Source organism: Anguilla anguilla, chromosome 5 (genome assembly GCF_013347855.1).
Source record: "Anguilla anguilla isolate fAngAng1 chromosome 5, fAngAng1.pri, whole genome shotgun sequence".
Lineage (NCBI taxonomy): Eukaryota > Metazoa > Chordata > Actinopteri > Anguilliformes > Anguillidae > Anguilla > Anguilla anguilla.
In genome coordinates this window covers 61,429,647-61,555,115 of record NC_049205.1, presented here as the reverse complement: position 1 = coordinate 61,555,115, position 125,469 = coordinate 61,429,647, and the positions used below count along the sequence as shown (strand labels likewise).

The following is a 125,469-nucleotide window of genomic DNA, read 5'->3' as shown; positions in this document are numbered from 1 at the left end:
GACCAGTACAGCGGCCATTTATCTACAACTACACATCACCTTGTGTCCCAGGTGTCTTCCAGTGGTTGATAAGATCAAACTTTAAAGTATAACAAAAAAAATAAATAATAATAATTACACTGTGGATCAAAATGGCCCAGTAACATTGGTTCACCAATTTCAAAACCAATATGAATATGAATGAATGGGAAACTGTATTTAATTCAGGTTCACTTGTCTGATGGGAAAATGTATATAAATTATGACTGGATGCATGTGTGGACATACTAAGTGAAAGTTGTCCATGACCATGAAATGCACTTTTGTACGTCGCTTTGGATAAAAGCGTCTGCTAAATAAATGTAACGTAATGTAATAAATCTAGCTATAATGTGGCTACATACTCGACGTATTTAGTACAGTACTACGAACACGGATACACAGAGCAGCACGTTCACCGCTTGCGTCAGTCAGTGAGCCAATGATAAACGCAGAGACATCCAAGGATTCCCCCAAGGAGTTTTAATTCAGTTCTTCCCATAAAAGACACGATATTCCCGCTATTAATCAGCGAAGTGTGAAGGTGACAGACGATGATGCAGATGACCCATGCACCAGCCAGCCAACACGACAGTGTCGTATCGCATGGAGCTCGGCCAGACTGCGATTCTACCCTACCCAGTCATAAAAAAGCTCTACAGTGGATAGAGGTGAACACATAAACCAACGATTTCCAATCAACCTCCCTGATACACTGACGCAAACAGTTTTATTCTGACTATGGATAATTTGCGCACTTCCTAATAAAAAAGAACGTACTCTAGGAAGAGTTCGCTGACACGACCGCGTCGCTCATAAAATCTATTAATTCTACAAACGAATTAATTATAATTTTAAGGTGCGTAATGTGAGGAGCGAATTCCACGGCACAAGTTATAAAGATCACGCGTATACGTTGTACATTCACTGGTTTGTATAATGGAACCTTCCCGGGTAGAAGCCTATCGTAGAACGGATTTACTACCCAAAATAAATACATTGTGCGAGAGTGATGGCCAAAGGAAATGAAAATAATTAGGTAACACGGTGGCCACTTAAACTACCCATCCATCTATACCTTGAGTTTTTTTTCCTGCAAATGTTGTGTACATCTTTGAAAATGTGTCTTAACTGCAACCGCAGTTGGTGAGTGGCACGCCGCTGTTGGAACGGGGCGAAGCAGTTTTACTGACGTGTGACAGCAAACTGCTTGTGGCCTCGCGCGTTAATGGCTTACCGGGGAACCTCGGCTAGATCAGGACAGATTTAGCTACAAGGAGTGCGGTCTGTTGTCCAAGGTGTGTGGTCCAGCACCACTAAGACCGCTGTCACAGTCATTACCCGCGCCTAATAATGCCGCTAAATCACTGGAGAGGATATTTCAGGCCCGTCTAGGCTGCGCACATTATGTTTATCACCAATTTGGCTGTATACATTCTTGCTGGTGTGGTTTCGCCAGGTAACGACAGTTGAAGCAGCCAGTAGTAGGCTACAGACACTTGGTACCGGCTTGTATGAACTGACTATAGAAAGTAACTGCGAAACGATGAATCATTTGCCTCAACAAAAACACCATATTGCCAACTTAATGACTGTAAACAGTCTCTCTATCTCTCTCTCTCTCTCCCTCTCCCTCTGTGTGTGTGTGTGTTTGAGAGAGAGAGAGAGAGAGAGAGAGAGCCTGCGCGTGTGATTTTATTAAATCAACAATAAAAATCAAATCAATGCAATGACGAATAAACCTGGGACTTCCCTCTGAAACAAAATAACTGAAAGTTAATTCAACGTTGTCTACTTACCAGCTTTGCAGGGATCTTTGTAGTCGATTGTTTCCGCTCTGTCTTCTTCATAATAATCATAACTGTCTTCATAATCTAAGATATTGCGCATTGTCACTTTCCCGCATAAAGTCAATCCAGCAAGTAAAATTGTGATCCAATACATTGTAGGTGTTAATGCCGAATGGATACACACCAGCCAAAGTTACAAATGAATGAAAAAGTACCTCAGCCACTTTGAGGAAATGTGCTTTCCTCCGAAAAGTCTCGACGGTATTTTGTAAATGGAATTTAGAGGGACATCGCGAAGCCTCTCTCGCGCTCCGGAGCGTATATCACTTCGCCGATGACAGCGGTTAGTAAGTTTTCGAGCGTTGCAGCAACTCGCTCCGCTTTGGGATTTGCGCTCCGCTTCGCTCCTCTACGATCCCTGAATCCAGTGGACTGTGTTCTTCACGAGACGAAATCCCCGGGTGCAAGCCCTGTTGGGAAAATAAAAGATCCAGCGCAGCATTAGAGAGAGAGTAAAAAAACACTGGTCTCTGTAAGTACAACAGGACGCAAATGTTTAAAACAACAAGCGCTGTGGGCTCGGGGCTTCTGGTGACAAGCAAACGCGGCAGGGCAGCGCGCCAGCACGAGCACTTTTTGCTAACTTACTAAAATCCTATAGGCACCCCTTCGCCGTGAGCATCCTGCTTACTTATTCATACAATCGGGGTCAGGATCCGGACCGCCTCTTATGTAGTCTCAAGATAACAGAATCTGTAACTTCACGCGAGTCGTGAGAAAACAGCGACCGACCTACAGACGCAGGGCAACCTCCGTTGCAAGGGGAAAACAACGTGTGATCCCAGACAATTGCACTCCTTTAAGCTTTGTCATTGTGGCCGGTGTGTCTTAAGGATGAGGGGAAAACAAGACGGCGACAACTGGACAGGCACATTGGAAGACATTTCTAAGAGAATATTGCTTTTATTATACTGTTACGTCGTATACGTATTAAACTCAATTGTGCGCGAGAAATAAAAAGAGAAGGCGCGAGCTGTAAAGGAGCCTATACAATTGCTCAAAATCGTAAAGAGGAAATAATCACTAAATAAAAAACCGCGACCCTTGATGGAGAAATTCAGGATGTTGGATGTTGAATGTTTAAAACTAGCTTCCATGTAGGTGAGAGTCTGGTCATAAACAGTCCTCACAACTATAATCTGGGTTTCCAAAGTTACATTTTTTAGAGGCGGTGGGGGGTAGACAAGGCAGTGGTGTTACATTTAACAGACGCGCTTTATTGTGTCTGAAGCGCCCCCCCGCCCCCCCCCCCCCAAATAAAAACTAAAAAAAAAACACAGGCACGCACACATCCACGAGCGCGCACAACTCTGGATATGTTTTTAATTATTAAAAGCCTGCATTAGGTTCTATGGGCACGTTGTCCTGTATCTTTAAATGGTCTGGGTTAGGTTACGTGGAAGGGTCAATGAGAGATGACAAGACTGCAATTTTATTGATAAATAAATAAACCATAATAATAATAATAATAATAATAATAATAATCAAACCAGTCAAACCTCATTCAGAAGGCGTTAATTTCAACTAGGATTCTGTATGTAAGATCAACGAATCAGCTGAATAAACTGTACCGTTTTGTATTTAAACATATGGAATTTTGTGAATAAACAATAATTAACCGGCAAAATTAAAGGGATTGTTTTTGTTGTTGTTGTTCAAAATTATGGCTGCTGCAATGACAGCAGGTGTAGCATTTTCCGAGTCCAGCCGTTTTTTCCTTCAGGGGGTCAGTTAGTCTTCCATACAAAGCCAGCTTCCGCTTCAACATTCAAAGATGTAAATATTTCTGCATAAAAGCCAACATAGACTCTGAAAATCAAATCATTGCGGTGCACATAAGGTTCTTTTAGTGAAGACCCCTCGACATGACTGCTGAACAACTTTTTATCTTGTGGAACCTTTAGGGGAACCGCCACATGCTGACGATTTAGCGTTTGAAATAATTAAGCATCTAGCTACAAAACAACGCTGAGCGGATGGCACCAATTCCAATGTACAATTTAATGCACATACCTCCTTCAAGTAGCCCATACCTAAGGCTTTAGTGTTTTTATAGATTCAGAAGAAATTATCTTGCATTTTAGCGGCTGTATTTTGCGCAAATCTTTGTTACTACTTCGCAATGAGAACAGAGTATTTGTGAGCTGTCGCTGACTGCTATGGCTCGTTCCGAATGCGCCCATTTCCCCAGTGAGATTAGCGCGACTCTCCAACAGAGATTAATTCTCTCGGCAAGGTACAGTGGGTGCTTACGTCACTCCATCAATCCGTCAGGCTGTCCCAACTTCACCGCTGTTTAAACTGCACTGTAAATCCTTTACAAATAGAGTGGACCTCGAATGCGGATAGACGCACTTTGGGCAACTCAGTTAGGAAAGAGCGAGGTTCTCCCCACGACGTATTTGAATGAATTGAAGGTGCAATATCAATGTGGCTTCAGCGAAAGGTGTCAGTGCGTCTTAAACATAATTTTTCATCATATTCAGGATAATAATATTATAATTGAAATAGATTTACGAGCCATCGGGGAAAAGTTACTGGTCAGTAGTGCTGTTTTCAAGGATAACGTGATGCAGTAGTTAAGGTTACCTTCGTGAATAGAAGTGGGCGGAACCAAGGAAAGGCGCAAACCAAACCTGAGGTACCTCGTTAGTCTTAGAATACCTGGAGGAGATCCTTCCATGTCGATGAACACAAGCCAGTCAATCAAATTTCCAGCTGATAATTTAGGTAATTTAGGTAACCTGAATTACCTGCATACATTGAAGAAGAAGAAAATATGTATCTGTATGTGAGAGAGAGAGAGAGAGAGAGAGAGAGAGAGAGAGAGAGAGAGAGAGAGAGAAAGAGAGAGAGAGAGAGAGGGGGGGAGAGAGAGAGCTTCTTATCGAACAAAAAATGATTGACAGTCTAACAATCTAACTGCCAGTCCAGCATACTGCTGCGACCTGCTGGCGGGAGTGCAGAATGCAATGTCAGCATTAAGCACTGATGACCTGAGGATACATTGAACCGTTCGTTGACGGATGCATCAGTTCGACATTCTAACCGACATTTTACACAATGGCACTAACTGCAGTGAGATTGCAAATCTCAAATGCGTAGCAAAAAAAGAAAAATGCAATTCATTACAGTTTTTTGAAAAGCCACAAAGGCAATGGCAATGATGTCATCGTAGTGACAGACAGCCCCGTTCATGACACTGCAGGGCAGAACCCTCTGGGCTAGATTCTTCCAGTCACCATTCAAGTGGACACAGTATCTTAAACTATAATCCACCCATACATTTTTTAAACGGCTTATTCCAGGTCAGTGTCGCAAGGGGCTGAATGGAGCCTATACCAGCCAGCATGCAGTGGGAGAGAGGCAGGAATATTCCCTGGACAGGTCGCCGATCCATCGCAGGTCCAGCAGCTATATCCAATTAATTAAAGTTTGACTTGTCGTTACACCAACGCCCCCACCCCCCCCCCCCCCCCCCCCCCTTTCATCAATGGCCTGGAGCGGATTTGGACAGGAAGGACCCTAAAATGCAAATAATGTTTTGTTTCTTTTAAAGAACTGCAAACATTTAAATGGAATTACGTCCACTGTAAGCGGCAGTACGTTCCATGCCATTATTGAGATTAATGTCTGCTGTTCAGATTGGGGAGGCTATTTAAAGCAGCAAAGGTGAACGGTGCACTTTAGAAACTTTCAAAGTCCATCCCTTGCATGTTTTCTTAAAGTGGCACAAAACCACTAAACAAAGTTTCAAGTTGTTCCTTAGCTCAAAACTCAGAGAGCCATCCCTTTAACCATCCCTTTAATTTCTCAATTATAATCCTTTCCCAAGAGTAACAGCAGCAAAGGGTTCATTGAATCCATATGGCAAATCAATATTTTTTTAGTCTCAATATGAACCTACAGAGCATGAGCAGATAATTGTCATAGAGCAACATTACATTTATTTAGCAGATGTTTTTATCCAGAGCGATGTACAAAAGTGCATATCACGGTCATTGGAACAACTACAAAACACGGGTTCAATAAGGTACAATACTCATTTCGTACAGTTATTTATTGCCAAGAACACAGTTCAGTTCATGCAGTGAACATTATTCTGACCTAACTTATGCCAAGTCAAACTAGGTGGAAGAACAAGCTGCAATATTAGGGTGAAAAACTGCAATATTTATAATTATTATGCGGATGTTGATTATTCTGAAAGATTTCGATTGAATATTCTCTGCCTGCAGACCCCACTATGAACAGTGAGGGAGAGGCAAGGTCGGACTGGTGCGATGCATTGTGGGAACAGCATTATACTTTTGGCTGTTACTTACATAAACAGGAAAGAATCTCAAATGAGCTGGTTTTTACTGCTTAAGAAAAGCTCTTTGGTGTGGAGTCCCGATCGTAAAGGCCCGGAACACCACATACATTTATAAGTGTGTGGTTATTTGTGTTAAACTTTAATGGATGAGACAAATACACACAGTTTATACATCCACTCCAAAAACATGTTAACCTCATTTTATGTGATCTCTGTGAACCCCATGCACTTATCTGAAATTGCATTGAACATATACAATGACAAACTATTAAACACATAAGACCATTATACAAACCTACCATTCAGCTCGTTATGGTCTATAATTTTGATTGCTATTTATTGCACATCATAAAAATATATATAATATAGTGTAAGGATAAAATTCAATCATAATGTCGTTTTCACTCCACAGTACTTATTTTAGCATTAATGTGTGGTCTTCAACATTATTCATTCAGGCTTGTGGCCTAAATAACTAAATGCATATGCATTTTCCCTCCGCTGCAGTAAAAGTAATTGTCCGGTTAAAAAGCGTTGTTTAGTTAACTGATAAAATGTTCCCATGTTACAATTTCCAATTTCCCATCATCATAGTGAGTGCACGGTCCATATCACAGCATGGTGTTACTCTGCCATGTACGTCTTACACGATCCATAACACCAATAAAACAGTCCCGCCAAACGCCCATAACGACTTCCTCTTGTCTTTTCGTTTTGGTGTCTGATATCCGTTTTTTATGTTCCCGCCGCAGCTGGACCGCGGTGAACCCCTCGTCATCGTGCACGTCTGCATTTGATCTTCTGGAGCCGTTTCGCGGCGCGTGATTAATGGGAAATGGGAAATGGGAAACGGTCGTCGGAGCTGTGACGAGCGAAAGGTTCGGCCAAGTCAAACAGGCGCAGACAGAGAGACTGGTCTCCGGCCGATTGGGAGTGGCCGACGGGGGGAAGGATGCCCTCCGGTTAAAGAAAGCAGTATTCTAATGCTGACAGACGCGGTAAAAGACCGGAAGATGTAAGTTCGCCAAACCCTGGCGTAAAACCGCATACATCAGAAGACTTCATAACACGATCAAAGTTTAGCTTTTACTTATTTTGAGTTAGTTTCAGTACCCTCTGAACTGAACGGTTCTTGTGAAGAAGAAGAAGAAGAAGAAGAAGAAAAAAAACATTTTTAATTGTTAATCAAAGTAAAGGACAAATGTTGATTGAATCTGAGCCAAAATGCTGAGCTGTGCACTCTAAGAAAAGTGTTCAGGTTTGAATGGAGCTAGTTCAGGTTCAGAACTTTGACCAGCTGCAGTCCTGAAGAAAGGTCATTCAGCTTCATATTTCAACAGTTAATGCCATAAAACGGGGAGTTTGGCAATTAATGTCACCATTATCACCAGTATTTCATTTTCCTAGGAGGACAGTGGGATGGAATTATTTCTGTGAATCATCTATTTTTCTGTGTTATGACTTCAGTTAATTTAGTTAATGTCATAGAAATCAAAAGTCCCTATAATTAAACGACTGGTGTGCTACATACATTTCCATATCCATGTGCTGTGTTCATCAATCAGAGATATTTAACAGATCAGAATATTTATTTATTTATTTATTTATTTATTTATTTATTTATTTATTTATCTCTGTGAGGGGGTTAGGAGACTTAATGAGAGGTGATTTATGGTTGCAATATCCTACAGAGGAAAAACAAGCATTTAAATTTTCCGGTTTCCTGTCGTGATATCCTGGTAGCTTTTGGCTACATATGGACACAGTACGACTTTCACAGCTCTCACACAGCCCTTGAGCAGCAATACTTTATGGGGAAAAAAAACTGTTCCTCTATGATGTCACAATCACACGATTCAACTCTTAGGACAGGTGCAGAGTTCCGTAAGTCTTTATTACTACACACACACACAAAAAAGCTGAATTATACTTTGTGCACACTGGTGAGATAATGGCATGTAAGTATGTATAAGAATACGATCTCCGAGCATTAGCCTATAAACGTACAAAACATACAGCCAGGGTGCTGAAACCCATTATTAAAGCTTTCTGGGAACCATTTGCGGTGTGTTATTAGGCAATGGCTTAAAAGGCAGTGACAGTCCGCGGCGTACTGTGTGGGTGCTCAGTGACGCACGTTAAGTCATCTTGAACCACACATAAACTTGAAGCTTTAAACATTCTTGCAGTGAGAAACATGGTTTTGCTAAAGAGATCATTAATGTGCAGCTGTGGGCTTCTTGCCGATGGACTTTTTTTTCTGTTCTTGGTTTTGTTGCTATAAAGATTTTTACATTCAGATTCGTACAAAAAATATATCTGGAAACAAAGTGAATCTCTGCAAAAGGCTTGCAGTTCTGGCTGATTGCGGACAATTTCAGCAAATTTCATTGACCACAGCTATATGATCACAAGGCCAGTATTAAATCTAAACATGTGCACTTTGTCCTTAACTTTGAGGTAAAGTGAAAGCAAGTGGTGCAATTCATGATTTCTTTTTCCAACAATTTTTTTTTTTCAACAATTTCTGGACCTGGATCTGCCACAATGTTGTGAAAATACAGTAATATTGAACACTTACACTTGCTTTTTCTTCAGTTTCAGGAGATAAAGACAGACTTCATTTCTGTTCAGTTAAATAGCTGCCCCTCTGTAGAAATGCCTGGAACACTCTGAAGTTTCTCTGACTTTCACCGCAATTAGTGCAAAACAATTAAAATGGCAACAGTGAAATGTTCTAAGTGCAGTCTGGGAAATGCTCCTGTCAAGATGCTACCTCTACAACCAAAATGGGAATCTAACCCCAAAAACGAATCCCCAGCGTTCTGGACACGCTTAGCGCCATGGCGGGCTGAGGCCCTTGGACAAGGCTGTCCGTGGCCCCGAGGAAGCCTGTTTGACGAATGGATCCTGGAAGTGCAGCGAGAAGGCCATCTGGCCGTCTGTCTTCTCAGCACTTTTCCTCCAGCGCCTGGGCCTGGCTCACATTGACCTCGCAACCCCTTCGGCTCCACGCCCAAGTGCCTCGGGGCGAAGGTCAAAACGGGCACTTACGTTTCTGACAGAAAAACGACTGGACGTACACGCATATATGTCAGACCTATCGACGAACGATAACGGATTGCTCTGCGACGGGGGTGTAAATTTTAACTTTTTTGGGGGTGTAAATTTTGACTTGTGCACACACACAGGACTTGGCGTCGTGTTTTCTAGGGAGGCCGAGTTAGACGTAGCGTGTCCTTCGCAAAGCAAGAGCGAGTTTTTTATTTTATTTTGCTTGGCACAAATTTTGAGAGCGGTTATCGTGGAGGGAAGTCGTGCCCTTTCATCTCATTGTTGTTTAAAGTGAGACAGATACTCGTGTCTGATAAAGAAGGCCTTATGAGAACAAATCCTGTGTGCACAGCATTTATCCCAAACAAAGAAAGAAGTGCATCCTCTTTAAAATGAAAAAATAAAAAAATAAATAAGCGAGTCTGGCAGAAAAAAAAATACAGCACTTGAAAGTTTGTTTTGTAAATCTTTTCGTTTGCCTTTTTGGCGAAACGTAAGGGATTATTTTGAACGGGATTGCGGGAAGGAAGTCGTGGGGAACATCGTATCTGTGAAAGACCCGTCTATGAGCAGAGGAACAATGATACACAAGACGGCCGGGAAACGGTCGCCATACATCACGCCTGATTTGTTTAAAGACGCGACCTTTCGAATAAGTCGAGTGTATAAAGGATAAGTCACACGCACAAATAAAACGGAGTCACATGACCGCGTGGGTGTGTGTTTGCGCAATAAAACATCTTATCACGAATACCGCCGTCACCTCTGTGCACTTCTTCGGAGCAAAACATAAACGCGTGTCACTCACAGCCGCAGCGTCCGTAGCTGACAGCCAGAGGGCAGGATATCCTGTTTTAAAACAGAGAGCGACCTGCGGCGACGCCCCCCTGCGACTGTTTACACGACGGGCCGGCGTGACGTAGCCGCGCGATGCTTTCCCACGCGTCCGTTCCGCCAGTGTGCGTCGCGTGATGCGAAATCGGATCGACCCGATTTGTCACGGCGCCGTTTACGACAAGCTGTCACGAAGAGAAGCTTTACGGAGAAACGGAAGGAAGATTTTGGGGGGAAAAACTGAGCCCATGAGCCCCCTAAAAATCAAATGAGATAAAAAAATTTAAAAAAACTCTCCAGCAGGGATAAAAATCCTCAAACGATGGTGGGAAAAAACTCCCCGATGGGAAGAAGTTTTGGGAGGAACCTGGCTACAGAGGGGGAGCCCATCCTCCACTGGCCGGCCTGGTGTAAAGTAGCGGCAGAATGGATGGTAACATAATTGCAATAAGGGATCTATCACAGCAAATACTCAAATGGGTTGCGCAGGTATAATGTGAGTGCATCATGGCATTTTAATGAGAAAGAGATTCAGACCAAGAGAAAGAATTCATCCCACCTTTATCCTTTACTGGGTCATTACAGAGAATCACACAAAGGTGAAAGGAAACCTTCCACACCAAACACAGTTGTCATATGTAGCCTCATATGTCTTTGTTCATGTTTTACTGTGTTTCTGGATGCTTTGGTAATAATGTATTTCCTGTTAGGAAAGCATTTAGAATTTTGACGAGGAAACTGAAACAAGAGACAACCAGTGTATCTGTTTGTGTTTGGAGGTCGGTGGCTGGGGGGGGAGTTATTTGAGTTGAAAGGGTATTTCAGTTGAGATTCCCTCCCCTGGTAAAATAAAGCACAGCGATGTTCTCAGGCGGCTTCTCTTGCCGTATTTTTCGGAGTCTGTAAAACTTGAAGACTCGAAAACAAACAGAGAGGAAGCCACCAAGCCACTAAGCCGATGCAAAACATCTCGGCGGCCATGGAAACCACCGCCGCCTCCCCAGCGGCTTTCGGTCGCGGCCGCGGCGGACGACTGCTTCGCCCTCGCCGGCGGTTCCTGCGGTGCCTTGCATCTGCGGCACTGGACCATTCCTGCATTCATGTGGGCTCCCTGGAGCATGTGTTTGGAGTTATATATATATATATATATATATATATATATAGGAACAAACAGGTTTAATTGCCAACCGAACACAAGCGCAGACCAATTTGCATGTCTCTCTCTCTCTCTCTCTCTCCAGGGGCCTTGTTATTCCCCTCTTTCACCATTTTTTTTTTCTCATGTATGCGAAGAAAATAATGCCGTGATGTCAAAGTTGAACTTAGGATCTTGCCTTTACATAAGAAATGCCACGCAGAATTTCACATGTGGAGTTCTGGGTCTAACATGAGAAAAATGTTCACACGCATGTGATAGCTTCCTGGTTCTGTGCCACTACCCATATGTTGTACATATTTATACGACTGTCGGCAAAAAAATTACGGTATGTGAAAAGTCATGATTTTAAAGCAAATCTCTAAAACTGCGAAATAATTCAAACGTGGAAAAGCGGGCCCACATTGGGAGTTGGTAAATTCTTCCCTATTTAGAGTTTCTCTGGCTGTGTGTACAGCTCGGATAAAGCCTTTGTTCCTGTGTTTGAAACAGCATTAGTCAGATTACACAGCATGAGGCTGAAAATAAACGGTGGTAATTACCAGATGCACACGCAGAGGGATGCAGCTGTCTGTCAGAATTCGGGGGGGGGGGGGGGGGGGGGTGGGGTGGGTGGAGGCCAAACAAGGCGAAGCACTCCGCCAATAACAGAGAGAGGGGAGGAGGACCAGAGACCAGGCTCAGCAAGGAGCTGATTAACCTCTGCCGATGATTACATGAGGTAGAGGGGAAAACAGTTATTAACGGGGCAGCAATGACAGCGCCGATCCCATGAGCGCATGCGTCCCCCTCTCGGGACTTCCGCTGGACGAGCTGGCACCGGTACCAGTGGACTGAACCCGGTGTCGTTGCAGCTATTCAACTTGTCTGCAATCCATTCAGCCCTTAAGTTTCAGTTGCAAAGTAGGAAAGCGCTAGTCGTGTTTTCCTGATCCTTAATGCTGAACCTACTTTGAAGCGGAGGTTTTTTGGAATGTTTGTTTCTTCGTTTGTTTTCTTTTTTCAAAATTCTAAGTCGGTGTTCTAGAACTCCGCTGCTTTCAGTTACCAGCAGTGATTGTGACATCAGCATTAGAATGTTCAGTTAAGAACATTCTAAATTCACATATTTCTAACCTTGCACTTGAAAAAAAGGGTTAATAGCAATTATCCACAGAACCCACCAAATGATGAGCGCTACACGGGAAGCAAAAAAAAAACAGGATGTTTGTTTTAATTCTTCATTCAAGATCTGAGTGCTATGCCTTTAACGACAGACGCTGTGTTTGGAATTAAAGCCCATTTTTAGTAAAAGAAGGCAAAAGTTTGATAGCCCAAGAAATGGAGTATTGCTTTGATTAATCCACAGATGATAAATGATTCCAAGCCTATTTTAGTCTGCCAAGAGTATTTAATGCCATGGAAATGCTTCTGGTTAATGTTGTAGTTGCTGTTTTTCCAAAAAAAAATTAAACACTATTCTCACATTGCTTTATATCTGTTTGCCATATTTGGCCAAGTTAAAGGACCAAATTAGTGATGGTTTTCTAAGGATGACCTGTGTTCACAACCATTGGCTAATTTAGCTAGAAGTGACCTCTGTTCTTTTGCTTTCCATTGGCTAATTTAGCTAGAAGTGACCTCTGTTCTTTTGCTGTCCATTGGCTAATGTAGCTAGAAGTGACCTCGGTTCTTTTGCTTTCCATTGGCTATCTTCGATAGAAGTGAGTTGGGGGAAATTCGAGCGACTGCAATCAGCATTGCAGGGAAAAAGAAACCAGCCCCAGGCACCACTGGTCAGCACAGGCATGAGCTCTCACACCAGCGTTTAGTTAGAGTTGGAAGAGGGATGGGAAAGAAAGGGTTGGGGGGGGAAAAAAGAGGAGGTGTTTTCAGCGTGCAAGCTCCTGCCAAAGCCTCAGGTCAATGTCTCAAACAAAAGGTATCGCTTTACGAGGATAGGCGAAGGCTGAGAACGCAGAGGCAGGGAGAAACAGGAGCGCGGACGGCTGCTGACGCAGCGTTAGCGGTGCCAACGGTCCCGCGTTAAGCCGGGACATCCTACAGTTTCAGCCAAAAAAACATGTCCCCCACCAGACCCGCATGTTACAATCGCTTAGCAGGACGAGACGCAGAACGACATGGAGAACTTCAGTGTAACTGGGGGTCACTTCAACAAGCCAATGTGTTCCGTAGAACGACATGGAGAACTTCAGTGTAACTGGGGGGTCACTTCAACAAGTCACTGTGTTCCGTAGAATGATGTGAAGAACTTCAGTGTAACTGGGGGTCACTTCAACAAGCCAATGTGTTCCGTAGAACGACGTGAAGAACTTCCGTGTAACTGGGGGGTCACTTCAACAAGCCATTCTGTTCCATAACCACACATTTGGGCCACGGAATTTTGGCGACCTGCCTAGTGCGATTTATACGCCTGTGCACTTCAGAATGGGGACGTTCAACCCTGGACAGCGTTACTGCTGGTCGTCTTTTCAATCTGATGATTAATCGATTGATTATGTCAGTGATTGGTCCGAGATCCCGTCCAACTGGTGTCCCCAGGTGTCTAAACTAATCGGCCCAATTAGAGGTGAAGAAGGAAAACCGGCAGGACTACTGGGCTTTAGGGCCATGTTTGAGCATCAATCATACTGAAAGTCATGTAAAACCATGTAAGTGAAATTGTTTTACTGTAAAGGAGCAGAACACAGCTGCTGGTCCTTTTTTTTGGGATCTGCAGTTTCATCCAGGGATCTACAAGAAACTCTCTCAACCAAATCTCTTCACAATTTCTATCTCTTATTTGCATCATCTCTGTCAAGCTCGGAAAAAGAAAGTACCATGAATTCTGTTCCCAATGTTAGCACAAGCTCGATTCAGCTTGTAGGCCAGAACGGGAAAAAAAAAATTAAAAAATTTTAAGCCCAAGGCACGCACTCGGGGCATCCCCGCGGCTCGAGCCAAAGCGGTCTGAAGAGACCACGGCAAGGAGCCGCGAGAGTTCAAAGGAACTGAACGTTGCCGGCCCGCAGAAATCGGCTGACTCAGCGCTCCCTCAGGAAGTGCGGCAGCTGCGATTCGCTCGCCCGCTTTGTGTTCGGCTCCTCCCGGCTCTGGTTCTCATAGATACGCTTCCTTTTTACCACGGAAAACGTGGAAGTGAATTACATCGCCTCCACTGCGCGCAGAGAGAGAGAGAGAGAGAGAAAAAAGATGAATCACTTTTAATGGCTTCTGGAAACGCGGGAGCTGCGACGGCCAGGGGTTTTTTTGGGGGGGGGGGGTTCTGAGAAAAGAGTCATTCCCGTGGCAGCCGATTGACTTAGAAATTAAAATTAAATAATATCGCTGGTGCTCAGCATTTCTTTTTTTCTGTTGGTGCTTTAATTTCTCTCTCTCTCTCTCTCTCCCCCCCCTCTCTCTCTCTCTCTCAGTTTCTCTCTCTGCCAAAGCAAAGTTTCCCGTTCACAAATTTCCTGTTGCATAAATGTCTTCAAACTTTCATTTTTACACACAAGGCACTCTTACGAGATGTCCATTCTTTATTCGCTGATAAGACACTTTAAAAAGGAATAAGATATCACAAATCAAAACACATTACAGAAGAGGAAAGTGTGAAAGAAAAACATGCAGATGTGAACCAGCTGTAAAAACAATAAGAACCCTATTGTGCTCGTGTTCTTTCAAAAGTTCCACCCAATCAACAGCTGGTGAAAGTTGGCTATCGCGCGCGAAAGCGAGACACGACTTCGGTAGGCTAATCAGCGCGGGACGCGTACGCTACGAGGGCTAATGTGTCTGATGATGGCTAGGGGCTTCCTGAGAAAAGCGCGTGCATCAGATAAGCACTGGGGCCTTGGGGAGATAATGAGTTAGCTCAAGGCTGTCTCCAGCAGCTTTAAAAAAAAAAAAATAAATAAATAAAAAATTATTTGGGAAAGCTTGTGAGCTCTTCCCTCCTCACGTGTTGACAATGGGCTCCCTGGCTGCACGGAAGGTTCAGATAACACGGGAGACTTTGCGAACAGCTGCGTGCGCACGGGATTCGCGAGGGCGAGTTCACGTCGCTGCCAGCCGCGGCCGAAAACGGAAGTGGCACTTCCACTGGATTGCCGGACAGGAAGGGGGAAGGTTGTGTTTTGCAAAGGATGCTGGCTGTAGTAAGTGCCATGCTCAGCTTTGGGTATAAATGATGGCCAGGACTGTTCCCTGCCAGCACGCTGCCAGTAGTTTATCCTTACAGCTATTTAACGCATAATTTGCTCTTCAGTTTGCAATGCTGAGAAGCAATGTGGACAAGAAGGCACTGCTGTATTTGAAAAATATACATCCACCACCGGCTGGACACCCCCGACACCCCAGCTCCCTTGTTTGACTGAATATGAGTGATGCAATGGTCAGCTTATTTCTGTAAACAAACAAAAACAAAGTAAAAACAAAACTCAAATAACATTAAGTTTATTAATACTTCATTTTCGTAAAAAGACACTACTTGCATTTGGCACAATAATGGAGCATTGCGTAGTTCTGGCAGGCCACGAGAGTCAAGCGCTCCGGCTGAATCAGCTGATGGCTCAGCTGAGTGATGTTCGCCTATCACAGTACATTCACTAACAGGGCGGTCTACTTAAACAGCCTCCCTCTACTCATTCGGCTGCTCCTCCTGCATGCAAGCTGCTGCACGTTGCTTTGTAAATACCCTCCACCACCCCAACTCCATCCCTATGCGTCAAGAATTTGCATTTCTCCATTCCTATGTGTTAAGAATTTGTATTGCTCCATTCCTATGTGTTAAGAAATTGCATTGCTCCATCCCTATGTGTTAAGAAATTGCATTTCTCCATTCCTATGTGTTAAGAATTTGTATTTCTCCATTCCTATGTGTTAAGAATTTGTATTGCTCCATCCCTATGTGTTAAGAAATTGCATTTCTCCATTCCTATGTGTTAAGAATTTGTATTGCTCCATTCCTATGTGTTAAGAATTTGTATTGCTCCATCCCTATGTGTTAAGAACTTGCTTTGCTGCTGGATCTGTACTGTGTGTACCCCTCTAGGGGGGTTTGGCTGCTGGCCTCCCGGCCTTATCCACGCGGGCTGCGTGGTTGGCGGGAGAGCTCCAGAGCCATACCGCCAAACATAACTGTATTGCCTTTATTGTCAATAAAGTTCTACTTTGATGACAGTGGTCCTGACAGAACTTGCATGTTTTTTTCCCCCGTTTTTCCCAGAAGTTCACGGCCAGCTCTCAGTGAACCTCAGAGACGGTTATTGTTGCTGTCGTCACTGTGCAGTGGCTGACTCACCGCGAGCGAGCCTCGAGCTCGGTCGATGACTCTCCCAGAAATCCTCGCGGCCAAAGGTCTTTCTCTCAGAGCCGGCGACGACAAGTTCGCCGGCGTTCGCTGTGCTGCGTGACGCGTAGGGAGCGAGAGGGGGCGGGGGGGGTGTTTTTTGTCGATGACGCAGCGCAGTCGAAAGTGCGCTTCGGTCACGGCGCGAATGCTGTTTGCTCTGGGTCCCGCTGGGCACGATCCGGTGCGTCATCCGCGTCCGCTCGCGGCTGGGACGACTGGCCGACCGCCGCGGAACCTCGCCCCAGACTGCCCCTGGGTCGATTGTCAACCAGCAGATACGTCCCTTTTTTCCTGGACTCTGTGTCGCAATCACGTCTCTTTTCCTTTTTTCCCCCCCCCTTGCGTAGAGAGTATGCGGTTCCCTATTGGGCACCACGACCATGCAAATAAAATAAATCAACCCACGGCCTTCCATGTTTTATTTTTTATTGTTTTAAACTTCACGTGCCTGCGATTGGGATAATGCCTTCACATGGTGTGATTTGTACTTAGCGTTGAGCTCCAGCTCTGTTCTGCTCTTCTCCTTTCTTTGGCTCCTTGCTCAACATTATTTTCTAGTGTTTATCTATTCACTTTAAAGACATACAAATCTTGAAGAGGGCAGAATATATATACTTTTAAAGAGGATGCCTATATACTGACGTGTCACCTCATGTGGTGAATGAAGTTTTGTGAAACCAAAAAAAAAATGTTCAAATAGACTGCAATTGGCAGTTAATGCAATAAGTTTTAATGAGTCTTAGCAGTCAAGAAGAGATAATATGTACGTTTTATGCTGGGAAGCTTTTAAAAACGCATTAAAAGCAAAACCTGTGGGGCATCCTGAGTCATTTCAGAGTTATAAAATGGTTATGAGTTTGTGAAATGAAGGAATATTACTGCACTCTGCCAACAAAATCACTTTGAATGTGGTGTAAAGGAGAAACAGGGGATGTTGGGCCTTATTGTGCCACAAAATATTAACTCAGTTCTGCATTCTGAGGCTCATAATCGGAAAACAGGCGCTTGCGGTGTCTTACTACGATAATGACGAGAAGCACAATCCCGTAATAATGGTGCTCTTCTGGGATGCCAAGGTAAACATAAGGCATAAGTTGTAAAATTCGTAAAATGAAGATGAATTAATTTTTTGTGCCCTTACCACATCTACTACTCCAGTTTCCTTCCACAGTCCAAATACATGCATGTAGACTGATTGGAGACTCTAAATTGCTCATGGGTAATGTGACTGGTGTGTGTGCCCTGCGATAGATTGGCAACCTGTCCAGGATGAATTCCTGCCTCCCGCCCAGTGCATGCTGGGATAGGCTCCAGCACCCCCTGTAACTCCAGCACCCCCAGGATAAGCAGGTATAGATAATTGTGGGCCGTTATGGCTGTGTGTGTCCAGGGCTTTGTCTAGAACTGTTGGCAGTGATTCTCTAGCAGTGGGGGAGCGGTGGTGTATACTGGTTAGGGAACTGGCTCTGAAGGTCACAGGTTCAGGACCCAGGTAGGAAACTTGTTCCCTTGAGCAAGGTGCTTAACCTGAATTGCTTCAGTAGGTATGTATCAAGCTGTCTTATTGCATGCTATGCAAAAAAAAATGCAAAATCACTCCGCTTCTTTTTTCCCGTGGAAGCAATTAGGAAACTACCCCCCAAAAAGGTGATTCATACATAATGAAATACTGTTGTCACATTTTTGATTCATTGACTTCCTGCATCTCAGACTAAAACATCCCACCGTGTTAGCTTTTAATTTTTAATTTGCCATCCACATGCTTATTACATTATTATCATGATTCATAAAGACAGCTGAGGCTGTTTCATTTTCATCTGCGATACAGATCTCAAATGATATTAGTCACTCATTGTGACTGTATACTAGGAAACTGTATTATCTTTTTTTTCATCTTTATGTTTCCAGTAAAAATCATTTCATATTTCCTGAAGGAGCCTGTCTCATTGACTCGCCATCCTGAAACGAGCACGCCCTTCGCCTTGACCTCTCTGTCTCTGTGATATGAGCTTTCATCCTTGATGGCACAAACAGTATGTCTGTCAGCAGTCATGCTCTGGCCCAGCCCAAATACACATCTCATGAGGGTAACTGAGTGGTCTGAGTCGTCCAATTAGAATGCAGGAACACGGGGACCAGGACAGGTAAGGTAGACACAGGGCATCCCTGACTTCACTGTGTCACCTGACTTACCTCAGTTCAGCGTATGGAAAATATGAACATGTGGTGTCACTATGTCATCTGACTTAACTCATTTATGCACACAGAAAATATGAACTTATGTCATCACTGTGTCACCTGACTTAACTCATTTTCAGCACACAGAAAATATGAACTTATGCCATCACTCTGTCACCTGACTTAAGTCATACATCACACAGAAAATATGAACTTATGCCGTCACTGTGTCACATGACTTTACTCAGTTTGGCACACAGAAAACATGAACATGTGCCATCACTGTGTCACCTGACTTAATTCATACCGTTACACAGAAAATGTGAACATGTGTGTAATTTTGGAATAGACGTGTTTGGGGAAACATTTCCTGCTCATATTCACTGGAGGCTTGGCTATGGAGGAGACTACAGAGTGATCATGCCACCATGTGGTCAGCTGATTCTAATGTCATCCCTTCATTAAAACGCTCTTTTGTTTTCAGAGCCTAATTAAACAGTGTTCAAAGTGGGCCCTCCCTTTCCAGAAAAGAAAATGTCCATGGTCTTTCAATAAACAAAGTAACAAACAGCCTCATTGTCTTATTTGGGAATTTCAGGAAATAGACCCAGATGCTGAAAATGTGTGATTCATGATAAACGGCCTGTGTACCTTACAAAGGTCCAGTACAGGGGAGACCTGATTTGTTGGTTTCCTAGAATAAAGGGGGTCGGGAAGTGCATATAGTGTGTTCTGTGTTTGGATATTGTGAAATGAATCGAATCGTGTTTTATCTTCAAACACGGCAAATAAACAGCATTACTTATTTTATTATAGGCTTTAAAATCACACAGACTGAGGTGGTCACAGACAGAATGAGGTTGAAAATGAATGCACTGATTCTCCTGATTCCAGATATGTCAGAGATTAAACTAGCTTGACCCAATTGTGAAATAGCCTGATTCCACTGTAGTTTGCCACAATTAATCAACCGAGAACATATATCAGTGAGCTGTTTAACGTGAACAGCAATTTTTTGGGTGTGTGTGTACGTGTGTGTGTGTGTGTGTGTGAGAGTGCGTGCGTGCATTCATGTATCGCATGCAAATGGTAGACCTACCGGGTCAGACTCTGCAGGATAACGGAGATTTGACTCCACACTGTTCCCCGAGGACGGGGCGGATGCCTCCAGAACCTTCCAGAAGCACATCTGTCTCCGCATCACAACTGCAGGCCTCCTGTCCTCAAGAGTCCCCCCCGAAACAGAAATCCATCATTCACCCCGACCGTGAAACAGAAACCCTGGGAACGCGACCGATTGGACGAAACCAAATGCGTCCATAATTCAACCCCGTAAAGGTCATCGTCTTGGCGACAGCTCAGTACGTCCTACTATGAACTTTTCCTGGGGGTTCATTTAAAAAAAAAAAAAAAACTTCTTGAAGTATTCCCAGAAATTCCAAGTGGATGTATGTAAAATATAACTGCATGGTCAGTGACTGTTATTTGGTATTCAGAGAATAGCCTTGGGTGCTCTCTTTAACAATACGCAGAGGCATTAAACAACGGATCACGGAATATTCTCAATACGATTCCAAAAGTCTTCACGAACATATTTTGGACTTTTTCCTCATAAAATAACAACTTGATTTAAATAATACGATTACATTTAACCTGAATACTTTTGTGCCATTCCCTATTACATATCAGAGAACATTGTGAAAAGTCATTGAGTATTGCCAAGGCTTCCCATTCCAACTGAGAAAAACTGCATGACTTCCAGAAACCCCAAAATCTACACAGACATTTAGCTTACATATATACATGAGCTCATGAGTTCCCCCCCACCAGGGATATAAATGAATAAATAAGCCTTTTTTGGGGGCCATTTCCAGTTACTTGGCGTGCTTTAATTAACAGAGCCAGTGATGGACAGGTATCTCGGAGCAGCAGGGCGTGGCCGGTCTCAGATACGCTGTGAAAGCGGGCCCGTCCCGCCGCTGACAGGGACAAAACGCAGATTCCCGCCGCCCGGGTCTCGGGAACCGCCCGGCGAAGGACCGAAAGCTGGCGGGGTGGAACCGGGCCATTCCGAGGGACTCTCCCTAAAACAGCGGTGGAGAGACATTCGGGGAGGACCGGGGCCAGAAGGAGAGAGAGAGAGAGAGAGGCGGCTGACTTCCTTCTCACCCACAGCGTATATTTAGCTGGCGTGTGCCCGGCCTCGCCTTGGGTCCCCTGACATCGCTGTCCGACGTAATGAAATTATTAAAATTATTAACGTTTTAGGTGATTCACGTCTGAGCCGTTATTTGAGCTACAGATTTATTCCGCACCTTTCTACAGGAACTTACCCCTGTGTTTTCCCCACTGTGGTGACTATGGATAATGCTGTACAGCGCAGCTGCACTTAATAAAGAAGAAGCCGGGGAAGAATTAACACATAACCTGATCTAATGTAGAATGCCTTCATTGGGTCAATGCAATGGTACATTACATAGTGCCCATTGTCACTGCCTCTTAGCCTTCACAAAACTATAAAATCCCTCATTGTCTTCTGTTAACATTCACAGCCACTTATTTATATGATATTAAATATAGAGCGTGCTGTGATCCACAATAAATGTGTGATGTACGTAATATGACACATTTAGATGTAATAAGCAAAGATACATATTTATGGATGTTTATGAATATACTAAATGGAGGGCTTTTAAATGTAGCAGGGGACTGGCAGCTCTCAAGTAGAGCCTATGGCTGGATGATTGGTTGCTGTCGGTGAGATGATTGGTTGCTGTTGGTGTGATGATTGGTTGCTGTCAGTGTGATGATTGGTTGCTGTCAGTGTGATGATTGGTTGCTGTCGGTGTGATGATTGGTTGCTGTCAGTGAGATTATTGGTTGCTGTCGGTGTGATAATTGTGATGTGTCTTTATGGAGGAGTCTTGAGGGTGCTAGTGCAGACTGTAGCCCCAGGAGGCGATGCATGACTGAGCACTGGCAGAGGCACAAAAAGACCAAATTAAAGCAAACACCCAGGAGGAAACTCTGTGGTTCACATCCAAAAAAATAATTCAAATTGAGAAAAGAAAATGGACGCTCTCCAGCAAATACTTACTTACTTCTTTATTACTTTCTTAGCAGTTCTGTAGTTAGTCGGTAAGTCTGTTGGCATTAGGACAGGGGTCTACAATGCTAATGTTAATTGTTGCTTTGTTTAATCAATTAGAGCAATTGATTAGACAGATAACTCAGTTCACCTGGTTACTTGGGTCTGAACTGGGTGCTGATATTAAGGTGAAATTTAAAAGCAGCTGAGCTTGTGGCTCTCCAGGAACAGGGTTGTAGCCCTCTGCAACTGGATCTTCCATAGCAGTCGTTACCAAACCTCTCCTTGACCACTACCCTTGCCAGAACCATGTATCTGACGTGTTCCACCTCAGCCACACCTGATACAACTTATCAAGCTTTTAAATAGTATCCGGTGTGCTTAAAGGACACATTGAGTACCTGGATTTGGCTGGGAGCACCCAAGGAGCGGATTGGGAAGCACGGTTCCAGACCAGTAAGGCTTCAGTCAGAAGGCTTGTCTTGTGTCATTGTACAACAGCGAGGAACTCAGCTGGTGGACTGAAGAGTGGCTCCACACTCATTTTGTGCAACATTGTGCAAGTCTGGACTTTCCCAAAATGAGTGGAACAGGCAAGCATTTTGATTGGGCCATCCAAATTAGTGGGGAAAAGCTTAAGAAAAAACAACAAAATCAGCAACAACAACATTCACACATATAACTGCTGACCCAGCAAGCAATGTGTGGGAGCTGATTAATTTCGGACTAAGCCTAGTGGGCGTCTGACTCTCTCTTCTTGACGTGGGTAAGGAGACATGATCTATGCTCCTGGGAGTGGATCCTCTGCCTGACCTTTGACATTTGTGCAATGACTCTGACTCCGCCTCCTAACTGTACTCAGCAGAAGCGGTTCATTTCCACCTGGACGGGTTTTTCCCCCGAAGCGTAATTGCAGTCCTGTGGAGGATTAAATGCTGCCGAGAAGCAGCGGGGGGGGGGGGGGGGGGGGGGTTTGCCCGGGAAGCAGCGTTTGATTTGTGCGACCCGGATAACTTTCCCAAGACTCCCAAGTCCCCACTCATTCTGAGGCATGACTCATCCCACAGCACCCTCTGACCAAATCCTCACAGCCAGGAGATCACCGACCAGAGATTGCATTCACGCAGTCGAGATGCATCCACAGTTTACTGTGTCCTCCATCCAAGTTCCTCTCCGGTTCTGAGATCCTGTGCTTTCAGCTACGTCTTGTCAGAGGACATCGTTAACAGATCATTAAGAACAGGCACTGCTGAGGGGATGTATATCTCTGAATTAGTGCCACTCCACTATATAATGTTAAGATATAAGCGGTTTTGTGCAAAGTCACGCAAACATATGAATGAACTGGAGCTTCATATTTGCCTATTTTTGGGGAATCATTTTTAAAAATCATTTTTTAATATTAATTGTTCAAGCTTGTTTGGCTGTGATGGATTGGTGACCTGTCTAGGGTGTATTTCTGACTTTTCTGTACCTGCGTGTGTGTGTGTGTGTGTGTGTGTGAGTGTGTGTGTGTGTGCGTGTGAGTGTGTGTGTATATCTATGTGTGTGTGTGAGTGAGAGCGCATGTTTGTTTGTGTGTGTGTGCGTGCATGTGGTACATCTCAGAGCATTTGAGTGAAGCCATTATAATTATATATATTCTCAAAAATATCCCCTTTCTCTGCTGATCTTCTGCCTACACACTGCTTGATATCAACAAACCAGATGGATAATTATTCATTATGTTTGCAATGTAGCGTCTTCCCAGAACGAAGGTCAGGTTTCGCCCCACACACCCACGGAACAACCAGTCATTTTGTGGATTTTGCTAATGAGAAAAGCCAGACAGAAAACAAAGCGTGATATCCCCTTATAAAATAGGAGGAAATGCTTCTTCGGGTCCGGTTTGCATTTGGGCCTGTCTCACTCTCAGCTTAATTTGACATAAAAATCACTGGTGTGAACATATGTTGGGTGAGACAAACTGAGCCTCATTATGGGCAGTGACAGATGTTCTCAAATGGATGCTCATCCTTGTCAGGGTCGCGGGGGGGGGGGGGGGCGGGGGGTGGGTTCTGGAGCCTATCCCAGCATGCATTGGGCGATAGGCAGCCATACACCAGGCTGCTAGTCCATAGGGCACACACAATTCACTCACGCACACGGGCTAAAACAAAAGCCTGCACCACACCAGCTCTTTTTGGGTAAGATTGGACCCCCCTGTCCGAGAATGATAATTTCCCAACATCAATCAGTGTTAACTTTGTCTCACAGTCAAATGGAAACACAAGACTTTGTCTTCATTAACAGGTTTCATATTTTATTAAAAACGGTGTATTTAACTATTATTTATTTTATATTGTAATAACTGCATGATAACGTAAACTATAGTATTTTTAATAACGTCATTCTTCTCTATGTCTATTGTACCAAATATGTTTCCGAGTGTCTTTATTTTCTTGGCACGAACAAATGATTGGTTGGTTGACTGATTGACTGACATCTTCATTGACTGCAAGTTCAGAAATGACTAAAATTAGCTTGCAATAGTGCTTTGTGAAGAAAAACATTAGCATTTTTGATTTTGTTTAAAGTGAAATCTAAGGATAAATGGTATTCAAATCCATTTCAGTCTCCTGGGACAAAATTACCCAGAGTGCACTGCAAGTACTGTGATGGATTGCTAAATATGTCCCATAGCTCTCTGAGCTCTGTGGGGACTGGTGGTTTACGGGGTTTGTGTGTAGCTCGCTCTGCTGATCTTTAGTTCATGATTGGTGTTGCTTAGCAACTTCAAGTAATGAATCCAGAACAGGAGCCATTTTCGTTTCAACTCTGAAATTGTGTGTGTGTGTGTGTGTGTGTGAGTGTGTGTGTATGTGTGTGTGCGTGTGTGTGTGTAAGTGGGTGCGACTGGGCTATGTATGCAATGCACTCAAGTTAAAACAACTTCTAATTAACCCCAGGCAAAAATGCAGTGTTGTTGTTTGTGTATTTTTGGAGATGATCACTGTTTTCCACATTAAGGCAACTATTCAATCAAGCTATAAAAAAGTGTTTTATTACTTCAAATCACAAACAGATTTGAAGGCAGTGGTTTAGTCCTCAGCTATACAAACAAACATAATTTATATTTAGAAAATGGCATAATTATGGTGTCTGTGAAACCTGCCTTTTTAAGTGAGGAGAAAAAAATGTTCCTTTGAAGGTTTGACTTAAGACTCGAAAAGTAAAAGTAAACTGTCCATAAATCTGTAAACTAAAAAGCTGAATTATAACCCGAGGGAAATCTGAATATCTGCAACAAAATGTTAAGCAGCTTCCACCTGAGTTTGCTTTGATGAGCTTGTGCCGTGGGCTAAGTAATGACCAGATTTATTTATTTATTTATTTATTTAGCTGGGCAGTGTAAACTAGAAAATATTAATGACAATGTTTAGGCCTATATGATTTATTGCACCCTATATAGCCAAGCATTGGGATGGCAGGTATGCCATCCCGCCAAGTTACGCCTTGGCGGGGGCATGCCCCCATACCTATACAGCACCGAGAGTTTGGCACTTTTCAGGGTTCCCCACAGAAATAACCACAACAGCCACAGACACTCAGCCCTTAAAAACATTAAATTCTGTACATTCTGACCCCATTTCAACAGACAGAATTCATAAACAACTTCACATGTCCACACAATAAAGCCCCAAACTAAGGGGATTTTGCGTTTTCTCCTTCTTCTTCTTCTTCTTCTTCTTCTTCTTCTCATTCTTATTTTTCCTGCCGCCTATCCCACTAACAACATGTCTCCCCATTGGACATTTCACTAACACCAGCCAAATCTGCCCTACACGACCCAATCAAAAACGCGCATACACACGCAAAATACCCATACATTTGTATTCTGAAACATTTCCCGTTCAAACAGCTAGTCCACCTGTGGCCTAGTGGGTAAGGTTACAGTCTTGGGAACATGGGGTCGGAGGTTCAAGCCCAGCTTAGAACACGTTTCTTTAACCTGCTTCAACCCTCACTAATAATTGTCTACTAGCCTACTTATCAATTATTGCTTTTGCACCATATTTACCCGCCGTTCACCGTTCAGTTATTAACCGGCTACAATATTGCTAAGCCACATGGATTCAACGGGAGCTCTTCTGTGCTTACTGGCCTGTGTTCTTTAAAACCACCGGCAGGTTTGCTAATGATATTTCACGCATTGCATAGCTATGGCATTAGCTAACGAAGTCACGGCAAATGTATTCCTTTCATTAAAAAGTTACACCAGTTCACCACTGTGCCATTTCTATTAACTATATTTCTTCACTTGGCTACCGTACAAAACTTTCATATAAGCAAACGCCACGCTTCTATTTCTACATTCATGTTACCTCGCTCTGTTCTCTATCTAGCCACATACGCTACAAACAATTACTACTTGTGTACATTCTGCAACTCCGCAATTTGAACAGCTAATCCATCCGTGGCCTAGTGGGTAAGGTTACAGGCTTGATAACACTGGGTCGTATGTTCAAGCCCAGCTTGAAACACGTTTCTTTAACCTGCTTCGATCCTCACTAATAATTGTCTACTACTTCTTAATTATTGCTTTTGCACCATTTCTACCCGCCGTTGACCGTTCAGTTATTAACCGGCTACAATATTGCTAAGATATATGCATTATGACTTACCGTCTGTACGTTGGGTTATTGACCGGCTACAATATTGCTAAGCCACATGGATTCAACGGGAGCTCTTCTGTGCTTACTGGCCTGTGTTCTTTAAAACCACCGGCAGGTTTGCTAATGATATTTCACGCATTGCATAGCTATGGCATTAGCTAACGAAGTCACACACTGGTAAACCTCACTCACTCACGGCCACCCATATGCATTTCATGACGCAAATGTATTACTTTATTTAAAAGTTACACCAGTTCACCACTGTGCCATTTCTACTAACTATATTTCTTCACTTGGCTACCGTACAAAACCTTAATATCAGCAAACGCCACGTTTCTACATTCCTGTTACCTCGCCCTGTTCTCTATCTACCCACATACGCTACAAACAATTAGTACTTATGTACATTCCGCAACTCCGCAGGTTGAACAGCTAATCCGTCTGTGGCCTAGTGGGTAAGGTTACAGGCTTGGGAACACTGGGTCGTATGTTCAAGCACAGCTTGGAACCCGTTTCTTTAACTTGCTTCGACCCTCACTAATAATTGTCTACTACTTCTTAATTATTGCTTTTGCACCATATCTACCCGCCGTTCACCGTTCAGTTATTAACCGGCTACAATATTGCTAAGATATATGCATTATGACTTACCGTCTGTACGTTCAGTTATTGACCGGCTACAATATTGCTAAGCCATATGGATTCAACTGAAGCTCTTCTGTGCTTACTGGCTTGTGTTCTTCTTTAAAACTACCGGCAGGTTCGCTAATGATATTTCACGCATTGCATAGCTATGGCATTAGCTAACGAAGTCACAGACTGGTAAACCTCACTCACTCACGGCCACCCATATGCATTTCATGACGCAAATGTATTCCTTTTATTTAAAAGTTACACCGGTTCACCACTGTGCCATTTCTACTAACTATATTTCTTCACTTGGCTACTGTACAAAACCTTAATATCAGCAAACGCCACGTTTCTACATCCATGTTATCTCGCCCTGTTCTCTATCTAGCCACATAGGCTACACACAATTACTATGTATGTACGTTCTGCAACTCCGCATTAAAACATTACATTTAAAATCATGATTCACTCATAAGTATAACTACTAGCACGGAACATGAGAAAAACACATTCGTGCAATAGATTACATTACAGGTAAATAATGTGTGCAATGTTATTTGACCCTCCACTTCAACAACCAATGTTCAATACCCACTGTTATATATACCATTTGATAAGGAATATAAGCTCGCTCATGGTCACTCAATTTACTTCGCACTATACTCCGTGATCATGTCAACCTTCACCTACATGCCCATTCTGCTAAAAACATATTGTTTCAACTACGGAATTTCGTAATTTCATTTTAATTTCTCTCACACTGTTGTTATTCTCTCATATGCAAAGCCTGCTGGGACATATGCGTCTGCTCCTATTCTCCACTATCATGTTTTCCGGTTCTAGTTTAGCAAAACGGCGAAGAGGATTCCTACCTGCAGATTAGCCTATCGAAATGCCTTATAAACCTTACAAACACTAAAAGTGCATCTCCACGAAATAACAGACAATGGAGCAGGACAGAAGGATAAACCTTACAAACACTAATAGTGCATCTCCACGAAATAACAGACAACGGAGCAGGACAGAAGGCTACACAAGTTGCGACCTAGGGAGTTATAATTCTACGGGCGTGTTGATTATTTTGTCAGTCAAGGCTCGTTGGATGGACGTCAAATCCGTGAGTACATACCATATTCCATCTGCGTTTCTGATGCGTTTACGCTTACGCCATTGCATCCTTTCTCACAGACACTGTTTTACATATATAGCAAACCGAAACTGCTGAACGGTACACGCTCATCAGACTGTACAGATTCACACAACGATAGCCATAATCCACAACCGTTTCTTGCAGGGTCGCATTTCTCACTCTCATAATAAAACGCTTTGCAAAAAGAACTGATATCTCATAAAAAACACGTTTTCAACGTACAAAAATGCCAAGTTACTAAAAAGTATTGATATCAAAATGACGCCAAGTTACGATACTACAAACAATATAGGCTATCTTGCCTCACCGAAATTTAATAACATGTATTCCAAAGCAATGCTACCCAGTATTTCCTCAATTCTTTAAAGTCACTTGGCCCTGTGTTTTGTAACCTTACCATATTACAATGTCATGCAAACGTTGTGTCAGATCAAAGTGTCAAATATTTCGTATTGCCTCATGGAACACATGGAAATTCATGTAGAAAACTGCTGGTCAGTCACTACAGGAAGCATATTTCTCCAGAAAACATATGTTTATACTTGCTTCTGAACTGAATTTGACTAAATGTACAAGTGATTGTATATTTGCAACATACAATAAATACATGTAAAATACATATTGTACATACATACATAGAGAACTTCTTTATCCCCATGGGGACATTTCTCTCGCAGCATGTTACATTCACATTTACGAACAGACATTTATACCAAGAAACATACAATCATTCACACAACAGAAAGGCTGGCCACCAAAATACATACATACCAATACAAATTGGACATATAGATGCCTATTCAATCAATCATGACTGTGAGAAAGCCATCCACACATATGTTTGGCCTGTCCATGTACTGCACACTTATATACACACAGGGCCAAGTGACTTTAAAGAATTGAGGAAATACTGGGTAGCATTGCTTTGGAATACATGTTATTAAATTTCGGTGAGGCAAGATAGCCTATATTGTTTGTAGTATCGTAACTTGGCGTCATTTTGATATCAATACTTTTTAGTAACTTGGCATTTTTGTACGTTGAAAACGTGTTTTTTATGAGATATACAAGTACTGTAAGCAGTAAACTGGAATAAGTTAGATTTTTTTTAATTCAAAAAATGGCAGCATTACGAATGCATAACAAGTTAACGTGGATGTTTCCGAGTTCTTTAGCAGGTCATGGGTCAGAGACATAGTATACCTGGAGCTCGGCTCCTCGTCCAAATCTCTGTTGGATTCCTATCTGCTTCAAACACCGACCTACCTCTATCCCCCTGCTGGATAGGATTTCAGCCATTTTCTGCCTTCGCCCCCTAGTGGTGGAGTGAGATACTATTATTAGGTTTATATTTTTTGATGATTTATGCGGTATAAAATAATGTAAACTCTCACAATTTCTTTAATGCTTTCAACACATAGAGCAATGCATTTTTTGAATAATCATTTTAGGCGCAGGCATTCTGCGTTTTGTGTTCCCGTGAGGCTTCTGCCCAAACATACTCCTCCTGTTCCTAGGCGCTTTCATTAGACATCGTCGATGTTATCGAGCAATGCTATGCTAATGTAGCAGGTGATGAATGGTGGGAGAGTGTTTTTTTCATTGATCTAACTTGTGGGTGTACCGCTGAATATATAGCCGGGCTGATTTGCATTAGAAAGCTGTTTTCATCATTCGGCTTAACCTTGCCATAATCAATATATCAATTTATTCATTTTATTAGCATTTAATTTGACTGATGAGCATCAATTTGATTAAGTGCATGTTTTTCATTCTTGAAGTTATTATGCTGATTTATGAGTTTTTGTTGTTGTTTGTTTGTTTAATTTAGTTTAGTTTTGCTCCCATGTTTATTTGCAAGTGTTCTGTGCGCTGGTATTCAGAGTTTTAGGGAGTATGATAGTCAGAAATATATATATATTTTTACGTAATTATGATTCCTTTGGATTTATTATCCCAACTTATTGTGATTTAAATTAATTTGATTTATCATCTGGAAGTTAAATTATTAGACATAGATTTGAAGCAGAAATTGCTTAAAGTTATTTTCATGTATTACATGCATTGTGATGTAATTAGTTCATTATGATGTAATTAAGATAAATATGGAGAACAGTCTAAGGCTCCATTATAATGTCACATGAGTTATTGTAGTCTTGTATAATGTCTTTATGCTGATATGTTTCATGTTTGCTTGTTCTGTTAATAATGTTAATTTTCTATTAATTACAAAATATGGTTTAAGTGGCTTAATAATTCTCTCCCTCGCCTCCTCAGGTGATGTGTGATGAGCGTACTGGCATAAAATGGCTGCCGTGCATCACCCAGGTGGGTAGTGGTGGTGATTGAAATGAGTGTCCCTCCATCTCCCCTGCCCCCCCAACTGTGAAATGCTTTCAGATTTGAAAAAAAGGCACAACATAAATTTCATCCATTATTATAGTAGGAGTATGTAGTATCTGGACAGATATTGTAAGATGAATATCCTTTCAGAAAAAATACCCTAGCACTGTCACAGTCAGATAATTCTCTCGATTAAATGGCTGCACCATAAACGTTGATACGCTGTCAGAAAATACAATATTGCTGACAGGCAGCCAGACAGTTCTCTCTGTGAAATTCTGCACCACAATGCTAACATCATGTCAGTGAGTGCCATAGTGTTGCACACGCAGGCAGACAGCTCACTCAACGCAATGCTGCATCATAATATTGACGTTCTGCCAGCGTGGCATCTGAACGCTGTTTCTCCATATCAAGGCGTACTGCTACCGTCCTGTCCGAGAGTTTCAATAATCCTGACATGGCAGATCACACTGTTGTGACCAGGAGAGTGATGCATTGTAGATAAGAGTTGCTGTCATAGGAGGAATATTTGTGCAAAAATGGTCACGTGACTTCGGCAGGGCACAGGCCCTTCTCTTCCAAAAAGTGTGCACACCTGTGTACTGGGTGTCCCTTTTGATTGGTACAGCCCAAAATCAAAGGTTACCCCCCAGCCCGGCCCTTACCCACCCACAAATTTCTCTGATATACCCATGATTACAACTCTACCAACACTGCTGGGTCTAAGGACCTTCTAACATAAGCGTTAAACTTCATTTTAATGTTTAATTTAATAGAGCACAGTGCCAGAAATTTTACAACACAATAACTGAAACAGAACCAAAATTATTTAAAAAATTAAAAATAAAAACCACATATTTCACAAACATATCCATACTTGAATGACAACATAAACGGAGGGCTGTTTTATTTGACATTTCAAATTCATCGTGATTCATCTTTTGTCCAGCACAGTTTACTTCTTGTTACATTCATGGAAATCTCAGTTAGCAGTTATTGGAGGAAAGAAACGGACACAGAAAAAAACTATTTTATTTCGTGAAACACCTCCCTGTAAAGCGAGCCGTCCGTTCGCTGTCTTCCGCGTGCGCTGTCGTTACGCTGGTCACGTGATCTGATCTGACGGCAGGATAACCAGCGTAACGGAGACCTTCTCTACTCTGCGGCAAAGGCAGAGGGAGCGAACTTCAGAAGGCCGATATGCCAGGAGTTTATTAGCTGTGTCTCGCTTTGTAAAAAGACCGTCTGCTTGTAAGCACACACTGAGCATGTGCATGTGCATGTGCATGTTAAATGCCCAAGGTCTTCTCTGCATTCCGTTATGACAAAACAGATATGTGCATTGCCACTAATGGAGAATTTGGACATCTTCTGTGACAAAAAATTTAAGTACATAATATATATATATATATATATAAGAGTGACACAGGCTACTTCAGTGATAAGTCTTGGTCTTGTGGTGTACTCAAGTTTACACAACTCTTGTTTCTATACAAAAAATCTAATAATATTTCCCTAAGCATAAATCCAAAAGAGATCAAAGCTGAAGTTGGAAATATAGCAACAACAACCAGGTATACGCTATGACGTCATCCACATCATTATCTATTTTTTTCTTCAAATTCTTAACTTAAACGTACAACAGGAACAAAAGACAATCCAGAACAAACTCACTTCTTGTATTCTTAATTACTTGATTTATAATTCGTCTACGTTTTTACTTAAGCAAATATCAAAATTCTGTAATCTCTCATCACTGAAATACACGGGTAGCAAAGTAGTCCCGAGCAGGACGCTGAAATGCACTTCTTCCTAAGCGTATATATTTATATATTTATATATAAGTGTAATCTTAGAATGGCTTAAACACCAGTATCATTCTTTGCACATACATTCCACACAGCAGTGCCCAACATCGGGGGGTACACAGTTTGGTGCTGATCTATGGATTGTGAAGTGGATTTAACGTGCACAAGAAATAATACAATAACACACAGGAAAGAGAAACAAAATGGCTTCCGTGCCTTTTGTGACAAACCGCTTGTGTTGTATTCCATTGTGGTTGTCCTTGCAGTGGAAAACATAATTATTTTTGTTAAATTATTTATCAAGAAACCATACAAGCAGCTCATTAGAATTCCAATCACAACTTTATAATCAATCAAACAAAAAACGACTGAACGGATATGACGACAGTATCTTTACGCTGGGGTGACCGACACACTGATGCTAAACATTTTTTTTTTTTTACAGCTGACACGTGGAGGTGCGTGCAATGTGCCGTTAGAAATTCAGCGTTTCAGACATCATCTTCCACCAGTCCATCAGCTCCTCCTTCTCCTCCTCCTTCCTCTCCACCAACGACTCCAAGTCAAAGTCCACCTGGTCACAAATAATGATATCGTTTTAAAATAATCATTGTCATCATCATCATCATTATCATAACAGTAGCACTACTGTGGTGTTTTTTTACTGTGGTGTTATTTATTTATTTATTTATTTATTGTCTGTATGTAGTGTACTGACCTAAGCAAAACTAATTTCCCTTGTGGACAATAAAGAACATCTATCTATCTATCTATCTATCTATGTGCACAGTGCTACAGCAGCTACTGCAGCGATGCTAATGGAGACAGAAAGAGAGAGAGAGAGAGGGGAGAGAGAGAGAGAGAGAGAGGGAGAGAGAGAGAGAGAGAGAGAGAGAGAGAGAGAGAGAGAGAGAGAGAGAGAGAGAGAGAGAGAGTGAGAGCGAGAGAGAGACAGATCGCTCTGTGCTACAGCAGTGATGCTAATGGAGACAGAGAAAGAGAGAGAGAGAGAGGGAGAGAGAGAGCGAGAGAGAGACAGATCGCTCTGTGCTACAGCAGTGATGCTAATGGAGACAGAGAAAGAGAGAGAGAGAGAGGGGAGAGAGTGTGAGAGGGAGGGAGAGAGAGAGAAAGAGAGAGACAGATCGCTCTGTGCTACAGCAGTGATGCTAATGCAGCCAGAGAAAGAGAGAGAGAGAGAGGGGAGAGAGAGAGAGAGGGAGAGAGTGAGAGGGAGAGAGAGAGAGGGGAGAGAGAGTGAGAGGGAGGGAGAGAGAGAGAGAGAGACAGATCGCTCTGTGCTACAGCAGTGATGCTAATGGAGACAGAGAAAGAGAGAGAGAGAGAGGGGAGAGAGAGAGAGAGGGAGAGAGAGAGAGAGAGAGAGAGAGAGAGACAGATCGCTCTGTGCTACAGCAGTGATACTAATGGACAGAGAGCACAGTGCAGAGCAGCACAGCGCTGTGCTCCTAGCAGGCAGGTGTCTCACCCTCATGGCAGGGCTGTAGGGCACGGCCACCTTCTTAATCACAGTGAGGTATCCGGGCGCAGAGGCCGAAACTTTGTAGTTCCCGGGGGCCAAAAGACGCCAGTAGTCCCCGTCCTTGGCTGGAATCACAGAAAGCTCAAGGTCAAATTCACCGAAAACCATACTTCCATCCCTGCAAACTCCCATTTTACGGCCGCTTCTATGAGCTCCATAACACCCACTCACGATGTTACAGCTACACGAGCTGCGGTAGAAATAGAAATGCACCACACTGCACATCGCTTCTACGATGCAACCTAATACTGTTATACCTTTGCTCGCCACTAGGTGTCAGCAAAACACACACTAAGTGCGCTACACTACGCCGAACTGAGGCAGAGCGACACCCTCCCACACAGAGAGAAATATGGATATTTGTGGGGGATGCAGTTGGCTTGTAAAAAACGTTCTAAAAGGAATAACACAACGCAACACTGTGGATAACGCCAAAGTACACCATGTAGTACTTTTAGTTCTGTATATGTAGTACTTTTAGTTCTGTATATGTAGTACTTTTAGTTCCCTATGCTGGTTCATGCACCGCGTGCCAGTTTGGACACGGTAATCTAGAGCTTACCGGAGGTGAGGTCGTGGTCGATGCCCTCCACAGAGATGGAGGCGTTAGAAATTGGGTTTCCCTGAAGGTCTCGCACAAACCCCTTCACTCCGCGGTGGATCTGCGGGACAGACAAACCACTGCAACTCCACTGCTCTCAAAGCAGACAAACCACACACTCAAACAGGAAACATACGTTCTGCTGCAGGGTCACACGCCAAAATAATTAATAATTGGAAATGTAAAGTCTACACTACATTCTATAGATAGAATTATTTTAATATTAGCAGCCAATTTTGAATATTTAAATATAGTTTCACAATATATTTGTAATGTATGTAAATATATGATTTAAAAATATATGTGAAATAAATACATTAATATATAAGTACATATACATTAAAATACATATAGTTCCCATATATTTCCATATATCACTTTTCTGTATGTGTAGACACGCAGGGTCAGGACTGAACATGAAACGTATCATAAGACGAAACAGGATTGCTAAAAACGTTGAGCAGCAACAGAACGTTTCATCAGAGGAAGGTAAGATGGCGGTAAAAGTCCGGACTCATAGTAGCAGTAAAGGCACATGCACGTCTCTCTCCCTCAGTAGCCCTGACACTGGCCCAGCCAGGCGGTACCTGCTGGATGTAGTTGACCAGGGAGTTTCTGTTCTGGTCCCAGTAGGTCTTCAGGGTGTCCTCGGGAGGGAACTTGTCACAGCTGAGCTCCACGGTGATCTCAAAGCAGTTGCTGCTGAGGTAGTTAAAGTCCTGCATTCCTAAACGGAGACAGGGGGGGCGGGAGGGGGGGGGGGGGGCTCTGAGTTTGGCGGAGCAGTGCTCGTACCGAAAACCCAACATTCCAGGACAGGCAGTCCATCACGTTCTAGAACAGTCCATTCAGCGCACCCTAGGGTGGGCAGTTCTTCACATTCCAGAACAGGCAGAGCCTAATTACAAATGCCATTGTCATCTTTATCATGTAGTTTATCATATAATAAAAATAATAAGAAAAAAAATAAGCTAGTGAGATTTGAATATGGATGTCCACCACATATTATTTTTATTATTATTATCATGAGGTGGATATTCAAATCTCTGGAGGTTAAGGCTAGCTGTACACTGGTCATGGAGGACAGAGGTATTAGCATGACTGCCCACACTTAACCTCCTGACTCCCTGAACAGCCGCTCTGACTGAACCAGTGCTGCCCCCTCTCAGTTTAAAGAGAGCTGCAATCCTCTGAGACTAGCCACAGGAATGCATTCTGGGTAAAAGCAGAAAACGGGCTGAGCTAGTGTTTCAGCGGCCGGCGTACACAAACTGCCTGACCGCTCAGAGAAAGCACGCGAGCAGTTGTAGCACGCTAGCATTTGTAGCGTGAGCATTTGTAGTGCACGAGCGGTTGTAGCACGCTAGCATTTGTAGCGTGAGCATTTGTAGTGCACGAGCGGCTGTAGCACGCTAGCATTTGTAGCGTGAGCATTTGTAGCGCACGAGCGGTTGTAGCACGCTAGCATTTGTAGCGTGAGCATTTGTAGTGCACGAGCGGTTGTAGCACGCTAGCATTTGTAGCGTGAGCATTTGTAGTGCACCAGCGGTTGTAGCACGCTAGCATTTGTAGTGCACGAGCGGTTGTAGCACGCTAGCATTTGTAGCGCGCGGGCGTTTGTATCGCATGACGCACCTCCAGGGACGCTGTACCACGCCCCCCCGTTGGTGATGCCGTCCACGAAGCTGCTGTCGTCGTCGTTCTTGCGGCAGGGCGCGCGGTTGGGGTCGGACATGATGGGGTTGAGGCCGGAGTACGCGCGGGCCAGGCTCTTGAAGGTGACGTCATCGGGACTGGCGCTGTACTCGTGGGTGGAGCCTGTGGAGGGGAGAGAAATGTTTCTGTTAGAGTATGTTCAATCCAGTCACATGCAAAACGAACAAAATACAATGTAAATATATTTCAGGATGGATGGATGGATGATAGATTGCAGAACATAGCAAGAACTGTAGATAAAAACTACAAAAACTCAACAATCTAAAAATTATAAAAACCCTCAGTTGGAAAATTAGACTAACGTAAACATTCGCCAAAATTGAAAAAAAAAATGTTTTTCACAGTTGGGGATTTGCAAATTGAATTTCAACTGACATTCTGTCAGGGGGTGAGAATAAAATCAACAGCCTGTGTTTTTTTTCGGTGTTCAAGGTAACGGAAGCTAACATGGCCTCCGCACAATCGCCCTTTGTCCTGCATACTCTTTTATGTAGCTCACAGCAAACCCCCGGGTCATGTGACCAGTGTGATGCGTACACCTGCCGCTGCATCTGGTGCCCATTATTCTGTTTTATTCTGTTTTTTTTTTTTCGCTCGGCTGTCAGAGGGACTGTAAACCTGCGCAGTAAACAAGCAGAAATGCCCAGGAGCTGGAGCGTAAAAGCCTGCACATTAAAGTCCCTCCATTCATCCAGGGGCACCCATGCTGTTGATCTTAACCATTTCGTCAGCGCGCTATATTACACGGCTGTGTGTTTACGGAAACATGTCAATGAAAAAAAAAAAACAGCTATGCCAGCCTTTTGCCTGACTCCTACATAAATAAAAAATAAAAAGAAATTTAAAATCTGCAGGAGGAGTTATGTTCTGAAGGCTGACAGAATGCGCCGGGGTCATTAAAATGGCTTGCAGAGGGCAAACAGAAAGCATTTTACAGCACCCAGAAAACCACAGGCCTGGCTCCCTTCTGCCAGCACGCTGAAACGACAGGACGTGTGTGTGTGTACGTGTGTGAGGGTGTGTGTGCATGTGTGTGTGCATGTGTGAGTGTGTCCGTGTGCGTGTGTGTGTCCACGTATGCGTGTGTGTGTGTGCCTGTGCTTGCATGTGTATGTATGCATGCGTGCATGTGTGTGTGTGTGTGCGTGTGCGTGTGTGTGTGTGCATGTGAGTGTGAGAGAGAGTGTGTGTGTGTGTGCGTGTGTTTGTCCATGTACGCGTGTGTGTGTGTGTGCCTGGGCTCGCATGTGTATGTATGCATGCGTGCATGTGTGTGTGCGTGTGTGTACGTGTGTATGTGTGTGTATGTATGCATGCGTGCATGTGTGTGTGTGTGTGTGTGTGCGTGTGTGTGAGTGAGTGTGTGTGTGTGTGTGTGTGTGTGCATCAGACTTGCCGCTGCGCGTCTCGTCGTAAGGGTAGTTCGCCACGACGTCTCCACCATGTAAGTTGGCTGAGAGGACGAAGGGGATGTCCATGATCCAGTGGATGATAGCCTTGGTCTCTGGGGCGAGCTGGGGGGCAAGGATGGGAAGGGGACATAAATTACTGTTATTATCATATTTATTGCTTATTTATTAAATCAGATTTACTCACCCAACACGGTCACAACCCTTTTTTGACAGGAGTGGGGTCAACTCCATTTTAATTCAGGGAAATCAACTGGAATTCACTTTGCAGAATTGAAAAATGGGCATAAAATTCTATGTAAATCTTTTTTTTTTTTTTTACGATCCAATATTGGAATTTCATTTCATTTTTTCGAATTGACCGAATTGAAATGCAACCGACCCCAGCCGTAGTTTCAACATTTTTCATTTGTCGCCGTCCGTTTCCACCGCCCCACCTTGGCGTTCTCGTCCACGGCCTTCTTCATGTTCTTCAGCAGGTGGTTGTTGGCTCCGCCCTCCCGCTCGTTCATGTAGATGATGCGGTCCAGATCCGGAAAGTTCCGGTTCAGGTCGATGCCCTGGGCGTTGCTGCGGCCGACGAACCAGTCCTTCATTTCCCCCGGCTGCTTCGGGGGTCAAGAAAGAGGGAGAGAGGGAGAGAGGGAGGGAGGGAGAGAGGGAGAGGAGGAGAGAGGGAGAGAAGAGAGGGAGAAGGGGGGGAGAGAAAGAGTGTGACTTATTTATTTTCATCTTATTGTATGCTTTCGGTAATGCATTTCTGGCAGTTCTGAGAGAGGGTGTGTGTGTGTGTGTGTGTGTGTGTGAGAGAGAGAGAGTATAAAATGTCTAAACCTTATCATTTTGAAATATATATTTTTTAAAGGAGATATTGAGGTTTGTAGGGGCCTTGTACAATCTCTAACAGCATCTCTGTTCAGGGCACAAAATCATAACTAGCTTGAATGAGTAAGATGAGTACATGTGCAATAGAAATGTGCAGAAGAAAGGCCCTGGGGGGGGGGGGGGTGGGGGGTATAAGAGAAGGAGGCAGAGGGAGCAGCAGTCTCATTAACCAAAGCCCCTGCTGTGGGCTTAAAAATATCCTCCACCTGCCGGAACAATCCACCCCCCTCTCCCCCCACCTCTCCAGGGCACAAACGGAGATTGGTGCTGCAGGTCACACACTCCCCACTGACCGAACCTCCCCCCATCCCTACGTTTTGGGTGATCATCACCACACAAATCCCCTGTTTGAGGGAATCAGGGCCTCACCGAAAGCCTCCAGTTAGATCGAGACTCTTATTTTGAAATCACGCCTCCTCGTTTTGGGCCTACTCATACCCAGTGCCTGAAAGGGCGTCTGGGGAGACAGCATTAGCTGTGGCATGTATGAAAGCAGGCCGTGTCTGGCAGAGCACTGCAAAGGGGGGGCCTGGACCCGGCTGGGATTGGTCGACGAGTGGGGGAGGGGGCGGGGCTTCTGTCAGAGTGACAGGCGAGGTGTGAACATGAGTCAGATCACAGGAAGCCGAGACCAAGGTGACAGACACCTGTTCTCCGCACCGCCATACCCTGACCCCCCCCTGCCAGCTTAGAAATCAGTTAATCAAAATCTGAAACTAGCCCAGATGTGTCTCACACACACACACAAACACACACAAACACACACACACAATGTGGACTAATTTTCTGAGGGATAATGATGCTGCAAATTGAATGCTGTACAGAAGTTGTCCTCTGCTATATACTTATACACGCATATACACGCATACAAATATGCATATTTATATAAAAATACATGAAAGAGCAATGCATGTAGGTGTATGTATGTGTATAAACCCGTCACTGCGCTGGGCTCATGTTGCCGTTACATTAAATCCAAACCATCGCCCAGCACCGCGGTTTTTATCCCTTATCTTGCATAACCACGGGCATTACGTCACCTGGGAGGCGGCCTTCTCGAAGCCGTCGGGGTTCATGGAGGCCATGAGGTGGATGCGCGTGCCGTGGATCAGATCGATGACGGTCTCGTTGCCGCGCTGGTACTCGTTGCACAGGTGCTGCGCCAGATAAATGATCAGCTCGCGACCCACAGCTTCGTTCCCGTGCATGTTCCCGATGTACTTGAATTCAGGCTCGCCTGCGAGACGAGGAAGCGCACAACACGCACACGTCAAGTCTTTATTTTCTCAACTCGGGATTCACAAAAATCGGTCAGGCGAGAATCATGGCCAGGTATAAGAAAAGGTTAAAAGAGGTTCTCCATTTTTATTCTTTTTTGTAGAACGGAGCAATTCACTAGTTTCCCCAGCAGAGGGCAGACTAAAGAAATGTTGTTTCTTCACACACCGCGCGCAGCAGGAGCCCAAGCACAGGCTTACTGGTGATTTTGAGACATTTGGTATGAACGACAAATACGAATAAATATTCTTCGTTTCTGATACATATTTGAGACTTACAAGAAACAGGGCAACGGAGCAATTACCTAAGTCAGGATTATATAGAATTAAATCCTTATTTCAGGCAAAGCCACTGTAGTTTAGCAACATGCACTTGGTTAGGTGACAATTATGAGAACAGGCCAGGAGGAGAGATAGAACGTGATTTTAGAAATATTGCAATAATCGCAAGGCCTGTGAGCTATTATGTTTCAGAAACCAGCTTGCTGCAGCGGCCATCACACACGGGAACAAAACAAGCCTGCTCCTTTTCCGCAGTGCGGTTTATTGTGGCAAAGCGTGGGTTTCCGTCTCTTGGAAGCGTGAAAGGAACCCGCTTTGCCGAAACGCGCTCGTGGAGCCAAGGAGCCTGTCGCGCGAGCTGCTGCGTTCCACTGTAGTGTGTGACAGATGGAGCCTCGGGGGCGGAGCGAGCCGCCTCGCGACCGCAGAATCAGCGGGGGACCGCCGTGTTTACTGCACAGAGTCCTGACTTCGCTGCTTTCTCGTCTCGGCGCTCAGATTTCAGGGACTGGAGACCTGATAAATCCTGCGGTAGCTCAGCATCGCATCCCTGTGGTACTCATGTTTTTTTTTCTTTAACAAGAAAGCTGCGCGCCACTTATCCGTGGGCTAACTGTAGACCACTGATACGAAACCTGTAAGTTCTTATTCAGTTCTATGCTGTAGACCTACGGTGAAGCGAAAAAGAAAAGCATCAGGCGGATAAACGGTTTTTCCGCCTCAGTCAAACACTCAAACCTATAATAAAAGCATAATTAAACATTTAATGAAATAAATGAACATAGAATAAACATATTCCTGCACATAACAGAACGTTTTTAATGGAATGTAGGCTGACTAGCGAATATTAAATTCTGTATACAAACGAACTGTTTTTCATTTTCAGATTTTAGGGTGTGTGATGGGGGCCCCTTTCGGGTAAGGTGTGGAAAGGAGTTGCATTACAGAAAGCTAAGATAACACTCTCCACGCTCCCCCCAAACATATTCTGCTTTGTATATATGTGAAGCGATTGTGCCATCAATCTCATATCCTTCCTTTCTTATGGTCTGTTTAAAGGAAAGGTCATACGCTGCAAAGCAACGTAAAGTAAAAATGTTCAGCTTCCATTAAAAATGAACCGGCTTAGTTTATAATGAGGTGCAAATATTCAATTTTTACTTAAGTATTTTTACACAAATGTCTGTTTTTATGGAAGTACTGTCTCTCAACTTTGATTTTAAATAACATATCATAAGTCATGTGTATACTGGTTCTGGGTAATTTTAAAATCAGGTCTTCATTTCTCTTTTACTGTTGACTTCTAAATCCTGAATATAACTTTAAAGCCCCTAATTATGTGCACATCACATTAAAATGGCAAACGGTTTCCCCAGACCGCGTACTTCAAGGGCCTGTATGCAGCTGTCACTCACGCGTCACCACTTTGAAGTTTAATTTCACCAAAAATATATCGCGACCAACCGCTTCTGCAGATGTTCGATTGTAACGCGAAGGGGGGAAAACAGTCCCGGTCTAGCCGGCAGGAAGCGTGTTAATATGAGCCAGTTTAAGGGGGTCGTGTAGGCAGCTAACTGATGGGCGGTTCTCCAGGGACACGGCGAAATCTAATCAAACGCAGGTACGGGGTGAAAAGAACCGGTCGGTTGCTGTAACTCAGCCTTCGACAGGCACTCGCGCACCTGCATCTAAAAAAGCTCATTAACACCGCAGAGGGGAAAATGGCTCTGTTGTTTACGGCCTTGCATGAGAGCTGGAGGGGCGGGCGAGGGAAGGAAAAATCGGCAACACAAAAGAAATCGTGTAAAACACGGGCGCCTGTTTTCCGGCACGCCCGTGTTTCAAGAAGGGGGCCCACGGCGTCTGGCGCGCGATCGCTGTGCGAGAGCACAGCCTCCATTTTACACCGTGGTTTAAACCGCCCGAAATAGTAAGGCCTGCTCGACAGTTTGGTCATAAAAGTGCGTTCGGCTCAGGAGTGCAGATTGCTGTGCTGTATGCAGAATTCATACCTCGCAATCCCTCTGTGTGTGCAGAGAGGAACGCTCATTTATTATTGAACAGGGTGTGCAGATGGAGAGCTTCTCTCTGTATCTGGGATGTCGTCCAAGAATACAAATCCTCCAAACTCCAGAACGGTGCAGAGCCCCCCTGGGCTCAGCTGCGCAGTATAAGGGACCGAGCCCAATATGTGCTGGTGTCATCTCAGGAAAGGGCTTTATTTATCAAGAAGGAGATAATTGTCATGTCATTTGGAACGTTACAACAGAGCTGTCCCACGTCTTCTGGGGGCCATAAGCAAAAAAAAAAATGTTTGTTGACCCCTCCAAAACATTGGTACTTTCTGTTTTTATTTTTCTTTCTTTTTTTAACGACCTGTCAGACGAAGGTGAGTAGGTGGAGGCCCTGGGCGAGGTGAAGTGCCTCGCTAGTGGGAGGGACGATTCTGCATCGCAAACTTCCCTTCAGTAAGCATGCACTGCTCTGGTTAATGTCACCAGTTACTGGAGCAAGTCAGGGTTAAATACCTTTTACTAAGACCCCCCACCCCCCACCCCCGCAAAAAAAAAGAAAAGAAATAAAGTCCTAAAACTGGCATCCAAAACCATACCCTTCTGGTTACTCTCCATTTTGATGGTTTTATACATGTATTAAAAAATTACTGGTATTTGGAGAACAGTGAATGATCCCTCTTTTACACAGAAAAACAGGAGGGATGGCATGCATTACCAATGACCAGGGGGCTTTCTTTCCACAAGAAAATAGGAAAAATGTGCTGTGAGCATAAATAATGTAAAAAAAAAAATACAGCCCTTGCGAAACTTTATTATTGAAAGCAGGCTAATGAACAATCCGTTCATTGTACTGTATGTAAATTCAGTTTGTCTTAAATTTGGAAGCGTCCTGTGATGACTGTGACGCAGAACTCATATCGAGCGCACTTTCTTTTAATTTGTAAAAGCTTTAATTATTCATTCTCATATCTTAAGCCGTGTACTGAACGACTAACTCAGGCCAATAAAGGCGTTCATAATTAAAACGTACAAGGGCGTCTTATAGCTGATGTTCTGTAGCGCAGATTTGGTAACGCACCTCCCATCAGTAATCTCTTCACTTCTCTATTTTCATGTGAAAACAAAAACTAGATTAGTTCATCAAAAAGGAACCTGCCGTATGTACAAATTAAATTGAATTAAGCAACCCACAGTCCGTGAGGTAATTGAGGAGTCTTACACTGGTACACCTTGAAATGTATCATCAGTGCATCACATGTAGCCTACCATTTATTCACCATTAGCTTCGTTTGCTGATATACGGGGTCATTGTGATGCAGGTGTTAATTGCTATGGTAACCCCAGCAGAGAATACAGACATTAATAGCAACATGGCTCATCCCTGTATCCTCAGCCAAAATTCAGCAGGAGGCACAAAGGGGTGGCACTATGACATAACGCTCAGGGAGGTTGTGGGTTTTATTCTCAGGAGGGGTAGTGCCATTGTGAAAAGCACTCAACCTGAATTGCTGCAATATTAATATCCAGGTGTTTCCAGAGGAAAGAACGCTAAAACATACACTGCTTTGACTATCAAGACTGGATGCTGGATAAAACACCAGAGCCAAAATGTGATCTTAGTCCTTGGAGTGCATTTCCACCCTGGATGTGTGCCTTCAAAAGCTGGAAATTCAGGCTACTTACATGTGTTTATTAAATACTCCTTAAATACTAATCTGTTTATTAAATACTCCTGCCCTAAGGGTACTTAAATGAGATGGTGAGCGTGTTCCTGCGCGATCTGTCTCATCGTCAGTGTTCACACAGCAATGACTGTGTCCACGGCTGCGCTGGTCTCAATCCAACGTGTCCTGTCCTGTCTAATCCAATTACTGAAGCTTTGTTGGTGTCAAATTGACCACTAGAGGGCGCCTAAGCAGAGAGGGGCTGTCCCCTGAAGCACATGAGAACCTGATAGGCTGATATATATATATATATATATATATATATTTACAAATAATGCATTTATTGCAGCTGGATATTTACACAGGCATGTACCCTGATGAACAACAGCAGATATGCAAACAGGATTCCAAACCTCCATCTTTCTGGGTACAGACCCCTAACCATTGCACCACATGACTTCCCCAATTCCAAGATGTAGACTTCCAAATGCCATTGGAGAAATATCATTGGAAAAAGTGCTAGACAGCATAATTGGGCCTGCTGACAGCTGGCAATGCACAACGACAAAGGATGTTTCTGATTACACAATAAATTTTATAACTTCCATTTTGCCTCTATTCCACTGGTATGGATGTATTACTGCCTCAGAGATTCCACATATAAAATGAGATTCAAAAATATTTTTTGTAGTTGACAAATAAAGTGATTGGTTCACAAATAAATGTAGCTGATCTGCAAATAAATGCAGCTATTTCACAAATAAAAATAACTGGTTCACAACTATAGTTTTTGCGCTAACAAACAAATCTCTCTCGGATAATGACTCAATGTGCATATACGCATCGCCTGGCGCGCGTGGAATCGCTTGCATTTATTTGTGGATTTTTGAGACTGTTTTACAGCAAAATGTGCAAAAAATATCCACAGTTTTTTTTCCCCACTGAGTCAGCCAATCAGATTTTAAGACATCCATTCCCTAATGCCCACATTACTCCAACCAATCACAGCACACGTGTGCTCACTGAATCGGGGTTGTGTTCTGTAGTGACGACAAGACAACCACTATTTATTTATTTATTAATTTTTGAGACAATAATACCCCCAAACGCTGGAGCCCCACCACCACTCTTTTGGGGCTATCCACTCTGCACCCAGTGGTGTGCAGTTCTGGATATTTTATTTAAGCAATTCAGTTTAAGTACGAATTGTACGATGATGCCTGCTTTGAAAATGAATGAAATTCAGGAAGCATCCCTTCAGATGGTGCAGCTGTGAATAGATTAGCATAAAAATAACAAGGAGGCTGAGAGCGAGCTGATCCAACACCGTGTAACTGCACGTCCATTCTCTGCATCCGGGAAGAACACAAAATTTTTTTTTTCCAACTGTCATTTTTGGCTTGTTGACACTTGCCTTCTTAAATTCAAATACATAAAAAAACAACTTAACACTAACCTAACATCTCCCAAACCGCTCTTGTGTAGCAACCATTTTTCTTTTGCTTCTGGGGTACTGTCACTTTAAATGTCAGGGGTATCTGTGATTATTGTGATGTCATGTTGCCATGATTACCGGTATGTGTGCGTGTGCATGCGTGTGTGTCGGGGGGCAGAATATAAACGGACAACCTCAAGGCTCATTGCATATGCAGTGCCTCATTAACATTAGTAACACTGGGCATGTGTGTGCGGTTCCACCTCTACTCAACTGCGTGACTTAGAGCACAGGCAGCAAAATAAACAAGATGGCGGTGACCCCATTTCACGAAACATTTTTTCCACAATACACTGGAGCCCGATCCTAAAATCTCCACAAACGCCAGCCTGTGGTGGCAGGGGTAAGGAGAAACTCCCTTCCCAGAACAATAGGAAGAGATCTCAGGAGGACTCAAGGGCGGGGCAGGGGGCGGGGGGGCTGTTCTCCTTTGACCTTCTGGGGCCTGAGTTAGCAACACCAAACATGGCCAACCGCTGAGTTTTCTCATCAGTCAGTTGTCCAAAACGAGACTGTTTTTAGACAGCGATGAGACGTTAGCTCCTTGCTGCTTCCTCCTTATTCAACCTCAGCATGGCTGTTTAGCTGGCTAGCAAGCGCTAGCCTTCTCTTCTAAGTTAACATGTTACAGTTAAAATTTAAAAAAAATCTTAAATCCATAATCAGGTTTTCCAGACCAAATATTAGTCTGATACAGGACATTATGTGATTTTGGGATTCATGGAAATAAAGATAGATCGAAACCCATTAATGTCTATTTCATCCTATCTCAGAGTTTTGGATGGAAACGATGAGATCACACTCTAGGAGTGTACCGGAATAGGTTTGTTTAGTTTGTAATTTAGCATGGGTTCAATAGCCATCAGTCGGTGTCAAGATGCGAAGGTGTACCCTATCATCGAGTCAACATGGATACTGCTACCCAGCAACTACACCCTGAGAAATAAAGATACAACAGAGGTACATTTTTGTTCTTTGTGAAACAAATTTGTTGAATGTACCCTTAAAGTACAATAATGTTATACTGGCACTAAAAAGCACCTTATGAGAAAAAAAGGGACAAATTATATGTTATGTAGCTACAGGGTACCACCCCAGTTACAAGTGTTTGTACCTTTATAGGTCATACCTTTTTCTCCTGATAGTGAACAAAATGTCCCCACAAGGATAGAAAGATGAGGAAACTTACCCAAGGTGGGGACCTTTTGCTGGTCCCCACAATTTCAAGAGGCTGTTTTAGGGTTAGGACTTAGGGTCAGCAGGGTTAGGGTTACAATAGGTTAAGGTTAGGCATGTAGTGGTTGGGGTTAGGGTTAGGGTTAGAGGTTACGGAATGAATGTAAGTCAATGGGAAGTCCTCACAAGTATAGCAATACGAACATGTGTGTGTGTGTGTGTGTGCGCGCGTTGGGGGGGGGGGGGGGTCTTGGAATACACAACGTTAACAAAACATTTCGCTGCTATGGCCCTGCTTAATGTTCTTTCACAACGTCAGTTTGCCCTGGGAGGGAATGCAATAAAAATGGCTGAATGTATGATGGAGGAGATGACGCAGAATTGGGGGCACGCACATAACGACAGCCGTCGCGGCACACACACACACACACAAGCGCAGTTCCCCGCCTCACAGAGAGAGGAGCAGGCAGGCCTTAGGTCGGCACGCGGCCAAACGCTCAGAGTTAACCGTTCATTACGCGCCGACCGAGTTTGTGTGAACCTAAATGGCGTCTCCTCGGAGACAGGAAATCGGGAACCAAGCTGGTGCTGAGTGGCTCGATCTCATCGTTTACGCATTCTTATGTGTTCGTAAAGTGCCCTCCATCGGAGGCGGCTTAATGCCGGACATTCTGCTGCGCGTAATTAAAAAAGTGGAGCTGGGATGAGGTCGTCTTCCGGTGAAATACTTCTGTATTAACAGGGCTGACTAATTAGGGTAGCCGGAGATGTTTGGTGGGGGGGGGGGGGGGGGGGGCTGCCAGTTTTTTTTTCAAAAGACAGCGCGTCTCCTGCATTTGGGACATGGCGCTTCCTACCTCGGATGCTCGTCGTATCAATGCTGCAGAAATGATCAGGTGCGCAAAGGGGAGGAATTAAGGTTTAGAACAATGAGTGATGTGTGTGGCCCGGGTGTGGCACTGGAGCGTGCCAAACTTCACGAGCCGGAGATTGGCGGGGTAGATCACCGCCTAATTGAGATTTCTGATTTAAGACAGGACAAGAAGCACAATCCACTGGCAGGGAAACTTGAAATGGAAATGTTTGGGAAAGATTCCAGCAAATTTCGGTATTCAGTACTTATAAATCTCTGTTTTTTCCCTGATATTAGCCAGCTAAAGAAGTGGCCATAAGGATCTGGGGGAAACAGGCCTGTAGCCGTTCTAGAACATCCTTTAGGATATATAAAATCCTTTCGTATATTGACCTGAGTGTTCTAACAATGCTACATAATACGGCGCCTGTCCAGTCATGTCTTCATCCTGTGATCTGTCTGCGGGCTTCACGGCTTTTGCTGTCTTTTCCCCGTTTGTGTGAAAGACACATTAAAGCTGCAAGCCGGGTTTCCACCACCAACGGCTCTCAGTACAATCTCTGAATCATCCCGCGGCTCGGTTTTTTTTTTCCCCCCAACGTCGACTGACGTTATAAGGCAGGTTGATGACTCTGCGATTAGAGATCAGAGACAGGGGGGGTGAATCATTTTTCAGAGCGGGAGTCCATTAAAGCTAACAAAGCCGTCCGCGCTTATTCACGTCGTCGGTGACGAAGCAAGTCGTTATCAGGCCGGGGCTGCGTGCCCGTTCAGATGCCGCTCCCCCCCCCCCCCCCCCCCCCCCCCCCCACGTCCTTGACATCAAAGCTCGAGTTCCGCGCGGCTAGGCATGACGCATCACGGCGGGGGAGCGTGGGCGGTGCGTGGCGAGCGGCGCGGGGCGAGCGGCGCGGGGCCACAGAACAAAGCCGCGAGCGCGTTAAAACTGCATGAGCGCGGGCAGAGAGTCCTCCGCAGCAGCATTCGGCAGGAGAGGAAGGAGAGGAAATGTTAAAATAATAATTAGAAAAACGCGAACCCAAGCAAACGATCTCGAGAGAGAGAGGGGCAGATTGTTTATCTCCTTTCCAACGCCTGACGTTGCAGCGGTGCGGGGGGTGATGGGGGTGGGGGGGTGGTAGGCTACTGCAGCAGATTGTGTGCACAATTATTCACGCTAGACTCTACAGACGAATTTCCATTACGGGCTACGGTTTGTAAATAAACGGTAAGTAAATAAACACCGTAGACTTGCTCAGCTGTATTCGTCCTATATTGAAGATACGGCTTATATCATCATGAAATCAAAACCAAAGCTTTTAATGTTCTATTTATATAAAAAGGCTTCATTTTTTGTTTTGAGGACACAAGACTGTCGCAGATAGGTTACATTAAGCATGTAAAAAAACCACAGTGTGTTCGCTATAGCAGTAGTTGCTTACCATGTGAAATGCACTTAGTTTGTAACTAGCTTTGGCTAAAAGCTCCTGCAAAATGGATACATTGTAAATTGTGATTGTAATGACGTACTGTCCCAGGGTTTTGTAATGGTAAAGACGGATGTGTCTGGCATTTAATGGATGCAATTCTCCCTAAGAGCAGTGGAACATACTGCCAATTTATTGGAATATATTATCAGGATGGGAAAAAAAAAAACACTGCAGTGGTTCACAAATATATGCGCAGATACTGAAGCAACAGAAAACAGAGGATGACAGTTTGTAAATGAATTTGAAAATGACAGCATCCCGAGCCCTCTCCTTCATACCATTCAAATCGGAGGGGGAGACAAGAGAAGGGGATAAATAAGAAACACAACTCAAATATCAAACAGTGTTCAGCTACAGGAAGGTAAACTAAGTATCTTCATAGCCTCTCGTTTGTAAGATGGATTCTTGTCTTCCACACCAACATCTGGCCTCTTAGACTGGCCTCTGCTTTGTGTTATGAATACTACTGGAGAAGGAAAACAGGGCTGTAGGCTTGAACAGCGCCACCATCAGGGCCGTCTTGGTTACTGCTTTTTGGTTGCTGCTTTGTACGTTTGTTTGTTTGATTACAGATCAAACGCGTATGATTTAGATATGTACAAGCTCTCCATAGGTCTCTGCACAGCCCTGGTAAGATCAGGTTTTAAAGATTTAACACTTAAGCTGTGCAAAACAAAATTCCTCAGTAGCCCCGGAATGAGTAGGATATAGCATTACCACGCTAATAAGCTAATCAGGAAGCTAATAAGCGAGGACTGACGAATCTGTTCATTAAAAAATATTGTTATCGCCCTGACACGGCCCAGCTCTGGCAGGACATCAGGTCATTTCTCTCTGAGCGGGACAAGCTCTGGGTGCCAGCTTTATGTGGGTCAATGTAATTAGCATACGGAAATTCAGTTTAATGCGCTCTAATAACTGTTTGTGATGTTTCTTTCATTTCGTCAAGTGACCACAATTTTATTCGATGACTTTTGAACATCCGGTTTTGAAAATCAGCGGTCATGTTGAAAGGAGAGAGTCCAAATAAAACTGGTTCACTTCATATTTTGACTTTCAAAATAAAATAGTTATATGAAGAATAATTTATAAATTATGCATTTTTTTGTGCTTTGGAGATATTGACATGTCCTATGCCAGTAGTCACACTTAGCAAATGATATTCCCTAAAGAATACAAATTTGTTGTATAACCCCAATAAATTTTTGGTCTTAAACCTCCATACAAATAGACTTCCTATTTCCATTTGACCTGCCTTCATACACTTTTGGGAATCTAACCCTGAAGCCTGGTGAATATTTTAATTGGAGGGGTGAAGGGGTGCAAGCATCACTGATACAAACTGGAGCAGGACTACTGATATTAGTCACCAGGGTCCGACCGGTGTCCATTTTGATCCCAAAATACCTCTAAAGTTGGACAAAAGCTATGGCGAGTGGGAAAGTAACAACATATTACAGTATGTCTTGTGTACACATTTCCTGATTCTGGGCCAAGATCTCTCCCCTTGGGTTGGCCCCTGAATTTTTTTTTTATTCAGTTAAAACTGAATTAGATTAAGAAAAAAGAAAAGAAAAAAAAAAGATCACTCTTTAACGTTTTCACAAACACGCAAAACAGATGCCCTAAAAATATTTGTTTACCATTGGGCAGAGTCGGAACAGAGGGATGCGATTACAGGGCGCTAAGGCTAAAAATGAAACTGTATGTGCCACGATTTTTGGAAACGAGGGCTAATTAACCCTCTTGCCTTCTATTTCTGTGGCACATGTGACAAAACACGTCACCATTTCTCCTGAATGAAAACGCTGGAGGCTACTTCAGGACAGAAAAACTTTTTTTTTTTCCATTCTGATTCTGTGGTCTGCACGCAGATCAGGGGTAATATGATTGGCACTGGATGTTGGCCTCGTCACTGCAGAGCACTCTGTGGTTACCACTTTCTGAATAGAAACCAGAGAGGAACTCCAACACCAATCATGACGTATGTAGGTGACAACAAAGATAACAGCGCCAATGGTGATTGGTGGCTCCGCCTCCATCTCTTTAAACTGGGGGGGGGGGGGGGGGGTTTGGATCTGACAACAACTAATTGAGACTTGAATCCCACTGAATGAAATAAAAACATAAGGTTAAGGGGGGACTACAACCTTTTCATAAACTAAGTAATTATATTAAATATTCAAATTCAACTGTTTTCCCCGCCATTTTCAAAGTGAAATTGAAACTGAAATTTCAAACACCCCTACGGTGGGTCATACCATTGAGATTGCCTGTGCCAGCTACTGTAGACCCACTCAGTACATTAACACATTAATTGTGAAGAGAGGATGTACAGCAGGGTTCAAATAACGGGGGAGCCAGGGGGGGCACCCCCGAGAGAGACCTGACCCCTCGGGTCTGAGATTGCAATCTACCCACCCACCCCCCCCCCCCCCCCCTAAAATCCCCACCCCCCAAAAGCCAGAGTGTCATTTGAAACCTGGTGAAATGTACAACAGGAATCCCAGGTGTCCGGATGTCCACTATCACACAATATAACCGATGAACAGGCATCACGTCACAACTAATGGATTTTATAGTAGAATGAGCAAACAGCTGCTTCGATGCCTTTTTTGTGTGTGTGTCCCCTTACACCTCAAACAGGATCATTTAAATCGAATCACAGTTTGGCAAATGTGAGCTTCAGCTGAGAGGGCACATAATACCTACCCTTTGCTTCAAAAAGCAAAGAAACAACACCAAATGGTCGCATCGAATATGGCTTAAAATATAACGACTCGAGTGGCTTGCGACATACTTAATCCACAGTACACTGAAAGGACTGGTGGTAAGTGCTGAAAAACGTCTGCAGTTTCCTCATCACTGGAATGAGTCACCTCCATTTTAGCTTCCTGGTTACGTGGTCGACCCCCTCAGAATCACCCTGACGACACACAGGGCCCTTGAATCGGAAATTCATTTTATTTCTTCCCACAATACGTCCAATTTTATTTTGACGTTTTCGGCGCGCTGTAAAAATTTTCCACTGTTCACCGAGGCTGAAAACCCCTCCTGCCACATGTAACACACGACATACGAGGTGCGTTTTTCACGTGAAGCAGACACGCTTCGTCTAAAAAGAAAAGAACTCGTTCAGTTACCGATGACAGCAACTACTGTAAGGCAGGCTGCTCTAACCACACCTAATGTTATTCCTGACAATCTAAATGGACGTACTGACAGCTTATTTAGGGAATGGCAAAAGGAGAGCAACAGACATTTGGGACAGTACCAAAATGTCTGCTCTTCAAATCTGCAGACTGCTGTCAGGTTATTTCACGCTACTATGCTACCATTTCATGCTTATGTTGCACTTTGTAATTCTGTTTGGCTAAGTGATATATAAAAAAGATTATTATTATTATTATATTATTAAATAATGCAGGAAAACAGACAAATACCAAAACATTATTTTTTGAAGGATTTCAATTTGTGCTTTTTGAATACAAGGGAACATGGAAGGCGACTACAAAATAAAATAAATCTGAATGTATACATTTAGTTTGTGACAATCTTTTCCAAGTCAACAACATCTGTTTATCGTGTATCTGGCATTTTGCATACTGGTCAATACAGCACTGTGCTGTTGCCCTGTGTGTTTTATATTGGTGCAGGATATTGAAGGTATAAGACCTAGCAACAGTGCTTAAACCAGGGATGAGTTAGCTGTGGTAGGAAAGGCTGTGAACAACAGTGTGTACAGAGCTAAAGGTCTTCTAGAGTGCCACAGACTTCCTGCCATCGCCTATCGGGTCATCTTCGTCACAACGAGGAGAGAGAGTGTCTGGTTTTAGATCGCCCCCACAACGGGGGACCTGAGAACATGCCGAAGGGGCCAGGTGGAGCTCGTTTTCTTCCCGAAATCCCCCAGGGGCCTTACCACCAAACCAAAAAAAAAAAAAAAAAACGACCATTTAATATTAGCCACTTAAAACCCTTGGGTCTGATTAGAGAGGATGGGGTGAATTTGATTGGTTCAGAACTGAAATTACTCTCTTGAGGAGGTGAAAGTTATAGGACATCAATGGCTGCTCAATCATGGGGCGGGCGGGGGGGAGAGACAAATCTTTTTTCAACTCACTCTAAAAACAGTGTTCGTTTGGACATAAAGATGACAATAGAAGAGTAGTAGGAAAAGGCCTTTAACTGTCATGGGAGGTTGCTGTTTGTTGATTACCTTTGAATATCGCATAAACAGACGGGGTTGGAGGAACATACACGATGCGCATGGACTGGCTAGCAAAACATTACATTATGAAACGAGATCCAGGATGGCTGGTTAACCAATTAGCATCCAGGACGGAACTATCCGTTATATAATTTTCATATAACCATTACTATTTTTTTTACTACTGGCCATGCTGACTTTCCAGGATTTGCATTTAAACGGGCACAATGCTACTGGTAGGTCAGTAGATAAGGAGACAAACATGGAAATACATTTCTTAAAAATAAAAAGTATATATATAATAGTGCTGGCGTTTTTTTTTTTTTTTTTGGTTTGTTTTTTTTTCCATGTTTCTTTTTGTCTGCTGAATGAATTTAGGATATATATTATTTGTCCAGACCCGGGGTGAGCGGGCACCAGGTGCTCGGCGCGTGCTGCCTGTTCTCTCCACAGCACGCTCGCCCTGGCACGCGTCCTCCCCGGGAGGGAAATTAGCGCGCTCGTTTGCACTTTGCTGAGGCGAGAGCCCATTAATAGCGAAGGCGCCGTCTTCACTCGGCTAAATGGATCGGTGTTGACCAAAGCTAAGGAGCGCCGGAACAGCTGGTGGAAGTTGCGGCACAGACGCAATCCAGGGCTAATGCATCAATCACGTGCCAACGATTCATTTTTTAATATGTTGTATCATAAAGCGTCAGGCACATTCTAAGAGTGCTGCCCCCCTTCCCACGGGATTAAGCATGCTTAAACACGTAGGCTGTCAGACGTAGCAATCACAAATTAAAAGCTAATAGGCGGTGGTGGATGTAAATAAATATTGCTCTTTCAAACAAGGCGCAGCCCAACGTGGAAACTGAGACACAAGGAGGAGACAAGATGACGGGTTGCTAACAGATCTAGCGTTTTACTTCTCTGTAGTATAGCTATTTTTTAAGATGTTTTTTTTTTTTTTTTTTGAGTGGAAATTTACACTTTGTTATTTCATTCATATAAAGGATGTTACTTAAACATTCAGGTAGACATATCTTGAAGTGCGTGTCAGTGTGGATGTGTGCGTGCGCGCGCGCGTGTTCAGACTGAATCATTATGATATCCCAGAAATTTCCCTCCAGAAAGGCAAGGACGCACATACGTCAGAGCCGTTTAAGGGGATGTAAATACATGAGGAAAAAACACGTCTGAATGCGTATTTAGTAATGTATCTGCAATTCCGTCTTTTCATGCTTCATTTGGCGCATACAGTGCAGGAGTTAACGCATGAATTTTGACCAGAACAATCCAATTATGCTTCTGAATGGAATACAATCCGTTGTACAGCTACAATGATATTATGTTGCTTATAATGTTTAACATATATTGTGAGTGCTGCCAATGGATAATATTACAGCCAAAATGTATTTTGAGCCTTGATACTGAAATATATATTTCTGTGATGTTGAAGAATGTAACATTTTAAGGAGGACTGTTTTCAAAACATACTGTAGCTACACTGCTTTTAACAACCCTTTAAAAAGCTCCCTTTATTTGGGAAGAACAGAAAATTAGATGAACAAATCACTAATCCCAGCCCAAACTCCCCACACTTGATCCCAGATGAGGGGAATATATCAAATGATATATCAAATTATATAACAATCAATGATAACGTTCTGGAAAACTTACCTACCATTATCAGTGAATCAACATTCAGACATTTTAGAATCTTCTTTAATTTGACTGTATGTGGACCCAATCAAATGTTTACAGACATGATTGCATCACTTACGTTTTCACCACACGACTGATACATTCTGACCAAATAAAGCGTGACTCTATATTTGGAACGTGTATCATTCTTCTGTAGTATTTTAAGACGGGAGGGTAAAGTAAGTACATTTTGTAGAATTCTAGTACATTTTGAAACATTTGGAAATCTCAGTATTGAGCACATCCATCCTATTTTCAAATCTTTCTTTCAACTCTTGTGTTAAGAAGAAGAAAGTCCCTGCGCTCTGAAACAGGACACTGGCCTTCTGGTTTTTTAGAAGAATATCCCAGCAAGTGGATCTCAAATAGCGACAGCGTGTCATTTTGGCTGAGGATCGCTTTATCCTGTCGGCGAGATAATGACAGTGACTGGATCTGATTAGTGGTGGAGAAGCGGAGAGAAGAGAAAAGGTTTCCGGCCAACCATCTGAGCGGTTTAAAACAGATGGGCAAGCTATCTCTAAACGCAACCACAGAATTGGTATACAGCATTAGCATACCATAGAATGGATGCTGCTAGAGCATTAGCGCACCATAAAATTACTCCTGCTAGAGCATTAGCCTACCATAGAATGACTCCTGCTAGAGTATTTACCTTACCATAGAAAGACTGCTGTTATGGCATTAACTTAATATAGTAAGAATTATGCCTTTTAGGGTAAAGGTATCCCTTATCTTCTTTATAAAATGCCTTGCAGAGGTTGTTATTACCTCGCAATCACAGTCAAATTAAAATGATGTTTGTCACACAAACCAATGTCTTCCTGCTTAATTTGATTGATGGACATGAGGCTTTATTCTTTGTTAATGCTTTTATGTATCAGACCATAAACCCTGTCGTTGTCATAGCGCTGGTGATGTGTTGATGACTGACAGCACGTAGGCCCGCCTCTTCTGAATCACATCCACACAACTGCCCTCGTCTGTTCTCACCATCTCGCCAATTCAAACAACGTCTGTTATTTTTTGTCCCACGCAGACAAAACAGTCCTTAATTAGGCATGAAATATGATCTTAAAGAAACCAAGGAGAGGTTTTGTGTCTCAAAAAATATATAATTCCGCGAATGGGTTTAGGATTTAAGTGCACAGACACAGTCTTCTTTGTCTGTAAACAACTGGTAAACATCTTCTGTTTCTCCTGAGAGTTGGTTTGAGGGGTGTGGCCTGTAGAGTGTATTTTTGTGTGTGCTCTCGCCCCTGATTGACAGATACTGAGTGACAGAAGAGCTTTGTAACAGAAAGGGGGAAAAACTCACAACTGTGTTCTGCAAAGGGGCAATCGTCAGGGGGAGAAATGCGCATGCAGGCCACAAATATTGTAATTGTGACTTTCTGCATTTTGTTTGGCTTCCAGGAAGCAAGCAAGGAAATACTGCAGCTTTTACTACATGAAGCAGAGATGAATCTGCTATGCTCATGCAAATCCTATTGTCTAGATGTGCCTTTAAACATGTGGAACTTTTATTATTCTCTTAGATGTCAACTGGCTTTTGTTCTCCATGTGCTGCTTTGTTGGTTTGCAATTTACATTTTGGTGCACAAGCTGACTTTCTCTTTATTCCTACTCTCTACTTTTATTTCATTTTATTTGAAAAGAACTTTGAAAGCTATGTATGATAGTACAAATAATACTATAAAGCACACTATTCTTTTCAATTTTAGTAGTAGTATTAGCAGCATCAGTAGTACTAGCAGTAGTAGTATTCACAGCAGCAGCAGCAGTAGTAGTAGTAGAAAGGTTCTACTCTATGAACTGCTGACATTTCCATAATGTTGTTCCATGGGGATTTTTCTGTTGATGAACAGAATTGCAGTTTGTTCCCAGTTTTGAATGGACTGAACTCGAATTGCTACGCCCAAACCTGTGCATAAGTATGATGCGTAAATGCACGCTGGTAAAAATCGTTTCGCTCTCCAGCTCCTTTCCCGGCCTCGGAACGCGTATAAGGGGGAAGACTGTAATGACGCAGACACCCCATGTGGCGAAAGGCTGTGCCGCTTTAATATGGTCAGGAGCGGAGAGACGGGCGACGTCCTGGACCTAGAGCGTCTCCAGACGTCTCCAGTCTCCCTCCCCCTCTATTTATATCGCCCCTGCGGAATGAGCGACGTGCCCCTGCTTCTCTTTGGTCTCTTGGGCAGAGCAAGTCACGCCAGGATTCTCTCATGTCAAACAGATGACTTGGGAGTGTGTGGGAAGTGTATGTGTGTGTGTGTGGGAAGTGAGTGTGTGTGTGTGTGTGTGTGTGCGTGTGGTATGTTTATATTGAGGAAAAGTATTAATATGTTCAAGACATATTAATAGGAATCCTGAAAAAAAACAAAAAAACACCCCGCATAGATAATTATATGGCATAAACGGCTGTTATTATTTAAAATTTACCAGGTGGAATCCTTATTACGTCGACCAGTATGGAGCAACAGTCACAACGTTACAGAGAATTATGAATTATGTACTTGTTTTGCATACCCTCTTATGCAGCCAGGGTGCACTAATGATGCTCATTCATACAGCTAGACATGGAGAGATGGGCAATGTAGTACACTTTCCTTGTGGGATTAAAATGTGCAGTCTGGTCAGCCTCGTTTTTGTCAGTACAATGCAACACAAGGCTCCCCCAGCAGCCATTTTCTGCAGGTGCAATGAGCTTTGTGATCATTTTCGCGGGAATGTGCTGAAAAAATGTCACTTCTGATTGATAGAGTGTTATAGATTTATGTAGTCCTCTCTACCCTGAAATAACAATCTTGTTTGCAGTATGTATACCAAAATCCAATCGTATCCAGATCCTTGGCAAATCTCCCTGCCATACTAGAGTGATGTATGTCCTGCTTGTTCACAACACAAACCTTTGCTGCAGATTGTCAAACTGACAGGATATTTTTGTAGGCTGATTAGTTTGGGTTCATGCTGACGTGCTCGACATTGAGACAAAAGGCACGTGCTTCCACTTATTTCAAAGTTAAACTTTATCGGAAGAAAGTCAAACTGCTGCCACAGCGTTTTATGCAAAGGAATCTTAATTAGGCTCTTAAACGGCTCCAATTAAAATCTTTCCTCTTCACATCTGGTTGATTAGCAAAAAAGGTTCAGGAAAGAGCAGCAGCAATTTCCTGCAAATCTAATGGCGTGTGCGCGAGTGATAAATTAAAAGCTGAAACGGACAAAACGCAAGGAATCCCGAACTGCATGTTTTCGGCGGACTGATGGGCTCGGGGAAAACATAGCCTCGGCCAGCACTGCATAGCAACCGTAGTTCTAATCGCTATGATGGAAAATAAACCGCGATTGCTAAAGGATGATCAGTCTGAGCCTCGCCGCAGCGTCCAGATGGCCCTGTCAAATAGACCGGCAGACGGTCGGTCACACGCTAATGCACCTCAGGCCAAGGAGTCCGCCAGCCAACGAGGTACCACGGCTCACCGCGATAATCCTATCTGTCGCCACGGCAACGGCTATTTTTGATGAACCTTAAATTTCAACGCAAGCTTAATAGCGCAGGACTCCGTCGGCCGCTCTGCTTCTGTGCTTATCGTAGCCTACATTAGCCCCAGTTAGGCGGCGAGGAGCAGGTTACCCTAGAAACCAGACTCGAACCAATATAGAAATTCATCTGGATGTAATAAAACTCTCGGTGTGACTCATATGGTACTAGCCGGATAACTAATGAGATATTTACGAATGCATGGTTTTCCTTCAGGCCTACGCTTTTCGAATGCACACGCGTCAACAATGGAGACTATTTGCTCGCTTTGACACGCGCACAAGGTACAAACCACCGCATGCAAGTCTTTATAATAAATAATGCGTCAAGTTCTGGTAAAATTTGCCAAACGTGCGTTCTGTTGTTCTTTTTAATCATTTTGTAATATCTATTCTGAAAAATTAACGTAATTAAATCAACACCGTCAAAGGCTATGGGTTATTCCATTGCAGTAAGGACTGAGGCCTATATGTAGAAGTTACATTTTTTCTGAGCAAATGGGCCTACATATATTTTTAAAGCCAAAATAAATTTGCGTCCAGTGTGGTTGAATATTTACATTACTTGAGCTGTTAGTCGTATACACACACCAATAAATGTCGGTTGAGTTTTGATAAACATTCAACAGAATATTATATAAGCTTATTAAACCATGTTTATGAGGAAAGAGTTATTTCAAGGAATTTATTTATTTATTTTTTGTCTTCACTGTTTTCATCCCCATTGGTTGAAAGTGTCCCGTGAGTAGGCTATAGGCGTCACCTTGAGGCACTTCTACTGTCATGGCTTCACATAGGTAAAGGACGACATGATAGGTGAACGGGATCCAAAAATCCTATTCCGTTTAGCCATAGGCCCAAAAAAAACAACAACAAAAAAAAAACAAGGAACCGGAAGTGATCTGACCCACCGAAATGGCAACACTTTGATGGTTCATTCATGGGCTATTCCACTGAACTCACGTTATGGACAAGGTCCAGATAAGGCACCTGAAATAAAACATCTACTCTTTATTCTCTATTTCCAGTTATACACCTCAGCATTTTAAACACAAGGTAAAAGTCCAGTCCAGACTCCAGTTAAATTACTGTCTGTTCTGTAGATTTGGAAGCTCCCACGATAGTCTTTCTTGGTCATTTACAAGAGGCTATGAAGCCATCGTTATTTTCCAAAAATATTTATTGTTATTCTATTGTTTCTACAGCATCCAAACTATACATTTGTAAATACAGTGACATCAATGTACACTCTGCCTGCCTGGGCAATACACAGGAAGATGAGTTTCGACATGTCCAAGATCGATCAGAAGTACCCCCACCAGAGAAAAAGTGCACTCTTACTAGTGTTGGTTTCACCCTGAATATTTTACTGCATGTTTTCTTTAACAAACCGAACGACAGCCTTTTAGAGAGCCCAGCGCCTCTGGTGTCATCACGCCCAGTGTGGGCATGGCAGGCGCGCGCACACAAAGGGAAACGATAATGAATTGAAATCGATCGATGAGGACAAGTTTGCACTCATCGGGGGAACGCCATATTTGCAGGAATTACGGGGCGAACTCACCGCGCCTTTCACACTCACCGGAGGGCATTAAGTTTAATCAGCCGAACGCCACGGCATTCTGGGAAAACGTCGCCCTGCGTGTGATTTAGCGCAAACACTGTTCGCCTGTTCTCTTTGGGACTTCAGTGCTATGTCTGCGGAGTGTAGCACAGTGGGTAAGGAACTGGGCTTGTAACCGAAAGGTCGCAGGTTCGATTCCTGGGTAGGACACTGCTGTTGTACCCTTGAGCAAGGTACTTAACCTGCATTGCTTCAGTATATATCCATCTGTATAAATGGATGCAATGTAAAAATGCTGTGTAAAAAGTTGTGTAAGTCGCTCTGGATAAGAGCGTCTGCTAAATGCCTGTAATGTAATGTCTGCTTCAAGTGCACCTAAGGTTCTGCTGTGATCCTGACTTTATATATATATATATACTTGAATAAACAAATAAACCAGTGATAGCATTGTTTGGACATATTGAACCATTCTCAATTTGTGCTTTGTGAAATGTGTGCTTTGAGCACATCCATCTAAACATGTTTTTATGCTTAATAAACGAATGCCAAGTTAATTTTAGCAAGAAAGTTCATATAACTTTTGGACCAGAAATTTAATACAGTTAAAAAAAAAAGAACAGAAAGTTCTTTTTTGCAGAACGTAAGTACGTGCCCTTGAACGGCTACACGGTGAAGCATAATTCAAGCAGAGTTATTAGACTGCTGTTTACGCTGTCAGACGGTTAGTGTTAAATTCACACACAGTATATTTTTCTGTCTGAGGGCCTATATATAATTATACATAACCCCACTGAGAGAGAAATGTACTGTTGTCAGAGTGAATTTAACTGCAGTCCTCTGGCAGTGCAAACAATCTAATAATTATTAATTATTCTGAATTATGCTATGTCCTTTGCCTTCTCTTTCATTCAAACAGTATGCCATTAATATAAACCAGAATGGAGTGTAAACTGAAGAAAGAACGAAAAAAAAAACACCAAACACGCAAAGGCTTAAATATCTGTCTTTCACTACACAACAGCAGTTTCTGGTTGCCAATGTCAGGCTGCTAATGGGGGAAACCAGCAGAGTGACATTTAACAACTCAAATACAAGCCGCTTTTGACGCAGACACCCAGAGGTGTGGCTATTCAATATCCACAACGGCCCTGTGTTAAGAAATACCCCCCCCCCCCCCCCCCCCCCTTCACTGTGTGGTCTGTGTTTCATTAATTTCTCATCACTCCGGGCATCGTTATTCAAAGAAAACATCTGCTGTTCCGGATAAGGTATTAGCTTGTAAGCACACACACACACACACACACACAGACCGAGCAACAAAAACATTGTAAACTAAGACACAATTCCCATTTTGTCTGTGCCCCCCCAAAAAAAGATCTTTACCGAACTGATCGTTCTCAGTTGATCTATGCAAAACACGGCTGCCTTTTGAACAGCGCTGCCGCGCGGAGGCGTGATGGAGATATTTGAAGTTGCAGCCTGGATTATTTCATAAATCATTGATGAATTGCGGAGCGGGGAGTATTTCTGGATGCCAGGGTCAGTCGCTAAGAGAACGCGGCGGCATCAAGACCAGACCACTCACTCGGGGGAGACAGACATGTCAGGATTGGCTCAAATGTTGCAGCAGGACCGTTATAAATGCAACATACTGTAGACACTATATGCTGGAGAGAGAGAGAGAAAAACGGTTTTTCGGTGGTTCTCTGTTCGATCACGGAGACTGGTCAATCCATGGTTACGGTGACAGGAAGACATGTACAAATAGGGAGTCACGGAACTCTGTCAATAACTCCGCTTCAAAATTAAAATGAAATAAATGCTAATTAATTTGCACGGTGGCCCGTCAAACATGAAGTAGGCTGAATCCGATTGACTAGCCTACATAACAGCAAAATGCGTCTTTCGGAAATATCCTGGCATCCATCAGATTCTACAGTTTATCAGTGCAATTCAAATTTACCAAAAATTTGATTTCTTAATTTGGTTCTCATTATTTCAGTCGTCTATTTGGTCAACATGTTTGCTTTTTTTCCAGTGTGTTTCAAAATACATCGCAGGCCCGTCTGTTATTGCACCGTAGTTACACGACACATAGGTTACAAGGTGATTAGTTACGAAGCGTCACGTAATTGCATTTTGGCTACGACCGCCCACGGATATTGAGTCATCGTTCCAAGCAAAATGACGACGATGGCTTTCCATTTGCTAGGAAGCGTACGATTTCTATCGTGACACAGAAGGAAAATTATGGGATTCGAATAATGCAAGTATATATGAAAGTCTGTAATTTTCATGCTAATACCGTTCAAATGTATGTGGTACTGTAAACGGGAATGATGCATTTAAATAATCATGGATGTGGTCTACTATATATATATATATATATATATATATATATATATATATATATTTACACACAGACACACATTTATATGCAGGATGGCTATATGTAGCCTAATGTGCATCACTGACCGGGTTCGTGCACGCCAGGGTTGTCGGACATCTCCAGCACGAGCAGTTCCCTCCCTTCGAAGCTTTCGCCGATGGTGTAGATTCGGCTTATGGTGGGACACTGCAGCCACACCGACACCAGCGATTTCCTCAGCTCCTCGTAACGGTGGTACTCGAACGAGATGCCCCCTTCGTCGGCGGAGCTCTTCTCCTCCGCCGCGACGAGGGCTGCCAGCGTCCCGCACACCACCAGGGAAAGGAATAATTTCATTTTAGTTGCTTCTGTTTCGCCGAGTCTATTTTTTTTTTTTCTGGATAAATTCTTATCTGATATCCACAGCCCTCTCCCTCACTCTCTCTCTCTCTGCTTCTGCACCGCTTAATGCGGATGTGCGCTCCGTACCTGTCCACACGCAACTACAGCAGTATTACGTATTGGATACACAGCGCACAAGCGCTCGCTGTGGGTGAAAGGGCGGGGACAGCCCTTGGGGGGCGTGGCTTTACTGTCGCGCGCAAGGAATGATACATGAGCGTATCTGTACCAGAAGAAGAATATGACAAACGAAGATGTGCACTGAAGTTGCACATTTAAAATGTGATGAACCGACAAATTATGAATGACAGTTTGGTGAGTGCTGATTATAATGTATGAGGATATTTTATGGAACATTTCTAAAACTGAATTTCTCAAATAATCAGAATTTTTCCTGTCCCCGAGACAAGATGAAAGCAATGAATCTGGGATGAATTTGATTCATTTTACAGGTCGTTCCAAAAGCAGTGTGTGAGATATTAAATCCCAGTTTCTATGTGATATTTAATGCATACAGTCAGGGTTATATGCCACTTTGTGTGGAGCTAGCACGTTCTCCCCCTGCCTGCATGGGTTTCCTCCAGATGTTCTGGTTTCCTCCCGCACTGCAAAGGCATGCAGGTCAGACTAAACGGGGAGCCTAATTGGCCTGTAGGTTTGAGTGTGTGAGTGAATTGTGTGCATGTGCCCTGCGATGGACAGGCAATCTGTCAAGGGTATATTCCTGCCCATCACCCAATGTATGCTGGGATAGGCTCCAGGCTACCCCCCTCTTTTCCGCCATTGGTAAATATCTCTAAAAAAATTATGGTAAAATGCATCAGATTATTGTTTTAAGCATACATGCCAATGAACAAAATGTAAATTCTGCACATATTTAAGGAAGTATTTCATCACAGAGTGAGTATGTCAATGTGTGGAATATCAAGTGACGGAAAAAATGTTGATATTCTATTTATGTTGACTTTCATATTTACTATTACTTTCTTAATCTTCCCCGACCCCCTACGGTGTCACCAGAACCCTCATCACCAGTGCCACCACCACCTGGTCACTTTGGCGTTTTCTACCTTCGTTTCGTTATATACCTGTCCCATACTGCGTAACGGGCCTGCATAACCCCCCTGTTTGCGCTGCATTTTAACTGTTTAAATCTGTTCACCACAAGGTCGTGTAGCGTGAGTAAACTGTCAGACGACATTATACAGTAGTCTGTGGATGTAGGCTTTTCAAAGCCTCTGTGAAACTATCCTCCCATTGGTCGTCTCCCACCCTGCAGTAAATCCAGTCCTGCAAAGCATGACCACTGGTCCACAGGGACACAGCCGCCCCCCCCCTCGCCGAGTTTTCGGAATATGTCTGAACAGCAGCTGAAACAGCAGCTAATGCAAGTCGGGGAACGGTTAAAAAAAAAGGAGGCGCCTTTCATCCGTTTGCAGCACTTCTGTGAAACGCGCCACCAGGGCTGTGTGCGGAGTTGTGATTACAGTCGCTGGGAGAGAGAACAAAACACAACCGTAAAAAATGCTGCCGGTTCAGAAAGACTAGCTATTTCTTTTCTTTATTTATTAATTTGTTTTTTAACTTGTAGAGGCCTACTGACATAGCACATTTACAGGCGGCCATTTGTCTTCACTGTAAGGAAGCACGAAGTTCCGGAACACTGCCAACATTAATAAAATACACGGTAGTCTCTACCTACGACAGCATAAAGCCTGTAGATGCTTGTGCAGTAATGCAGAGACTAAATTATGTATTTTACTTTACATTTGTTCACAAGCTACAAAACCGTTTTTAATGGTTCACCCTGTGGGGGGGGGAAAAGCACACTCTGATACGCTTAGTTCATCTTTCAGCTAGAATTTTATTTGTATGAAATGCAAAGACAAAGAATGATTTGTCCCGATTCTAGAATGTGTCTGTGTCTGTGTCTGTGTGTGAGTTCTATTAGTACATATGTAGCACACTGAGGTCACTTCAAAGGTATCACCCAAACAAGTATGAAATCTACATTTGTATGAAAGGGGCTTCCTACTTATTTTCAGATGTGGCAGATGTTCACCATACAGCATTTGCTACTGTTCTTATTGACCCTTTAAGGTATATAAGATATTTGATTGGAATGTTCTTAACTGAACATTCCAATTCTGATGCAACAATCACTACTGGCAATCGAAAGCAGTGGAGTTCTAGAACGCTGACATAGAGTTTTGCAGAACCATTCCAAAAAAACCTGCTCTTCAAAGGGTCGAACAGAAAATGGGGGCAAAGTGTTATATACTGTAGTTTTCAAATGAAACATCCCATATATCATCTCTTCCGCTTCCACTGACATTTCAGAAGCCCAGATGCACCCTGTGCCCATACAAAACAATTTCAGTCTTTGTCCAGTAAGGGCCAATAATACACTGTCTTGTTCATATTGAAAAAATAAACTTGCTTGATGTCCTTTACAGCTTTGCAGAGTTTCATTTGTACAACTTTCTAATATCAACAAAAATGCTATTTCAGTTTAACATACTTTAACATGCTATGTCCATGCAATTTTATCCAATGGTATTCTGAACATTTATACAAATTTGTCATAAAGAAGAGGGAAATCCGGCAAAAAAAAAGGCTCCATATTTTTAAACAGATTTGTGTTCCAGCAATCTTTAGCTGGTAGATTATTTTCAAGATATTTCAGGTATAAAAAAACTAATACAAAGCTAATGTCTGAGCAAAATAAAAGGAAATAGTAGTGTTTAAGTCTGACATATGATATGTAAAGTGCTCTGCAAAATGCAATTTATTACCCTTTATAAAAGTGTTCAGACATATATACAGTGAGTGAGTTTCATGTAAAGCACATTTTGGTCTTTAATTTGTCCTGTACGCACAACTGATAATCATGACTTTCCATTTGCTGATTTCCGTCGTGATGCCTGAACCGTGTGAGCTCACTGCAGAAAGGGAGAGCGATGTTTTTCTTCAAAGAAAGGCACTCTGGGTAATTTATTTCGGAGAAGAATTATAATTGCATGCCGACGGAAATCTCACCAGGGAATCTAATACATTTTTATAATTATTACATGTTGCAGCTACTTCCATGGTAATATCAGAACACTGCGCCACAGATCCTGCCAATAGTAAATCTGCAATAAGTAGCCATTAGAGTCCAGCAGCAAAAGGGATTTGTTTTGCACACGGCTCAAACCTAAAACTAAAACGCTAATGATGATAATCGGTCAAATTAACGATGATGCACCGCGAAAAGATGAATTAAGAATGCTAAAGTCTGGAAAATTTCCCCGTACTAAATCCCAACATGACTTTGGCCTCCATTCAATCTAAACCACCGCGTGCTGTCTTTTTTCCAGCAAGTCGCTTTTTTCTTACGCAGCGCGCTTCTAGGTTTCAGCAACCGCCAAAACCGCGCGTGGGCGTCACGTTGCATAAGTATCGGAGACAACAAACGTTTGCGTACATTATAAGTCAAAGCGCCGTGTCGGGATTTAACGAGGGCCTTCTCTTTCTTTTTATTCGTGCCGCGTTCACTGTTCACGGGACCGAACTGAACAGAACCAGAGATGAGAGAGAAAGAGAGGGGCGTGGGAAAAAAACAAACCGCAAAAAACAACGAAGCTTCCCCATTACTTCACTGCTCCTTCTTCAGATCCTGCTTGTGCTGGTGGTGCTTGTATTGCGAATCCGTGCCCAAGAGCTTATCCCACCAGGTAAACGTGGAGGCGTAGTTTCCCACGAAGTTCATATGGTGGAAGTCGTGGAAGCGAGCCCCAGCGTAGAAGGGAATTATGTGCAGCGGGTTCAGAGGGATGTCGTAACCGCTGAGGAGAGAAAAGGAAAGGATCCCCTGAGGAGGAGCCTGACAAATTGCACTCACTCTATGGTTTGCTCATTACAGCTGACTGCTTCGCACTGCCCCCTGGTGGTTCACATACATCACTACACCCAGACAGGGTCTGTATTTTGACTAGGCCCATTACCAGGACCAGTGCCAAGCCAAACCATTTAAAATACTCTAAGGCCTTTCAACAGAAGTGTAAAACGAGAAGCTAGTAATGAAATTTGGCTATTTGTAAACTAGAAATAATACAATTTTTTTTAGGTGGGGTAAATATTCTGCGCGTTCAGTGCATGCAATGGTTTTAAACAAAGATACATATCTGTATCTATATCCCACATTCCAGAGTGGGACCACATGTTATCTGTTGAAGAGGTGAAATAACACTGGACATTTTAACTGCTCCCCCATGCGTCCCCCCCGGGACCCCCCCCCCCAGGCGTACCTGTGGACGTCGATGGTCTCCAGCAGACGGATGGTGACCCAGGCCCACAGCAGAGTCACGTGGTTGCAGAAGATCATGATCCCGATGAAGAACCCCGCCCCGAGGATGATGGTCTCCGCCGGGTGGGCGTACTCTGCCTGCATTCCGAAGGGAGACTGCGGGGGGGGGGGGGGGGGGGGGGGGGGGCGGGGAACAGCCAAAACAAAATTTAAACAAAGGGGCAGCACGTGACACGTGACTTTCATCCCACTCTTCCTTCACTGGGTCCAGCACTTACTGTGCCTCGTATCATTGTCTTGATGTTGCAGCTTGTAATACCTCCGAGTTTGACTTAGCATAGGTTAGGTCAGAGTAATGTTCACTGTGTGAACTGGACTCAATGTGTTCATAATGTGTTCATGGCTATGAATAACTGTACAAAATGAGTATTGTACCGTATTGGACCTGTGTTTTGTAGTTGTTCCAATGACCTTCGGTATGGACTTATTGTATGTCGCTTTGGATAAAAGCGTCTGCCAAATAAATGTAATGTAATGTAACGGACCCTCAAGTGAATTATCTTTAGACCTTTACTGCCATGAATTTCCCAAAGCACTTGGCAGTAAGACGCATCTTCTTTTAAATTTTCGACTGTGATTTACTCGGTTAAAATGTCATACTGTAAATTACTGCAGAAAAGGGAGTGCAGAGGCTGAAGTTCAGGTCTGTCTGGTTAATGATGTCACAGAGGACATTACTCTAAACGTTTTTTTGTTGCCCTTCACCATGACTAATGCTTCTCTTTTACAAAAAAAGAGAAGATATTCCTGCTATTGTACCTCTTATAAGCGTTCAAGATCAGTTTGGTTCCTTGAATACTGAAATTTGGCAGGACCTTTTGGCTGGACCTGGACACAAGGTCTTTGCAATCTCAAACAAGTTGCAAAGACCACATGTCCACTTCCTATTGGCCACATTTGAGCTGCATGAAGATGGGAAAACCATGGTTGGGGAGACGGGGGGGCGGGGAGGGGGGGGAGCGGTACTCACAGTGAACTCGTGGTGGACCTTGTGGATGTACTTGTAGACCCTCCTGTGGTGCAGGAGTCGGTGGAGGAAGTAGTGCCAGGTGTCCTCCACCACTGCGCAGCCGAAGCACTGTGCCAGCAGGTAGGGCCTGAGGTGCAGGTGAGAGCATTACCCACAGGTGCACCAGGAGGGCCGTATCTGTTTCTGTGTTTCACGCTCAATTATTTAATCAGCTCAATCATTTACTAACTGATATTCTAGCTGCAGCTGAAGACTGTTCCTGTGTCCCAACATGAAACATGTTATTGTGGCCTAATCTATGATTAAACCAGTGTAAGTGTGTTGAGCTAAATAGCCCATTTGGCCAGTGTAACGGGTGACACATAAAATGGAATGGTAAATGGACTGCATTTATATAGCGCTTTAATCCAAAGCGCTTTACAATGATATCTCTCATTCACACACACACACGGTGAAAGGCTGCCATGCAAGGTACCAATCAACTCATTGGGAGCAATAAGGGATTAGGTGTCTTGCTCAGGGACACTTTGACACTCCCAGGGCGGGGGATCGAACCGGCAACCCTCCGACTGCCAGACAACCACTCTTACCTCCTGAGCTATGTCGCCCCTATAAACCTGCGTACACACCGGATGTACCGGAATGGAATTTGGAAGACCCGGCACAACCAATCACTCTCCACTTCTCAGACCGCTGCTCTGTGTTACATGCCCATTGTACTTTATGATGCCAGCAAGACTTCACTATCAGCCAAAAACTGCACTGCACTGAATGTGCAGCAATGCAGTGATGCAGCTAAAATATCTGATTTCATAAATAACATATTTGCACATTTGAATACTCGGCTGAGTAGTGCTGTTAAATATTTTTATTACTTGAAATACCACAGTAAAGAAAACACCCAGCAGAACAACAATTTACATTTAGATATTTTTGTTCTGCAAGCACAGTTTTCTTCTCCAATAAATGTATTTTCACAAAAACACTTTTTTTTTTGTTTGCTGAGCTGGCAGTATTTACTTGCTCTGTTAACTTTATTAGCTCACCCTTGACCAGGTAGATGACAAGCTGAGTCTACGCTGCCTGGCTCTCAGTACTACACTGGCTCTCAGAACTACACTTCCCATTGTACTACTACAATTTCCTGATCTACACACTTGTGTTTGCTTATATCCAAGTTGCCCTGGATAAGTCCTGCTTAAATACCATTGATGTGGTGTCATGAGTGGATAATATTTAAGCTGTGTAGGTGTTAGACAGCTGCATTCTGCTGAGCCAGGAAGTAAAAAACAAAGAAAGGCCACCATGATATGAGCTGCAGCCAGCGAGATGGTGCCTGTGTAGTATAATGGGTAGGGTGCGGGTCTTGTAACATAAAGGTCACAGGTTCGATTCCCGGGAGGGACACTGCCGTTGTACCCTTGAGCAAGGTACTTAACCTGCATTGCTTCAGTATACATCCAGCTGTATAATTGAATACAATGTAAATGATATGTATAAGTTGTGTAAGTCGCTCTGCGTAAGAGCGTCTGCTAAATGCCTGTAATGCAATGGTGCCCGGTAAGTACCATCTGGGCATGGAGTCCCAGTCGTAGGGGATGGAGAAGAACTCGGTGAAGTGGTACGTCCCGCAGATCAAGGGCAGCTGAATACAGAAGTGATTGAAGAGCAGCACCTTGAAGCACTTCCACTGCTTCTCCCACGTCTCAGGTTTGTCCTGTAAAAAAAACAAATAAAAATTGTAATAATAATAATGGAAAAAAACACCTTCAAGAGAAGTGAAAGGAGAAAACTGTGTCAGGAGTGGCACAGACTATTGCAGTACCGTGTAGTTTTTATTATTTTAGTTGAAAAAAAAGATTACAGCAATAACCATTGAAACTCCAGCCTATAAAAATAAGAGACTGATAGGTTCCCTGTTTTAGTAACTATGTAGTACTATATATATATTAGACTGTATGTAGTGTATTGTGTTTCCTTTCCCTACCATGCTGTGTCTGTAGTTTGTATGCCTGTATGTCTAGCACCTCTGTAGTGTGTCTCCGTATAACACCTCTAGTGTCTGCAGCAAGGAGGTCACATTCCTATGCTAAATGGCTGCGAGGGTCCACAGGAAGGGACAAGACCATTTGTCTCCGGTCCACCACTTAACTCAACCTTTTGATGTGTATGAATGAAAACTGTATATCTAGACACCACACAGTGTGATGGGCAGAGATTCTCTCCCTTGCGCATTGAATTAAACCACAAATCCTCTGAGGAAACTTTGTCAGCGTGTTCTTCATCGTCCTGCATTTGACTCCACGAATAAGGGCAAAATATCCTAACAAGACCAAACAGCAAAGATATTATTTCAATGACGAGTCGAATGTGGATGGTATCAGTTGAGCAAAATACAAAAATGGAGTCCAGATAATGTTAACTGGTCCTGTTAGCTAATGTTCAGTGGTCTGAATGGTAAACTATTTAAGGTACATGCTTACTCTTCAATAAAAAGGCCAATTACAGTGTTAAAAATGATAGAACCAGGGATTTTGATGAACACAGTGTTTTCTAGAAGAATCCCCACCTGCTGTATTTTGTATTTCTGCATGAAGGGTAAGAACTGGAAGATAAATCCGGGGAGACAGAAGACGAAGTAGATGAACTCGTGGACGAAGAGGGAGCCCCACGTGGCGATCTGGAACTTGGTGTAGTTGTCCATCATGTAGTCCCAGGCGTCCTTCATGGGCTCCTGCAGTGGATTGGCCGGTAGCAGCGAGTCAACGTACTCCACGGCCAGATAGGCGGTGCCCAGGATATCAGCTGTGTGGTTCACCTCCATCGCGGCTCCGGTTATACCGACAGATCGCCCGGCTCCGTTGACTGCAAAAGTTAACAATTGCTTTAAGTACCGCATTACATTATTACATTACAGGCATTTAGCAGACGCTCTTATCCAGAGCGACGTACAACAAGTGCATGAGTTCAAGGTGCAGAGGTGCAAAAGAAACGCACTAGAGTGAAGTAAAGATCGTAGTGCCAGAAGTGACCACATAGATCTGGACTCCAACCCTGTAGGGTAACCTGTTCAGCAAACAAACAAACAATCCTGCCAAGTACAAACTAGCACTGAAATCACATTTGCCTGATCAGAATCAGACAAAAACAATCCTGCCAAATAAAAACTAACGTGATCGTATTACTGCGTAATAACAACACGCAGCAACAGTACAACAAATAAACTATTGCTCTAAAAATTAGAATAATCATCATAATTAATTGGAAATTACATCAGCACGGGATCATTTCTTTTGTTCTTTATTTCACTTTCTTTAACGTCTTTAACTTACTTAGTTTTTCATTATTACTATTAACATAAGATAATAATAGTAATAGGCCTAATCATATGAAGGAAGGAAGAAGGAAACTTTTACAAGAAAGTGCCTTTTACAGTTAGTGGCTGAAGTGGCAAAATGCACAGCTAGATAAATTAATGAAACACATGACTATAATGCTTGGTTTTGATGGTAGTGCGTCTTTTGAGTATTAACAAATAAAAGCAGAAATCATAAACGCAATTTTCGCTCTTATGTAATATGTTCATACATTATAAATGCCATTTGAAACATGAACAACTAGACATAGTGCGATTTCACACCATGCAGCACATCTAGATCGAATACTGCGTGCACACATTCTAGAGCCAATATTTTAAATATCTAATTATATCAACAGTACCTCACGCATCTGTAGCTAGTCCACTTTAAAAGAAGGTATCACTGAAATTCTAGCCAGCTGGCGGATAATACTGTACATTGTTGAATTGGCGACTCACCACTTTGATGCGTATTAAAAAGTCGCATTTAGTTCAGATAATAAAATACGACATTTTCAATTTGCACCTTCTAAACACTTTTCGAATCGCCTTATATAAAAAAGCAAATGTTACGATGCAACGCCAGCCAGATGTAACTGTTCCTGGTCATCAATAATAGAATCACCCGGTTTCATAACTTTGCTTCGCAATGCTAGTTAGACGACTCGTTTGCCTCTCGCTCGATCGCCAGAAATCTTAACATGTAACGTTTATGTCAAATAAATACCAGCTATAAATATACATTATGTTGTTCAGAAATCTTTCCTGATTCTGACATCCCAAAAGCAAGCAACAACTCACCTTAGCAGAGAGAAGTCTCTACCTGTTCCGCACACCGTCGTTCTATGCAGGACATGTACAGGAACGATCCCAACGGCGATTGGCCAAAGAAAAAGGAGACTGACGTCAACGCGCACAGCTCACGCAGCGATTGGCGAACCGTATGGAGTGATTATAGTAAGACGGTGAGTTTCTGGAGCAACGTCCAATGGATGCGCTGAACGCCAGGCCTGATCCTCACAACCAACAAAGCGTGCTATTGAACAGGCTTGCGTAACGCCGGAGTATTTTATATGCATTTGGGGGCGTGTTCGATTCCCTCTCCGATGTGCACCACCGCACGAATGATGATCCTAAGATATAAAAATTACCCGTATAGACCGGTATATTTCCACTGCACTGATTAATTTCCTCCCAATTGCACTGTGACTGAGTGAAGACCGCAATGAGTAAATATTGCATACAAGAGCATTGCTTGTTTGAAAGTTTGAAAGTTGCCACCACAGAGAAGAAAAAAAAAAACTCCAGCTGCTCATTTGCTGAAACAGAGAAACTACAGATCTAAATTCAAGAAACATTTGTTATTATTGGTAATACTACTGCTACTACTACCACTGCTAATATTATTATTATTATTATTATTATTAAAACAATGAAATAGCCTACATGTAAATAATAAGTTATTAAAAAGTAACTAAAAAACAAATAGATTCCCTTGGTCTGCTATAGTTTTATTAATCAATAATAATTTAGATTAATTACTTTCTCTTCCCTCTCTATGTGCAAGTCTTCAGAAGGAACACAGAAATAAGGCTTGGACATTTCCTAAAATACAGTACAGTCAGTCATTTCCCATCAATCACTCTTATGTAGTGCAATTACTGTTTCTCCTGAACTTAATGTAAGCAATTGAGTACTGAGGACATCTGACGTGAATATTCCACAATAAAGGATAAAGGCCATTTGAATATGTTGTGAATGACAAATACTAAATATTAGATACTGTCAGCTAAATATGATAAGTTACATTCATATTCATATATATATATGCATATATATGTGTGTGTGTGTGTTTCAAAATAAAATATTTATGTCAACATTTATGCAAATTACTGCATTACTGTAAACTTCGTGTAAGAACGTTTCCAATAACATTTTGCCATTCACCGTTTCTTTCTTATCTGTATTTGTTCATGGCTGTCTCCTGATGCTAATCACATGAACAGGACTGCGCATAAAATTTACGAATCCCACGTCGGTTTTTCGTGGGGAACATTTTTAAAAACAAAAGTAAGAATGATTTAGGGTTTTAGTTTTGTGAACGAGGCCCCGTTCGGTCCCATGGCAGCGTCACTGGGTTTTCTGCTGCGCTGCCCTCTGCTGGAAGTCTTTGTACTGCACATTTGTCCCGAAGAGCTTGTCCCACCAGGTGAAGCAGGAGGAGTAGTTCCCCTCGAAGTTCATGTGGTGGAAGTCGTGGAACTGGGTCCCGGCGTAGAAGGGAATGATGTGCATCGGGTTCACTGGCGGGTCATATCCGCTAGGGGGCGCAGAGATCAGCATGAACATCACAAACAGCGACACTGCCCGCCAGACGGGTGGCACAGCCTCAAGCCGTACATCGAGCTCCCCGATGGGGTTGCAGGTTTGACGCCACACCATGATACACCCTTCTCTATCTGTTACCCTCACTGCTTTCCCCCTGCCTGAATAAAGGAAATAAATAAATAAAATATTTCAAACTGTAATCGCACAAATAGCCAGCAATAGGATGCTATGCTTTCTTGAACACACAAAATGAGTGGAGTTACCATCATTGACTCCTTGACTTGAACCAATCAGTGTCCTGTTATTGGAGAACAAGGCATTTTGATTGTTTTATATGGGTACAGGACTTATACTGCAGCACATAGGAGCTTTGCTGATAATGGATTTCACACCCATCTTCCTGTCCATAGGGTATCCCCTAGAGATTCACTGACTTTTACTGGACCAAGATTCTCACAGTGAAAGAAAAAAAAAACCACACTATGACACTAAGACAAAAAACTAATGCTAAAAATAGTTACGTGAAAAGGTGAAATAACTTCCTGCTGAGCACTGTCAGAATTCCGTAACAAAGAGTACTTTTTCCACAAATATGTCGTGGTAACTTTGAATTCTCCTTCTAGCTTGACAGCAGCTGTGTATTTTGCATTTATTTTGAAAAAAAAAAAACTTTTCTTGAATAAAGTCAAGGCCTCCTGCAGTCTGTTACCTGTCCCTGTCTTCTTGTGATGTCTCAGCTCACCAAACTCCAAGAAAAATGTAAGCACAATGGCTTCAACAACACATCCAAAAAAAAGTTTGAAGCAAATTTAATGGCGGGGAAATAATGGGGGCTACATTTAGGAAACTCATGAAATTGAAAGACTGCAGACAAGAGCACATCTTTGAGCTCAAAGGCCTGTGATATTGACTTGCTGTTGAGTCTCCACATGTGTTTTCACAGCAAAGTTCTCAGTGCTAAATCTGCTGATATGTCTAACATGGCCACATCTACTGTATTACAGTAAAATGCACTCTTAGCAGAACTGTTTCTATGCTCTGAATTTAGCTGTGTTGGGTTGCGCATCAATGGCATACAACGAAACACTAAACAGGTCTCCCTGAATTCAACAGTCTGTCTACCCCCTGCCCTGAAATCAGATCGTTATCCATTACCCAAAACAAAATGAAGTAGCTGCTACTTATGCAGAGGTACCAACAGTGCAACCCCACAAAGCAAACAGTTCTGTATTATAAACTCATGATTGCACATAATTACCTTTAATGAAGCAAAACAATTTGATTGCTTGCAACAGGGATTCAGTCATTCTGGTACATTAATTTGCTGTCACAGTACACATTGTATTTAATGAGTTTTATGTTTACTTCTTTTTTTGGTTCCTAAGTGTTCTGTAAAAATCAACAGACGCAGGAAATTATTAGAAAATAAAATCGCAAATAAATTCCACCATTTAAGCAAACTTCTTTGGGACCAATTGTGTATATATGGTTGCTATATCATCATTGTGTTTGGAATCATAATTTACAAACAAATTTAAAATATGTGCTGGATTTCTGGATCTCCCACAGTAAACCTGTAGTACCCCAATAGTCAAATAGGACTTCTATTCTTTAAACAAAAACTCTTCCTGCATTGTGTTGAGGCCTTGCTGGTGTAGCAACGATCAATTAAAAGGAACATCGACCAAAAAGGATGGAGATAAAAAGGAAAACTAGGCTGAGGCGGTACCTGTGGATGTCAACGGTTTCCAGCAGACGGAACAGAAGCCAGATCCACAGCAGAGCCAGGTGACTGCGGAACACCATGGGGCCAATCAGGAAGCCAGCTCCCAGAACAACGGTCTCCAGAGGGTGTGCGTACTCCGCCTGCATGCCAAAAGGAGCCTAGCAGAAAAAGAAAAGAAAAAAAAAAAAACTTTTTCGTTTTATTTCCGTTTAACTAAATCCCAAATGAGACCTTCACTTGGTTCATTTATTCTTCTGCAGTTATGGCTTTATGAACTTCATTATGGGCGGGGCTACAGTGTGCTGTCCAATCACTGACCCGCGTGAACTGGTAAAAAAATACGGGTCGCCATAGCGAAACACCACGATTGGGTCAAATCAGCATGACCCATTTCACAGAGCCCTATGCTCTCACCATTCCAAACATGCGGCAACTGAAGAAAAAAAATCGCTAACTGGCGTGAAGAATTTCCAAACACCTGCTGCGTAATAAATGCAAAGGCAACGCAGTGCAAATCGGCAGCTGGTTTAAAGAGAGGCTCGCTCAGTGAACTGCGGAGGTGGTGTGGTATTACTCACAGTGAACTCGTGGTGGACCTTGTGGATGTGCCTGTAGATTCTCTTGTGATGGAGGAGTCGGTGCGTGAAGTAAAACCAGGTGTCATCCATGACTGCGCAGCTGTAGCACTGCACCACCAGGTAGGGCCTTGGGAGAGAGACACGGGCAACTATCCAGCTGTGTAATCGCACTGTACAAACAATCTGTGTAATTCACCCTGGATAAGTGCGTATGCCAAATTGTGAAATTAAATGACTTCACTGCTGTAGCACAACATTGCAATCACTTGCCCTGGAGGGGGCGCTGTTTCTGCAGATTTAACTCCGGTCCTGGAGGACTGCAACATCTGCATGTGTTTGTGTCTCCCTTTTAATCAGTAGCCAATTTAGGCTTTAGAAAAAAAGGTGTGTGTGGATTCATTATCCAATAATTAATGACACACGTACCAAAACACATTAAAAACCTGCGTGTGCTGCAGCCCTCCAGAATTTTGAGTTTGAGATCTTGGCCATAAATTATGGCAGGGGAGTATAAACTGAAAGGAGGCAGTGGCAGTACCATCGGGGCATGGACTCCCAGTCGTACGGAATGCCAAAGAGCTCGGTGAAGTGGTAGGCACCGCAGATCAAGGGAATCTGCACGAAGAAGTGAGAGAGCAGCAGCATCTTCAGGCACTTCCACTGCTTTTCCCACGTCTCCGGTTTATCCTGTACAAACACAACATAATCACGAGAAGTGGCAAATTAATGAAGAACACACTGGCCCTGTATACGTGCCAAGCATAACTGTGTGGCAGACAGTATCGTGTATTAGTAAAAAACAAAACAATAAACAAAGAGAATCGCAGCTAAAATATAACATACCAAATAGATCTACATAACAACAGGTCAAATGACGAAAATGAAAATTGATACCAGTGAAACAAGCTGAAGTAGTAATTCAGAATTCTCAATCATACCCCAAAAAAATCTCATTTGAAGGTGTTAGCAAAAATAGCTGGCATATGGTATAGAGAGAAAAAAGGTATGCCTGTTTAAAAATGCATAGAGACATGCCAACAGACACTTACACACACACACACACACACCCTCACACTCATGAGCATTAATTCCGGCGAAACACCTACCTGCTGTATTTTGTACTTCCTCATGAACGGCAGGAACTGGGAGAAGAAGAAGGGCAGGCAGACGGCGAAGTAGACGAGCTCGTGGAGGAGGACCGAGCCGCACGTGGCCACCTGGAACCTGGAGTAGTTCTCCAGCATGTGGTTCCAGGCGCTCCGGACGGACGCCTGCATGGGGATCGGCGGTATCAGAGAGTCCAGGTACTCCACCGCCAGGTAGGCGGAGCCCAGGATGTCACCTGCGTGGCTCACCTGCATCACGGCTCTGAATAATCCCACGGGCCTTCTGGGTACTGTACCTGCCACAGCAACAATCACACCGCTTTTAGTGCTACTTTTTTTATATAAGAATACATATGTTTATAGACTTTTTTCTAAATATTTATTTTGTATTTTTATTTAAATCTTATCTTTTATCGTCTCATTGTTTTTTCTTCTTATTTTTCCCCCTTTTAATACACTGTAATCTGTTTTCATGTCCTCTGGAAAGGACGTTTTCCCTGGATAGGACACGCGCTAAAAATAAACTTGCCTTGTCTTGGCAACACACAAGTGCCAAACTAACGTGAAGGAGGCAGCACAGTTTTCTTTTTGCTAACAAGCCCTGGGCCGTACGCTTATAATCTACACAGTTTACATTCACACAGTATACATCCTTTACAGTTCCAGCATCTGAAGATTTTCTTACCTTAGTGTTACAAAGCTAACATTCATATTATATCCTTCATAATACCGGCATCTGAGTATGTTCTTACCTTAGTGGAGAGAGTACTATCTGAACACCAGTTTTCTGCGTGGGACTAGAACACAGAAATGGCAAAAACAAGGGACTGGCTGGAGAAATAAGAGACTGACGTCAAAAAGGTCAAAGGTCACAGCTAATGCACAAACAGGCGAGCAGTGTGGTGAGATTATGAGATTTGAGTGACCAGCAGAACCTACCAGAACAATTACAAAAGAGGCGGTACTGGTGTATAAGAAAGGCAGGAATGTTGTCGTAATATTCTCATAACGTCATTGTTAAAGTGCTTAATGGATGCCCTGACCGGGAAGGCTTGCATATGGGATTTTTTTGTTCATTTTCATCCATTTAAATAGATGGATATCTGTTTCTGACCTGTCCAGGGTTCATTCCTGCCTCTCGCCCAGTGCACGCTGGGATAGGCTCCAGCACCCCCCTGTGACCCTGCCCAGGAATGTGAAGTGGGTATAGATAATGGATTGATGGGAAGATGAATGGATATCTGTTTCTGTACAGAAAGTAGTATTGTGTGCCTTACAATTGTGTTCAAACCTCGCCAGGGTGTACTGCACACGCTGATAACACCCTGGAAATGTGATGTGCGTTTGTGCTCTGTAGAGCACGTGTAATGTTTTTAAACGGTTCTTGTGTGCCACTGTTCACATTTAGCTTATAAACGTACTGTAACTTCTGCTTAAGAGTTCTGCGATTGTGATTTCCCAGAGCGTTCATAAAGCCTCAGCACACAGCTTCTCATCGGGAAAACAAACTGAGGAAGCTCCAGACCCAAGAATCCAAGAAGCATATTTATTATCGTTAATAACAATAAAAAACAAGTTATGAAACGGTTCATAGGTCATTGCACAACATTCCTCTTTACACAGACGATAATCATAGTATAAGTCCACAAAAGGAAAAGAGGAAAGCAAGCAAGAAAGAAAGAAAGAAAGAAAGAGGGGGGGGGGGAAACAAAGGAACAGAAGGAGGAAGGGTTGGGTCATTTTCAAAGAGGTCCAGTTTAGTACATCACATCCATGACTCACTCACACACAGCAGGAAACAGCAAAAACAGCAGCTACGCTTAAATCAATGTTTTTTTTTTTTTTTTGTTCATTTTTTTTTGTTTTGTTAAATTGACCATGCAGATAGATTTATCTCCTCCGGTCCCAGGCAAATCGGTGTTAATCTGCTATAGTACGCATGCCATAACATTCGCATTAGATACAACAACGAAATGCATCAAACTTGGCCAGTATTGGAAAGTAAGTACACAATATATAAAAAAACTTCAAACATATACGCAGTTAACGGCTCGAATTATTTTGGCATCTCAAGTCTTGAAATGTGCTGGAATCCCATCCGTGTTCCAAACTTCATTTAAGTGGCATTTCGTTTTTTAGGCAAACTCACATACCTCAGCTCTTCTTACATACATTTATAATCCACATTGTTCTCAGTACAATACCATTATTACAAAGTAATATTTCAGTTCGCTGGATGCTTCAATGAACATCAATGTAAAAAGGCAAAAAGTCTGGACTCAAGAAACCAGCTCCACCCCAAGCTGCTTCAGTAAACGGGTCCCCATGCTAGCACGCTTATCAAACTCGTTTTCCCGTTCTACGCAACACCGTAGCACGGATAATCCCACAATTTTCCCGACATTTCCGACGCCTACCTAGCCAACCGCACCCGAATCACGTATGGTCCCTCGTGCGAACGCTGACCTCCGGACTTCTCTCACATTTGTAGTATTAAAACACGTTTATACTCAGCTTCATCCTCACAAGTTAAGAACATGTGTTAAATGGTTGATCCCACGTAGTGCTCTCGTTAAGTGCAATCACTTTGTGTCTTTGTTAGCCCCGCCCCCCCTCCCAGACTCCCCCTGGAGAAAAGGGGGCGTGGCCTCAGGACGAGGCAGATTCACCGAGACGCCTCACACTCTGAAAGCGGCTGTTGGTCTCCCAGCCTTCGTTGTCACGACAGCAGCAGGTCCGCGCCGAGTCATAAGGGCTTGTCGATGACCGTGACGCCTGTGGGAAAGACAGCGGCCATTTTGTTTTACGCAGCGGGAACATCGTGGTGGCTCTTTCCGTCCCCGGTCTCTTGCTGGGGTCGTCCTGCGTCAGGGACGTCAAACCCCAGTCCAGGAGGGCCTGCAGTGTCTGCCGGTTTCTGTGCTTTCCTTTCAAACGGCAGATGATATAGGCCTCAGGAGCAAAGGTGAGGGGACCCCTCAGCCAATCAGAGGCTTAAAAATTAGTACTTAGGTGCTGAAAGCAGCAGACACTGCAGGTTCCAGGTCTGGAGTCTGAGATCCCCACCACACGTGAGGTTGACCAGGCTTTAAAATGACTGCGTTGTTGCTGTTCTTGTTTGTGTTAGTGTTAAACAGTTTAACCTACAGGGTCCAAGTTGAACTATGCGGTTGTTCCCTGCACTTGGAACGGTACTTCTCTCTAGGGTTTTCGACACACTTGTTCCTGGTTATGGTAATACATTTTGTTATACGTCGCTCTGGATAAGAGCGTCTGCCAAATGCCTGTAATGTAATGTAAATACATAACAATAATAATCTAGTTCATATGAAATGATGAGAACCTTCAAAAACTCCTCTCTCCGTCTTAACCCGTTCCCTCCTTCTCTCACTCACTCCTCTTCCACTCCCTCCTTCCCCCATGCCCCCTTTCCCCTTCTCTCACTTCCTCCTCCCTCTATCCCCCTCTCCCTATCACTCTACTGTCCACTATGTCCACTTTCTTTCTCTCCTCCTCCCCCCCCCCCCCCCCCCCCCCCCCCCCCACCCTCACCTGCGTAGCTCCTCCCCGTGCTCATGCAGGAGGGCAGTAGGGTCCACTTGTCAGTGCTGGGGTTGTAGAACTCCACAGACGCCAGGTTACAGGAGCCGTCGTCTCCTCCAATCACGTAGAGCAGGTTGCTCACGGCGCACACCCCTGTGGGTTAAAGGGACAGAGGCTGTGATGTTATTCTGTGGTGCTCTTGAACACTAGAGCGAGGAACTTAACTGGAATTACTTCAGTAAATCTCCAGCCATGTACATGATCGCATGTAAAAATGTACGCTGTTTAACAGCATCTTCTAAACTCCAGCTTAAAATGTAAAAGCCAAAACAAAGTAAAAACAGGCGGAGCTGCAATAGTCTATCCGTCAGTCACTGATTTGGGCCAAAGAGAGCAAAACCTTTTGATTGGCCGAAACCAGTCAGTGAGTGATGGCTGACTGCAGTTGGCGGTTTTGGCGGCGCTGCTCACCGGCGTTTCTCCGGCACATGTTCATGTCGGCGACCTGCTTCCAGGTGTTGGTGGCGGGATCGTACACCTCACAGCTCTTCCTCACCAGCGGCCCGTCGTGCCCCCCAACGGCGTACAGCAGCCCTTTCAGCACCCCAACACCTGCACAGGAGAGACCAGCCTGTCAGCACCCCAACACCTGCACAGGAGAGACCAGCCTATCAGCACCCCAACACCTGCACAGGAGAGACCAGTCTGTCAGCACCCCAACACCTGTACAGGAGAGACCAGTCTATCAGCACCCCAACACCTGCACAGGAGAGACCAGCCCTTTCAGCACCCCAACACCTGCACAGGAGAGACCAGCCTGTCAGCACCCCAACACCTGCACAGGAGAGACCAGCCTGTCAGCACCCCAACACCTGCACAGGAGAGACCAGCCTGTCAGCACCCCAACACCTGCACAGGAGAGACCAGCCTATCAACACCCCAACACCTGCACAGGAGAGACAAGACTTTCAGCACCCCAACACCTGTACAGGAGAGACCAGTCTATCAGCACCCCAACACCTGCACAGAAGAGACCAGCCTGTCAGCATCCCAACACCTGCACAGGAGAGACCAGCCTGTCAGCACCCCAACACCTGCACAGGAGAGACCAGCCTGTCAGAACCCCAACACCTGCACAGGAGAGACCAGTCTATCAGCACCCCAACACCTGCACAGGAGAGCATCCCAACACCTGTACAGGAGAGACCAGCCTGTCAGCACCCCAACACCTGCACAGGAGAGACCAGTCTATCAGCACCCCAACACCTGCACAGGAGAGACCAGCCTATCAGTATCCCAACACCTGTACAGGAGAGACAAGACTTTCAGTACCCCAACACCTGTACAGGAGAGACAAGACTTTCAGCACCCCAACACCTGTACAGGAGAGACCAGTCTATCAGCACCCCAACACCTGCACAGGAGAGATCAGCCTATCAGCACCCCAACACCTGCACAGGAGAGACAAGACTTTCAGCACCCCAACACCTGTACAGGAGAGACCAGTCTATCAGCACCCCAACACCTGCACAGGAGAGATCAGCCTATCAGCACCCCAACACCTGCACAGGAGAGACCAGCCTGTCAGCACCCCAACACCTGTACAGGAGAGACAAGACTTTCAGCACCCCAACACCTGTACAGGAGAGACCAGCCTGTCAGCACCCCAACACCTGCACAGGAGAGACTAGCCTGTCAGCACCCCAACACCTGTACAGGAGAGACCAGCCTGTCAGCACCCCAACACCTGTACAGGAGAGACCAGCCTGTCTGCACCACAACACCTGTACAGGAGAGCACCCCAATACCTGCACAGGTGAGCACCCCAACACCTGCACAGGAGAGCACCCCAACACCTGTACCGGAGAGACCAGCCTGTCAGCACCACAACTGATAAATGCAACTGGGTGCTCCCGATCGTGGAGATCAAGGAGGGACCAGCGTGGGAAAAGCAGAAAATAAAAGAAAATGGCGGTGAGAAGCAGCAGCACTGACCGGCGCCGCTGCGTCGCGTGCTCATTTCCGCGATGTAGGTCCACTCGTTGGTGTTGGGGTTGTAAGCCTCCACAGTGCTGAGGCACTGACGTGTGGCCCCATCGTAGCCCCCTACCGCATACAGTATCCCTGAAACACACATCAGACAGGGCTGAGGACCAACACACACACACACACACACACACACATCCCCCTACAGCGTACAGTATCCCTAAAACACACATCAGACAGGGCTGTGAGGACCGTTTCACACACACACACACACACACACACAGGCATATATACACACATACACGCACTCATACACACACACACACACACACACACACACACATACACAAATCCCCCGACCGCGTACAGAATCCCTGAAACACACATCAGACAGCGCTGTGAGGACCAACACACACACACACACACACACACGCATACAGCCACACACACACACACACAAAGCAGCAGGTGGTCGCATGCCATATAAGCTCTGTGGGGATGAGCAGTTCTAGAATAGTCTGAAAAACAACCACAGCTGGCTGACTGCATCGTCCTCTAAAACTTCTTTTGAAACATCTTTCTGTCTCAAATCCCAGAGGAAGGCCTCCTTCAGGCTTCAGGAATTAATTATTGCGACAGAAACCAAGGTCTAATTTTAACTTAATTTTCTGAACAATGATAAAATACCATGTGATGTGTTTTTTTTTGTCAGGACGTTTTTTTTCTTTTTCTTTTTCTACACACCGCAAAAAAAAGTTTTGGTGGCCAGAGCCCCTTACCGGCGACGACTCCGACGCCCACGCTGCTGCGGCGGGTGTTCATGGGCACGATGTGGAACCACTCGTTGGTCTTGGCGTTGTACGCTTCCACCGTCGACAGACCTGCCGGGGTGAAACGAGGCACAGTTCCTGAGCACGGCGTCCGTCGCGCCCGACTACGTCGCATTACCCATTCTCTCCACTAGATGGAACACTTCTTCTTACTGGAACCACATTTTGAATGCTGCGCAGGATGCATCCAATCCCAAGTCCTGGAAAGCCGCGGGGTCTACAGGTTTAGAGGTTTCAGGTTTCATTCAGCTGTCAATTAACCTGTCTTTAGCCAATCAGAGGCTTAAATGAATCATTGGGCCTGAAAAATGCTGACAAACAGTAGACACTAAAACAATCCAGGACTAGAGTTTGACACCTGTGCTATAGTGGAAATTCATTCAAGTTTTAACTGTACTTTATTTAAGACTTTTGTAAGTCACTATGGTTAAAAAAAATTTTAATCGCACCGGACATTCTACAGTAGTAGGACAACTCCCCAACTACCTCCTCCCATCTCTTCTTTCATTCCATTGTACGTTTTAGACAGTAACAGGTTTTGTTGCAAATTCTCAGGGGTCTGCCTTTTCAAATTTAACCGCCATTTCCAGCAATTCCACGGGCATTTTCTTTTCGGCCATTTAAACCAGGTCTGGAGCCGCTCTGGTCAGGCGGTGGCGCTGCTTCCCCAGACAGCAGGAAGCGATGCCAGAGCCGTGAGAAGGGGAAGGCAGGAGAACACGAGCACCGAACGGCGCCCTGGGTACCTGTGCTCCCGTCGAACCCCCCGACGGCGTAGAGGAGCCCGTTGAGCATGGCCGACCCCAGCGTGCTGCGCCGGTCCTGCATGCTGGCCACGCAGGTCCACTGGTCTTTGGCCGGGTCGTACGAGTCCACCGTGCGCACCCTCAGCGACCCGTTGAACCCGCCGATGGCGTAGACCAGGCCCCCCATGTAGACCACACCTGGAACAAGGACAGGACAGGGGTGAGACACGGCGTCCTGCAAAACGCCATGGAGACAGACGTCATGGAGATGCCACGGAGATGCCATGTAGAGAGACGTCATGGTGACACCATGGAGACAGACGTCATGGAGATGTCATGGAGACGACACGGAGAGAGACGTCATGGAGACGCAGTGGAGACGCCATGGAGATCCCATGGGCAAAGACGTCATGGGGACTAATCATGGTCTTCAATCAAGGCCTTAATTAGTAGAATCAGGCGAATAGTGCTGGGCTAAGACAATAACCTGCAGCCACACCAGCCCTAATCATATAAGACCGGACACCCTTGGTCATGACTCATCAGATACTCTGTACACTGTGTTATTAAGACTGAAAGTTCCCAGAAGCCGCAAAATTACGATGTAATGCACCTTCTTAAAGCTCATTAAAGCTGGATATTTGCGCAAGTGCTTCATCAAGGAGGGAGAAACTGTTCCCCTCAAGTCTCGGCTTTTGACCGGGACCGTAAGCGGGGGATTTGGGGAGAGAACTCAAACCTGCTCGGCATCTCCGGGACGGAAGCTCGGCCGCCTGGTACCAGCGCTCCTCCTCGAAGTCGTAGCACTCCACACTGCGGATGGCCTTCGGGGCCTGGCCTCCCACCACAACCATCACCTGCACCAATCAGAACAGAGCATGTCACAAACCCCGCCTCCCACCACAACCATCACCTGCACCAATCAGAACAGAGCAGGTCACAAACCCCGCCTCCCACAGCGCTAGACACTCCCACTGTATGTCCAGCTAATATGTACAGGTGTCAGAAAAAACCTTTAGTTACTGAACGATTTTAAAGGAGTACCATGGTGATTTTCACACTTTCTCGGTTTTATGTGCTATTTGCACAAGAGGCATTGAAGAAACACAATGAGCAAAGTATTAAATATGTCCGTTCTGTATTTTTTGAGAAATATGCGTTTTAAATTCATCGTCTTATTTTCAACCGGTTGAGAAAGTTGTCATTTTGCTACGTCATGAATACAGTAACCACTCCCATTTCCACGCCCCGTAAAGAAATCTGACAGGACACACCGTCCTGCTGTTCAGACAATGCAAATATTTGACTAACGTTAGGTTCACTTATATTAGAGTGCCTTTAGATTATTTCTGGTTATATTCATTTAGCTAGCTAGCTAACGTTAGCTAGCTAGGAGGTTTGCTTTCATAAGGCAATGTTATCGATAACGTTAGCTTGCTAGTTTGTTTTTATGAGGACGTTATAGTTGTGCTTTTATCTTAACTTGGCTAGCTAGATAGCAAAAATTATAATTGGATATAAGTCAACGTCCTTACCATAGCTATCTATCGATACTTGATATACTACTAAGCTAGCTAGCTTGTGAAAATTCAAAGCTAGTCTCCCAAAGAGAGAGCGTATCATGGGGGTAGCTATGGTAACGGGGCACGGTCTGTCAATCATAGCTAACTGACGGTTCTCATTACCACGCCCAGACGGTTCGGGTGAATTTTTATAGTGGGAAATTTAGGCTTAGAAAAATACGTTTTAAAGTACATTGAAATGACTGAAGAATAAAAAAATTATGCACATTTGTTTTGTTGTTGCCTGAAGACAACTGGGAAGTGTCACGTTCAACCACCATGGTACTCCTTTAAATCACACTTTAGGAGACACCCTTGCCCATGGTGATATGCAATGCTTACAAGCTTACATTCTCATTTAATTTAAGTCCATATTTTGAGGGTTTTCCAGATTCTGGTAAATTGCCCTTCACTAAGTGTGCCACACTGAACTCAAAACCAGTTCCTTCCAGGGTAACACAAATTGTCCTCACAACGCTACTGGAATGTCTCGTCAGTGTTATAACATTGGCACTACATGGCAGCAACAGGCTATACCAACGTTCTACCTTGGGTAGGCTGATAGTTCTGTGCCACTCTACCTGGGGTAGGCTGATAGTTCAGTACCGCTCTACCTTGGGCAGGCTGACGGGGGTCCTCATCCTGGTCCGGACCGTCTTCATCAGCGCTCGCTGGTCGGCGGGCAGCAGGTGGTACTTCATCGCTTCGATGAGGTAATCTTTACACGCGCTGCTGTTCTTCACCAGGGTCTCCTCCTCGACCCTCTGGGAAAAGAGACGCAGAAAAATGGCATTCAGACCCAGCGTCTGCAATGAATCGCGTGTAACATCGTCCTCATAAACCACTGCAAGGGCACCTTCTCACTACAGTCTTTTAGTGAAGTATCAGCGAACTTTGAATATTTATTATTCAAAGCTACCATTTACAATTCAAGGGCACTAGCGGACCGACTGAGGGAGAGGGAGGGTGTAAATTCGGCCTATTATGTTTTCCAACACGTCCACAGAAGCCTGGGGACGATTCGGTGAAAAGATGCTTTTCCCCTGTCCATAAGCAACCAAAATTCTGCATATTCAGTTCCTGTTTCCAAAAATCCCTGCTGCAATATGCTACAATTTTCTTTTTTGGGAATTCAGTGTGACGGAACACGAGAACACGCACGCACGTACGCACACACCTGTACCAGGTACTCCCGGGAGAGCAGGGGGAGACGCACGTGCTCCATGAGGCGAGCCATGTGCTCCTGCCGCACGTCCTTGTCGTGGGTTACCCAGGCGATCACGGCCTCGAACACCTGCGCGTCGCAAACACAAACACAAACGATGAACGACTGCCTCCGGCACCTGCGCGACCAATCACAGCTCTGCTCCACCGTCCAGAGCCATCGCTGGATGTAGGCTAACGTGTAGGCTAGCAGAATAACCTTCACCGATTAAAAGGCAAACAATAACAGCCTTACAAGTCCAGCGACCTGCTTTTCCTAGTAAATACGATTGTTAATCAATAGTGGGAATTATGCCCAAGCACCACGCCCAATTTCACCATGCCCCACCCACAAAAGCTTAGGCCACCCACCAATTTCTGTTCCAGGAATGGGCACACCAGATAATAAATGCCATCTTTATGACATAATTGAGCCTTTTCTATTATTATTTTTTTGTTGGTACTGAAAAAGCTCCACACAGGAAAGACTGAAGAAGAGGATTATGGGTGATATGGTCTGGGTTTATACGGGATGGGGGGGATGCCGTACCTTCTCCTCAGATGGGATGGTCAGCTTGTCGCTGGCGATTAGGCTGCACACCTGCTCCATGCCCAGGTTCAGAAACTCCTCACTCAGCACCACCTCTGAAAAGTGCTGCTCTGTGGGGGGGGGGGAGTTACCACATACATGAAAACATGAAAACTTCCTGCAGTCGCTGCACATGATAAACTACCATAGAGACGTCCCTCAGACTCTGTACATGAAACTACCATAGAGACTTCCCTCAGACTCTGTACATGATAAACTACCATAGAGACTTCCCTCAGATACACGATAAACTACCATAGAGACTTCCCTCACACTCTGTACATGTGTAAACAGTACATAGGCCTGAATACTTCAGCAGGCCGCTGTACATTTTGTTAGACGTTCCCCTCTAAAGTGATACATCTGCACCGCGATGCTCAATTCAAACAGACCACACCGCAGGACCACTGCATTGCTTCATCACATCACCACAGTAAAACACCACAAATTACCAAAGAGGCCGGTTCACAGGGCATTTGCAGACTTGCGTCCTTTTCGTGGGCCTGCAGTTTGGGCCGTGCGTATGCTGAGCAGGCTTAGCCGACCCTGAAGGGCCGCAGTCACAGGCATTATGGTGAGAGGCGCGGTGAAATTCTCACGGCAACAGGTACCAGGCTGCCGTCCAATAGCAGCGGCCGACGCCAGGGAAACAGGAACCGGCGCTGTCTGTGGGGTCAGCTGGTTGCCAGGGAAACCCCGAGACGGCAACCGCCTGTTAACTGCGTCCGGCTATCGCCGAGATGCGAGACGTTTCAAAGGGCTTTTCCGGCATCAACGTGTGACCCGTGGAGCATGACCCCTGACCTCTCATGGCTCTTTGAGGTCAACGATGCATTTTCTTTTTTTTCTTTTCTTTTTTGAAGTCGTAGTTCTGTTTTTGAGTCTCTCAAAGAGACACAAATGTTTTATGTAGATTTTTTTTCCCTGAAACGTTAACTGCCTGTAAAATGTTTTTTTTTTTTTTTTTTTTGGGAAAACTGACAAATGAAAGGTTTAAAAGTTTAAAGACTTAACCACTACGCAACACCCCTTTTTTGTTATTTTTAGCTTGGGACAGTCTTATTTTGGAATAAAGCAGAGTGAGCTTTGGGTTTCAGCTCTGTCTGTCTGCAGTGCTGAACACCAGCAGCGATCGACAGAAGCACCGGATGAAAGACGCAGAGTCGTGTTTTTTGCCGAGTTCACACAGTTTCGCTCTCAGCGTACGGACTGGAGAAGAGCGCAGCGCGGCCCGGACCAGCCCGAAACCCACGCCGTCAACCCCGCTCGATCCCCGCCCACGCTCTGTGCTGACCTCACCTCCTAGAACCTTCTCCTACACCCCCCCGCCCCCCCCCTCCCCACGGCGTTTTTACGGTTCCCTCATTACGACCCGCCCGTCCTCTGTGACCCCCCTTTTGATCTCCGCGTCCCACTTCCACTCAGACTACGCCGGACGCGCCCATTAGCCCGCCACCGCCCGACGCTAACGTGCATCTGCGGTGACCCCACGTCCGGCCGCCCACGCCGTTCAGCGCAGTCACCAGCGCAGTCACGCTGCGAGTGCGGTCCCACGGGCAGGAGTCCTGCAATAACACACTTCCTGTTTAATAAGGCTCAATGCCTGGGGTCACAGGGTGATTAAGGAACACACTGCTCGAGTACATATATCTAAAGGAGCGCAGCATGCACTAAAGAGGACAAGAGACATTAATATCAGCCCCATGCTCTAGATAAGGAAACTCTACTGGAATAAAACCCAGCGCTGAATCTCGCTGTCTGGCCTGTTCTGTCATCTGAATGTTTCAGCCTGTTCAGAAATTCTTCACTGCTCCCCAAAAAACCTCTGCACCCAAAAGCCACACAAGACAGAGATCAGCAGTCACTCTTATTTCTGTTTTGTTATACCATTATCTATAAAAGCTTTACTTAAGCAAGCAAAACATTCACTTTTGTTTAAAGTTTGCTAAGCAGGACAAATAAAAGCTGACAGAGAGGAGTACAGTGATGCTGCAGTTCTTCAAAGACTCCAGACAGCGCTGAAGGCATCAGAGCTGTGGCTCTTACCTGCGCAGGTGTAGATCTATCCCAGCAGGCCGTGCAAGGGGCTCTTACCTGCGAAGGTGTTGGCTTGTCCCAGCAGGCTGTGCACGTGGGTCTTACCTGTGGAGGTACTGATCTATCCCAACAGGCTGTGCGTGAGGTGCTTACCTGCGAAGGTGTTGGCCTGGCCCAGCAGGCTGTGGCTCATACCTGTGGAGGTATAGATCTATCCCAGCAGGCCGTGCGCGAGGCTCTTACCTGCGAAGGTGTTGGCCTGCCCCAGCAGCTGGCTGCAGGCGTGCATGTCGGCGAAGGCGCGGATGCCCAGGCAGTTTGTGGGGTGCAGCTGGGAGCTGAGGAACTCACAGCAGGCCTGCTTCACATCCTGCAGCTGGAGCAGCCCTGCAGCCGGGAGCAGCACCTGCGCAAACACAATCACATACTGTAAACATACATACACACACACACACACACACACACACACACGCACCCTGCAGCTGGAGCAGCCCTGCGGCCGGCAGCAGCACCTGAGGAAACACACACACACAGAACATATACATTTATATATGTACACACACACACACACGCACTGTATATATACATATATATATACACACACACACAGTATATATACATATATATACACACACACTGTATATATACATATATATACACACACACACACAGTATATATACATATATATACACACACACTGTATATATACATATATATATATATATACACACACACACTGTATATATGCATATATATACATATATACACACACACACTGTATACGTACATATATATACACACACACACATTGTATATACACATATATATATATAGACACACACACACACTGTATATTTATACATATATACACACAAATACTGTATATATAAATGTATAAATACACACACACACACACTCTATAAATATATCTACGTATACACACACACGCACACACACACATGCACGCACACATGCTCACATACTCACACACACAGAGTGAAAAACACACCCACATTCAGGATTTAAAGCAGGACAAATAATCTATTAAACTATTTGATTAATCAGATAATAAAACACGGATTTACTAATATGTCTAATATATGCACATATTCACAGACAAAATGGAAGCGTTAAACAATACACAAGAAACCCCATCTCCGACTTATTGTGCAGTCATATAGCGTATGTTTTCATTTTTTCTATGAAGAAATACTTGTTAACACTGAAACTAAACTGAACAAGATGTGTTAAACTGCCAATTTCTTTCCATGGACTTAATTTTCTCATCTTCTCCAAAGCAGTTTCCCATTATATTATACACCACTTTGCTGCCATTTACAGTTTACACACTACTATTCCTATAAATACACACCAAATACAGTGTCACAACAAAGCGTAAAATGAATACTAACATGTCACATTCCCACTTTAAAGGTACACTGGCAATGAAAAAGGGGCACCAGTTTGTTAGCAGAGACACGAGCTGAAAAAGGATGCTGAAAAATCAAAGAAAATATATTTTAATATATTCACTCACACGTCTCCGTGTGTGACAGATCTTGACTCCCACGCACGCAGAAAACGCACGGACACAGACAGGACGAGATTTCTGGACCAGGACTTTGAATTTTTTTTTTTTTCTCCCAGCAACAACTGCTGGAGAGGAGGGGTAGACACTGCCAAGTGCTGCTCGTACGCACAGAAGAGAGCGCCAATCTGTCCTCTCGTTCCCAACGCTCAGGGGACGCGGCGAAAATGGCGCATCATCGACCAGAACGTGAGCGCGTTACTTCAGCTCGGATAAAGACCGCTCGGTCCCGCGAAAAGACGCTCGGGACGGTCCTCTGAGGAGCGGGACCCCAGGGGGAGGCCGCGGAGGTGAACCGCAGTTAGAAATCCGTCTCCGTTTTGGAAGTGTGCTCGACGCGGTTACCTTAAATAGTTTCGCCATCAATAAATGTGGAGCGTCTGCCAGCCCTGTGCAATAAATATCCGCATTTTTTAATAGTTACATTACACATAAACAACCAGAGAAAACCTCTAATATCACTATGACCAATAGCAATATCAAGGATGTTGCAGTGGGGATTATAAATACGTTTGATTTTGTTGTTTAAAAAAAAAAAAGAATTATCTTGGAACAGGCTGTTTTGCTGTGCCAGCTGAAATCCATCCAGATGCCCTCTGCGCCGCGGAATGCTGGGTCACCACGGCGACTGCCAGCGGAGCGGGTCACCGCGGCGACGGTGGCTCGGCATTATGACCGCTGAGTGGCCAGCCGGGCGGGGGTTAGATTAATCGCGCGGGAGCAGCGTGCCGCTGACCCGCTCACTCTCAAGGAGAGTCACCGCCTCTTTGATCGAAACCCGTCTCACGTGGCCGTTCTAAATTTAGGAGCGCACGCCCATTGTTCAACCGTTGCGTCCTCTCTTTAATCATCGTCTCACACTGGGTCTCCAGAGAGAGGGAGAGAGAGAGACAGAGTGAGAGAGAGAGAGAGCGAGAGACAGTGAGTGTGTGTGAGAGAGAGAGAGAGAGAGCGAGAGAGAGCGAGAGACAGTGAGTGTGTGTGAGAGAGAGAGAGAGAGAGAGAGAGAGAGAGAGAGAGAGAGTGAGTGTGTGTGTGTGTGAGAGAGAGAGAGTGTGTGTGAGAGAGAGAGAGAGAGAGAGAGAGAGCGAGAGACAGTGAGTGTGTGTGTGAGAGAGAGAGAGAGAGCGAGAGAGAGCGAGTGTGTGTGTGAGAGAGAGAGAGAGAGAGAGAGAGAGAGCGAGAGTGTGTGTGTGTGTGTGTGTGTGTGAGAGAGAGCCAGAGAGAGAGAGAGAGGGCCAGAGAAAGATTTTGAGACAGAGAGGGAAAGAGAGAGAGTATGTGAGAGAAAGAGCGAGAGAGAGAGAGCCAGAGAAAGAGAGAGTGTGTGAAAGTGTGCGTAAGAAAGAAAGAGAGAGAGAGAGAGAGAGAGAGAGAGACAGAGAAAGATGGAGTCTCCAGGGACACAGCTCAGCACAGCGGGACACTGTCTACTTTAGGTTCTGCAAGCCCTGTCCCGACAGCCCAACTCCCACAATGCACTGTGTGCAAGCGTCAATTATGACCAAACGCACGCGGCACACACAGCCTACAGGTCTAAAAACGGGATGGGATTTTCTGCGCTGGTTCAATAGCTTTTTTAAAGACCTGACACAATCATTTTTTTTCCTGCAAGTGTTCATTAGGTTCATTAAGAAAAAAAACTATACTTACATTTTCCAATTTCAAAAACAGGAGAATAAGAATGATGCAAAGTAAGCCATGTGTAAACACAAGAGCCGGAGATCTGGTGCACTGTGTCTGTTTTGTTATGGATATCTACTTCACGTTCACTTACTGTACGACTAAAAACACACTAAACAGCACACTGCTGATTGGTTAAAACATAAATGGCCGTGACTTATCCAGGAAGCATGCTCTCCATAACAACCAATACCAGATCTGCCATTAGTGGGCAGTAAAAGAACTTGGTTGCTTCCAGAATAAAGAGTAAAAAATAAAATCTCTCAATATCATCTTGGGGGATACCTGGCACCTCCTCCATGGGCACCTGCTTGGGGTATTACACATCCTTACATTTATTTTTCTACATTTGAGGGAAAAAATGAAGATAATTCATGTGTTGTAATTAACAGCTGTTAACAGTTAAACATTGCGCTTCTAACACCGAATTTGCAATCGGTCTGGTTTATGGAGGGCAGGATATAACTCAAATTAATATTTTGTCTAGGAACAAAAATCACATTAAAATCACATTATCTCATAAAATTTTAAATAAGCAATTAAAAACATTTCTATAAACCCTCTGAAGAGTAGGTTTTTTTTATAATGTTTAAAAAAAAATTCTAAGTCAGTGTTCTAGAACTCCATTTCTTTCAATCACCAGTAGTGATCATTACATCTCATTAGAATGCTCAGTTAAGAACATTCTAAATCACATGTTTGTGATGTCACACCTTCAAGGGTTAAACAAATGCCCTGATATTTAAGCATCTGCCCATATGAGCAATCAGGCTAAAACTAAAGAGCAGCATTAATCATAAAATTGATTGGACATGACAGCCAAAGGCCCCATACTTCATCACGCACCCAAGGAGTGTTGGGTACAACTCCCACAGCTAACATTTCCATTCCACCCACCGCGGAGTGGTGGTCAAATCCGCACCATCTGTCCCGTGAATGTGTGAGGGGAAGGGGGCGGCTCGCTGGGTAAGACTACAGCTTTGACTCCAACATGCTTTCCTTCCCCACACATGGCCACGTTTCTCTCACGTGTAAGTCCATTTAATTTGGTTTTATTAACTGGACTTACCCTCGCCAAGTAATTTTTGTAATTTCATCTTAAGTTATTCATTTTTACCCTAAAATTTTGGCATCTCCAATACCACCTGAATTTGGAATGTCCGATTATGCACAAGTGTGCTCATGTATGCCCTCGCTGCTGAACTGCTTTTTTTCACACCACAGCTGCAAGCAGCGCATACGAGTACGCAGAGTCACAGGTAATAAACACTACTATTCCCACCAACCAAATCCCTCCCACTTGTCTCTAAGGGTGAAACAAGACAAAATTTCACACAGTAACAGAACTGTTCTGTCGAAGGTAAGGTTAAACCGTTTTTGGTGCATTGTGTGAATCACTCTCCTTATCTGATAGTAGCCTTAGTTAGCAATACGGCTAACGCAAACAGGATCACAAAATGATAAAGACGGAAAGTCAAAACAAATCATATCATCACTGAAATAAATACCATCAGTAATGCGATATCGCGAGCGACGTTTTTACCCCCCACCCCTCCCTTTTTCAAACCAAAGTGCAGCAATCCTCATTACAATTTATGAGGACCTGTTACCACGGTCGCCATGGAAACAAAGGAGACAAAGCAAAGCGCGAGTCGGCGAAATCGCGGAGAGCGCGGCGAGGGGAACGCGGGTTCCAATGGCGTTCCCTCATCCAACATTTAGCGCTCCCGCTCCTGTCACACGCGCATCACAACCGCCGTCGTGAAGGGAGCTTCGTGTTCCCACACAGCTCGCTAACGAAATCTGGTGATGAGCAAACGTGATTTCACAAGGGCTAGCCGGAGCGGCTCTCTGCACAATGAACATCTGCAAACATGCCTTCCTGAACCGAAGCCTGAAATTAATCTGAATTTCTTTTCAGAAGTCTATCGATACGCATGATGAACACACGGTCTGCGGACAGTGTACAGCAGAACGCAGAGCCTCCATTTACGGACAACAATGCCCTTTCCCTGGGTTTCTGAAATGCAGTCGACCCTGGTTGGCCTTGTAGCGCACTTCAATGGAGCAGCGAGGGATGGTGTGACCGTGGCGACAGACACTACAATACATTAAATCACAGGCAATTAGCAGATGCTCGTATCCAGGGCGACACGCACAACTTTTTACATTATTACACACAATCCGTTTACACGGCTGAATACATACTGAAGCAATGCAAGTTAAGCACTTTGCTGAAGGACACAGTGGCACAGTCCTTCCTGGGAACCGTCCTGAAGGTTTTTCACTCCAATCCTCATAAAGCACACCGCATTCAGCAGCTAGACAGCTGCTAATTGGTAGAATGAGGCGTGGTCTGTTAGGGTCGGGATGAAAACCTACAGGATGGTAGATCTCCAGGAGCAGGGTTGGGCGGGCCCGCTGTAGCTGTTTTAATGTTTGGTTGCCCAGTGTTGCTGATAAATGAGGGATGCTTTGTTAGGGTTTGGGTGAAAACCCTACAGGACGGTAGACCTCCAGGAACAGGTTTGGGGACCACTGTGGGGCGGTGCGTCGGTCAGGTGACCTCACCTGCACGTTCTCCTCGGTGACCTGGATCTCGGCCGTGTAGACGTAGTCGATGAGCGTCCCGAGCGTCCAGCCGTCCATCTCTTTGATCCGGACCCGCTTGGCCCTGCTCTCGCTCATCTCCCCTGTGAGAGCACAACAGCGTCACACACACACACACACACACACACACACACACACACACACACATATATATACACATATACACACACGCTCATCTCCCATGTGAGAGCACAACAGCGTCACACACACACACACACACACACACACACACACACATATATATACACATATACACACACGCTCATCTCCCCTGTGAGAGCACAACAGCGTCACACACACACACACACATATATATATACACACACACACACATATATATACACATATACACACACGCTCATCTCCCCTGAGAGCACAACAGCGTCACACACACACACACACATATATATATACACACACACACACATATATATACACATATACACACACGCTCATCTCCCCTGAGAGAGCACAACAGCGTCACACACACACACACACACATATATACACACACACACATATATACACTCATCTCCCCTGAGAGAGCACAACAGCGTCACACACACACACACACATATATACACACACACACACACATATACACTCATCTCCCCTGAGAGAGCACAACAGCGTCACACACACACACACACACATATATATACACACACATACACACACACACATATACACACACACACACACACACACACACATATACACTCATCTCCCCTGAGAGAGCACAACAGCGTCACACACACGTACACACAGACACATATATATATATTCACACACATACACACACATATATATACACACACACATACACACACACATATATACGCACATGCTCATCTCCCATGTGAGAGCACAACAGCGTCACACACACACACACACACACACACACACACACACACATATATACACACACATACACATATACACACGCTCATCTCCCCTGTGAGAACGCAACACACACGCACACATACACACACACACACGCACGCACACTCACACGCACACTCACACATACGCACACTCACACACACACACACACACTCACACGCACACGCACACTCACACACATACACACAGACAGACACACACACACACACACACACACTCACACACACTCACACACGCACACTCACACACACACACACACACACACTCACACACAGACCTGTAAACATGGCGTGGAAGTAGGGGCTCCCAGCCGCCAGCACCACCCTGTGAGCAGTTATCTCCACATCCTCTGCCACGATGGTCACGTCACACAGGAGGTTCTGACTGCCAGAGCGAGACAGGACATCAACACCATCATCATCCTTTTTTTAAAACATGGCAATAGGTCAGGGGTGCACAACACGGGCTGATCCGTTTCAGGATTTTGCGCCAACTTCTGCCCTTAATTAGGCCTATTTAATTAGCAGAATCTTACCTTGAGCTGACATTTGTATGACAGCCGCAGATTGCAAGTGCATCCAAAAGATTTCACTGCGCTCAAGTACACGAGTGAACAAGTGTAGGTTATAGAGCTGTCAGAAAACTAAAGCTGAGGCAATTGGATGGAACAAAAACCAGCACACAGACCAGCCCTCCTGGACCGCAGTTGTGCACCCCTGCAATAGGTCTTAAAAAAGGCACAACTTAGACAACAAGGTCGAACAGAATAGAATTAAGTCACATTATTTTTAAAAAATACATTTCCAGCCATGTGAACAGAGGATATGTAAAATGTGCAGTCCTCTCGGTAAGGGCAATACATAATGCAAGCCCGTATTAAATTATGTGATACTTACACTGCCGAATTAGTGGCTCTGACTGATAAGGGGTTTGTGTGTATTTCAGAGCGAGGCGAACCTAAAGGGGACAATCATCCAGCTCTGGTTCAGAGGCTGTCAGACAGGAAGTACCTCTGTCACGAGCAGCGAAGGTCTGAAGGACCAATCACGTTAGCAAGAAAATCCCCATCAGGACCAACCTACTGCAGCCCACGCCCCTGGGGTTGAAGTGGGTCATTTCACAGGTGTTCCCTGGAAAAGGCTCTGTTGCTCGGAGACGGAGCACATGACTAATGAACAGGTGGAAACGCCGCCCCCGGGAACGTGCAGGCCGCGCCGTGTGTTTCCCCAGCTTTATCTAACCCGCACACAGCCTCGTTCTGCCACACCTGTCCTGGGCCTGAGAATGCTGACCCGGCACAATCCAAAAACACATTCAGCCATTTCCAGCGCTAATGACAGAGCGGGCATAATTAAGCTGGGTACAACACCGACACAGTAGCCTTAGATTTTGCAGCATACGTGGCCATATGTGGTTCAGTATAACCGCCATTCAATTTAGCCTTCATGTTGACGGTTGTGTTTTCCCTTATGTAAAGGTGGCGGGTTAGGCAGCAATCTAATCTAAAATTTCACTTCACGCCTTCCCCCCCCCCCCCCGGAGTAGCCGGAAAAAAAAAGATATTAAAAATTCTACTTACTTGAAACTACAGGCTCACTTGCGCAAAAGGATATATTTTAAAAGCCTTCATTGTAGCGGCATATCTGCTGATATTAGCCTAAGTTTAAAAAAAACTGACCGGTTTTGACCTCACTGGGTCTACACCCTGATGAAGACTATGCGAGGTCAAAAACGGCCAGTTTTTAACTTAATACCAGCAGATATGGCTCTACAATACAGGCTTGTAAAATATTTCCTACTGTGCGAGTGTGCCTCAAGTTTCCAGTAAGTGGAATCTTTTTTCGCCTGCTCCTGCTGTAACTCCGTAAGCACCCTGCCTTCAAGAGCACCTGGGTTCGAGTTAGCCTACCTGGCGTCTACCTAAAAAAATTTTTTTTTGGCAGCACTCTACCTCCCCTCCTGTTGAGAATGTTTCCTCCCTATTTAAAGGCGATTTGGCCTGAATCTGACCGACTGTTACCCTGGCAGCGGGATTCGGCCCCGCGAGAGGGCCGTCTGGTAAGTGGGCATTCCGCGTTGGCGCGGAAACGCAAACGCAAACGCAAACGCAAGCGGACGTACGGACGGACGCACGCTGACCTGCGCAGCTCGTTCATGACCTTGAAGGCCTTCTTCATGTGGCGCGGGTTGACGGTGACGGGGCACTGCTTCTCCGACACGTCGTCCTTCAGCTCGTGGGGCTTGTGTTGGCAGAGCTTGGTGCATCTGTGGGCGAGGGCAGACGAGACCGGGCGTGACGCAGAGGCACCCGGAGAGCTGCGCCTTCCGCCGCGTCAATCATCCCGGTCACAGTCTCCGGCACGACGAGGGACCGTCAGCATTTGTGTGCCGACTTGAATTGTGACAAAAAAAGCCTTTCTATTTGGGACATTTTATTAGGAAGGTGAGCTGCGCAATTACTGTACAGCAGCTTCTACCCACAACAAATGTATTTGTACATTTATTTTATATTTCTTCTCTTTTACGTAGCCTACTTATTTTACAGAGTCAGTGTTTATCTTTTTAACAAAGTTAAGTTAGTTATAGCTAAAGGCAGACAACATTTCTGGTGACAATAGAGAGAGAGAGAGAGAGACCTTATCATTCCCCTGTCTGTTCCATGCTATATTACGCACTTGCATAGGCAAATATTTACTGAAGAATCTCCACCTCAATCTATAGGACAACAACAGGGCTCCACCTCCATAGACATGCATATTTAATTAGACAGGTGAGCACACCTTCAGCTAACCTACTAGCCTATAAGCTTGTGAAGTCCCGGAAGTAAGCCTGTACTGCGCATGCTGAGGGAAAAGCATTGGAGCTCCCTTTAAAGTGAATGGGTTATATCAGGCTTTGGAAGGCAGAGTAAAACTTCCCCGACTGCATTCTGAAACGCGATTAACGATCGTTAGCCTACATTTCATATGAAAAGCAGATTGTGAAAATATGTCATATGTAGGCCTAATACAATATGTACGTTCTAATACATATTTTCCCAAAACTTCAGGACCAAAACAACCAATACACAAACTGCTACACATATTGACATTTATGATCACAAAAAATGACTGATGAGGTTTTCTTTGGTACTGTAGTTAAATCACCTTTATTTTCACCATTCCCCATCAATGAGCCGCAAGCTTTTTCGCCCTAAAGATGGGCAGGCGGGGTAGTTTCCCCTTCCCAGACATCACCGCCTGACCCCTCCTACCCTCTCCAGACACTATGTACACTCTATGCTCCACCCCCTGGTCACAGGGCACAGGTGCCTACTGCCACAAAGCTGCGAAGATCATGAAGCTCAAACAGTAGCCAAGATCTTCAACGTCATACATTTCTTCCATATTCACAAATAACTCCACTTCCTCCAAAAAAAGTCACTTACACATTCAGTTTACACCCGTGCTCTCAATCAAAATCAAAGCACAATAATCGTTCGAATAAAAATCACTGGCCAAGTACGAAAGCACATACAAGCGTTTATGTAAAAACATAGATAAATATTTTTTAATTTAGCCTATTACATAGGTTATGTATTAAATACCTTTAGGTATCAAAACTACATAAACAATGTCATACAAACTGAAACCCACAACATAACATCATTCAATCACAGGAAATATCACTTCACACATACTCATATTGCTTCTGCTCAAGTGAATGTAGATCAGACAAAACGAAAAATAAAGCAAGGCAAGTTTGTTAATGTGGAAGTGGAAACGCGTTACATCCTGTCAGGCAAAACCAACACATACTTGACCCTTCAAGGAAAAAACGTGAAACCATCCACTTTAAACTGCAGCCTCCAAATCTGTTCACACGTCACACTGGCTGCACTGAAATGGGAACCGCTTTCATACACAACACTGCCTATTATTACCTCACACTCAGACGTTGAAACATAAGAACACATTATGTACCACTGCCTGCAGAAACAAACACCCTATTCCACAGCCAACAAATCTAATTTTACACACAAACTGAATTTAATGCAAATATTCCATACAGAACAGAAATACAAGTGACACGGTACTCTAAATAAAGGGTTTTCACTGGCACAAATGTGGGTCTATTATTGCAGCCTTGCTAGTGCAGAAGTACAGACAAATTAACACAAGAACATTTTTTTAAAACCAAAACTGCCATTCCCTACACCACTTTTTAAAAAATGTTCAAAATTAGATTCAAAGTGTGTGGTTAAAAATATTTTTTTAATCAGTAGTGGAAGACTGAGAAGATAAGAATGTGTCAGAACCTGCCATTAAGACTTTCCCGGAAATGTAATGAATCCCATTTTAGAGAATTTGGTTGCCAAGTTACACAGCTTGGAAGGTTCTAGTGACCTATTCTGATGAGTTACATTCACAGTGACCGTGGACCTATTTTTTTCTACGTGGGCAAAAAGGGAAATGAGAAATATCTTTTTTTCAAATGGAGGGAAACAAATGGTGAACAGGGAAATGTGCTTCAGTGTCACTGTAGAGATGTAAACCAAATTAAGCAATAAATAAATAATAAATAAATTCTGCCATCCATTGGAAACCTAGCCTACAACTTATCCAGTTCTGCTGGCCTTCTTGTATGAAAGTAATCAGGCATCTGGCTGTTTGGCAACAAACCCAAAGAGAGGGACTTAAATCACATACTAACAGTCCTAATTAGATTAAACATAAGGCACGAAAATAGCTGGCAGAAACTCAGCTACTAAAGGGTGAATGGTGAATCCATATGAAGAAAATTTGATGTTATTTACCAGTCTCTATATATATTTAAAGTATAAAAAGAACACTAAGGAACCAACGTGGTTAACTGGATTCACTGGGGGATCTCCCAACTGTCCATCTGTCCAGGCAGAGTCAAATGTCAGCACATATTGCACCTTCTTAGTTTTACATTTTAGGGGAAAATATGTGCAGCAGAAAGGACTCTTCTGAGGACAAATTATAAGTCAGCGATGCATATGACGCTTCCTGTTCAAAGTAAGACAGAAAGGCGTCAGGCTGTAGTAGCGCACCTATTAGTGTCTCACCAACGTTAAAACACCTGAGACAAAGCAAACGATTCATTCAATGCAAAAAAAATGTTCTATGATGCAGTTATCAGAGCGGCTCCCAACACTGAGGTGTGACAAAGGACAACACGCGGACGAGGACACGGACACACACACACACACACACACACTGAGGCACTGTACGTTACAGTGTTATCTGCATGCTAGGTCTTCCGAATGTCGATCACATCTCGCCACACTGCCGTGGTCGAATCATAAAAAAGCACATGTCGGTTTTCACAAGGGTGATTAGCTGGCTAATGTTTCAATAAGCAATGCATACAGTGCTTCCACGACTGCATAAACTTAACATACATTAAATGTAATAAACGTGAAGCCTTGGAGACATTTCCGATTCCCTCGACACAGACATGCTAGCTAGATATGCATTTATAGCGAACTTGTAGACTAAAAGACAAATATGACAGTTGTAAGAAAACATGGTACTGACTCCTCAACGTGTAAAGCAGCTGTGATTGCAACACAATCTATTGCATTACTACAAGAAGAAGAATACAGTTTTTTTCAGACGGTCAAATCAAAATCAGAACAAAATCGTAATGGTCAACAACGAAATACACTGTTCGGACTAAATGTCTATACTGGTAATCGCAAAGACTGATGGCTAACTCCTGACAAGCAATAGGGCACCCAGCAAGGCTGCAACACTACGCATAATTTACACATCAAACCCAAACCATCCAGGTCCAAACTGAACGACTATTGATGCATGCTCATGAAAAGAAAAACGAACAGGTCAGTAGCCTATAGAAGTAACCAAGAGCATCAAGGCCACTGCATTGTAAACAGCTAGCTGGTTAGCTTGGCAATAGCCTAAACTTTGCAGTTTGTCCATCTATTACCGAGCATTGTTGTATCTTAGCGAGCAGCATTCTGTTCACGTTAGTAGGACATGAATACAAGCAGCAGCACTATTGCCCAATACCAAAACAGTCACCACCACGCCATTCGCTTACATTGGGTTTATTTCCATTGTGTCGCCTCTTTTCAGACCGTGGAAACTGAACGCAGCGGCTTGCACCATTCCATCTCAGAACTGGGTCTTTTTTAAACAGAGAAATGCACACCCAGGTTTTTGTGCCGATGATACGGGTTCCAATCCATTTGGACAGCCACCTCCTAATTCTGCTTCATTGTCGGAAACGGTGACTAGTATTGGTGTGTCATTCAATCTGTTGTAAATTCAGTGTTCGGCATGGGATTTTTCCTCAGCTAGCTCAGCTAAATTAGCTAAGTGATATTCCGTTTTCGAGCACTGCGGCACAGCCCTATAAGTGAATTTCGCTAAGAAATAAATGTACCAAACGATTTGGATATATTCCTTTCCCAAATCGGTCGGTGAACCAGGATACCTGTTATTTTCCCCTGATTGGAATATATAAACAAGGACTGCGAACTGCAAAGACCTTCTTTCAACAGCGCGGACACCCGAAGAGAAAATAGTAGCTCCCTCTGGTTGTGGAAGACTAATGCAACTTTTGGCAACAGCGAGCATTCTTGGCTCACAAATTATTAAGCAAATTAACTCAAAACTATAAATGCAAAGGTTAATATACTGCACTATTTACGAAATACTCATTATCCGTTGCACGTTAAAAAAGAAGTCATGAGTATGCTAGGTGATTAAATCGAGACCGTTAGCTAGCTGTATGAACTTCGCTAAACCTTAATGGCTAAACCCAGGATATGCTCAATGATTTAGATCTATGTGATCCTGTTGTTGTCCTAACTAATATTCAAATAAATAATTTATTTGAAATGATGAAAATATTGAGTTGAGTCTATGTCCCAGATGTAGGCATATATTTTTATTTCGACCATTATTTATTTATTTATTATACGATATGTTTCCTATAATTAAAAATTCGTTCAATTCTGTGAGCTGTGAACTGGTAGTTATGAGCTGTTGTGTGAATTGTATGTATTATACGTGTTGATGACCTCTGCACTTCTTAATGTGGCGATCACAAATGGCAACTGACTGATTTTTTACTTTACTCTCTTGACTCTCGAAGCATTGTTACTAACTAGACCATTTACAGTGAGATCCATAATGTTTGGGATGAAGACATATTTTTTATTGATTTGGCTCTATACTCCACAATTTTAGATTTGTAATCAAACAATTCCCATGTGGTTAATATACAGATTCTGAACTTTTATTAAAGGTTATTTTTATTTACATGTTTGTTTCACGTCGTAGAAATTACAGCACATTTTATACATAATCCCCCAATTTCAGGCCACTGTAACTGGTGTACAACAGTGGGTGAAAATGATCATACTTTCTTTTCAGCTGTGACTCCATGATCTCCCTAGAATGGTGTGTGTGTGTGTGTGTGTGTGTGTGTGCGGGTGCATGTGTGGTCAGGTAGCTTCAAAAAACAGCTCATTTTCTGTTCAGCTGTTATAACACATGTTATTCATGTAAAGATGAACAACACAAATAGTACGTGAGACGGTAATGAAAATAAATAAATAAATAAATGAATAAATAAATACCATACACTGACACCAATTTATTTCAGTTACATCTCCCACAGATGGCTCACTTGTGCAACTCGGATCAATAACAAGGGAAAAGGCCGGAAGTGTGCAACTCGGAACAATAATAAGGTAGATCCCGGAAGTGTGCAGCTAGCCATCTGAAGAGAACTGGAGGGAGCCGCGAAAATATTCAAGATGATCGTAAATTTGCGACCATAACTTTAATTTTTCTAAAACGCCTCCCTCTTCTGTCCCCAGTTTGCAGCATCTGAACATAGCCGGTAGAATGGATTCAAAAGAACCCCCAACGCATACAGTAGGTATTTGTGTGATAAATCGCTTCGTTTTATCTTGAGTTGTCAAAGTGTATTGCAGAGTCAAGTGCAACGTCGGGTACGTTCATGTCAGTCCCGTGTCAGCTGATGCTGTGTCATGCAAGGTAGTTTGAAAGCGAGCCGCTTTTGTTTTGTATTTTGCTACCTTAACCAACCGGTTCTTTCATTGTGCCATCATGTTTCGATTCCACCTAACGTTAATCTTTTATTTAAAAGCCATCTAACTGTATACATTTATACAACTATCCCGCTAGTTATCTAGCTAACCTTTGCCTTACTGTCCAAATCGCAACTTTAAATTCGACTCGATATGACTTAAGCTATTTAATGCAATAATATTGTAAGCTATCTGGTTTTTGTGTACCTAACGTTATTTAAGTTAGCTAGCAGGCTACGTTCCTATATTGTCCAACAAGTATGCTAGCTTGTCAGTGAATGCATAAACTAGTCCGTGTTATAATATACGTTACTCACTTAGAGTGATGCATTTAACAAAATTTAATAAAGGCAAGGTTAGTTCTGCCATTACACAGTAAAAACAGCTTGCTAAGGAAACGGAGGTGTCTTGAATGGTATGTATCTGCTTTCTTAATGTGGTTTACCAGATTACCTAGACGTAGTCTACAATGGACGATTTTGATACTCAAAACAATTCCAGTTATGTGTCTTTTCCCAGCAATTTTACGGCAGGTAGATAACGTCACAGAAATACCTATTGTGCTAAAAGTGTTAGCAGGGACTGTGGCAACTGCCCATTCCAGGCATTTTTATATGTAATTATATAATTATCTATATTTCTCTTTTCCATGGTCTCTATTTCTCTCCATCACCTTTTCTCTCTCTCTCACACACACAATTTTTAAAATATAAATTTGTCTGCAGATGTTTGGTATATGCCTGTAAGTGCTTTGATTTGTGTTGAAAAGGTCCCTTTAATAGATCCAGCTTAGTCATTTGATGAAGCCCATTCAGGCTTTAATCAAATCTTAAAAATAAAAAAAAAATGCAATCCGACTATATGTTGGGATTGCTGTGCCATATGTGTTCTGACTTTTGTTGTTTTTTTTAATGATTGTTACGCCTTATTCCCTCTCTGCGTAAATCAGAATAACTCCTCTATGGAAATAACTCAGAGTTTGGACGAAGACCCCTTGAATGACGGGCCTCTCATTTCGCCTGAAATCCTGGACTCTGCCATTAAAAAAGAATTCCAGAAGCTTCCGACAAGCTGGGCTGCTTTGCTACTGTCCTTGCTGCATGTGAGTGCACTGTGAATGACATAAACCCAAACTGCTGCTGTCTTTACAACACTGAGTCTTATGACCCGTTGGAAGAGATTGTGTTCTGATGGTGGTTAGTGCATTAATTACACATTACATTCATTTGGCAGACGCTTTTATCCAAAGCGACGTACAATAAGTGCATACCAAAGGTCATTAGAACAACTACAAAACACAGGTACGATAAGGTACAATACTCATTATTTAACAGTTATTCATAGCCATAAACACATTAAGTCCATCAAGACAATGATACAGGGTGCAATAAGTGCTGGATGGAAGTATATGTAACATGAGTGGTACAGGAGGTACATGAAAGAGGGGAATTTAAGTGATCGAAATGATCCGCAGAGTGGTGATAGTTAGTCCAGGTATAGTCTGAAGAGATGCGTCTTCAGGCTACGGTGGAGCGTTCTTGCTCATTAAATCAACGTTTATCTCCATGCCTGAATGAACATTGTATGTGCTAGTAATGGGGTGAGCAGCCGCACTATAGCAAATGAAAGCCACTGAGATATATGGGAATGACTTTTAGTTCCCTTTAATATGAACTTGACTTTTTTTTTACGGTTCTAGAAACAATTTGATATGAGAATCGAACATGAAACCAGTATGATGATTCAGTTTCATTCGAAAATTGAGTGCATCGAAGTGCGCCACCAGAGCTGTGGTCTTTCCTAAGCTGTTTCATAAACGTTCGGTGTGGCCAACCAAACACTTTCACGGAACCTTTCTCTTCCCTCTTTGTTGGCCCATGCCCACAAAATGCATTCTTCATATCCTGTTTGGGTTTTCAGTCACATTGCCTTAGAAAGAATGACCCTTCCCTTTGACCGGTTTCCTAGGTGGCCTTCGTGTGCCTGTCGGCGGCGCTGGCGGTGTACTGCACCATACTGTCGAGTCACCGGAGCCAGTGCCTCAGCCTCCTGCAGGGCCTGGAGAGCCCGACGGTCATCGTGTTCGCCAAAGTGTGCCTGTGGGTCCTGCAGGTGGCGTTCGAGCGCTTCGTCCACCGGCACCACGGCCGCGTGCGGAGCAGGGGCTACCTCCGGTTCTACCGGGCCACCCGAAACCTGAAGACCCTGCCCGTCTACATCCACTCAGCCGGTGAGATTTCTCTCGCTCGCCTGCACGCGTAGCTTAGTGGCGGGGGGGAGGGGGTGTCAGTCGGGAGCAATGGTTAAGGAACTGGTTTGACTCCTGGGTAGGACACTGCCATTGTACCCATGAGCAAAGGTACTCAACCTATATAGACTGCGTTGTTGCTGTTCTCGTTTGTGTTAGTGTTAATCAGTTTAACCTTCAGGGTCCAAGTTGAACTATGCGGTTGTTCCCTGCACTTGGACTGGTACTTCTCTCTAGGGTTTTTGTCATACTTGTTCCTGGTTATGGTTATACACTTTGTTGTACGTCACTCCGGATAAGAGCGTCTGCCAAATGCCTGTAATGTAATGTAATGTAACCTGCATTGCTTCAGCACATATCCAGCTGTATGAATTGATGCAGTGTAAATGCTATGTGAAGAAAAGTTGTGTAAGTCTCTCTGGATAAGAGCGTCTGCTAAACACCTGTAATGTAATGTAAAGTGGACATTGCGTGAAACGGAGGGTGTCAGACTCGCTGGGTGCTCTGGTGTGCCCCCCCCCCGGTCAGAGGCGTTCCAGATGATCCCGTGATAGCCGGGTGAATTGCTCAGTTCCTCTAGTCTCTTAGTTTATATCCTGCGCTGTAGGCAGCGGGAATGGGCCCCACTGCGCCGTCTCTGCTGGCCTTGATCACCCACTGCACACGCTCACTTCATTAGCCAGACAATGTCTTTAAAGCTGTCCGTTTGTGTATTAGGGCCGTTCTGATGCTCCATCTAAATGCAGACGTTCATATTAATGGACCACACTGTGTTGATTGGGCTGGATTTGCCTTAATATCTCTTACAAATGACCGTGACACATAGAATGTACCTCACGGTATCGTCCTCCGGTTGTTTTAAACCATTTTGCCAGGTTGTAATAAGGGCCTACATTTTTCTTAAACAAGGGATGGCCTTGCGTTCAGTGCAGAAGAAGCACGCTTTTTACATTTGTGAGAGATAGCACTTAAATGCTAAAAGTGGCTTTCTTCTTATGTTTTGTATACCTCACTGTATAATTGTCTTCGAACAATTTGTGAGTCAGGTATGTACCTAAAGGGCCATAACGAAGTTAGTGTTTTCCCTGTGCCGCTGAATTTCTGATGTTCACCACACGGGGGCGCCCTCCTCTCATATGAGGAGTGGCACTGCTTCCGTTGACGGATCAAATCCACAACAACCAGAAAATACTTTACCCAAGAAATCCTGACATAGTGTAAAAAAAATTTTTTGCATTCATTTAGAAAAAATCTATAGGAAGTTATATAATTAGCAAGCATTGGCTGTTCTTGTCTACATGAACTAGTGAGTCGTGCACCCCTTGCTTTTTCCAGGAAATATAAAGGAGTGGATTAGAGGTAGCTTGTGGGGTACAGGTGGTAGCTGACTGAGCGTTGGTGTAGGTGAGAGAGAAGGCAGTAATGTCGGGTGTTTTTCTGTAGTTTCTCGGGTGACGGGGCTGTTATGGTTCCCGGGTCACAGGGCTCTGTTGTTTCCCGGGTGATGGGGCTGTTATGTTTCCCGGGTGATGGGGCTCTTGTGTTTTCGCACGTGCACAGGTAATGTCGGGGTGTTGTTTTGTAGTTTCCTGGGTGACGGGGCTCTTGTGGTTTTGCGTGTGCGCAGGTAATGTTGGGGTGCTGTTCTGTCGTTTCCCGGGTAACGGGGCTCTGTAGTTTCCCGGGTGACGGTGCTCCTGTGTCTCGCGCGCTGTGCACAGGGAACGCGGCGGTGCTGATGATCCTCGCCGCCGAGCCTCTGTTACACGGTGTGAAGAACCTCAGCGTGGGGCTCCTCCTGGGGGTGCTGGCCCTGGAGCTGCTCTCTGTGCCCTGCCTGCTGCTGTACTCAGGTGAGGCGCCCCCCAACCCCCCCCCCCCCCCCCCCCCCCCCGCACCCCCCTACCACCCCCCCGCACCCCCACCCCGCTCGCATCACAATGCCCAACGGCCACCAGCTCCATTCACCCCACACTGCGGACCATCAAGCAGCCCCATTCAGCCCAGCTAAGCCCAGCTCAGCTCGGCGCTCTGCACTATTCAGTATTCCACAATTCTCCCCCCTCTCTCTCTCTGTCTCACTCCCTCTCTCTGTCTGTCTCTCCCCCCTTTCTCTGTCTCTCTCTATCTCTCTCTCCCCCTCTCTCTCTGTCTCACCCCTCTCTCTCTATATCTGTTTCTCCCTCTTCCCCCCCTCTCTTACTCTCTCTCTCCCCCCTCTCTTTCTGTCTCTCCCCCATCTCTCCCTCCCTCTTCCCGCCTGGTCCCTCGCTGCTCTCCCTCAGACCCAGATAATGAACCTTGCCCTTGTGAGCGGTAAAGCACAGCAGCTGATAAATCTCGCTGGCTCCTGTCAAACGGCAGTTGATAGAGTGATTTTTAAAAAAATGTATTCTTCGTCGTCGTGGTTGCATGACTCATTTTGACAGCGCTCGCGTTTGATTGACAGAACTGGTCCTGTGGGTTGCTGGGCTGTTCAGCTTCCCCAGAAATGCATGGCTGATTTCACAACACGGATATGTGGAGAACACGGCGAACGGTTGACATAGAGGATACAACTGTAACGCTTAACGCTCGTGTTTATTTTCTGTGTGTGTGTGTATATAGCGTAATGCTGAGATGCACTGCTCTAGTCCTGTAGGGCCGGTGTGTATGCTGGTCTTTGTGTGTTTCTGGACATCATTCCTTCATTTAAGTCCACACACACCTGGTTTTCAAGGCCCAACCTGTCTGCTGATAGACAGACCCTAAGGAAAGGCCCTCCAGGACTGGATCTGGTGTGTAGCGTAACTGTATTTAGTTTATGTGGTGCTTTAATATTCCCAGTGGTAACTCCACCGCACTGCACAGGTGTGTTCTGTAGAGCAGGTAATGGAGGGACGCCGGGGGGCTGAGATAAGGGGGTGGACTCCTTTGAGGAGCGGGGGGGGACCCTTGTCTCGGTCGGATCGTATTCGGCCGTTAGGCCTTGCCCAAGGCAAGCCGGGAACACACTCCACCCTGGGGCGCCTCTGCATTGTCCTCCTGTTTATTGGCATTGTTACTGTAAGAATGCCGGCCTCATTAGAATGTGACTCCTTTCATTCGGTTCCACAGAAACCCCTTCATATCCATCTGAGAGAGAGAGAGAGAATTCCAGCACACTTCCAGCTCAATTTTATCAGGCTGAGAGAAAAGGGTTCTCCCTTTTAGTTTTAGGCATCTGGGCCACACAGTGCTTAAAATTAAGGAGTAATTTATCATTAAAGAGTTGAAGCGTAATTTATCACGGTACAGAACATCTGGTTTTAAGTGGCATTGTTTGGATTTCAGGTCGATGAACGACAGTGGCTCCTTCATTTTTTTGAGTCGTCAAACGCCCGAATCCATTTCTCGTGATGGAGACGTTCTCGGAGGGAAAGAAGAAAAAAAAAACAGAATGAAAATCACTCAGCAGGCCGAGTCGGCGTTAGCGCTCGAAGAAAAATCTCAATTAGCGGCGAGCCCGCGCCAAAGCATTCCAGCCCGGTTGTGTCCGGACGCCACATTTTAAGCATTCCCGGCAGTCCGTGTGGGCAGCGCACGCACGCGGTGTCCGTCGCTGACCCCCCCCACTGACCCCCCCCCATATCGGCCCGTCCGCTGTAGAGCATCAGCTGTCCCCTAAACTCCCCTCTCACCGTCGGCACACACATTCAAACGGCAGGAGCAGAGAGAGCGCTCCGGCCTGCTAAAGTCTCCGGGTCTCCCGGAAGGGAGGCAGTGTGGGCAGGAGGCCTCTGGCCCTTTGAAGTTCTTTTGAAGGTGCGTTTAATGCTAAGAGATGTAGAGTCGTTGTATTCCGTATTCCCTTCATTTAAACATGAATACACACAATTGTAAAGGGCAGCATTAAGATTTCTCACATCAAAGTTTTTTACTGCCTTTTTTTTTTCTTTTATGTTTTTTTTTTTTTTTTTTTTGCAGTGGGGAAGGGAGCGTCTTCAAAGAGCTGATCTCAAAACGAAAGTCTCTTATTTATTGAAGGAGAGGCAGGCAGGCAGGAAAGGAACTGGCTGTGAAATTTATTCGGATGGAAGCGCTTCTCCCCTGACGCTTCTCAGCTCTGCAAAAAAACCTCTGGGGAGGTATTCGTTCAGAGAGCACTCCAGCGCTTGTATACCCACCCAAAAAAAAACACACACACACAAACCCCCCCCCCCCCCCCCCCCAAAAAAAAAAAAAACGGTGAAGTGCTCTTTTCACGAGCGACGAGACTCCGGTTTCAGGCACGGAGACCACCGAGGAATTTAATACCGCGGAGAGAAGACGTCTCGAGCGCCACAGAGGCCCTCCAGATGTCTGGAGCTTTTGTTGGAGGCTGACCGGGAGATGGTGGGGGGGGGGGGGGAGGAGGGGTAGGAGAGAGGAGAGATAGTTTTATCTAAGAGAGGGGGGGGCGGTGCTGGCTCTGGCTGGCCGCAGTGACACGGGAGCGTAAACGCATAAACACTCGAATGCAGGAATTCCACGCCGTTAATGGGAGGTGCTCCTCCAGCAGGATATTTGCACTTAGCTAATGATTGATTGAAGTGGGGCTTTCAGGTGGCAGGTGAAAAATTCAGCCTTCCCCCTGCTTCTCTCCCTCTCTCTCTCCCTCTCTCTCCCTCTCTCTCTCTCTGTCTGTCCCCAATGGTGCTCGCTCTGCAGAACCCAGGCCAGGCTGGAGCACACTTTTTTTCCCCGTTCACTTTCAGTGACACTGGCAGCAAAAAAACGTGTTTATGTCAAACTACATAATTTTATATTTCTATTCATTTATTCTATTTCTCTTGTTATCTTCACTGACAGCCAGTCTGGTGAAGGAGGAACGTAGGACTTTAAATTTAGCATTCGGAAGTGTGGACGAAGGGCGCGGACTTTAGGACTGAATAGAGACTTCAGGCCAGCGCGTATTCCCTATAGCAGCTGCGGTTCAGTGGCAGCCCGATGCACTTTTGATAGCTCACTGACTGGACTGAATTCCCTCAAGCGCAGCAGTTTGTTGCCGATCTGACTGTGCTGATCTAGCCTGTATGCTGATGAATGTGTAATTCAGAAGCAGGGGGATTCAGTTCATGCATTTTAAGAGGTTACACAGAGGGGTATGTAGCGAGGGCCTGGTGCTGATTGCTCATTAGAATGTACTGAGCAGTATGGATGTGATCTGCACCATTCTAATGGACTCATTAGTATGTACTCAGCAGTATGGATGTGATTTGTGCGTTCTAATGAACTCAATAGTATGCAACTATGTGTAATATACTAATGCACTGAGCAGTATGGATGTGACCTGCCCTAGCAGGCTGAGTGCACTGAGCAGTATAGATGGGTTCTGTGTGTAAAATACCCATTAGAATGCACTGAGCAGTATGGATGTGACCTGTGTGTAACATACTCATTAGAATGCACTGAGCAGTATGGATGTGACCTGCCCTAGCAGGCTGAGTGCACTGAGCAGTATAGATGGGTTCTGTGTAGTATACTCATTAGAATGCACTGAGCAGTATAGATGTGACCTGTGCATAATATACTCTTTAGAATGCACTGAGCAGTATAGATGTGACCTGTGCATAATATACTCTTTAGAATGCACTGAGCAGTATGGATGTGATCTGTGTGTAAAATACTCATTAGAATGCACTGAGCGGTATGGATGTGACCTGTGTGTAAAATACTCATTAGAATGCACTGAGCGGTATGGATGTGACCTGTGTATAATATACTCTTTAGAATGCACTGAGCAGTGTAGATGGGTTTTGTGTAGTGTACTCATTAGAATGCACTGAGCGGTATGGATGTGACCTGTGTATAATATACTCTTTAGAATGCACTGAGCAGTATAGATGGGTTTTGTGTAGTATACTCATTAGAATGCACTGAGCAGTATGGATGTGATCTGTGTGTAAAATACTCATTAGAATGCACTGAGCAGTATGGATGGGTTTTGTGTAGTATACTCATTAGAATGCACTGAGCAGTATGGATGGGTTTTGTGTAGTATACTCATTAGAATGCACTGAGCAGTATAGATGGGTTCTGTGTAGTATACTCATTAGAATGCACTGAGCGGTATGGATGTGACCTGCCCTAGCAGGCTGAGTGCACTGAGCGGTATGGATGTGACCTGCCCTAGCAGGCTGAATGCACTGAGCGGTATGGATGTGACCTGCCCTAGCAGGCTGAATGCTTTGGCCGGGGTCTTTGCAGCGCGGGTCTCCTGAAGGATGCCGTCTCCATTCTGGCGGATACGTGAGAAATGCGTCACGTCCGTTTCAAACTGGCCCCTTTCCTCCCGCCCGCAGCTGGTTTACGAGCTTTTAAAGCCGTTTAAAGCCGTCCAAAGCATCCCATTCTTCACATGGGAGGCCCTGTTTCCCTTTATTCACATCGTGTAGAATATTCAGTGTTTGCCAATTGGCCACTTAGTTCCCATTATTTCTCTGTTCTCTCGGCCTGTGTGAGTTTGGGGAGGGCGGTTGGAGGGGGGGAGAGACTGACTCTCTAACGGCTGTTTGACCATTAATCAGGGCAAATAGTGTAATGTGAATTAAGCGCTCCATGGGAAATAACTGTGAAGTTTCAGTTTACCTATCTTTCTCACGCAGCTGTACTGGGCCGTTTGCCTGTGGGTTTTTGGGTGTAGTTTCACTCAGGAAAGACCGAGCCACGTTTCAGCCTGTGCGAGTCCGTCCAGTCTGGACCTTGAGTGAGGGGACAGCGAGAGGTTAGTTTGGGGTTCCTTTAGCGAGTTTGAGGGGTGTATGTCTGCATGCTGTGTCAGAGGGCTGACGCGGGCGACCGTTTTAGGGCTGAGTCTCGTAAGGAGCGCGGGAGGCGGGGTCAAAGTGCGCGACGGCGGTCTGAACGAGCGCGCGTGTGAGGTCATCACCGGCGCGAGGCCTCGGGGGGTACCCCGGTGACGATCGATCAGGAGGCGTCCTGAAGCCACGGCGACCCGGCCTGACCCGGCCCGGCCCTGGCCCGGCCCGGCCCAGACGCTCCGGTCCCCTCGCGCCCACTTCCTGTTTTCAAAGCCGCGGTTCCGAACGCGGCACATCAAACGGGTCGGGTGACGCGCGGCCGCGTTTGAAGCGTCCGGCTCCGTTTTATTTGTTTGCTTTAGGCTAACGGCTCAGACAGGAAGGACCCTCCCCCCCCCTCGGCGTCTTTAAAGGAAGGGCTCTGAACGCCCACCGTCGCCCCTGTAAAAGATTCGTCGGCTGCGTAGCGATTAATCAGCAGCCCAATAAAGAGGGCGCCGTAAAGGCAGCGCGGGCGCAGACGCTGCGGTCAGCGGGGCCATCATCAGCGCGTTAGTCATAAAAGAGAAAAGTGCGAGCAGAGGGGGAGGCTGCGCAGCTGCTGATTGGACGTTTCATTTGTCAGTCAGCTGACCTGGGAAGAGAAGAGTGGTTCAGTCACAGAGCTGCTTAATTAATGAATTCATTCATTAATTCATTCATTCGTTAATTCTCTCTCCCATCTTTTAACATTTAAACCAAGAATTAAACAGCTCAGGACCTGGTTTACCTGAGTTATGCCTCCACACAGGTGCTTTACTCCCGATCAGAACCAGACATTGTATATGAGCAGTTGTCCAGGTGGGTGTTATGGGTGGGCTAGCAGATTTAGCACCTCAGCTGGGTAAAGCTAATATTCCACAGCCAATCATGTTCCACAGATTGGACTCCAAATCCCAGAACCCCTTTGGGGCCAAACATCAGCTTCAGCTTCCCTGCTGTCTCTGGGTGCTGAAGCTGGCTGGTTTACAGCTTCACTCGGTCACGCACACGCTCACATACTCGCCGCTCATCGGCACAATCGGCTTTATCGTTCCCCGGAGGTGGTTTCGACTCGACGGTCTTTGAGTTTCGATAAAGACCTTCGTCCAGGCGCTCCGGAATCCAGCGTGGATCGTTGGTGCGAGGAATGACCTGTGTCTCTCTCCCTCCCTCCTGCGTGTCTCCAGATCAGCGTGAGCTGAAGTGTGAAAGGGAAAGTAAGCGCTGGTAAAATACTCAGAGGTTTTGTGCTTTTTTCCTCTGGATGTACATGACCCCATGTTTATTCTTTATTAAAAATGGCCTGTCTCTTTATCCTGGGATGGGGACGGACTCAGCCCTGATATCAGAGGTGTAGGACCAGGTCAGATCAGATCAGGTAAAAATCTTAATCCCCCCCCCCCCGCCCAGGGGTGTGCCCCCCGCACCGTGACGGATCATTCCACTGGGCTGAGCCCTGGAGAGAGTCAGTAAACATGCCGTGTTTACCAGAGATCCCAGCGGGACTGGGGTGAGCCTGTGGGTGGGGGGAGGGGTCCCGGTGGGGGAGGGGACCCAGTTGGGGTCTGAGGGTCAGCAGTTCCGCAGGGTCACTGTAGCTGACCATCCTTTCCGCAAAGGGAATACAGTGAAATAGCTGTAAATGTGTGGACTTTTGAGGGGAAATGATTGATACACCCTTGCAGCAGTGTTTTAAAATATACGTATAAATTGCAGTGTCTGAAATTAGCAATCATTTGCATATTTGCGCATAGGTTTTTCGGTTGCAGTACCTGGCTAATAGATTTTCTGTGATTGTATTTTGAATGTATTCCGCTTGTCTGTGAGGGAGTTGTTATGTCGTGTCCCACAGATATGAGATCAATTCTTGCCAGTGAGACTTATTACCGCATCAGCGGAGTGTTTACCTGCATTGTGAGCTCACAGCGATTGAGTCGCGCTCCGTATGGAGCGGAGCCGGCCGTGCGCGTGTGGGCTAGGGTTAGTGTGTCTGTGTCTGTGTCATCGGTGTTCAGGGTGAACTCTCTTCCTCCAGTCAGGGTGCAGAACTTCAACAGAGAGAGGCCGGAGCCCGACGTCAGCCAGGAGGAGCGATCGCACGGTTACCCCGGCAACGCCCATCCCCTCTGCACAGAGACCGGATTCAGGTGCGTTTCCCATCACCCTTTGCTTCCGGGGGGAGGGGGCGGGGCTACGTGAGGGCTGGGGTGTGGATGCAGCCAGGCCCCGTGTTCTGCTGAACGAGTTGCTAACACAACGTTGTGAAGGATGACACTGTGACCCTACGGCAACAGTATCCTGCGGCAACAATACTCTGCGGCAGCGGTACCCTGTGCCAACGTACCCGGCAGCAATGGCACCCTGCCGCAGCGGTACTCTATGGCAACGTTTCCTCGTGGCAACAGTTCCTTGTGGCTACGGTGCCCCATGGCAACCGTACCCCACGGCAACCGTACCCCACGGCAACCGTACCCCACGGCAACAGTTCCTGGACTCTCCGGGTCCTGCAGATTAGCTTTGTCTCTCTGAATGCTAAAGTAGCCTGTGCAGACGCCCTTTGAGCTCAGGCTCATCTGTGTTAATGGAGCCGAATACCGGAGAGGATTAGCAATTAAGGGACGGAGGCAGAGCAAATTGAGACTGACCACCAGAGCCAGGCCTGCGCTAAGTTCACTGAGACATTAAGATTATGGCGGCCATGGACCATGCATCGCGCTCATATCAGAATTGGAAACAGCAAGCGAATGTCTGGCGGTGGGTTGGTCCGTGAAGTTTTCGTGGTCTTGTCATAGCAGTGAGAAGGTCACATGATGGATGGTGGCAGAGCATTGTGGGATAGCCCACTGAATGTAATAGAACACCGCCATGTTTCTGGAAAGCCAGTGGAAGCCCTCTGAGTGGCTGCTTATCTCTTTAAAGAGCCACCTTATGTGACTTTAGTGCTGACTAAGCCTGTACACTGCATAGCATTAGCAGGAAAGACATACTTTAAAAAGCAGGAGAGAAGCACACCCCTCACATTTGGGGTTGGGGGGGTGGGGGTGAACCTGCTTGGGGCAGCATGGCAGCCCCTCTCTCGCCCGAGGGTGGGTGTGAAAATGCCTTTTTCTTCCATTCTCTCTTTCTCATGGATAAAACGGGCTAAGTGAAGTGGGCCGCTCTAATTGGCTCTTCCTGCATTCCAGCCTGGGGAGGGGTCGGTCCTGCCCTCCCAGCGTATTCGGAATGTTGGCGCATATCTCTGTTGTCTTAATTTATTTGTGTGTGTTTGTGTGTGAGTGTGTGTGTGTGTGTGTCTGTGTCTGGAGGGCTTATTAATCTTATCATTTGTACTTCACACACAGCTCGCATGCCCCTGAGCCGCTCTTTATTGCACGCGGGCGCATTTTAGGAAACTGGAGTAACGACGCCGTTTCGCAGCGTCGGCCTTGAGCGCCATCTCCGACGCCTTTGTGCTCCGCCTGGCCAATTCCTGACATTGTGCGTTAAATGACAATAAAATAAAATAAAATAGAATAGAATAAAATAGAATGGAATAGAACAGAACAGAATAGAATAGAATTGAATAAAATAGAATGACATTTCTTTGGACCTTGTGCATTTACACCAGGCCCAGGAACTCGTCCCGTTTAATCCTCTGTGTTTGGACGTATGGGCTTTTTTCTTTTCTTTTTTCTTTTTTTTTTCTGTCTGTCTCTCAAAATGTTTGCACTGTTAGGCTTGCCTGCAATCTCCCAAAGGGCCTGGGTGCTTTCCTCCCTCTGTTTTCTCTGCCCCTTCTGAGAGAGGCTGGAGGGCCAGTACCGCCGCCCCCGTGGCTGACCCGCCACGGCGTGATTAACATCTACAAAGGGGATGAGGCCGTTTGAAGGATAACATCTTACAAAGCACCCAATAGACGCTCTTTGGGCAGCGCAAACGGCTTTCAGGGGTCTGTTTCCTGTGTCCAAACTCAACGTTTCCAATCCGAAGCGGCGTGGATACCCCCCAATGCATCACAGTGTATTGCGATTAAACGCGTAGTCTGGCTTTCTGTGTGGATGTATTGTAGACTAATTTTTACGTATGTTTTTTGTGTGGGAATCGTGTGGAATTTTAAAGGCCTAAAATCACTGCTTCGAAGTGTTAGTTGTATTAACTGGTGATGGGTTTTGTGCGGAGTTCAGTTTTTAATGCGTACGGGCCTCTCTCCCTCTGTGCGTCTCCAGGGACGGCTCAAATCTGGAAGACGTCGTGGAGAAGCAGGCGGACTTGATCGAGTACCTGCAGCAGCACAACACCCTGCTGAGCAAGAGGATTCTGTCCCTGACCAGCCAACAGATGAGGGAGTAGGGGGTCATGTGACTGCGAGGGGGAGGGGACTCATGCATGTATGTATGTATGTATATGTGCGTATGTTGTTTTATTGCCAAGTGAGTACGCCGCCTGCACGTTTCGCTTTTCCGAAAATCGAAACGCTTCGCCGCACGTGCGTCGCTTTGTGTCTTGTGTGCGGCGCGTTTTAAGTGACGTCGAATCCTCGCGGCGCTGAGGCCGGTGTCTGTGGAAACGCGCGCTGTTGCGCTGGAATATGAATTCAGTCGTGCTGAAGTTAAGTTAAGTTGAGGCCAAAGTGCGAGCAGGACGTGGCTGAATGATTAGCTGAAGGGAAAAGTGTTTTATTTGTGTGTAATGACCCCAAGCGTCCTTTAATTAGTCATGTGAACAGAACCTGAGAAATCTGGAATAATAAAACGTCCTTTGACCCTCACGCACAAGCATGAACACACACGCGCACACACACGCACGTGTGCCCACACACACACACACTCACGCACACACACATGCACGCGCCCTCACGCACACACACACACATACACACACACACACACGCGGGCATGGGCGCAGACCCTCACCCGCATTCAAAAAAATCAAACGGAAAGTCAGAAGAGCGGAAAAAACACAATATCTCTGTCGTGAGAAAGTGGGAATTTTTTCACTTCGTGAATAAAATGATTATCGCTTAGACTGATGCTGCTGTTTAACGTAATGAAATTCCGGGAATGTAGTCCCAGTTTCACGCACTGATGTCCAGACTGATGGTTAAGAAACTGTCATTTTGTCAGAATAGTGTTGAAAATGGGGGGGGGGGGGGGGGGGGGGGAGCACTGTAAGGATCAGCACAAACACTGCGAACAAAGAAACAGGCTTTATCAGGCACTGTGAAACTCACACAGAGAGAGAAAAGAAAGCTATGAGGGCCTAACTGAGTTTTTTGTCTGTTTTGTGTTGTCCCTAAAAAATCATTTTTAAGATTCAGAACGTTGCCTCTGTTCAGTCTAACAGCAGAGCTTGTAATAAAAAATTAATAAACAACACAAAATAACTGAAAATAACACAAATACAAGCATTACTGGAGTTTATTTTTCTTTTATTGTCGTTTTATTTTTTTCATTTCAAAAGTGTTATTTGTTTGCTTTTGTGCAGTTCTGTCTGCTTAGAGTCTAGCTAACGCTGTTTGAAATACTGCTGGTCTCATGTCTAATGTAATCCTTAATTATTGAAAAGGTTCTGTTCCTAATTTTTTTTTTATTACTGCCGACCACTTGATGAAAATGTACAGTGTATCTAGTGTATCTATATTTGTAATTATGTACTTACGTCTCTACTCAGGGTCATTGTGGACTTTGAATTATGTTTTTCTGGATTTCAAAGCATGTTTTTTGTATAATAAATCTTGAATTAACTTGTTTACTCATACTTTTTTTGTACATTGTCTGAATAAAGTTGTTTGGTGGAAGGATTTTTCCTGGTGGATTTATAAAATTGTATTTAGGATCGAACAGCACATAAATCCGTGTTTTTTTTTCAGGAGATAATACTCACAATTGCTTGGTCTCTACACAGTAAAATGTTAATTTAGCTCAGAGTTTATACAAGTTGAAGAAGGAGCAAATGTACACTATAGGAGCTGAACGCTTATAAAACTGAACGGTTTTAAACTGACAATAAAATTACCATGTGAGACGGCGTAACTCGGAAAATAAGATGTTGACATTCTCAAGTATTTCTGGTTGGTGGCAAGAACCTCACGTACTGGTGACTACTAATGCTTTCACCTCAAACGTTTAACAGAATCATGACGTTCCAAAACCATCGACACCTGCCCCATCGCGGGGGGAAAAAAGATCAAAGCGGGTATCAAAAGAGTATATGCATTTATTAAAATGACATCAATAAAACATTTCAAGTGCGTTACTTACATATAAACACATTTATATTGGAGTTTCGTGAAACGGTTAACCATATATTGCCTGAATGATTCCGTTACATTTCCCTGCAAAATCTGATGGTATAAATGATGGACAGCACCACATCAGTCTTTATAAATGGACTGCAAACTGCATTATTGACCTTGTCGCATACTTGACTATTCCAATGTCAATATGTATTCCTGCATGCATTTCTGCGTCAGTCACAAGAACAATATAATTATTTTTATGCAATGGCAAAACCTTTTGTTTTGTGTAGCCTAAATAGCCTACAGTATGTGACATAGGCTACTGAAGGAATCAGCTAAATTTTTACCATCACTTCTCACATGAAGTTACTTATGGTTGCAGAAATGTATTCTAGTATGTAGTATGATGGTGCAATATAATCTATATAATCTTGACAGCCATCATCTTTACGTGAATGCAATCACGTAAGCAATCACAATAGCTAAAAATAGGTATATAGGCTACGGTGGTCCGTGGCAGTTGTATTTCTTGTATGTTAAATAGCTTATTATATTAAAGTGTGCAGCGCGGGAAGCCTTCCGTCCAGATAGCTCAATCAATGTGCATTAAATAGTCATATGTTGTTTATAAATGGAAATCTTGCATGTTTTTCTTTTTTTTGCATGAGTAACACATGCTGCGGCTCGGCAGCGCGTGACAGCGGTAGACAATGCTCTGCCCCATTTCCTCGCGCCTTTGGTGGTAAGATAAAACTTCAACCGGAAGTTCTCCCTGGAGATCGTTGTCACGGCCTCCCGTCATTTTAGCCTTTTCCGCCGTTCGCTGGATCTCCAGTGTGGACTACCTGGAAGAAGAGATTTGCGTTTAACGAAAAAACTTCAAAGGCAGGTAACGTTACAGTTGTCGCCAATAGTTTATATGGTCTAATTTTAGCTTCCCCGAAGTGTTGTAACCATGTTTTCTGTTGAGAAGCGCCGAGCAGCCTCGCCCTTTTGCTGTTGCTTACACGGCTTTGCATAATAGACACGTCGCCGTCGCAACCTTTTTTAATAGCTATTTCAAACAGTTCCGTTTAAAAAATGTTGTTTTGCTGAGTGGAGTTTTTCTAAGAGCAACCATCCCCCCATTGGAGTGGGATGAGTAGGGTCAAGCAAGGCCGAAGGCAGCGAGTGACCCGCACTTATATCTCACAAGTATGGGGGGAAACACAAACACAAAATGAATTTATTTGTTATTACAATGCACAAAACTAATAGGCTATCTCTGGGGATAACAGCCGAGCAATCCCATTTGAACACACGGGAATAGCCTATAACACCAGTTTGGCAAACGATTGTATCAATATTTTCGGAATAAACAGTCATCTTAAATGCACAGCTACAACCCCATAGGCCTACTCGGTAGGTTACTCCCGCTTATTGCAGTTTTCTGAGAGACAACAGCTGTAGTTGAACCGATTTAGCATTTCGCGCCTCACACCCACGCGCCGCAGGTCCTCTGACCCTGTCTAAATGTGTCCGGGAGATCAACGTACGTGGTGTAATTAACCCGGGACCCGGCAATAAAAAAGCAACGGCCTGCAGGAGTTTGTTTTCTGTTTTTAGTTGCGTTTTATTGTGAGATAACAGATGGTAACCTTTGCCTTGCACTGCGCAGCTTGGAAACGGTCCCAGTCGCTAACTTCCTAAATCCTCCTTCAATACGAGGAGGGCTGAGAGAACACAGCACCCTAGGGGACCAACAAGGCTCTGGAAAAAAAAAACCCTCCTGTAATTAGTCTCCCTGTTATAAATGTGAATATTTGTCTACTATTTAGGTCACCATACATAGCCTATGTAGAGGGGATAATGCAGCATTCGTCTGATATAAGGGACTTGCAGATGATTAATCTTATTTGCCCACCTGCATTGGGTAATAGTTCGGCTGTTTGGCACACTAAAAAGCCGTTATTCTAACAAACTTCGCGCTAATTAGTTTTGGGGGAATCCTACGCTAAGCTGATGCAGCATTCTTTTCCCTTGCAAGTTGCCTTGGAGTTAGGGGTGGCATCTTGCAGCCTATATTGTTATTACGGTCGATGGAGTAAAGACGTCTTTTGAAGGCTTTCAATGTAGAACCGGTGGAAGCGCACAGCTGCGGTTTGCCCGTGGGAAGTTTAACGGCTTTTCTGGCCTTAACAAGGGTATGAGTTATGGTCAGCGGCGGGCTCCGCAGAGGCCCCAGGAAATGGAGACACGCCCTCGTGGTCCGTTCGTTTCACGGGTGAAGTCATCTTTGAGGTGACCGGCGCTTTTGGCCGAGGTTTCGACATTTCGAGAATATCGTTCTAAATAAGGGTAGTCGTTCGAAGCCCTAGCTGTCAGTCAAAACGCGTAACTTATTCTGTGGCGTTCTGGTCGACTCTAAGCAGAACTTAATCCTTTAAGGTCAACAAATCCTTTTGCTTGATGGCTTTAAAAGTTTCCTTTCACTGCATTTCTTAGTGAAAATGACTGGCCATTACTGCTTTCATGTAAGGATTGACCCATACTAGAATATTCTTTCACTGTCTTGATCTCATAACTTTTAGTGTTTGGCTCAGATATTCACATCAGTTATATTTCTGCACGCAAGACAACATTTCTTTGCAAGAGAGGAAAGCAGAGGTCTACAGGGACTAAAGTCGCCTAAGAGGATGTTGCTGTTGCAGTGGCTCGGGGGAGGAGGAGACATATCGGCGACGGAATGAGGTGATATTTTTCATGCCCCCTGGGGATTGTGGGTAATGTGTTTATGCAGATGGAGCTCTTACCTCAGGGGAACGGCACTCGGGAGTGGAGGTGCATGCACCTCCTGGACGCACACAGGTGTCTGTAGTACTTGCGTCTCAGATTCAGGAAGTCTGCAGGAAAGCACACAGGAGACATGCCCTCAATTTTTTTGCTGTACAGCTAAACCAAGCACGCACACACACACACTTGCACACGCATGCAAGCACACACACACACACAGATGCACACACGCTCGCATACGCACGCAAGCACACACACACTGGCCTACGCATGCAAGCACACACAAGCGCACTCTCACACACACACACACACACACACACACACACACACACACAAAGAAAAAAGTTCCCTGTGAATTTATAATGTATTCAGCCTGGAACCAAATGGAAACTCTGGGCTTTAACTTGTTGACTAAGAGGTTCCGCACAACTGCGCATAAATTTGTAATATCGGGATGCACCGAGGCGTGTCTTTGCTCTTCCGAAATGTGGTGGCCCCTTCCGCACGGCCTTCATTTTAGATGAAGAAGTGGCCCACCTTGTGTGCAGAACAGATCTGTATGCAACAAGCGAAACCTGCCCGTATCACATATTCTTCACCTCTGACTGGGCAGAGTTATAAATGACTGGATCAGTGCAGAATTTTACTTCATACATCAGAGAATGCCATATATATATATATATATATATATATACACACACACACACACACAGAGTTGAAGAAACAATTCAAAGTTTAAAGCGAGTGGCCATTTAAAAAAGTCCAGTAAGCTGTATTATTTAAGGTCCCTAATTACATTTTAAAGTATAAAGCAAGAGAGTATTCAGAAATGCTATTTAAAAAATAAAAAAAATAAAATCTTTCATCTACATTCAGCTAAATTGTACTGGCTGATTCTTTTATTGTGAAGGATGAACATTTCTACCTGCTGGCCAATATAACAATTAAGTTTTCATCTGATAGCAGTGGAGCTGCCTCCTTCCAATAAACAGCAATTAGAGGCCGTTTCTGAAGAATTGCCACAAAAGGGGACTACAGGAAGAGATAACGACTCGGAGCGTTTTATTACTGGAAACAAAATAAAAGAACATATTGAAATGCTCAGATAAGAAGGTTATGTTTTGTTGGAAGTTAGACACTGGGAGCTGTTCCCCATGACTAGATGTTACGGATCAGCTAACATCACAGCTAAAGATTTATAAACATCCAAGAGGGCCGATATTATGGGAAACGCAATTTTGATTTACATTCCAGAAGCTCTCAGAGAAATCTCCCTTTGAGGTTCTAGAACACCAGCGCCAGGCAGCTTATCTAGTCAGCTGACCCGTGACCTCACAAATCAAGCCGAGAAATCGAACCAGCGGGAGAAGTGTTTGAAATGTTAGCGTGAATGAAAGCAAATCCGCAGTTTTTCCCATTCTGGACGGGTGGGAAAGCTGTGAAGCTGAACAGGGACGTTCGCGTCGCAAAACGTAAATACAGTTGAAGTAAACATTTGAATTTAGGGTTGGAATTCTGATTTCGGAAATTCTTTGAAATCTGTGAACCGTGCTGAATGTTTATGCTGTTTTTTTCTTCTTCTCCTGTGTCATTCTTCAAAAAGTTACACATTTTCATAAACTGCCCCTGATTACGCTTTTTAAAGAAGTTTTTTGAGAAGTCAAACCAGTAAAAAATACAAAACACACTACACTTAACCTTAGATCTGACTTCACAGAGTTAACAATGCTGTGAAATTGTGAGAAATAATCGCACGCACACACACCCACCCACACACGTACAAATAATCAAACTCCGAATAGTGCAATGATTGAAATAATTTCTATAATGACCGTTTGTAATGCGCTCTCTGAAGTGATTCTCCATCAGAATCACGTTGTTCCAAACAGCAGGAGCGTACTCTCAGAGCTGACCTCATGCCAGTGCTTACTTTTACAGAAACCCGCTCCCCATAAATAACGGACATTTCTGAACCCCCCCGCTATCTGTGAGGCCAAACGCACGGGATTGGCGGATGGATTTCGCGTGCACGTACCTGGCTTGTGGCCCTGGACCAGGAGGAGGGTGATGAGGAGGAGCAGGAGGACGAAGAGCAGCTTCTGTAATCTCATTTCGGCGCGTGTGTGTGGCGTGGGTTTCGCGGAGAGCCTGGACTGAGGTCGGGGATGCGTGGAGACGGAGGAGAGGCAGAGAAAATCCTCCAGAGTTTCCCCCGGTGCGCAAGCTCACGGTTCACAAATGCACAGGCTCTGCTTGCTCTGCTCCAGAGTTAAAGATCGCTCAGTCTCTGCTTGCTCTGCTCCAGAGTTAAAGATCGCACAGTCTCTGCTTGCTCTGCTCCAGAGTTAAAGATCACAGTCTCTGCTTGCTCTGCTCCAGAGTTAAAGATCACAGTCTCTGCTTGCTCTGCTCCAGAGTTAAAGATCACAGTCTCTGCTTGCTCTGCTCCAGAGTTAATGATCACATCAGGAGAATTAGTGCTCAGGGTGGGGGGCCTGTGGGTATCCCTCTTTTTTCTTCTTCTTGTGAGTTCCAACTCCACAGAGTATAAACCTGGCACCCTCCTCTTTTTTCTTCCTTTCCTTCTTTTCTTTTGCTTGTGTCCCCCTTCAGAGACACCAAATTTTCTTTCTTTTCTTTTTTTTTTTCTTTAAAAAAGGCACTTAGAAGAATTTCACCATGTCGACACCAATTGTCCCGTCCGTGGATGAGTGAGAAAGACCTCCGCAACAATGCAGCAGCTGTCAGTCCCCTCTTTTTTATACTGCAGGAGAGAGGGAGGGAGAGAGAGAGAGAGAGGGAGGGGTATGTAAAACAGAGAGGGGGGGGTGGGTCCCCAACCCCCCCCCCCCCCCCCCCCCCCCCCCAACACACACCCCCTATTTACAAATGTGAAACTTTGCATTGCACATATTGACCCCACATGTATAAGACAATGCAGCCAACAGGAAGCCCCAACCCCCTGCCCCCCTGTCCTCTCTCCCCTCTCCTTGCACCCCTCCCCCCCCACCCCCCAAGCCCACTTTGTTTTGTGCATGGCTAATTTGACCCCCCCCGGCAG

The 125,469-nt window shown here is 44.5% G+C and overlaps 7 protein-coding genes and 1 long non-coding RNA gene across 13 annotated transcripts in view; 2 read left to right on the top strand and 6 right to left on the bottom strand.

The window, feature by feature from the left end:
• Positions 1 to 2,716, bottom strand: part of tll1 (tolloid-like 1) — a 77,059-nt gene extending 74,343 nt beyond the window's left edge. The window contains exons 1-2 of one of the 3 annotated variants that reach the window (XM_035416651.1): positions 2,457 to 2,716; positions 1,818 to 2,278 (exon numbers count right to left, since the gene is read on the bottom strand). In XM_035416651.1, coding sequence (XP_035272542.1) covers positions 1,818 to 1,962 — 145 coding nt within the window. In that variant the 5' untranslated portion in view covers positions 1,963 to 2,278; positions 2,457 to 2,716. The remainder of the gene's footprint in view (positions 1 to 1,817; positions 2,279 to 2,456) is intronic. The other 2 variants (XM_035416652.1, XM_035416653.1) reach the window with 2 other exon arrangements.
• A 28,644-nt stretch (positions 2,717 to 31,360) lies between these two features.
• On the bottom strand, positions 31,361 to 62,735 carry cpe (carboxypeptidase E). The gene is made up of 9 exons (XM_035419982.1): positions 62,305 to 62,735; positions 39,612 to 39,808; positions 38,124 to 38,291; positions 37,674 to 37,791; positions 36,197 to 36,379; positions 35,149 to 35,288; positions 34,523 to 34,622; positions 33,907 to 34,025; positions 31,361 to 32,991 (listed from the first exon to the last, which is right to left on the bottom strand). The coding sequence occupies exons 1-9, from the start codon at positions 62,552 to 62,554 to the stop codon at positions 32,893 to 32,895; spliced, it is 1,374 nt and encodes a 457-aa protein (XP_035275873.1). The 5' UTR covers positions 62,555 to 62,735; the 3' UTR covers positions 31,361 to 32,892.
• Positions 62,736 to 65,802: 3,067 nt separating this feature from the next.
• LOC118226680 (methylsterol monooxygenase 1) lies at positions 65,803 to 72,220 on the bottom strand. The gene is made up of 6 exons (XM_035416440.1): positions 72,077 to 72,220; positions 70,487 to 70,782; positions 69,486 to 69,634; positions 67,918 to 68,044; positions 66,889 to 67,043; positions 65,803 to 66,426 (listed from the first exon to the last, which is right to left on the bottom strand). The coding sequence occupies exons 2-6, from the start codon at positions 70,739 to 70,741 to the stop codon at positions 66,237 to 66,239; spliced, it is 876 nt and encodes a 291-aa protein (XP_035272331.1). The 5' UTR covers positions 70,742 to 70,782; positions 72,077 to 72,220; the 3' UTR covers positions 65,803 to 66,236.
• Positions 72,221 to 72,722: 502 nt separating this feature from the next.
• Positions 72,723 to 77,801, bottom strand: LOC118228243 (methylsterol monooxygenase 1-like). 3 transcript variants are annotated; one of them, XM_035419601.1, is made up of 6 exons: positions 77,766 to 77,801; positions 77,014 to 77,309; positions 76,446 to 76,594; positions 75,908 to 76,034; positions 75,333 to 75,487; positions 72,723 to 73,595 (listed from the first exon to the last, which is right to left on the bottom strand). In XM_035419601.1, the coding sequence occupies exons 2-6, from the start codon at positions 77,266 to 77,268 to the stop codon at positions 73,406 to 73,408; spliced, it is 876 nt and encodes a 291-aa protein (XP_035275492.1). In that variant the 5' UTR covers positions 77,269 to 77,309; positions 77,766 to 77,801; the 3' UTR covers positions 72,723 to 73,405. The 3 variants fall into 3 exon arrangements, with proteins under 3 accessions (XP_035275492.1, XP_035275493.1, XP_035275494.1); XM_035419602.1 differs by lacking the exon at positions 77,766 to 77,801 and having other exon boundaries at positions 77,014 to 77,381; XM_035419603.1 differs by lacking the exon at positions 72,723 to 73,595 and having other exon boundaries at positions 75,158 to 75,487.
• Positions 77,802 to 78,545: 744 nt separating this feature from the next.
• klhl2 (kelch-like family member 2) lies at positions 78,546 to 102,880 on the bottom strand. 2 transcript variants are annotated; one of them, XM_035419840.1, is made up of 15 exons: positions 102,364 to 102,874; positions 98,434 to 98,559; positions 96,572 to 96,678; positions 95,353 to 95,474; positions 89,753 to 89,915; positions 87,434 to 87,543; positions 86,858 to 86,974; positions 86,295 to 86,444; positions 84,858 to 84,975; positions 84,119 to 84,316; positions 83,322 to 83,423; positions 82,552 to 82,680; positions 81,028 to 81,168; positions 80,566 to 80,709; positions 78,546 to 79,788 (listed from the first exon to the last, which is right to left on the bottom strand). In XM_035419840.1, the coding sequence occupies exons 1-15, from the start codon at positions 102,429 to 102,431 to the stop codon at positions 79,760 to 79,762; spliced, it is 1,824 nt and encodes a 607-aa protein (XP_035275731.1). In that variant the 5' UTR covers positions 102,432 to 102,874; the 3' UTR covers positions 78,546 to 79,759. The 2 variants fall into 2 exon arrangements, with proteins under 2 accessions (XP_035275731.1, XP_035275732.1); XM_035419841.1 differs by lacking the exons at positions 78,546 to 79,788; positions 80,566 to 80,709; positions 81,028 to 81,168 and adding an exon at positions 82,089 to 82,192 and having other exon boundaries at positions 102,364 to 102,880.
• Positions 102,881 to 104,013: 1,133 nt separating this feature from the next.
• On the top strand, positions 104,014 to 118,542 carry tmem192 (transmembrane protein 192). The gene is made up of 6 exons (XM_035420070.1): positions 104,014 to 104,210; positions 105,336 to 105,488; positions 106,355 to 106,616; positions 108,356 to 108,487; positions 115,452 to 115,563; positions 117,625 to 118,542. Exons 1-6 carry the CDS (start codon positions 104,181 to 104,183, stop codon positions 117,746 to 117,748), a joined length of 813 nt encoding a protein of 270 aa, XP_035275961.1. The 5' UTR covers positions 104,014 to 104,180; the 3' UTR covers positions 117,749 to 118,542.
• Positions 118,543 to 120,391: 1,849 nt separating this feature from the next.
• On the bottom strand, positions 120,392 to 125,187 carry apela (apelin receptor early endogenous ligand). Its single transcript, XM_035417262.1, has 3 exons — positions 124,444 to 125,187; positions 122,429 to 122,518; positions 120,392 to 120,481 (listed from the first exon to the last, which is right to left on the bottom strand). Exons 1-2 carry the CDS (start codon positions 124,517 to 124,519, stop codon positions 122,430 to 122,432), a joined length of 165 nt encoding a protein of 54 aa, XP_035273153.1. The 5' UTR covers positions 124,520 to 125,187; the 3' UTR covers positions 120,392 to 120,481; position 122,429.
• LOC118227116 lies at positions 120,396 to 124,407 on the top strand. The gene is made up of 3 exons (XR_004765174.1): positions 120,396 to 120,525; positions 122,251 to 122,366; positions 124,347 to 124,407. It is a non-coding gene; the product is annotated as an uncharacterized LOC118227116 (long non-coding RNA).
• Positions 125,188 to 125,469: the final 282 nt, after the last annotated feature.

What these genes read in the sequence shown, in the direction of transcription:
- LOC118228243 (XM_035419601.1), bottom strand. Translation starts at nt 77,268, where the DNA reads ATGCAGGTGAGCCACGCAGGTGACATCCTGGGCTCCGCCTACCTGGCG. An exon ending in GGAAGTACAAAATACAGCAG is followed by an intron (nt 76,595 to 77,013) that starts GTAGGTGTTTCG and finishes GTGTTTGTACAG; the next exon opens with GATAAACCGGAGACGTGGGA. An exon ending in TGGGAGTCCATGCCCCGATG is followed by an intron (nt 76,035 to 76,445) that starts GTACTGCCACTG and finishes CTCTCTCCCAAG; the next exon opens with GCCCTACCTGGTGGTGCAGT.
- klhl2 (XM_035419840.1), bottom strand. Translation starts at nt 102,431, where the DNA reads ATGGTGCAAGCCGCTGCGTTCAGTTTCCACGGTCTGAAAAGAGGCGAC. An exon ending in GCAGGCCAACACCTTCGCAG is followed by an intron (nt 87,544 to 89,752) that starts GTAAGAGCCTCG and finishes CCCCCCCCACAG; the next exon opens with AGCAGCACTTTTCAGAGGTG. An exon ending in CCCGGGAGTACCTGGTACAG is followed by an intron (nt 86,445 to 86,857) that starts GTGTGTGCGTAC and finishes CTCTTTTCCCAG; the next exon opens with AGGGTCGAGGAGGAGACCCT.
- apela (XM_035417262.1), bottom strand. Translation starts at nt 124,519, where the DNA reads ATGAGATTACAGAAGCTGCTCTTCGTCCTCCTGCTCCTCCTCATCACC. An exon ending in GGTCCAGGGCCACAAGCCAG is followed by an intron (nt 122,519 to 124,443) that starts GTACGTGCACGC and finishes GCTTTCCTGCAG; the next exon opens with ACTTCCTGAATCTGAGACGC.
- tmem192 (XM_035420070.1), top strand. Translation starts at nt 104,181, where the DNA reads ATGGATTCAAAAGAACCCCCAACGCATACA. An exon ending in TGCTACTGTCCTTGCTGCAT is followed by an intron (nt 105,489 to 106,354) that starts GTGAGTGCACTG and finishes CCGGTTTCCTAG; the next exon opens with GTGGCCTTCGTGTGCCTGTC. An exon ending in CTGCCTGCTGCTGTACTCAG is followed by an intron (nt 108,488 to 115,451) that starts GTGAGGCGCCCC and finishes CTCTTCCTCCAG; the next exon opens with TCAGGGTGCAGAACTTCAAC.
- cpe (XM_035419982.1), bottom strand. Translation starts at nt 62,554, where the DNA reads ATGAAATTATTCCTTTCCCTGGTGGTGTGCGGGACGCTGGCAGCCCTC. An exon ending in TTACGACGAGACGCGCAGCG is followed by an intron (nt 36,380 to 37,673) that starts GCAAGTCTGATG and finishes TCCCCTCCACAG; the next exon opens with GCTCCACCCACGAGTACAGC. An exon ending in TGGTCAACTACATCCAGCAG is followed by an intron (nt 34,623 to 35,148) that starts GTACCGCCTGGC and finishes TCTGTCCCGCAG; the next exon opens with ATCCACCGCGGAGTGAAGGG.
- LOC118226680 (XM_035416440.1), bottom strand. Translation starts at nt 70,741, where the DNA reads ATGGAGGTGAACCACACAGCTGATATCCTGGGCACCGCCTATCTGGCC. An exon ending in AGAAATACAAAATACAGCAG is followed by an intron (nt 69,635 to 70,486) that starts GTGGGGATTCTT and finishes TTTTTTTTACAG; the next exon opens with GACAAACCTGAGACGTGGGA. An exon ending in TGGGACTCCATGCCCAGATG is followed by an intron (nt 68,045 to 69,485) that starts GTACTTACCGGG and finishes CCTGCACCTCAG; the next exon opens with GCCCTACCTGCTGGCACAGT.